Here is a 121,896-nt window from a genome sequence, read left to right as displayed (position 1 = left end):
ATAATGGTATAACCACTATTTGTCAACTCAGCCTAAGGCACGCCCCTATTAAACAGCATATTTGTGCAAATTTAGGATGTGCAAAACCAACTTGTACTTAGGTTAATTATGAAGCAACTTCCTTTATTTTATGATTTACTGATCCTATCGTACGGACTTGCAATGTCCCCTGTTTTGAAATATAGCATGCCAATAAGGTAAGAGGAAAAATAGCAGCAAATGCAATGCTAATACATGTTCAGCTATGGCATTAATTATGTACAACACTGATCTAAAATTTAGACTGCAGCACTTCAAATGTTCTTCCGAAGTTTTTAGGACTATTTTGTAAAAGGAACATAATCAAGGCAAAGCAGCCAAGTAGAATGCTGGGCTGAATGATGCTCTAATCCACACTGCGACTATTACATCTAAAACCGTTGATAAGACATTAGATTTCAACTTTTGGTTTACATTCTATGTCATGTTGCTTACCTGCTTTACCAGCATGCTGTGACGCTTCCATTAAAGCCATAGTTTGCACAGTTCCCTGAACATGCAAAGTAATGGTCCATAAGGCCAATTATTTTATTAGGCATTATTAAAGCAAACAATTAATAATTTAGTTAAATTATGAGATTTAATTTTGACATAATTAAATCTCATAATTAAAATGCGCACGCGTGTCTATAAGAGGGAGACCTGATTCGCACAATCACAGGGTGGTTAATAAACCTACAAGAGGCCATGGGTTCTGGATGGCTTGTTACTCACAGCAACAAGCCACCTTGGCTCACACAGCACAACAAGCCGCACTGCCAAAGGTAATTATGTTAATCCTGTTGGCATGCGCAGCAGGGGAAGTCAGCCACTGTGGCTTATTTCCCCAGCCATGATCATGCAAACTGGGTCAAAGCGAGTGTGTGAGAGACCAATTTTCCAAATTTTTGTCAATAGTGTAAAACGAATATTCTTGCATCCCACCTATTCTTATAACAGGTCCCTTCTCTCTGATCAACCAAGCCAAGCAAATATCAAAATAGGAATCTTACCTGCCAAGACTTTGAATGGAAGCATAGGACTGAAATGCCAAGTCAGACTTTAAACAGAAGGCTAGACATGTGGGATATAGGACAATTAACATGCTGCATGCCTATAAATCACAGGCTGCTAGTACCAGTAACTAGGCAAGGGCAGGCATTCCATAGTGCATATTTTCCTCTGGAAAAACTAATGCTGACAAACAACATAATAGAGTACCCTTTTTATATTACAGAAGAGCTCATTTGTCATCAGCCCCAGCTTCAACTACAGAGACAGGTTTTATATGTAGTTCTCTTGCTCCACTCCACACTCTGTCCAGGACAGCAACTTTAATATAGATGCCCAGTGGCTGGTGCTTGCAGACAGAGACAAGAACTCACCATTTGTTATGATACATCTTCAGGGCAAATTTTTCATCCTAACACGACACCCAAAACAAAAGTGGTCTCAAGAATGCAGTATTTATGATGCATAGATCCTAAAGCCCACTGAGGTTTCTCCCTGACCAGTATGCTGAGCAGGTAGTCTATCTTTAAGGAGGCGATAACATTTCTAATAAAACACTAATTTCTGCATTTCCCCCTTGGGGACAGGGTGGTGGTAAAAGGCAATAAATCACTTCGTAAGTTATTCCATTAAATTTCAGGAAAGCATAGGCAGACTTACATGCAGTAAAGATTATGGGTCTGCCACCCAAAACAGCAACACTGCATAGAATTTCCCTTCCTCCATGGTGTCTAGTTCAGGAGTAGGCAACCTGGTGTTCTCCAGATGTTTTAGATGACAACTCCCATAATCCTTAATCATTGGCCATGCCGGCGAGGGCTTATAGGAGTTGCAGTCCAAAACATCTTGAATATGACATATGTAGCCAAGCTACTTTTACACACAAACACCATTATATTTAAGAATACAAATAGCTGCTGCAGAAGTCTGATAATTTCTCACAATACTACTATGCAACCTTAATACTAAAGTTGGCAAGTGGCTAATACGCAAACCAACAAAGACTAGTTTTCAGTTTGTGGGAAATTTAACATGCTCTGGCTATAGCTTTTCTTTAAAAACAAAAACAACAAACAACCATCTTCCCCACCTCATGACATTTGTATTACAAACACAAGACTGAGACAGTCTTGGAAGCAGCAGTTTCAGCCTCAAATGCAGAACATCTGATCTAACATGTCCAGTTTGTTTTTTTGAGACCTCAGTAACCAGATCAGTGAGGAAATGGCCAAAGATAACAGAAAACCTTAATGCAAGGTATTGATCTGGGTACTGGTGATCCTTCCAGTCCCTCAAGAAATAATAAACCACTCACATTGAAGTCTGAGAAATTCAACTGGCCTGAGGGGCTTGAAGCTTTCTTGGTTTCATTTCCACTGTAAATAAACCTCAGGCAGCAAGAATGTCTGCATTCAAATACCAGTTGTCCAATAGAAATAATTCATAATATAGAATTCTCTAGGACAGGAATGACAGAATCAAGTAATTGGTTTTAGTTTCTAAACAAGTAAAAAAAAGAACAACGGTCAATATTATTGCAGTCGCAAGGGTCCGTCCCTGCACATACCTTTTAAAAATTCCAGTTTGATGCATTCTCTCTTTGGCGAGCTAGTCATGAAGATAAGAAAAGCATGTTGAAATAAATTAATAAACTGTTTTAGGAAGGTGTGTTCATAACTATCTAGTGTCTGCTTGCGAATGACACTGTGTCACATTAAAAGAACAGCAGTAACTAGATTGCCTTGAAGAGTTTGGCTGTCAGCTGCTGTCCTTTGATACAACTTCAGTCATGCAGGTTCTATCTGCTGGTTTCATATACAGTTCAACAGGAAATTCCAGTGTTGGCTGAAACAAAAATACTTCTTCCCAATTGCAACAAGCCCTGTCAGCCAACCCAGTGTGGACCAGCTCGCTTGTTCATCTTTATTTCCAGATCTGCCTGCCTCAAGAGGAAGGGGCCCACACATGGAAGGTCCCTCTGCCTCATTTTGGGGGATCCCAACAGCTCACCCCATTCAGCAGGGCCTCCTGACTCTGTGTGTATGTTCAGGTGGGAAGGGCAGTGAAGTCCACTCCTACCAGCACAGTTGATCCAGCTTAAATCTGGAAACAACCCACTGTAACAACCCACCTAACATTAGAGGCTTCTCACTTCATCCAACCCAGTTTCAACTTATTTCCAATGTAAACTCCTGTTTCTACATTAAAACACTCTGCTTAGGAGCTCTTCCCAATGCCTGGGTCTACTGGCAATGGTAGTGTCAAGCAAGCAGGGAAGCATTTTTTACTTGCCAGACCCTACCCAAACTGCTTCTAGTCACGGTGCTGTCGTTGTCTCCCAACCTGTTACCAAAATTAAGACAATGTGGGATGCTACAGCTGCTCTTCATCTAGCTTTCTTGCCATTGCATTTTGCAAGCATTCGCAAGATTAACTTTGGGGAAAGTGTCCTATATCCAGAAAGTGTACACCATAGTTAAAAGCTATCAAGAAACCAGTCTGTACAAAGGATATGATCAGGCTCACTTTTTGGATCTGAGATTTCAAAGTTTCTACATTAGACAGTGGTCTAATGCTGTTTTCAGGAAATAATCAGAGCACACGCCAAGGAACTAGAAAGAGGTATTTGTATTGGTAAAAATGCATTGATAACCAATATAAGCAACAATGCCTTGATTTGCCTTTGGAAGCTAGTTTCATTTCCACCTCCAGCCACATTTTTATTTTGAGGAAGGTCATGTTGCATGGCATTTCCAGTATATGTTCCCAGCAGTCCCTTTGCCACCACTTAATCATGTTGACAGAAAACACAATTTTGGCAGCTGACGTTCCTTTCCATTTTCCCATGCATTACAGCAAAATACAGCACCCACTGATGGCATAAAATGCAGTTATTTTTTTTTAAGTAGCTAAATTACAACTACAGTGCATCACAATATTAATAACCTGTAAAAAGAGAGCTGTTTGCCATCTGCTTTTTTCTTATTCAATATATTTATTGCTCATATCTATTGATCTGATTTAATAAATGACATTTAACAGATTGTTAAAGATTCTGCTTTCTTTGTATAGGGCTAATCAGTCTCACCTACAAGTCTACATTTTGTTTACCCCTGCATCATTTTTATTCAGTTTGAATAGTTTCAGTTTCCAATGACTATGACCTAGAGTACAGTGCCATTAACATTCCAGACCTCCACAATTTGCAATTCAGTTCATAAAATAACATTCAATGAAGTGTTTCTCTGACTACTCAACAATTTAGAAAGGAGCAAGATGTTAATGTCTGCTTCAGACAACTGAACGATGAATGATGAATGATGACTGACCCAACAAGGGCCCTAGATCTTATCAAATGCAAAACAAAAATCACAACGTTAAGCTGCAGCATTTATAAGAGGGAAGAACGCCTTTCAGTACCACCTATGCTGGAGTTCTTCTATCAAACATCCTACACAAAGTTCAAAACCATGTATATACTCTGCTGACTCCCATTAAGTACACTACATTTAGAGCAAGGGACAGTTTTCACATAGCTCCACTCTTCAAAATCAGAGTCTATATCATTTTTAAAAAAAGAGAAGTGGGGTGAATGTGTGTAACACTCAGTGTTAAGTATAGACAGGGAACTTAAATAGTACTTTCCTGACTTGTTTGCAGATTCTTCTACTGGTTAAGAATAATTCTAAAAATGTGGATTTTCCAGAATTCCTATTCCTTCCATTTCACCTTAGTGCACGATAAAATAAAATAAAAATGCACATACATTTATTTCATTAAGACTAATTGCCATTATTCAAAAACCCAAGCATTTAACAATGATCCAAATACAGCAATACAATAGAACTGCCATTGTCCAAAATTTACAAATTTGAAACCACAAATTTACTCAGTCTACCTTCTCAGTGCAACTTTATGTTAATATCATTGCCATTTTATCCAGCATTTTTATCTTAACCACTTTGGATATACACCACATTGGATGTGAAGTTGTATTTTATTTTACAAGCTTATACTTGTGCGGCAGCACCAAGATTAAACTTTTGCCATCAACATTCTGAACATTAATATATGGGAAATAGTTTCTCACTTGTTTCCTGTCATGATAAACTTAAGTTCCCCTGCCATATGCTGTCTGGGAGACACGTAACTAATCACCCATATTTAGAAAACCCAGAAGAATTCCTTCAGCCTTCGATGGTTAGAGCTATGAGATAGATTCTTTTCACTTGAAATTCTGAATTCAAACTTTTCCCAAATAAGGTCTCACCAAAAGGAAAAGAATGTTTGCACCATTTTTTCAATTACGCGTTCCAGAAAGAAGATGAATGTATAGTTGTAACATGTAATAGACTGCATAAAAAGATACTCTGGGGGGAGGATAATGTGGTGGCTGGTGAATTTTATGCAAGCAAATATTCTGTGAAGTGTTTGCGCCTTCTGTAGTATACTTTGTAATAATTGTTGAGATAAACCAAGCACAATTAGAATAACTTATACAAAATATAAAGACAACTGTGTTGGTCCTTAGAAAATATCAAATGGGCAAAGAGCTTTATTAGGACCAACTAGGGGAAAAAAATAAAAAGCAATGTGCTTGCTTTTCAGTTTACAGAATTATTATTTATACCCTGCTTTTCTGTTTTAATAAAAAAACATTCAAAGTAGAACTCATCAGACTTGATGTTTAAAAAAAAGGGCAGGGGAAGCTAAGGAACAGAGCAAAAAAATGGTAGAGGGGTAGCAGAAGCCCCATCTGCAATATATTTCCGTCTTAAGATGGTGAGTTAATAAACTTTCTGCCTACTAATTAGGTTAGATTTTGTCCAGTACAAAAGTTCACAGGTTGCACCAACTTATACTGAGTCAAAGAACCAACAGCCATTCTCTCTGAAAATATAAACACCATCAGTTATTAAAATCTTTCTCTAGCACTAATAAAACTTACAGGTCCCTTGTAAGGCAGAGAGCAGACAAATGTAGTAATCCTTATATTAGCAATGCTGGACATTAATGACTCCCTAGATATATAAACAATAGAAGGTATTATTTCCCAGTGGCTGGGGGAGGGCGGCATGTAGTACCTTAAGATAGTAGTACCTTAGGAAAAACAGTGCAGAATGATAGTACTTCGTAATTAAAAAAGAGTACTTGAATGTGAGATTAAAGGGGCTGACTTTATGGACAGTGATGAAATTATATTAGGCAGAGATGTCAGCATTAGAAGTAGTTAAAAGTCGTTGTACAGATCTGCATTTAATTGTTTTATCCCCCCAAAAGTCCAGGGCTTTTCAAAACGACAGTTTCAAACAAAGCTGGAAAATCAGTGACGGAAAGAAAGTAGCACCATAAGGTGCATTAGAACTGTTTGCCACTATGGACACTATGGATACCTTCTAATTTTGTTTTCACACAGAATTCAGTATCACTTACCGTCCAATAAACGTATCAAATGCACACTAGAACAAGTTAAAAGCTCATGTTAATCTTGATTGTTTTAAAATGTTATTTTACATTTTTTGGCTAGTGTTGGCTTTAACTGGACATTTTAACAGAGTTTATTTGTACTTCATACATTATCAAGTTTGAAAAAACTTGTGAAAGCACTGGACTCAAACCAGGGCAACTCCACTAAGTAGTAACAAATTCTGACTCCTCTTGAAAAAAACAATGAATGTTCACATCTGCCAGGTGGACAGAAGTGTGTGACTTCTGTACAAGCAACATCTAAAATTCCTGTCCATTACCTTTCTTATATAATGGATGGATGTTTTCTGTAGTTGTGCCCAGTCACCTCTAAGACATCTGCAAATTGATTCAAGGTGTACACACTGAAAAGCAGATTGCCATTTGGCAATGGAAAATGGAATGAAATGGAAAGGAGTTGTGAGCCTCCTCTAATGGCAATGGCTTCTTTATTGTTAAACAGGCCTAGCTAAGGCCTAGGACACTTAATGGCCATCACAGCACCAACCTCACCTACCATTTTTAGGGTTTTTTTTTCTTTTTGCATTTCTAACATTTCACATATACATATTTTACACCTTGAGGTTATTATTACTATTCCAAATGCTTCCATATGAATACAGGTATGGTGTCTATATTTGATATAAATGTGTCTTTCTTCAATTTGTCGTTCCAGGGCTCGTTTGGTGTCCCAACTGCACATGAAAAAGGTCCCCCTTTTTGTTTGTTGCATAAGAAAAAAAAGTTCTTAGTCCAGAGGTTCTTGCTTTATTCGAATGACAGAGGATGAGCGAGATGTCCTTCTGAGTTCTCGTCTAAGTACATATTCACTGAATTGGGAAGAGTCCACCCCTCCTCCGCAAGAGCCAACAATTTCAAATCCTCTTTGTTGCAACCGTTCAAGTACCTACAAAACAGGACAAGGAAAAGATGGTGTAAGAACAAAAACAGAAAGAGCAGTCTACCAGCCATCTATTCCTCTCAGTTTCATCATTATTAATACATCTCAGAAACCTTTCTCTACAACATGGTACTCAGAGCATTGTACAACCATCACCCTGAGACTTGAATAATTCCAAGATTCTAACAGGAGATAAGTGGTATGAGGTGATTTATTCTTTAGCCCCATTTTAGCAGAATGTTTTCACCCTTCAGTACATAGTACCATAGGGTGAAAAGTCTTCACCTCATGCTAAACACCCATTTATTGTCAAATGATCTTAACTTTCACAAACTGCTTACTTTCTCCTTTCTTATTCTAGTTCCATACATAGAAACAAAACTGCAATTCCCATCCCCATAATAATTACTACTAGAATTCATTGACAAATCAACCGCTATCTAGACTCAAAAAATCATGACACTGGAATCTCTTTGATCACACTCTCACTTCATGCCTCTCCAAGATACCTTTGCTCAACTGTAGCAAACTCTCAATTTGGATTCTGTATTCTAGGTTTGAGGCTGACCCCTCTTGACTCTGACCCTTCCCAGCTGATGGGTAGGCCAGAGGGCACTGTCTGGTTGAGCAGCAAAGTGAATGACCCACTAAGACAGGGAGTTATGCCACTGGTATTGAAGAAGGCAGTTGTTAACTGAAAGAGCCCTCTCTGAATCCTACCTTTTTGGATAACAACCAGTCAATCTCAAAGGTGTACAAACAGGTAGTGGCATTACAACTACAGACATTATTAGATGCGAGTGGTTTTCTTTATCCTTTCCAATCTGGGTTTGAGTGGTTCCAGTCCTATCTAGACAGGTCCTAGAAGGTGGTGCTGGTGGACTGATGCTAAACCTCTGGGTCTATAGAGTCCCTGCAAACTTCTATCTTATCTCTCATGCTTTTCCACATCTACATGAAACTCCTGGGGAGGCTGTCCAGGGGCGTGGGATTGGGTGTCACCAATACATTGATGGCACAGCTCTATCTCTCCTGTTCATCTAATGCCATTGAGGCTGTAGAGATCCTGAATGGTTGCTTGAGCACAGTGATGTAGGCAAATAAACTGAGGATTAATCCAGACAAGACAGAGATGCTGCTCGTCAGCAGGAGAACTAATCAGGGACTTAGAGTACAGCCTACTCTGAATGAGGTTGCACTTTCTTTGAAGGATCAGGTTCGTAGTTTGGGGGCACTCCTTGATCCTGCTTTGCTTCTGGATGTTCAGCCGGCTGCTATGGCCAGTCGTGCCTTTGCTCAGCTTTGGCTAGTGTGCCAACTGAGCCTTTTCCTGGAAAAAGCAGATTTGGCTACAGTCACACATGCCTTGATTAAATCCAGTCTGGATTACTAGAATGCATGCTACATAGGGCTGCCTTTAAAAAGTGTTCGGAAACTCCAGGGCCAGTTGAACTGCATCCTGGAGTAATAAAAGAACTGGCAGAAGAACTCTCAGAACCACTGTCTATTATCTTTGAGAAATCAAGGAGGACAGGTAAGTGCCAGATGACTGGAGGAGGGCTAATGTTGTCCCTATCTTCAAAAAGGGCAAAAAGGAGGAACCTGGGAACTACAGACCAGTCAGTCTGACATCAATCCCTGGGAAAATTCTGGAGCATATTATAAAGCGATCAATATGTAAGCACCTTGACAACAATGCAGTCATTACTCAAAGCCAACAAGGATTTGTCAAGAACAAATCCTGCCAGACGAATCTGATCTCATTTTTGAATCAGGTCACCTCCCTGGTGGACTGTGGGAATGCTGTGGACATAATATATCTTGACTTCAGCAAAGCTTTCAACAAAACGCCCCATGTTATCCTGATTAGCAACCTAGCTAAAAGTGGGCTAGATGAAACAACTCTCAGGTGGATCCACAGTTGGCTACAGAATCGGACTCAATGAGTGCTTATCAATGGGACCTTCTCAAATTGGGGAGAGGTAACGAGCGAGGTACCGCAGGGCTCAGTCCTGGGCCCAGTGCACTTCCAACATTTTTATTAATGACTTGGATGAGAAGGTGCAGGAAATGCTGATCAAATTTTCAGAAGACACAAAATTGGATGGGATAGCTAATACTTCGGTAGACAGAAACAAAATTCAAAGTGATCTTGATAGACTGGAGTGCTGGGCAGAAAACAACATAATGGCATTTAATAGGGATAAATGCCAAGTTCAGCACCTAGGAAAAAGAAACCAAATGCATAGTTACAAGATGGGGGATACTTGGCTCAACAATACTACACGCGAGAAGGCTCTTGGAATTGTCATAGGTCACAAGCAGCCACATCACAAACAATGTGATGTGGCTGCAAAAAAGGCAAATGCCATTTTGGGCTGCATTAATAGACGTATAGCTTCCAAAGCCCATGAAGTACTAGTTCCCCTCTACTTAGCACCGGTCAGGCCTCACTTTGAGTACTGTGTCCAGTTCTGGGCACCACACTTTCAGAAGGATGCAGACAAACTGGAGAGGGTTCAAAGGAGGGCAACGAAGATGATCAGGGGCCTGGAAACAAAGCCCTATGAGGAGAGCCTGAAAGAACTGGGCATGTTTAGCCTTGAGAAGAGAAGACTGAGGGGAGATATGATAGCACTCTTCAAGTACTTGAAAGGTTGTCACAGAGAGGAAGGCCAGGATCAATTCTCGATCATCCCAGAGTGCAGGACATGGAAGAATGGGCTCAAGTTACAGGAAGCCAGATTCCAGCTGAACATCAGGAGAAACTTCCTGAGTGTTAGAGCAATATGACAGTGGAACCAGTTACCTAGGGAAGTGGTGGACTCTCCCACACTGGAGGCATTCAAGATAAAGCTGGACAGCCATTTGTCAGGGATGCTTTTCCTTGGATTCCTGCATTGAGCAGGGGGTTGAACTCAATGGTCTTATAGGCTGCTTCCAACCCTACTATTCTATGATTCTATGAAAGTGTTTGGAAACTTCAGCTACTACAAAATGTGGCAGTCAGAATGTTGGCAAGGATCCACTCACATATTACTCCAGTGTTATGCAAGACTGTCTTTTGATTGATTTTTGGGTACAATTTAAGGTGCTGGTGATATGTATAAAGTCCAAAATGATTTGAGCCAGTTTATTTGAAGGACCATTTTCTCCCACACAAGTCTGCCTGCCCTTTATGATCAACATCAGAAGCGTTGCTCTGTGTCCCTTTGCCTTCAACTTCATCAATTAAGGGCGCAACCCTATGGCCACTAGACAGTGGCTAAACGGCCATAGGATTGTTTGGTTTTCGGGAACCAATCTCGGAGCCCACGCTCTGAGGTCGGTTCCTGGAAAACCACCTCCCTGCCCTATCCCTTGCTGCCTCATAGGTGGCACGGATCGTTCCTGGACTCCGTGCTTGGAAAAGCAGCACAGAGCAGGGCAAAAGGGGGAGTTCCCAGGGGTAGGGAGGGGCGGAGAGTGCAGAAGTGCTGGTACGACGCTTCCTATGCACCATCCAGCCTCCCCCCCCCCCAGCAGTCCTGCGGCTAGACAGCCGAAATCAGCCATCTAGCTGTGAATGCAGGGCAGGTGGAGCATGGAGGAGAAGATCCCCTCTGCACTCCACCCAGTCTGCATTGAATAGGCAGTCGCTTCTGAATTCGGATGTAGCCACCTATCCCAATAGGATTGCTCCCTAACACATATAAAAGGGGGTGTGATTCACACAAAAGTAACTCCACATGGAAAGATCTAGAAGCACTTGAGGTATCTACTAATTGCAAGAATATTGTTTACTAGGTATGCCTTTGCACTGGTTTATTGCTCACTTGATGAAAAGGATGCACATTCCTCCATTTCATATTAAGAATGCATGACTGACATCCATATTTTCATAATATCAAGGCCCTGCAGCTAGACTACTACAATTAACTCTACCTGTGTTGCCTCTGAAGGCTGTATTAAGACTTCAGCTGCTGATGTAGAATGAAGCTGACACCTTATGACAGATATAAGTTGTTAAGAGTACAACTCCGTGACACCTTGTGTTATAGGCTTCCATAATCTATCAAGCAAAACTCAGGTTGCTGGCCTTGGCTAAGAAAACTGTAACTGGCATACTTTAAAAACAGCCTCCGCCACTTCCGATGTCTTCCCCATACCTAATGTGGACCCTACGTTCAAAGCTCTTATGATGTGGCACACAGAGGAGTTCCTGATGATGCTCCACAGTTATAGAACTCTCAGGGCATGGTCTGAGGACACATGATGCTGCTCTCTTGCTGAAGCTAAGCAGGTCTGGGTCCAATCAATGCCACTATGTCACCTTAAGTTCCGTGATTGAAGGAAAGCAGAATATAAATGTGCTAAATAAATAACATATACGAACAAGCTCCCATCCCTGGGAGAGACTCAAAAGCCCGAGGCTCAGCTTTAACACTTCTGATAGCTGTGCACTTACTCATTTAGCTGGACATTTGGCTAGTCTGGGGAAGGTTATAGCTGGGGCATTTGCTCTGTGGCTGTTTGGTTAGTCTTAATGTTTTGTGCCCACTGTAAATCAAAATATATCAATTAAAACTGGACAGAACAAAAGTCCAGGAAAGCTCCTTTCAAGGTGGGATTGCTTAGGATACAAGGGATAAATATTAATCAGGTATGACAAGACCTCGTTTAGGAATCTTTCACTGCATATAGTGTGTGTGTGCATCCACATATGTACATGTATCCACACACAAACCAACTACGGACCAGCCTTCTCCAACCCTAGCACTCTCCAGATATGTAGGACTGCAACACCCATCATTCCCAACCATACAGATGTTTTAAATTCTGGAAAGAATGGAATGTTCCTGAACTCCCAATCATTGTTCAAAATAGCTCTTACACACAACATCGGGAGTGGAAACAATTTGCAAAACCCACAAGTCACTCCATCAATGGTGAGCTTCCTATATATATCCCCACTAGCTCTTTAACTACACCTCCCAGACAGTCTGAATTTTATAACACGTTTTTCACTAAGCCAATTCATTTAAGTTATAGTATATGGCCCCTCATTATGTCATAAAATGGAAACATTATCTGGGGCAGGGGGAAGATAATATCAGTATGTTTTCCAAGGACTCTGGAAACTGCTATGTGTTCAGAAGCATCTGCATTCTCAATTACCTACTTAATAGGTGCAATACATGCAATTAGAGACAACATAACAAACAGAGGAATGTAACTGGTGCTCCAAGGAAGTACTTTGGTGTTCTCAATTATATTTAAAAACTTATCAAGGAAAAAGGAAACTAGTTTGTAAGATGGTAATTTAGTGGAAGTGATCTTCTTCATGCTATGTAGAATCCTCCAAGCAAATAGGAATTATAAATGATCAAGGTTCCTGATTTCATGGGAGACCTGTTAAGGACGCTGACTGGAGCTTCAGTGTCCTGGCTCGTGTGGAGAGTCTCTGTGGATACAGGAGACTCTCCTCTTCAGACCATCACCCTCCATGAGTACACGGCGACAGAAATGTGTGAGGAAGGAGCAGTGCTAGAGCATCCCTTCCCTTGTGCGTTTACTCTAGTCATTTTACTAATGCCTGAATAGGCTGGAGAAGTCTGTACATCTGTACATGCACATAACCCTGTTCACATTTGTGCAGAGGTTGGGGTCCACAGATATGATCCTGGTCCCGCTCTGTGCATTCATTATATGTGGGAGATGAGTGAGCAGGGCTTTCCTGTCTGCATCTTTGTTTCTAAAAGTGCGATGGAAGAGATTACCCCTCGTTTTAAAGGCCCCAAATTGCCTTTCGGTGATCACTCCAAACCAACAAATTTTAATAAGAGTGGGTAGGGAGAAAAACTCAAGTTTAGGCAATACCCATATCGAGAAAATGCAGCACCTCTCTGTATCACAAGGGTATCTGGATAATAGGATTATTCAGTGTGTATGAAGTTTTCAGATAGTTTGGTAACAAGACTATAATAAAGCAGTAACTCATTAGGCTGATAAAACCTATGATGACTTTCATAATTTAAAAGAACCTTCTCCCTCTGGTTCACACCTTCACTAGCCTGTCCATAAACTGACATATTGATGACCTCATACCTGAACTGAATTGAGATGACAATATCCATTTAAAGGAAATCTGATGACATGTGTTGAGTCGTGATTCCAACCTGCATTCACTGAATTGCACATCACATCACCAATTTCTGGGAAAACCTCTTCTATCAAGGACTTGTCACCGCTCAAGGTAATCCTCTCTCCAAGATCTGGAGCAACTCGCACAACCAAACACTCGCAGGATTTTGAAAATCGACCTGTCTCCCGATCCTGTTTCCATCGTTCCATTTCCCCTAGCATGGGCTGAAGCTGAAAATACTTTGCTTCTTCATATAACAAGCTGTAATCCTGAAAGACACACAATTTTCAGTGCAAACAGGGAATAAAATGGATTTGCCACTATGCAGTACGTTTACAGTAAAAAAAACAACACACAACTTATTAACTAAATACTTGTTTAGTTTTAGCACTATGTTGAGGATTGTCCACCTTCTCCAATGAATAAGAATTTAAGGAAGAAGTACACAGTATGACAAACAGGGAGGCAGCTAGCTGGTATTGTATTTTTCTCCTTCCCTCTATGTAGTAAACTTACTGACATCCAGCTGTCATCATTCTGTGCAATTCTGGCCAATGACTGTCAATGATGTTGAATACAGGCATAACATATGTGATAAAAAACATAATGTTGGGTTGGGGAAAACACAGTATGAGGACATCGAGATATAACTAAGTTGCAGGGGGAAGAGACAAAAAGTTTGACAAAGGGTGCTGTTTTCCGTGGTAGCTCCCTGTTTATCTTAACTTTGTGGTTTTCTATTTAAAGCACACACACGGAAGAAAACAGACAACAAACAAGAGCAAGTCAAAGCTGAATACTGAGTTAACTCTAGACCAGATCACAAGGGACATAGGATAAGACATTCATACAAAAATATTTAGTTACATATGAAAGTTTAGAGATAGGGCGGGATGGCAACTTGTAAACATTGAAATTTGAAAGCACCTAAATTAAAACGCCTTACTTGCTATCAGCTCGCATCAATTGTTAAAAAGAAAAACATGTCATGGGACCCTACATTCACTCGGTTAATACAAATGCTTTTGACAGATAGAGAGGACATAATCTATTAGTTTCAGCAAATGTTTAAATGTAACTCAGCATGACGTTCTAAGTAAGTTAATCTCACTGAACTCAATGGGGCTTACTCCTAGATGCATGTACAGCATTTCAGCCTCATTTAATTAGAATGGACTATGATAGGCTGGATACAACCTAAGGAAATCTGTACCCAAAGACTAGTAATTAAAGGCTTGGTATCAAACTGGACTCTGTTCTGGACCCATTGGTACAACTCTGTTAGCCTTTTATTGTAATAAACATGGCAGTTTACATTGTTGTTTTTTATGAACTGTACTTGTGATATTAAAGTTTGTGTTCATTTCGATACACTAGTGTGTGTGTCTGTGCATACTTATGACACTCCCTGAAATTTATGAAATTTATGACACTCCCTGAAATTTATGACACTCCAGATTCTCTTGTGGTTGCATGCAAAGATGTCACAAGCGCTGCAAGGGCAAAAAGACTAACCTTCCATGGACTGCTCTGTGCCCTAGTGAGGAAGAACGTGCCAGCAATTAAGTTCAATAACCTGAAGTCATCTTGTTCAGCACAGATATTTGTTGAATTAAAAACTAATACTCCTTTTAAACTATTACTATCATAGTACCTGAACATAAAAGGGAACATTGTTGCAGAAGTGAATGATTTTTTTTGGCTTTTTGCTGCTCTCCTATCCCAATACACTATGAACTGGTTTGCATGTAACGCCAATTTGTTGCTGTTGTTGTTGTTCAGTCGTTCAGTCGTGTCCGACTCTTCGTGACCCCATGGACCATAGCACGCCAGGCCTTCCTGTCCTGCGCTCTCTCCCGGAGCGTGCTCAAGTTCATATTCGTTGCATCGGTGATACTATCTAGCCATCTCATCCTCTGCCGTCCCCTTCTCCTTTTGCCTTCAATCTTTCCCAGCATCAGGGTCTTTTCCAGAGAGTTTTCTCTTCGCATTAGGTGGCCAAAATATTTGAGCTTCAGCTTCAGTATCTGTCCTTCCAATGAGCACTCAGGGTTGATTTCCTTTAGGATGGACTGATTTGACCTCCTTGCAGTCCAGGGGACTCGTAAGAGTCTTCTCCAGCACCACAGTTCGAAAGCATCAATTCTTCGGCGCTCAGCCTTCCTTATAGTCCAGCTCTCACAGCCATACATTACTACTGGGAAAACCATAGCTTTGATTAGATGGACCTTTGTCGGCAAGGTGATGTCTCTGCTTCTTACTATGCTGTCTAGGTTTGCCATAGCTTTCCTCCCAAGGAGCAAGCGTCTTTTAATTTCATGGCTACAGTCACCGTCTGCCGTGATCTTGGAGCCCAAGAAAGTAAAATCTGTCACTGCTTCCATTTCTTCCCCTTCTATATGCCAGGAAGTGATAGGGCCAGATGCCATGATCTTAGTTTTTTTAATGTTGAGTTTCAAACCAGCTTTTGCACTCTCCTCTTTCACCCTCAACAAGAGGCTCTTGAGATCCTCTTTGCTTTCTGCCATTAGGGTGGTGTCGTCTGCATATCGGAGGTTGTTGATAATTCTCCCAGCAATCTTAATTCCGACCTCTGATTCATCCAACCCGGCGTTTCTCATGATGTACTCTGCATATAAGTTAAATAAGCAGGGTGACAATATGCAGCCTTGTCGTACTCCTTTCCCAATTTTGAACCACTCGGTTGTTCCATGTCTGGTTCTTACTGTTGCTTCTTGACCCTCGTACAGGTTTCTCAGGAGACAGGTAAGGTGGTCTGGTACTCCCATCACTTTAAGAATTTGCCACAGTTTGTTGTGATCCACACAATCAAAGGCTTTAGCGTAGTCAATGAAGCAGAAATAGACGTTTTTCTGGAATTCTCTTGCTTTCTCCATGATCCAGCGAATGTTGGCGATTTGATCTCTAGTTCCTCTGCCTCTTCGAAACTCAGCTTGTACTTCCGATAGTTCTCGGTTCGCATACTGCTGAAGCCTAGCTTGTAGGATTTTGAGCATCACCTTGCTGGCATGTGAAATGAGCGCAATTGTGCGGTAGTTTGAACACTCTTTGGCGTTGCCCTTCTTTGGAATTGGAATGTAAATAACGTACAATTGTAAAACTATTATTTATTATTTATTATTATTTAAAATAACGTAAATAACGCCAATGCAAGGGGTAAACAACTCATGAATTGATGAGGCCATGCTGGAGCACGCAAGCGCATTGCCTCCCACCTGCTCACTGCTTCGCATGCGTTTTGCTCAACAACCCAGGAATGGGTTGGTAGTCAAACCAGAGTTCTAACCCAACAACAAACCATGGGCTCAAAAAGGATGAGAAGTGGAAGCGGAGAGCATGCAGAAGGCAGCATGCTTGCACTCAGCCCTGACAATCCATGGGTTGTTATGTGCAAACTGGGCCTCTATGTAATCCTGAGCTATGCACACATCTGGATGAGTCTAGGCAAGTCTATAATCACTTCTAGTTTAGGCATGTGTTGATAATAAATGAAAACAACATATTTCTGGGCTGGGTTAAATTATGGCACACTTGACACTTCTAAATGCTTGGTCAAATCCCCAAATATCCACAGGAATGATTTCTGACCACTTTTCCTTTGCTGAGCATTTAGGTTTCCAGTTTGCCCATAACACAGGAAGAGCACATGAAGTAGGCCTCACCCTGGCAGGCCCCACCCAAGTTTATAATACCCAGTTTAAAGATAACAGTAAAAACTGAAAAAATTCAAAAGCACCAAGAAGAGAAAGCATTTGAAAATACACAATCTTAATAGGAAAGATAAGCTTAGAAAAGCAAAATCAAGGTGGGGGGGACATAAGAGTTTTTCAAATAGTGGAGGAAAAAACTCAAATACAGAGGAAGATGAGTGGAAAAGCAACTGGCTTCAGCTGTGTCAAAAGCCAATTGAGGTTGGACAGTCAAAAGTGCTTGGATGCAGAGTACTATTCCCCCACCCCAAGTAACAGAATTTTGCTCTCCAGCCTTTTTCCAAGAAGAAAACATGGCAGCAATACCTTCCCCTATAAAGAATCTGGCTCATGGCACAGGACTGGACTAGATGACCTTCAAGGCCTCTTCAACACTGTATTCAGTTATTCTGTAATCAAAATGAAACTGGCAGTGACATCACCCATAAATCAAACTGGTAGGTTTCATTTCTATTTTACCTGCACTGAAAATAAGCATGGATTGTTAAGAACAAGGGCTACTTTTAACGTTTAAATGACTGCCTACCTCCAGGAAAGAAAGCCATTAGGGGCAATGGAGAAACAGATGCAGAGTCTGAAGTGGACATATGTGCTAGTGGGCTATTTTTAGACACTAAGTGCCGTTTAGAGTAATGTGCCCTAAGAATGCTCACGAAGGGCAAGTGGGTACTACAGGGTTTTGTAAAGACTGCAGTCTGGCTTTCTGGCTGGAACTAGAGCTCATTTCATCAGTCAGACACGTTTTGATTTTCCTACTGAGTAGATAAGCAGGGCCAGATGTTCCAGATAACCTGGGGCTAGGTTTTTAAGAGCACTCACACAAACCCCTTTTTGAAAATATGGCCCTGAAGCAACAGGGATAAGACAATTACACAATATCTTGAAATTCTTCACCTCTTTTCATGGTTCCTCCCCCATCCCATCTGAATGCTAACAAATCCCATGTTAGGGCACATCATACTAAGGTGTGGGTTAATAAAGAATATGAAAAGATTAATTCTGATGGCACTCAGTTTTAATGCCAAAGAAAGTGTAAAAATAGAGCAGAAGTCTTAAAAATCACAGAGGAGCATATTTTTAAAAGCTTTTTGTTTCAATGAGGAATAACTCATGAACGAAACTAAAGCTGTTCCCCATTTAATCACTGCATGCCTTTTTTTTACTATATCAAACTGCTATTTGTATCCCTTTAAAAGTTAATGGTTGATTTCAAACAACTCCAGTTTAACACAGAGAAACATTGTATTGATATCACATGCCAAAAACAGTCCTATACAAAAGTTGTTGGGTACACAAGCCCGCAGAGTATTTTAACACTCCTTTTAAATTCCTCATTGGGCTATCAGGAAGATTGCACCCTAAATCTCTCTGTATGAGGCTGATCTATCTCTGGCTGGAGGTGAATAATCATTTCTGGATAAATTTATTGTACTGCATGCAACTCAGGGTTGATGGTGGAAGACGATATTTTTTAAAATTAAATTACTATGAGAGAGAATAATTATTTTAATAATGAATTATATTGCATCTTTGGATTGTGGGGGTAGAGGAGAGAGGGATAATTGTTTTAGAAATGAACTATTGTTATTTATTCCTTGTCTGTTTTGTGGGTAGGGTAATCATTGTAGATCTATGAGCCAGTCTTAATGATAATGAATTTGCATCTCTTATGCATGTTTAGACTGAAAAAAATCCTACAACTCCCAGCATTCCCCAGTTAGCATGTAGGACTTTTTTTTCTGTCTAAACATGCATAGGATTGCCCCCTTAAGCTGATTAACCTTCCCATCTCCACTGCAGCCATCTGGAATTCTTAAAAAAAAAAAAAAGAGCATAGGAAAGCAAAAGAACCTGCTCTCGATCTTCCCACTCCCAGCCCCCAACCTCCCCCACAGATGGAACTTTTCCCCAACCCCATAAAAAGCATAGCAAAGCAAAGGACAGCAAAAGGAACCTGCTCTCAATCTCTCCCCAGCGCCCCCCACCCACCGCAAATGGAATTCTTAAAAAATGAGTAAGTAGCAAAGCCCACAGAATGGACTGCTAAAGGAAACCTCCTCACTTTCCCCCTCCCACATTTATTGGATAAATTTGTGAGCCTGGGCTGGCTCACTCCTCAGTCCTTGGGATTTCTTTAAAATTACACGCACAAAATCACCTCACACTGCTTGCTCATTTTCGCTCTCCCACTCTTCCATCCTTCTCTCTAAAAAAACCAAAACAGAGCAGTTGCTCAGGAGGTCAAAGGGGAAAAAAAACCCAAGACAGTATTCTGCTGCTCCTGCTCCTCATCCCAGTTGGATCTCAGCTCTTCTCATCCTCTCCTAGTTTTAGCCTCCCACACAGAGTGGTGATCTGCTGCTCCTGGCTGCACATGATCTGTGCATACTATGTCACAGGAGAGAGAAGAGATGACCTACTGAGGTGAGTAATGTGGATGTTTTCCCCCTATTTTGATTGGCTCGGTACAGGTCACTTGACCTGGTGGTGGCTATGCAGCCACAACATAGGGCGTCCAGCAGCACCATCCACTGGAAAGCTCCGGAGGCGGGGCCTTCCTTTGCTCTGCAGAGAGAGCGCTCTAGCTATTCTCTTTGATTCTATGGGGGACTGTTCTCCCAGGATGCCCTCCAGGAAAGTGGCCATTACTGTATGGTGCAGACTGCATGCGCACGCTCAGCAGGCATGCGCAGTAAGCAAAAACTAAGTTGGAGACCAGTAGGAACAGAAGACAATTTCATCGAAGAAGGAAAAGTGGCAGCTGCCAGCCCAGCGCAATGGCACCACACGAGAAAGAAAAGAGGGGAGGAAAAGAAATGTACAGTATGGAGAGAGCTGGGGGGGCGCTATGAGGAAGCAGGGCACCGCCCCTGTGCGCTCTTTTAATAGCACCACCACGGGTCCAATGTATTGCAATAGCCCAACAGGTTTCCCCCGCCCCTCTTTCTCAAAAGACCATTACAACCAAGAAATTGGTATCGCAAGTTTTCACTATGACAGTGTTAATTCTTGCGTCACGACAAAGCAAATTTGCAGTATTGAACCTGTTGGATAGAATTTAATTCTGGGGTCCAAAGGACACCTGCAGTGTTTTGTGACTGGGTGTTGTTGAGGGGTTTTTTTTTGTACATACAGGAAAACAGTTACAAAACCAGAAAAATCTACTATGGAATTTATGATACAGACAAAATGCTAAGCGATTTCCCTCCCCTATTTTGAGAAGTTGCTGGAGACAGAATGAACCCCAATTAGCTTGGTGTTTGGTGGTTCCACTTTCCCATTAATTGGTGGTTTCACTTTCCCATTAATTTCAACAGGGGTAAACTGGACCCCTGATAGCTTACGGAGAAATCCCGAGTGGGGCTGGTAGAGAACCAAGAGACAGATGTACTATCTCATTCCCAGCCATGCTGGGTTGCACCATACAAAGTTGAAAGCATGCCATGCGTGGGGCTGGGGAAGCAGTTTTGCCAGGCTATTCAGCCCGGTGCATAGGTGTATTTACAGTTCGCTGCCATTGACAGCAATGGGGGGTGGGGATTAGCTATGCCAGCTCCACCCGCCAGAACATCCTGTTTCAGAGCTTTCTTCTTGCTACCTCTAGAAGAACAGCTGACAGCAGCTTTTCAGCCACTTGGGTGCTGCAGGGCCCTTAACCACAGTGGAAAGGCACCAACATGTCATCCTAATCCCCTCCAGCCATCAGCATTTGGGGGGGGGGAGGGTATAGGACTATGCTCTTAGCAAGCGCAACATTTTTTTTTAATGAAAAAAGAAAGGAGGAAACAAATGCCACTGGACAGCTGAAGGACAAATTAGTGAGGAGTACTTGGAGTATGAAGAAGCTCAGAACTGCTAAAAAAAAGTTTTACTAATATTTCAAACCACAGCAACTCCATTAGTTTTGGAAGGGTAAACAACTAGTTTAAAACAGTGCTTCTCTGCACTGATGAAATTGTATTATTTTAACAGGTACGTGTGTATATTTTGTGAAAAGACTGGTTTTTCCATACGTTCGTTTTGAGCAGACTGAATCTTTGCACTTGATAATAGCATTTTCCAAAGCTTCTATCCTAAGTATACTTACCTGTGAGCAAGTCCCATGGAATCAGTGAGAATTACAATCTCTGGAATACCTAAATATACCTTTGACATTAAAACCCACTTGCTACAATCAAGATCCATAATGGCTAGTGTGATATAGGTGTTAAGAGTGTCAAAGTAGGGCTGGGAAGACCGAGGTTCAAATCCACACTCAGTCATGAAGTTCACCTTGGGCAGACCACCGTACTTGGCAGGGTTGAAGGGTGGATTAAACGGCGGGGGCGGGGTAGAGAGAGAACATGCACACCAACTGGAGCTCCTTGAAGCAAAGTTGGGTGTGAAGGTTTGAGGCCTACAATGGCATTTCTTTGATGAGCTCCCGCTGGGCTTTAAAAACCTGGCTGTTCAGGTGGGCATTTGGGGTGGGTTAGGCTTTCTTAGTAGTATTGTACGCCGCCTAGAGTGGCTGGGTAGCCGGCCAGATGGGCAGCAAATAAATAAATAAATAAATAAATAAATGGGGGGGGTCAAGCTTAGAGGCCTGTTTTTTGTTTTTGTTTTAGGAGGGGGTATCCCTGAGGGGAGTAGTTTAATTTCCCCAGGGAAGTTTCTTTTCTTCCGTTTTGAAACAGTACTTGTGGTTTTGGGGGTTGTTGTTGTTCAGTCGGTCAGTCGTGTCTGACTCTTCGTGACCCCATGGACCATAGCACGCCAGGCCTTCCTGTCCTGCGCACTCTCCCGGAGCGTGCTCAGGTTCATATTCATTGCATCGGTGATGCTATCTAGCCATCTCATCCTCTGCTGTTCCCTTCTCCTTTTGCCTTCAGTCTTTCCCAGCATCAGGGTCTTTTCCAGAGAGTTTTCTCTTCGCGTTACGTGACCAAAATATTTCAGCTTCAGCTTCAGTATCTGTCCTTCCAATGAGCACTCAGGGTTGATTTCCTTTAGGATGGACTGATTTGACCTCCTTGCAGTCCAGGGGACTCGTAAGAGTCTTCTCCAGCACCACAGTTCGAAAGCATCAATTCTTCGGTGCTCAGCCTTCCTTATAGTCCAGCTCTCACAGCCATACATTACTACTGGGAAAACCATAGCTTTGATTAGACGGACCTTTGTCGGCAAGGTGATGTCTCTGCTTCTTACTATGCTGTCTAGGTTTGCCATAGCTTTCCTCCCAAGGAGCAAGCGTCTTTTAATTTCATGGCTACAGTCACCGTCTGCCGTGATCTTGGAGCCCAAGAAAGTAAAATCTGTCACTGCTTCCATTTCTTCCCCTTCTATATGCCAGGAAGTGATGGGGCCAGATGCCATGATCTTCGTTTTGTTAATGTTGAGTTTCAAACCAGCTTTTGCACTCTCCTCTTTCACCCTCAACAAGAGGCTCTTGAGATCCTCTTCGCTTTCTGCCATTAGGGTGGTATCATCTGCATATCGGAGGTTGTTGATCATTCTCCCAGCAATCTTAATTCCAACCTCTGATTCATCCAACCCAGCATTTCTCATGATGTACTCTGCATATAAGTTAAATAAGCAGGGTGACAATATGCAGCCTTGTCGTACTCCTTTCCAAATTTTGAACCACTCGGTTGTTCCATGTCCGGTTCTTACTGTTGCTTCTTGACCCTCGTACAGGTTTCTGAGGAGACAGGTAAGGTGGTCTGGTACTCCCATCACTTTAAGAATTTGCCACAGTTTGTTGTGATCCACACAATCAAAGGCTTTAGCGTAGTCAATGAAGCAGAAATAGACGTTTTTCTGGAATTCTCTTGCTTTCGCCATGATGCAGCGAATGTTGGCGATTTGATCTCTAGTTCCTCTGCCTCTTCGAAACCCAGCTTGTACTTCCAGTAGTTCTCTGTTTGCATACTGCTGAAGCCTAGCTTGTAGGATTTTGAGCATCACCTTGCTGGCATGTGAAATGAGCGCAATTGTGCGGTAGTTTGAACACTCTTTGGCGTTGCCCTTCTTTGGAATTGGAATGTAAACTGACCTTTTCCAGTCTTGCGGCCATTGCTGAGTGTTCCAAATTGGTTGGCATATTGAATGCAGCACTTTAACAGCATCATCTTTTAGGATTTTAAATAGCTCAGCTGGAATACTGTCATCTCCGCTAGCTTTGTTGTTACTAATGCTTCCTAAGGCCCACTTGACTTCACTCTCTAGGATGTCCGGCTCAAGTTCAGTGACCGCACTATCATGGCTATCAAGGACAGTAAGATCTTTCCTGTATAGTTCTTCTTTGTATTCTTGCCACCTCTTCTTAATATCATCTGCTTCTGTGAGGTCCCTGCCTTCTTTGTCCTTTATCATGCCCGTCTTTGCACAAAACGTTCCCTTGAGATCTCCAATTTTCTTGAAGAGATCTCTAGTCTTTTCCATTCTGTTGTTTTCCTCGATTTCTTTGCATTGTTCATTTAAGAAGGCCTTCTTGTCTCTCCTTGCTATTCTCTGGAACTCTGCATTCAGTTGGATATATCTTCCCCTTTCTCCCTTGCTTTTTGCTTCCCTTCTTTCTTCAGCTACTTGTAAAGCCTCATCAGACAGCCACTTGGCTTTCTTGCATTTCTTTTTCTTTGGGATGGATTGAGTTGCTGCCTCCTGAACAATGTTACGGACCTCCGTCCATAGTTCCTCAGGCACTCTGTCTATCAGGTCTAATCCCTGAAATCTATTCCTCACCTCCACTGTATATTCATCAGGGATATGATTTAGGTCATACCTGAATGGTTTAGTGGTTTTCCCTACGTTCTTCAATTTAAGCCAAAATTTAGCAACAAGAAGCTCATGATCTGAGCCACAGTCAGCTCCAGGTCTTGTTTTGACTGACAGTATAGAGCTTCTCCATCTTTGGCTGCAAAGGACATAATCAATCTGATTTCGATATTGACCATCTGGTGATGTCCATGTGTAGAGTCGCCTCTTGTGCTGTTGGAAAAGAGTGTTTGCTATGATCAGCGTGTTCTCCTGGCAAAACTCTATTAGCTTTTGTCCTGCTACATTTTGTGCACCAAGGCCATGCCTGCCTGTTATCCCGGTGATTTCTTGACTTCCTACTTTAGCATTCTAATCCCCTATGATGAAGAGGACATCTTTTTTTGGTGTTAGTTCTAGAAGGTGTTGTAGGTCTTCATAGAACCTCAGCTTCTTTGGCATCAGTGGTTGGGGCATAGACTTGAATTACTGTGATGTTGAATGGTTTGCCTTGGATTCGTACTGAGATCATTCTATCATTTTTAAGATTGTACCCCAGTACTACTTTTCCCACCCTTTTATTGACTACGAGTGCTACTCCATTTCTTCTAAGAGATTCTTGCCCACAATAGTAGATATGATGGTCACCTGAATTAAATTCGCCCATGCCTGTCCATTTTAGTTCGCTGATTCCCAAGATGTCGATGTTCAATCTTGCCACCTCATGTTTGGCCACCTCCAGCTTACCTTGATTCATTGATCTGACATTCCAGGTTCCTAAACAATATTGTTCTTTACAGCATCAGATTTTCTTTTCACCACCAGACACATCCACAGCTGAGTGTCCTTTCGGCTTTGGCCCAGCCGCTTCACTCTTTCTGGCGCTACTTGGAAATTCCCTCTGCTTTTCCCCAGTAGTATATTGGACACCTTCCGACCTGAGGGGCTCATCTTCCGGCGTCATCTCTTTTAGCCTTGTGATACGTTCCATGGGGTTTTCTTGGCAAGAATACTGGAGTGGGTTGCCATTTCCTTCTCCAGTGGACCACATTTTGTCAGAACTCTCCGCCATGACCTGTCCATCTTGGGTGGCCCTGCACGGCATAGCTTATGGCTTCACTGAGTTACGCAAGCCCCTTCGCCACAACAAGGCAGTGATCCATGAAGGGGGTTTTGGGGGAGGAGGGCATAAAAATAGAAAGTCAGAAAGACCAGGATAGTAAGAGTCAGGAAGAGAGCAGAGCCTGAAGAGGGAATAGGAAGAAGCAGCCTGGAGAAGTCTCAGTACAGCTAGGGTAAAGGAACTTGCATTTTGTAACTTTTATTTTCTCTTGATGCCTTTTGTATCACTCAGATCTATTGTGTAAATACCTTTAGTTGTGGTTTGCTTGCTTTAATTTACCAGTAAACTATTGTAGTTAAACCCTGTGTCTAGAGTGTCAATCACCCCACGCCTATAGCCTAAACCCCATCTTATTGGAAAAGGGAAAGTAAAAGGAGGAAGGTGGGATTCTTATGGAGGCAAAAGATCCTTAACAACTTGCTCAGGGGGTCCAGGTCATAAGGGGAGCCCTGACATTGGGTATAAATTAATTAATAAATGAATTAAATAAATTCATGGACTCCTGGTTTGTGCAAAGAATATGCATGAAGGTTTCTTAGCTGCCATGTAAAACACGGAAGAATGCAAGAGCGCTGCTGGGCTAGACAAGAAGTCTCTCTTGGCCTGTTGAGTATCTGTTTCCAAAAGATGCCTCTAAGACTCCCACCAGCATAGCATAAGGCAACAGCCCTCCCCTATTCTTGTTCACCAAAAATTGGTATTCAGAGGCATATATCTTCTGAATTTGGAGGTTCCATTTTAGCTAATAGCTAGCATGGAGGTTCCATTTAGATATCACAGCTAATATCTGTTGTTAGACTTATCCTCTGTGTGTCTCTCAGTGGCTTAAAATGCAAAGATAGCTCTACTTTGATTGTCAGGAGTCCTCAGTCTTTTCCTACCATCAGCTTACAATCAAAGGACAAATCCTTATGACACAAGAATTTGGGCATTCAACAGGGGGGTCCAGTCCTGGTCTCTCCCATGCCACACAACTGTTGATCATGAATGCCCCAACAGGGCTAAGAAATGGGGAGTCCACATCATAAAAATACTTCCCTGATATATTTCCATCTCATAGTCACCATCAAAATGCGGGGAAGCCTTGCTTTGATAATGGCATGATACATCCAAACATTGTGCGAAGTTAATCTCTGTTAGAAGTAAAATGAATTTGCTCCACCAAATTCCCCTCAGAATTTTCCTATTAAAATTTGAACATGCAATATTCATTCTCTATGTGTTCAAATATTTTCTCTTTGTTCAACACCCATTATATTTTATTTCAATATTTGATATCCGACAGTTGATACTTTGTGACACTGAACCCCTGATAAATTTCTAAAGAACCCAGGGTTCAACAAAAGATAGTCTGAAAACCACTGGTATGTCATATTTGACTACATATGATAGCTGGCATGCAAACTTTATATTACATTTGATAACAAGCAAGATATTTAGTATCTTAAAGCATGCAATAAAACTTGCAAAGGTAATTAGAATTTGATAGTTGCCTGTTCATGAGTTTCCGTATTTGAAGCCTGCCAAAACCAAAACAATCAAGAGATGCCAAGAAGTTTAAAGCATTGAATGTTAATGTTAAATGTGAAAACATTTACAGTGTAATCCTATATATGTCAATTCAAAATTAGATCCTACTGAGTTCAATGGGTCTTACTCCCTGGTAAGTGGTTATAGGATTGCACTCTTATTTAGTTTTACATTCAGAATGTGAATTTGAGTTTTGTTTTAAATTTTTTCATTTAAAATGGTAGTCCTGAAAAATGCTGCCATTTTCAAATATTCATTTCAGAGACCAGCCCACAGACACTGGTTATTCAAACTACCTCTGCATTGAATATTTCAAACATGAAGATGAATAAAACTTCACCTTGAAATCATCTGGTATGAGGAGTTTTGACGTTCGTAGAAAGTTCAAGATATATCTGAACATTTGGCCATCTCGGTCGATGAAGTAGTGCTGCTTCAGACTGTCCAAAACGATTGGCTCTGTGCCATCAAAAAGCCTACCAATTCTGAAAATGAAAGAGTAGACACCAACATTCAATTTGCAGTAAGCATAATTAGTCATTAGGAGGGAACACCCTCAGTCACTGACCACAGTCACCTTAATAGCTTGATTCAAGTTCTGCATTTAAACTCAGTGTTGATATATTTTACTGGGGGAAATAACATTATTAAAATGAAATGTGGCACAGGGATAAGTTATCAATGTGAGTTTGGGAAAAGATTTAAAACTAAAAAAATGTAAGGTCTGTTAGGCTAGTTACAATGAAAACAGAGTAATATGGAATTTTATCTCCATTTTCAACAGTTCCTTAAATCATTCATGTTGGATGAAGAAGGCATATATCCATTAGAAGCACCCTTATCCACACACAGAATTTCTTTGGCTTAAAACATCTTGCAACATCAGGGCTGAGATTTTTGTGGTCTTTGGCTCTGAACCAAAATAATCCAAGTATGTGAAATCTGGTAATCATTTGTCTTTTATTCTTATATCCTGAATATTTTAGGGTTACATTCTTGAGGTTGTGCTCCTCCACCCCACTCCTTGCCCACGTGAAATAAAGATTCAAGAAATAAAATTTGCATCTCTAAATATGAAGATAACCATTTTTAAATTTTATTTTATTAAAGTAGAGTTAGCTTTTTCTTTCACATCCATCACTCCCAACAGAAAAAGAAAATAATTCACATGATTTTTTATGTATTTGTCAGATTCTTAGCCTGCTTTTCCTTTCAGGGTCAAACTAAACATTACTTTAAATACATAGATAGTTGCTGTGTCCCTTTTTCCTCATTCAAAAGTAAATAGAGGGACCTGATCTGGACCCTATCATTGGCAGGGGGGGCTTTAACCTTTTGCCCATAGTTGCCGTCCCAATCCACAATTCTGAACACGTGTGATTTGCATTGCCAAAAAAGGATCCACAGAAATGAATTCATCCTTTTTTGGAAATGCAAATTGCAGGAACACAATCCCACCCGCCGCCACCCAAATCTGGATTGGGACCATAGGATTAACATGTTAAACCTCCTCCCCCTCATGCTAAGGTGCTAATCCAGATCAGGTTCCCCATGCTTATTTTTGAGTAAGAAGGGAAAAATGCCATGATGGCTTACAGTTTAAAGTAATGTGCAGTTTAACCCTAAGCAGCCGTGTTCACGGGTTTCTCTTGTTACATCCTCCCAAACATATATAGCAGGTTAGGCTGAGGGATAGCAACTTGTCTAAGCTACTTAGCTTCCTGTCTGAGCAGGGATTTGAAACTGGACCTCCCCTGTTCAAAACTGGCTGTTCTGCTCCAAGGAACTATCAGTTTCCACACTATCTTAATAATAAAATCTAAAATGGTGGTCTTCTGTGGGGGAATGAATGTCAGCCCCAGCAGCTAGTCAAGGCTGGAACCAGCAAGGTTGCTAAGCCTCCTTCAGTGGTAGTTCAGCTGGGGGAGGAACTCTGGAAAGGTCTAAGCAGCAACCTTCCTAGACAGATGTTCTGTCTAGACAGTGTGGTTTGTAAGGATTTACTGGGCTCTGTTTCCCAACACACTTGCTAATCAGACTACAGGGGCTAGGCCTCCTTTCTCATAAAGGGCACCATCTCCTCTGAGAGTGTGGATCCATCCCTGCCAAACCCACGATCAGTAGAAGTTAGACGTTTCGGACAGTGACATGAAATTTTGAACCCCAATGGGTTTTCTCCTGCTGCTGCCGTCTTGAAACTACCTGCTTCACCTCACTCAGAAAATGAGTACAGGCAACATTTGCAGTCCCCTGCTCTGGCCTTTTGTGCTCACATACAAGAAAGGCTTGAGCACATGCCCAGAGTATACTAAGTTGTCACCTGTTTGTTTCAACAGCAATGAAAGTACTAGTAAAGAACTCAGGAAAAAACTGTCTGAGAACTACTATCATATTTCAGTTCCACAAGACAAGATTAAGCCTTGCAGTGTCTAGTTGCCTATTGTCAGAATGGTTCCATAAATAACTTACACCACTTTCAGTATTCATTATGTTGCTGATCTACCCTTTTACCAACTGAAATTACCAAAATTTCAATTTGAAATGATCAAAAAGCCATTCAGGTATTCAACAGGTATGGATCATGAAATTGGATAACACCTATTAGGAACTCCCATTGGGGCTGTTGTTCTCAAGTTAAATGTGTACACGAAGCAAGCAGACTCTAATGATCCAGCCTTCTAAGAATGCCAGTGATAGGGAATGTGGATGACAAAGATATTCTTATAAATGTTTTCTCTTATGGGCAAATGCCCTTTACTTTTATGCTAGCTTTAGGGACATTAGGTTATTGATTTCTTCTTTCCAGGATCACTTTTTCTATATAACACTCTCTCACTATAAAGCTCCTTCAGGAACAGGACAAGATACTTTAAAATACGGGTTGACGCTTCTTCCTGCCATACCATCCTTCCCTGTACTTCATCCTCCTATTCCAGAAGGTCAGTCTCTCAATTCACACATGTCTGAATTGGTTTAATATTTGCTTCTGAACTTCCAAGTAGCAGCACAATGAAACTGATAATTTTTGTCAGACTCACTGTGGCCCAAGGCAGAAAGCAGCTGTACAAACTCAAATTGCCACCCAAGAGGCAAATGAATTGTTCACAGATTTAACAAGATCAAAGATTCATACTGGGAAGTTGTCTTTGAAGACAGTAAATAAGCGAATGAATGAATGAATGAACCAATGAATAAATAAAGGGAAATATTTGAAAATATAGTGGATGGGACCGAACTCCTAAACATCTACCAACATCCAAGACGTTTCTAAAAAAGGACATCTTTTTTCCAAGCATTGTTAATATCATACTAAAAGTGACTGAAAAGATAAATAGTGAAGAAAAGGATAAATCTCCCTTCCAATTTTGCTTTGTACTTACTCTAAGGTAATTTCTATTTGAAATTTGATAACAGCCATCAACAAGGTAAGACATGGAGAAAGCCAATCATAACAGAGCCCAGGAACAGGATCTAAAGGACTCAAGCATCCATCTAACACCATCCCCCCACACACCTCACTTAGTTCACATGTCATTACTGTTCATAGTGATAATAGCACAAATCTCTGTATCGTGAGGAAATGCTAGTTCTCCTTATTTGCAATCCCTCTACTGTTGCTCTTGCTTTTTTCATGACATCCAGACTTAAGAATAAGAGGTCAGCATAAAGTCTGTGAGAAATTCATTGGATAGCTGTTAGGCAATCACCCACATAATTTCCTTAGTGCCTTCCCCTCTTTTCTGAACAGGTTTGTGCTGGCCAGGATTCTTAGCACCGGCCAGCTTAATATGACAGAGTAGGCTTCAACAAAACCTGTTCCAAGAGAACAGAGGGGAGGTTTCTCACCTGCTGTGCCAGCCTTGTAAATAGCCATCCTAGCTTCAAAGTTTAATGTTAAATTATGTGCAAACCCTGGCTAGGATTGATATTCACAGTTTAAATACTTCAGGTCACTCTATTGGGATCTACTGAGAAGGGGACATGCATATTATATGTTCCAGCCATGTTCTTGCATCTTGATACATTTTCCTGTTGCCCTCTTTATTCTCTATCTTCTAGATTCTCAGGAGTTCCCAGTCTTGATGCCATCCTAACCCTGAGTTCCTGTTGGATCCAAATCCCAGCCATCCTGTCTGCCTGTGTTTTTTATGGTCTATTGAGATTTTGTAAATTACTCTTCTTGATCCTTGTAATATATTAATAACTTCAATAACTGTCCTTCATAACTGTTGCTCAAAAGATTAAATACGACATGTGAAACAGTACTTAAGAACTGCTGGTGTCTTTCCTTTTATAAAATTGGTATGAAGGCAGGATGCTCAGGATTACAACTCATGAAAAATCATGGAAAATCAAAACTATAAGACATGAGAAAGTACCAGTGGATTTTACACACACACACACACACACACTTTCTCATTGTAACATGCTTGTATTAAAAAATCAAATATAAATGGATCATTTTTATAGCTTGCTGTTTGGAACACTAAGGGTCAAACTAAACAGGCCTTTAAGCACATAGTAGATATATGCATCCCCTTCATGGATCACTGCCTTGTTGTGGCGAAGGGGCTTGCGTGAAGCCATAAGCTATGCCGTGCAGGGCCACCCAAGATGGACAGGACATGGCAGAGAGTTCTGACAAAATGTGGTCCACTGGAGAAGGAAATGGCAACCCACTCCAGTATTCTTGCCAAGAAAATCCCATGGAACGTATCACAAGGCTAAAAGATATGACGTCGGAAGATGAGCCCCTCAGGTTGGAAGGTGTCCAATACACTACTGGGGAAGAGCAGAGGGAATTTCCAAGTAGCACCAGAAAGAGTGAAGCGGCTGGGCCAAGGCCGAAAGGACACTCAGCTGTGGATGTGTCTGGTGGTGAAAAGAAAATTGGATGCTGTAAAGAACAATATTGTTTAGGAACCTGGAATGTAAGATCAATGAATCAAGGTAAGCTGGAGGTGATCAAACATGAGATGGCAAGATTGAACATCGACATCTTGGGAATCAGCGAACTAAAATGGACAGACATGGGCGAATTTAATTCAAGTGACCATTATATCTACTAATGTGGGCAAGAATCCCTTAGAAGAAATGGAGTAGCACTCATAGTCAATAAAAGGGTGGGAAAAGCAGTACTGGGGTACAATCACAAATACGACAGAATGATCTCAGTACGAATCCAAAGCAAACCATTCCACATCACAGTAATTCAAGTCTATGCCCCAACCACTGAGGCCGAAGTGGTTGAGGGCATAGTTCCCTTGAGATCTCCGATTTTCTTGAAAAGATCTCTAGTCTTTCCCATTCTATTGTTTTCCTCGATTTCTTTAAATTGTTCATTTAAGAAGGCCTTATCTCTCCTTGCTATTCTCTGGAACTCTGCATTCAGTTGGATATATCTTCCCCTTTCTCCCTTCCTTTTCGCTTCCCTTCTTTCCTCAGATACTTGTAAAGCCTCATCAGACAGCCACTTTGCTTTCTTGCATTTCTTTTTCTTGGGGATGGATTGAGTTGCGGCCCCCTGAACAATGTTACGGGCCTCCATCCATAGTTCCTCAGGCACTCTGTCTATCAGGTCTAATCCCTTAAAATCTATTTGTCACCTCCACTGTATATTCATAAGGGATATGATTTAGGTCATGCCTGAATGGTTTAGTGGTTTTCCCTACGTTCTTCAATTTAAGCAGAAATTTTGCAACAAGAAGCTCATGATCTGAGCCACAGTCAGCTCCAGGTCTTGTTTTGACTGACTGTATAGAGCTTCTCCATCTTTGGCTGCAAAGGACATAATCAATCTGATTTCGATATTGACCATCTGGTGAAGTCCATGTATAGAGTCGCCTCTTGTGCTGTTGGAAAAGAGTGTTTGCTATGATCAGCGTGTTCTCTTGGCAAAACTCTATTAGCCTTTGTCCTGCTTCATTTTGTACACCAAGGCCATGCTTGCCTGTTATCCCAGTTATTTCTTGACTTCCTACTTTGGCATTCCAATCCTCTAGGATGAAAAGGACATCTTTTTTTGGTGTTAGTTCTAGAAGGTGTTGTAGGTCTTCATAGAACCCGATCAACCTCAGCTTCTTCGGCCTCAGTGGTTGGGGCATAGACTTGAATTACTGTGATGTTGAATGTTTGCTTTGGATTCGTACTGAGATCATTCTGTCATATTTGAGATTGTACCCCAGTACTACTTTTCCCACCCTTTTATTGACTACGAGTGCTACTCCATTTCTTCTAAGGGATTCTTGCCCACAGTTGTAGATATAATGGTCACCTGAATTAAATTCGCCCATGCTTGTCCATTTTAGTTCGCTGATTCCCAAGATGTTGATGTTCAATCTTGCCATCTCAACCTCCAGCTTACCTTGATTCATTGATCTTACATTCCAGGTTCCTAAACAATATTGTTCTTTACAGCATCGGATTTTCTTTTCACCACCAGGCACATCCACAGCTGAGTGTCCTTTTGGCTTTGGCCCAGCCGCTTCACTCTTTCTGGCGCTACTTGGAAATACCCTCTGCTCTTCCCCAGTAGTATATTGGACACCTTCCGACCTGAGGGGCTCATCTTCCGGCATCATCTCTTTTAACCTTGTGATACGTTCCATGGGGTTTTCTTGGCAAGAATACTGGAGTGGGTTGCCATTTCCTTCTCCAGTGGACCACATTTTGTCGGAACTCTGCCATGACCTGTCCGTCTTGGGTGGCCCTGCATGGCATAGCTTATGGCTTCACTGAGTTACGCAAGCCCCTTCGCCACAACAAGGCAGTGATCCATGAAGGGGACAAGAGACAGGGAGGGAAGTATCTATCCAATTTTCACCTTGTTTCTTTCTTCTGCAAAGTATCATCAAGATGATGATGTTTTTGATGAAGGAGGGAAGTATTTATCCAATTTTCACCTTGTTTCTTCCTTCTGCAAAGTATCATCAAGATGATGATGTTTTTGATGAAGTGTCTCACACAGGGGCCTGAAGAGAATGGATTCAATGGATATACTTAAAGGATCATTTGTCAATTTAGTATTGACTATTTGTGCTGCTCCAAGACAGGAAGAAATTTCATTTTTTTAAATATAAACTGAAGCCCTGAGGCATGTTCTTAAACCATTTAAAAATAAATCAATTTTCAGATGGGTAAAAGGACCCTAGAAGAGCCTTAATGAACTTGATTAGAGCATTCTGGACCTCATTCAGCTGAATCTAAAGCAAGGCCAGGCAAATTTAGAACCTACTTTCAGCAGAGACACTCTGTGGCCTGGAAGTGTTTGCTGCTACTGTTTGGAATTTGTGGTTATGGCTCCTTTACGAAAGACATAAATTATGTCTTAGTACTTGTGACATAATATCTAGTTGCACACGAGTATAAATTAATTGCTACCACTAATGAGGTTAACAGGAAACACAGTTACTATGCAAACTAGATCTTGATTTTTTTATATAAAGGAAGAAGCCATTATACCCTATGACCATGTTAAATAATCTCCTGACACTGTAACAATTATATTCGAGTAACTACACATGCACACACACACACACACACGTGCGCGCACACACACAGCAAAAAAGCACTCTACAGAGGATCTATCTTCTATTCCTGAAATGGAACCCTGACAGGAAATCCTGCCCAATATAAATGACTGCAGGCAAATTGTAACAGAAGGAACAAAAAAGAGCTCAAATACACTAACAGCTCAACCAATATGAAGCTGAGAATGTTCCAGAGAACTATATAGGTCAGAGACGGGGACTCCCCGAGAATCATTTACTTCAAATGTATCAAGGCAAGACCCACCACATCCAGACTACTAAGGAAAGATATCTACTTGCCAGAGAGAGAGCACAAGAAAGCAATGGGCACAGAATTCTTGCAACTGCACGAAGCATATAATCTATTACAGTATGCAACTATTCTTCCACAGATAGCTCTCTGCTCTACTTTCTCATTTACCCACCTGACATAACTGAAGCGAACAAGCATCTTTCTGTCTCTCTCAACTGTCTTTCGCTAAGATAAAAAGACAAAAGATACAAAATCGAGACCTTAATTGCTAAGTTCAAGTCATGTAGTGTTAATAAAAGTGTATTTAGTCACTCAGAGTTTACACTTGATATTATCATGACATGTTTTCACTTGTAATGCCCACTGCAGATCAATTTTCTTAAGATCTGAAATATCATATTTTTTATTTATTCAATTTATGGCCCACTTGTTGGCTTCTACCAGACTTCCAAGGGGGCTCAATTTTTCCAGTTCACTCTCCAATTATAGATTTCTGGAGAATGTTAACAGTGTTTAAATTGGTAAAATTAAATTTAACTAGGACATTAAAAGAGCAACGATATGTTAAAGTTGCATAGGGTGAACGTGACAAACTTAAATGCTAGTATACAAATATATAATGAATCTCTTTACTGAACTAGAAAATAACACGTTTAATGTCTTCAGATATTAATATAGGTGTTGTAACATTTAATGGATTATTATTATTATTATTATTATTATTATTATTATTATTATTATTATTTTAAAATAAATGTATGTTTTTGTTTTAAACCACTCTCTCTTCATTATGAAATATTTCCATGGAGGGCTGATCAATGGTGAATGCTGGAAGAAGACTGAGGGCTGGACGGACGCAGGAACTTCCAGGGGAGGGGCCATGGCAGAGCACATGCTTTGCATGCAGAAGGTCCCAGATTCAATCCCCAGCTTCTCCAGGTATGGGCTGTAAAAATTCCTGCCTGAAACCCTGGAGAGCAGCTGTCAGTCAGTGCTGACCAGACTGGCCTAGATGGACCAAGGGTTTGACTCAGTATAAGGCCACTTCCTATGTTCCTAAGGAAGAGACAAAAGCCATCAGCAAAGAATGATGGGCAGAATCATTGCTGCAGAAAAAGTACTGGAAGGTGCCATGACCAGAACTACATGATTGGGAAGAAAATGACAAGTTCCAAGCAGTTACAAGTGGTAACCACAACAGCCAGGGCTTTGACCGATTCTTAAGACAGATAATTGATGTTATAGTTTAAAAGGAAACCCACAAACATTCAATTTCAGTACAGAGAAATCACATCTTGGAAAAGGTAAGATGGGAGGTCACAAAACAAGACTGTAACTAAACAAGCACATGAACAGGGGACACAAGTTTAGATTGCACTTGGTAGCCAGCCAGTGTCTGTGCTTGCCACAGGTCTGGGTGAGTGAAATCTTATCTCTGCCAGCATGCTGAACTTTGGAGGCACTTAAATACGAATAAAGCACTAGCGTGACTACAGGAATAAGCCCTCATGCTCAGTTTCATATTCATCAATAAGAAAGGGATGCTTGCAGTGCCAACTGCAGTAAGTGAATTTTGATGACCCCTGTATGCAGAGAAGAATGAAATTCAAAGCAAGCCCCAAACAACGGGACTAAAACTAGTGATGCTGCCAAATTTTGTAATGAATCTGCTCAATGGTTGAACTTCGCCCATTTGTAATGCTTACCTTTTTAATGAACCTGGACCAGCAGTTTACTAATTCACTATTAAGTTTGAATTGACTGTGAGCTTCTAAGCATGTGCAGTCTGTATCTAAACAATACAATTTCTGTGTATGCACTGCATTAGTTAGATTAACCATTTCAAACTGGCTTTGGAGCGGGATACGGAGTTGAGACTGCCATGGTCGCCTTGGTGGATGATCTTCACCTGGGAATCGATAGGGGGAGTGCATCCCTGTTGTGTCTTTTGGACCTCTCAACAGCATTTGATACCATGGACCATGGTATCTTTCTGGATCGCGGGGCACTGCTCTGCAGTGGTTCCGCTCCTTTCTCCCAGGATGGTTCCAGATGGTGCTGCTCGGGGATAGCTGCTCCTCGAAAAAGGAACTATTATGTGGAGTCCCTCCATCCTACCCCCAATGCTGTTTAATATCTACATGAAACCACTGGGAGAGATCATCAGGAGATTTGGGGCTGGGTGTTATCGGTATGCTGATGACACCAAAATCCATTTCTCCTTCACATCTTTATCCAAGAAAGGTATGACTCCTCTGAATGACTGCCTGAAGTAGGTCATGGGCTGGATGAGGGAGAACAAGCTGAACTTGAATCCAGGCAAGGCAGCAGTGCTCATCATAAAGGGTATGTCAACCAGTTCTGGATGGAGCTGCACTCCCCCTGAAGGAACAAGTTCTTCGCTTGGGGATGCTTCCCAACGCTGCTCCTGGCACCCCAGGTGGAGGCAACGGTGAGAAGTGCCTGTTATCAACTTCAGCTGATACACCAGCTACGCCCGTTCCTGGAATATGTGTGCCTGGTAACGGTGGTGCATGCACTGGTAACCTCTAGGCTTGATTTCTGTAATGCGCTGTACTTTGGGCTGCCTGTTTATTTAGTTCAGAAACTTCAACTGGTACAAAATATGGCAGCCAGGTTGGTCTCAGGGACATCCCATGGAGACCATATTACACCAGTTTTAAAATCTTTACAGAGGCTGCCAATTTGTTTCCGAGCAAAATATGAAGTGCTGATTCTTATCTTCAAAGCCTTACACGGTCTAAGTCCAAGGTGCCTTAGGGAGTGCCTTCTCCCCTAAATCCCAGGCTGCCACCTAAGGTCCTCTAATGTGAGATTAGCAGCCACACGCAAAGAGGATGGACCTTTTCCTTTGCAGCCCCTCAGTTGTGGAATGATCTGTCAGTTGAAATGCGCCTGCTGACCTCTTCAAAGGTTTTATAGTAGGAATTAAAGACTATAATATTCCTGCATACCTTCCCTTTTTAGAAGTCTTGTTCCTTTTGCTGACTCTTGTATACTGTTTTTAAGCTGTGCTGTCTTTAAGCTGTGTTGCTTTAATTGTTAATTTTTTTTGTTCCATTGTTTTTAGTTCAAAGTCGTTTTTAGTTATATGTTATTTGTGTATATTGTCTGTGTGCTTTTATGTAAATAACTTTTAAACTTTCTATATTGTATTTTAATGTTTTAACTTTTGTAAACTGCTCAGAGAGCTTCAGCTATGGGGCTGTACAGAAATGTAATGAATGCATAATAACTAAATAATCCTTTCCTTCCCTAATCTGGTGCTGCTTACTCCCTTGCTACTGCTGCTCTGGTTTCACGAGGAGGACTCAGAAGTGCCTCTCCTCCCAATTTTTTAGTTGTTCCATCACTGCTCTGGCTCCCTGAGGAAGAGGATTCGGCAATCCCCCCCCCCCCCCATTTTTATTCATCCTACCATCTGCTTGGAAGCTTGTCTTGTCATTGCTGCTGCCACTGCAGCTCTGGCTCTGAGGAGGCTCTACGTGATTCGAAACTACAGCTCCCCAAAATGCACTTTGATATCACGTACGTGCAAGAGCTCATTTACATGGACTGAGGTCGCTTTGAGGGAAGAACTCTCATCCAAGTCCACATGGGTGAGTTTGTTATTTTGTAAGTAACAAACTCACTCGGTGTAAATTCACCCATCGCTAACTAGAATGGACACTGGATTGTGCTCTCAGAAATGCACCCATGGTGTTCAGAGAAATGTGCTGTCTTAGGCAAAGTCCAAGACTACCTGCATGTCAGCCAATAACAACAACAAAAGCAAAGGAACAGATATGCAAAGAACTTGAGAAGACAAACCCTAATTGCACTCCATAAGAATGGGTAAGCTTTTATTAGCCAAAACATTACTTTGAAGATCATGCCATCAAACCCAAACGATCACTTCATGCCTCCTCTTTAACAAAGCACTGGGGAACAAATCTCACAAGTGACAAACCTTTCCAAAGGCAACGCCAGCAAAAGGTGGACAAGAGCCAGCAAGAAACATTCTAGAACTTGGCAGCTATATCCTGAAGCTTCAAATATGCCCTGTGGGTGGCCATGGGTGTTGGCTGCAAAGCTACAAGCAGAGTCTGTTTAGTCCTGCAATTATACACATGCAGTATATTAAACTGCTTAGCAACTATACAGCAATTTAAGAAAGACCAGCAAAGCAGAAGCTATTTCATTTGGAGATGAATTCATGTACTATGGCTAGAAAGGATTTCTCAGAACAGTAAGTACATGAATTATTATCTTTCTTCAACATTGATGAGTCATGACCAAAAGCTGAATCTATAGCACATGTAACCAACTCACATCATCCCATGCAAATAAAATGAAAATATTATTTGGCTACTAAAATACTTGGGTTTCTGAAGGTAGGACAATGTAAAATGACAACTTCTGCTGTGAGGAACCCTTCCAAGACTGAGGTCTGGTAGCGGAGAAGAGGAAAAGTAGGATAGCCAGAGGACCATGGGTCTGGCTCAGTCAGTCAAGCCTTCTCTGAGCCTTTTACAACCATGCCTACTTGCAGGTTAGAGGAGGCCTAAGTCCCCGCTAGTCTATGACACCAAAATTTGGGGGGATTTTTGTGAAGAACCTAAGATGCTTTTATACCCTGTTTACCATAATGCTCTTCCTATCTTAATGTTCTAGAAAAGAATTGGCAAAAATATACTGATATATTGGAATGTCTCTTAATCCCAAGTGTTAAAGTTTATAACTTCCCTGAAATCACAAATTCTATATGGGCATCTGCACGACAAGACAACCCACCCTGCGAATAAGCTGCACAGCAAGGGTTCGTCGCGAAACAACCCACAGAGCACCCAACAGATAATCGGGCTTACTGTGGGTTGTTCACCCCCTCCTTCCCCCTTGGACCTCTAGCCAGTATCCCAGTGTCCTCCATGGCAGAACCTGTCTTGTCTGCCTGTCCTGTCCCCCTCGCCTCTCCAATTGCAACCCCCTTTCATTCCCCAGCTTTTTTTTTGGCCCCCCAAATTTGCACAAATTCAATGTTTTCAGCCTCAGAAATTTGTGCAAATGGGACCGTAATTTTTATTATTATTGTTGTTGTTGTCATTGTCGGTCTTTCGGAGGTGTGCAAATGTGCATTTATGGCTGTCCAATATGTATGGCCTTGCTTTGTCAGTGTCCTTGTATGTTTCAGCTGCCAAAGGGAAGCAACCACAGTAGGAAATGTACAAGAAAACTGATGAGACAAGACCGAATATAGGCTAATTTGCATATTGCTGACTGCGACAGATTAGAAAAAGGGAGAAAGATCAGGAAAGTAAGTACACCAAAAAAAAAAGGGGGGGGGAACGACAATATTACCCACTTAGCAAGGTGATCCTCTGGGTTTTAAGTGTTGAACTGACTCAGTGTCCTGCTTCCATTCAACACTTCCTCAAGACTCCAGCTACTTAAGAAAGGGAAGATCTAGGCTTTTCTCCCTTTCGCAGGAACCATGGCAGTAATTGCCCCGAATGGGAAATTTCTGGGGCCGAAAAATTAAAAAGGGGGTTGACGAATGAGTCACAGCCCCTCCAAAGTGCTGTTTCGGCATTGTTGGAGGGGATGTCACTGGCAAGGGAGGCTTGAGGCAGCACAGACAGGCATGATTGGGAAGAGCAGCAGGAGTTTTTGCCAAGTGGCTCTATGCCCAATTGCCACAACCCTTGATAAAATTGCTCTCTCAGATTTGGATGACACAACAACCCATCGCAGGTTAAGTAACCCTTGCAACAAGCCATGGGTTATCAGGATGGCTTGATACCCTAAAATAAGCCACCCAGCAGGAAGCGATCAGGGTTCAGATGACACAACAACCCACCGTGGCTAGTTACCCATGATGGGTTGTCAGGTCCTGTGAACCCAGTCACTGTTTGACTTCCATAGATTTTCCTGAAAAAAATGCAGTCTTTTTGCAGTAACGAAAGTTGATACAAGAACACACTGATGCACTTGGTTAGGTTACAATTATTTCTTCTCTACCAAGACTGAACTGAGATAGTATAGCAACTTACTTGTCAACTCTATTTTACAAGCCTACTGTAATTGAAAAATGAGAAAAATGTTTATCTCTTAATAGGAGTCATTGAACTTTGACTATGCAAAGTTCAATGAATGTAATTTGTGGACAGACACAATTTAATTTTGTTGTGCTTCCAACAGAAGTTGAACCACCACCAAGAACTACTGAGCTAGACCCAGTAGGTTCTTCTAGATATCACTATTAAAAGTAAAATTACTGATCTTAAGTGATACATCAATCTCTCTAGTTGCCCACTTGATGACTGAATTGTTAAGTCAGTGTCCTTTGTATTTAGTAAAAATCTAATAACTCATTTCTCTTTTAACAAGATGCATTTTCTCTTTATCCAGACTATATTCAATTTGATTAAACAACAGGGATATGTACATGAAAAGTGGCTTCTACATGAAGATCCCCAGCTGGATGAGAAACTGAAATGTCAATTGATAGTGCACATAATATTCCATTCCAAGGACCTGTTTGTAGGATGTACTGGGAGCAACAGTTGAATCCAGGCACCTCTCTATCGTCCAACACACCATACTTAATAACCTAGTTTGCATATTTGCTAACAATGGAGTGTTGAAAATGCAGTGGGAACAAGCGAGCATGCTGGTTCCTGGCTGCCCACCCACGCCCACTGCTCCCAGGTGGAGCACAACAACCCAGGGACACCCATTTAAACCATGGGTTCAAACTCTTGGTTGTTCATTCCCAACAACTCAGAGTTCTGGGTTCGGACATCACAATAAAGAACTCATGGATGGAGTGTCCCTGGGCTGTTTATTGTAGCAGGAGTGGATGGGTGTGCAGGAACTGTGGATTGCTGCATACATGAGAACTGGGTGACTAGTGCTGTTGAAGATGACAATGCTGATTATCTGATTGGCACGGAGGCACTCACATATATGTGTGTGCAGAACAGTGGGCTGTCTGTGATTTCAGTCACTGACTTTAAATAAAAACAGTTTGTGGGTTTTAAGTATTCTACTACTCAAGATAACCTGTATATTCATTAGTGTACTATTAGCATATAACATTTTGAATTTCCCAAATAACTTGTATTATTTACTAAAAAAACAAAAGTATGTTAGCTTCTGTAATTATATGCTTTTTATACATGCTTACAACAGTATTTTTGTCCAGGAGTATGCGAGTATAGATTAGATAGCAAATATTACTCTAAAATGTAAGTATTTTGTGTCTTTAATTGTTGAGAGATAAGCTTGTTTAATTGTTTAGAGATATCTGAGAATGTGATAAAAGAAAAAAATCACTTTTCATTAGGAACTTCATGGGAGAATATAAAGTACCTTGGGTTCAGTTTTAACACAAGAGAGACTTGTGGCAATCCATGCTAAATAGAGAGCGTGGGGCAGAGGAAGGTAGCTGTTCTACTGTGTCTTTGCTCTCTACTTCCGGACATTTGTCTGCTTCAGAAGGTCCATCTGCCAGCCATATCCTCAATGTCAGCAAACAGAAAGACCCATAAGGTTACTGCATGCCAGGAACTCCCAGGATGCAGTAGCCTAGTGAAAGCAATATGTGTTTCTGACTGCTGGCTCTATGGTTCCACACAGAAAGGTCTAATAGCTACCATTGCTGTTTTGAAGTCACTTAGCCTGAAGCGATCCTGGGATAGAGTAGCCTGAAACAATGGGCGAGTTCACACATCACACTAAGCCACCCTGAGAATAAGTCACTGTGGGTGGGTTGCTTGGCAGACGATCACCCACTGGGTGGCTTGCTATGGCTAGTTTCTCCCTCAGCTCCCCAGGCCACTGCCAGCATGTATCCCAGGAGTCTTTGCGGCAGAAATCCTTGTCAGCACATCAGCACCCTTTCTGTAATTGGTCTGCTAGGGTTGCCAACTCATGAGGGAAACGCCTCCCCACTCCCACATCGGATCACCAAAGGGTTTTATGAACACAGGAGCGTGTTCGCAAACTTTAAAAAAAAATATATTGTAGGGGTCTTGCACAAGTGTGCAGGACCACAAGTCTGCTATTCAAGTCCAGCATAGCCATATCCCCATCTTGTCAATTTTATCCTCCACTTCGAAGTCTGCTATTCGAGTCCAGCACAGCCATATCCCCAACTTATCAATTTCATCCTCCACGTCGGCACTTCCAGAGCGAAACTCCCCTACCTCCGCATCGGATCACAAAAAGAAAATAATTTTCTGAGCCCTTATGAATGCATTTGCCATTTGGGGGGGGGGGTGCATGAGTGCGCAAGACCGCCTTTCCTGTATTTAGCCAAGCATACAGATATGTCCTCTTGTCAATGTCTGTGTCAATTTCATCCTCCACTTCAGTACACCCCTGTAGTAGAAAACATTTTTTTTAAAAGGCTGCTCCATGTTCTACACCCCTAAAGCTCCTTCTCTCCTGCAGCCACTTTTGGCTCCCCACCACCCTTCGTGCTTGTTGCTTCCCTCCACTGGTGTGCACTGCTAGTTCTCACATGAGGGTTACAGAGCAGTGGGTGGGGTGGTTAAACATATGCAAATTTCAGGGCAGACAAGTGAGTCAGATTGCTAAAAAAAAATGCAAATTTCATGGCAAAGCAGTAAAATGGAAGGTGAAATTATGAAAAATTCCTAGCAGCAAATGTTCACTCCTGCGCAGTTACACAGGACCGAAAACAATAATTATAAAATTGCAAACATGTTTAGGACACTCTCCAGTGTCCTTTCTTCAAGAGTTGTATAAAAAAATATCCATTGTGAGGTGGAGGTGCTGAGAAGAGATGAGCGAGAATGGCAATGGCACTACAGAGATTGCGGGGAGGAGCTCTTGCTGGGTGGCTCTCTAGCCGTTCCTGACGACACATGATAAAATCGCTCTGCTGCCACCCTGAGAACAAGCCATCCTAAACAACCCTACTACATGCCATGGGTTCTCAGAATGGCTTGTTTGCAAAAAAACCAACCCACAATGGAAAAACCGCTCTGGGTTTGGACATCACACTAAACCACCCTGCAACTACGCACAGTAACAACCCACCAGGGCTTAGTATGACTTGCGAACCAGGTCAACATCTTCCTCAATACCATTAGTTAAGAATTGGATAAGGCTGATACAGACAGTAAGGGGATGTTATAGGGTGCAGGGAAGTAATGTGACAGGATCTCTTCCTTCTAGCCTAGGCCCTTGGTTAGTGTTGGTGTTCTAGCTCTGACTGCTTGAGAAGTCCTGGTGTCCATGTACAGAGAATTTGGATGCAAAACTAAAAACAAACCACCTTCTCTAAAGCAGTTATTTCAAATGCTAAGTTAGCACCCACCAGTGCATAGTGGTATTGTGTGGAAGGAATGACAAGCTTTAGCAGAAGGTGTAGGGAGAATACTGCATAAGGGGCTGGTTTACAAGTGATGTGGGTCAGTTAGGTGGCACAGACAACTGGATCCTGAGCAAAGAAACTAAATCCACTCATGTTTTTCATTTAGTAAAGCATTTTTAAGTACCAGTTTTAACGCACCCAGAAACACTTTCAAGTGAAAAGGTTTTACGCTGAGTAAAGAGTATATCACAGAGGTCAGAGGAAAGAAGTAAGCAAATTAAAAGTGCTACCAGAGACATGCAACATAGTCCTTAGAATTACCTTGAATCAGGATATTTAGTAAGTGTGGCCAAGCTGCTGGTGTACATGTGCCCACCCACATCAATATGTACCGGTGCATTGGATTTTGTGAGCTGTGCTGGCGTGGGGATGCCTTGATTGTTCAAAGGAGATGCAGGGGACCTAGTGATCAGAGGTCTTGACATATTGGGCCGACTGTCCTGTGAAAAGACACAAACACCATTAGGAATTTGATTTTCTATTTTAGAAAAGCCAATAGTAATAAGACAATGAAATTAACATTTAGGAGTGAATAAAATAAAATGTCATCACCAACAAAACCCAGTCTCTACCTTTAAATATAGTAGTAGGTTTGTTTGTTTGTTTGGTTTTTAATCAGTCAAACTTTTAAAACTTGAAATTTAGGGTGCAATCCTATTTACGTTTAGAGAGGAAAAAAAGTTGTCCAACTCCCAGCTAGCCATGCTGGCTGGGGAATGCTGGCAGCTGTAGGGATTTTTTCTGTCTAAAGATGCATAGGATTGCGTCCTTAGTAAACCTGAGATTGAACTGCATTGCAAGCTGAAAAGTCTAATAAAGATAGTGTTTAAATCTACACCATGGTAAGACAATACTTTCAGGCTTCCATTTAAAAAACAAAAACTGATCAATCCTCATATTTTAGAGGCTGATTAAGACACTAATGTTCTAGTAGTTTTATGCCGAACATCAAAAATATAGTTTACCAGGAAAGGGCGGGGGGAGAGTAGGATTTTGCTGAGCCCCAAACCCTCCTATGTGCTAAGCAGTTAGAATAGGTAAATACAAACCCTCAGCTCTTCCATTCTGCCAACTCTTCTCTTGAATTTCCAATTCACATATCACGCAAACAGTAGAGGAAACACCTGGACTAGCCAACTGTTCATGTACTGTAAAACATGGGGCACCAAGAGCCTTTGAGAAAGACATTTTCCATGTAAATATTATACAAGTTGTGACAGATGCCCCTCTGCACCCAAGTAGGCTGCTATTCCCAGCAACTTCCCAAAGAAAACTCCAAAAGGGAGCACCACAAGCAGATGCAGAAGAAACAAAACACTTCAGTCAAACTGGAAATGCAGTGTCAGTAAAGAGCAAGCACTTGCCCAGTGCACAAAGTCAGGGTGGGGCAGAGTGAAGCGAAGCACTTTGTTGAAGCCAGCAGGGCAGACCAGTTTTAAAATTCAGGAATGTAAACAAAACAAAACACATCCTGGCCACATTTCTAAGACAAGCTCACTTCCTCCTAACATATGTACTCAGGAATATAGCTGGGATACACTGGCTAAAGGTATCGAGTACTTCCTAGATTTTCATTCACATGCTGAACCACCAAATATACTTGTTCACTTTGCAATCCATTTAGTTGCAAACTTAAGTTTTAAACATGCAGGAATGATTTAGTGAGGAAAGTGTGTGGTCCATGGGCTCAGGTTCAAAATCTGCACAATTATGAAGATCTTAGGTGGCCTTTGGCAAGTTATTATCTCTAACAGTGCAGTCCTATGCGCATCTACTAAGAAGTAAGCCTGTACAGGGCTGTAGCCTAAGACTGCAGGTCTATACAAACTTACTGAAGAGCAAGCCACTGAACTGAAGGGGACCTGCTTCTATGTATAGGACTGTACCATTAATCCCCATTCCCAATTGGAAAAACGAAAACCACCTCACATAAAGACTACTGAGATAAGAATTGTAAAGTACTTTGCATGCTAAAGGTACTACGGGTGCAATAAAGATATAATAACCCTCACTACAGGATTTACAGTTCTGAACAATGGAAAAGGAGCATAACTTTAATGATCATATTTCATTTGCTACATGTTTAAAATTCCTGTACTATGGTTTGTTTGTGTTTTTAAAAGATGAATCCATACCTCATAATTTAAAGTATTATTCTACCAGAATTAAGGGATATTCAGGTTTGTGATGCATTTCAGCTGAAGTGAACCATTCGGATCATCCATGGCTACTTATATTGGACAAACCATCTGTCATAATTGGCCAAATAACTGTATATCGAAGATATGAGAATATTGCAGTGGGAAAAAATACTTAACTATACTGCACTGTTACAAAATGGTGGCTCAAACTTAAAAATAACATGAGGTATATTTTGTAACTGAAACTACGTTTATGGGTCACAGTTGCACAAGTTCTATGGATACCAGGTCTAGCTAATTAGTGCCAAAAGACAGCAAACAAAACAACAATCTATGCAAAGAGAGGGAGTTCAGTTGTGACTTCAGTAAATCCCTATGTCCAAAATACTATGTGTTTAGGATCTGGAAATGCTGGAAGACCTACTTGGAGAACAACAATTACCGGTTTATACATCCGACAACCATCTGAGTGGGAAGACTCTACCATCATATAAAGCATGTGACTATACGTTTAATATAATGCTGGGAAAGAAATAAGATAAAATGGTTAGTAGAAGATGATCCTGATAAAGTGAAAAGTTTGAGAATAGCACACATTGGTGTTACTTAACACACTTGGAGGAGTTATGATTTATCGCACAACAGAATAATCAAAACAAAGATGAAAGAATAATTCTATGGCCTATATATGAAAAATATTCTATATGATTTCCTTTATGAATATCTTTACTTCTCTAATATACACATCCCTATCATAATTTAGAATTCAACAGCATCATGAAGATTTTTTTCCAATCTGAAAAAATTTACCATATATCCTTTGTCCTCGCTAGAACATTAACACCTGTAAGTCTGGTTGTATTATGCTTCTGACAACCAACTATCTTTTAACACTGAAGGATAGACACAGGTGCAGAATTATAGTATTGTACAGCCTTGTAAATAAGGCCACAAAAGTTACTAGCCTGCAAAATTTTTTTACTAGGCTAGTAGCCTACAATTCCATGCCAGTCAGAGGGAAAGTTCCCTCCTCCATGTCCATCACAGAAACACACGCTACTGGCCTCATGGCAGTCTATGAGGGAGGACCGTAGCACATGCTTTGCATCCAGAAGGTCCCAGGTTCAATCCCTGGCATCTCCAGGTAGGGCTAGGCAAGAATCCTGCCTGAAAACCTGGAGAGCCACTGCCAGTCAGTGTCAACAATACTGGGCTAGATGGACCAATGGTCTGTGTGAGGCAGTTTCCTGTGTTCCTAGGCTAGTAAAAATTACCTCCTATCAAGCAAACTGGTGGGGAAGAGACAGAGTAATCAGTCCCCCATCTGCCAGCCCACTGAATTTCTATAATGGTCATCGGGGAAGAATACTTTCTTTCTTCAATGGTTTGCATGGATACTAGGCAGACAATCCATCCCTCTTCTGCCAGCCTGCTCACTCACCTGCATTGAATTTCTGATCACCTGTGGCAACCAGGCCAGTGCTTAAATACAAAGTTGGTATTCTATATCATAAAAACTAGTCCTACATCACTCACTATAAGAACTGAGGGAGGCCAATGAACCTTTAGTGAATAATACAACATTAAAACACATCTCAGAGAATACTATTTTACTCAGTGGAGGCTCTTATTTCAGTAGGGCAGCGAATCCACTCTGGGTTTCAGTCTGAATTCTAAAGGAGCTGTCCAAAGTTCTGAACCCCATCCCCAAAATGGGTTCAGCACCTTGGAAAGCTCCTTTAGTTATGACTGTTTCTGACTAAAACCCAGAGTGAATTCACTGCAATAGGAGCCACCAGCCACCACTGATTTTACTATAGATCCTTTTTAGGAAGCACTCCTTTTTCTGACAAAACAGGAGAAATTATTGCTGAATTTTGTCAGGCACATTTTCTGGTGGGATGTCAAAAGAATCTTACTAGAATATCGTATCGTATCCTGCCCACTCCACATATACTATGGGACACCTTACTGCTCAGAAAAATACATCCTTCTTAAGGGAGAAAGCCAAAGCACTCTTCTTAGATGCACAAAGAAGTTCGTTTCTTCCAATTCTACCTCCACATCTAACTCAGGAGATCTAGGAGAAAGGGATAGTGTCCTGGCCAAGGTAATGACAATCTTAACATGGATTTTGTATTACTAGTAAGCAATATTTTACGCGGTCATTGATCTAGACACATTTCCCTGTTAAATCAATGTATGCAAATGCAATTATCATGCTAGTGTCCCTTCAAAATTCTGCAATGGTTTCATCAAACCTACTGTCCACAAACATTCTGGGAGTTCAGTGTGTTTCTTCAGTGTTGCTGTGATTTCATTCTGTAATTTTCTGATATTTTCTTTAAAAACACTGTCCAAGTTAAACCTATTCTTCTAAATGGCAGTGAAATATGCATACATATGCGTAGGTGCTACAATGATTTGCCCAGCTTAAAAGCTGCATCACATGCAATGCAAACTAGATCAAAGAAGCATGCAAAAAATATGTGTAGTGCAACAAAGATGTTTCCAGATATTAAAATACTACAGATCCCATGCTGCAATGACCCTCAGGCAAATATGCATATACCCAACATGATCCAGTGCCTACAGGCATTATGTAATGTATACAGTGTCTGATGAATTTCATCACCGTACTGAATCTTCTGGGAGAAATCAGTTCATTGGTGGATAAATGGATTACATTATTTTGTCAGAAAAGTTTGAGCCAGTATTATCTGGGTCTTCTCTGCATCAGAGATGAATATCTACCACCCAGGAGGTCCTTCTTATCCTAATGTGTATTTTTTAGCTTCCATTTCCTTCTATGCTGACTCCAGTTTCTTAAAAGCATTAATGCTCATATTACCCAAAGCAGTTAATGTTAATTTCTTTGCCAGTTAATATTAGTGGGTATATTTTCATGGTAGAATCAGTACAAGTTCCAAACACCTGCAGGAAAGCCACAGGGGAAGTGGAGGCATCAACATTTCATCACTGCGCACACCCAATTTTGTATTTAGCAGTGCAATCCTATACATGTCTACTCAGAAGTAAGCACCACTGAGTTCAGTAGGGCTTACTCCGAAGTAACTGAGTATAGGACTGCAAACTAAAAAGATAATTACCTGTTTGTGAGGCTAGCAATCTGGGAGGTTACCAAAGAAACAGCAGGTTCTCATGAATTATACAAAATAAAAGGAACTAAAACTTAAGGGACATGAAATCCTTCACTTTCTGTTGGTTCATATGATATCAGAATCTAAGTCAACTAATTATGGTAACCATTTCACTAATTGTTTCCCATTCTTATGAAATGTTTATCACCACTGCTAATACTAAACTATGCACGCACACACGCAGCAACACAAGAGATTACATGATCTGCATGAAGGAAAAATTCCTGTACTTGAATCTCAGTACCTTAGGTTGGGCTGGGAGTTGGGAGATCTGGGATCTAGTCCCCACTTGGCCATGGGAGCTCACTGGGTGACTTTGGGTCAGTTGCAGACTCTCAGCCCAACCTACCTCACAGAAGGAAAAAAGGCAGGATGTAAATGTAATAAATAAATAAAAATAAATAAGTACCTTCAATAGGTTTTATTCCCCCAATATCCAGTCTCTAGATCAGTGCCATTGGTATGGTGTTCTATCCACAACATACCAATTATTTTCTTTGCTATGGGACATATATGAAGCTTCTCCCACCATGGCCAATTATTGTGCAACAGGGCTTTAATAACGTTGCCTGCTTGACCTTCACCGATTACACATTCAACCAGTTTGTAGTTAGTCACAGATTTTTTTTAAGGATAAAATCGAAGAGGCACACCTCTGTACACAAACTAGTGCAGAATTAGGCTAATAATTATAGGGTTGGTTCCAGATATGGTCTAGTTAAAGTAAAAAAAGGTAAAGGTGTCCCCAACCAGTCGTGTCCGACTCTAGGGTGTGGTGCTCATCTCCATTTCTAAGTCGAACAGCCAGCGCTGTCCGAAGACGCTTCCGAGGTCATGTGGCCGGCATGACTGAACACCGAGGTACATGGAGCGCTGTTACCTTTCCCGCCGAAGCAGTACCTATTTATCTACTTGCAATTTCTTGCTTTCGAACTGCTAGGTTGGCAGAAGCTGGGACTGAAGACGGGAGCTCACTCCGTCACGCGGCACTCGGGTCTCGAACTGCTGTCCTGCCGACCTTCCAGTCTGCAGTTAAAGTAGACCCACTGAAATCAGTGGGACTTACGTTAACCATAAATACTTTAAGTCCCATCAATTTCAGTGGGTTTACTGGATGTATGTGTAAATCTGGAACCAACCCCATACCCTGCAGTGACAACACTACTGGCTACTGTATTCCCTAATGTGACCATATGCACAATTAACAACAGATGCATCCCACCCACTTAGTATTTTAAATGGCCAGGTAGCCATTCAATAGTATTGGCAGGAATGAGAGTATAAAGGTGCTACAAAGAAGAAGCTGGAGTTAGTAACTATGCCTATAGTTCACAACACTACTGACATAATAAATTCCACCACCACAGTGTAAAGCTTGCTTGACAGAACATTTTAGCTTCTAGACCAGGCTTTAGGATTATATGATTATTATTATTTGCAGATTAACTAATTAATGCCACAGAAATAGGGATAACCCAGTAAGTGGTTAGCAGATGGAACAACAGGAAGAATATATAGACTACACTTAATATCCAGAGAAGCACGCTGTTTAAAACTGACATCTGAACAGACTCTCTGACACCTCAACACCAGGTTCCTTAAGAGTATCTTCTGAATTTAAGCCCTCCCAACAATCTTACTTTTTCAAATTCTGAGTTAATCCCCTTCTATAATTTATTAACTGCAAGGCTTATTTAAATTAAAAATACAGAAACAAGCTGTTACGTTTCCTTTTCTATGTTGCCTTTTAAGATATTATGTGGTACTAGTAAAGGACTAATCTACCTCCTTTGAAAAGTTACCTTGGAAATATGTCAAATTTTGATCCTCAAAGGTTTTTGAGGCAAAAAGCATCCTTTTAAAGGATACAAAATACTCTGCATAACCATAGCATTCACTTTTTTGGACTATTTTTCACACCTGTTCACAACCATTGTTCTCCTAATGATTAGGACCTAATCTGTAGCATGCTTTAGCACCATTAAAACACACATACAACTAACTGGACATCTTCCTTCTTCTCTACTTAACCCAAGCCAATCAAGGATCCTGCAGCGAAAATGATGACACCATGGAGCCAATCAGATTTGGCTATGCAGTGATGTCAGTAAGAGCAAAGCCACATGGCCTCACTGAAACACAGATCTACTCTAGTCCTGCCAGAATTCACAGTGAAATTACACAGCCAAGCATACATCCTATTGACAGCAATAATATGTGTGCTTCAGTTGGCATTAAAATACTCATCCAAATGCACATTCCAGTATACATCAAGCCAAATTTATATTGCTCATTTTGCTGCACGTAAATACTTTCTACTCCCACAAATACTTTCATGCCCTTTCAAAGACCCCCTCCCCCAATTTCCAAAACTAGGGGGCAGGACACAAAAATATTCATGAAACTTAATCTAGTTTGGCTCAACTCCCTAGGGCAGAGGTGGAAGGAGAAAAGTACCTATTTGTTGACTTTTGACAAGGTAGGTAACTCTCTCAAACTTTGTCAAAAGTGATTTTTTTGTCTGCATTTATGAAACAAAAAAATACCTGATGATTTCTTTTGGCTCTTCAGTGGCACCTTCCCTTGGGATTTTTCCAGATCATCTACCTATTAGCAAGGAGAAGCTAACACCCATCATAAAACTTCCAGAGGCACATTAGATGTTTATTCTCCCCCTGGCAATTTCACCCTCAGAAGTGGAACAAACATTGCTAGTTGCCATCTCTGCTGAGAAAGCACAGAGAGATAATTTTACCCTGGGAAAGTTGCTGATTTGAAAGCTTCTTGGGTGACAGAGGCTTTGCCTTCACAATCCAGTGGCTCTTTTAAATCACAGAGGTTAAAAGAATAGTGATAAAAAGCAGCCTCTCCCTTTGAATCAGCCATTCGCTTCTTTACTCTGTTTTTTAACGTGCACATTCAAGACAGCAAAAATATTTAGAAGTTCAGTACCATCACCATTGTGACACACTACACAGAAACTAGAAAACAGAGCTTATGCCCTGCTAGCATGAATACATTCCTGAATGCCACAGCAAATGCTTCCTACTTGCAATTTTGTGCTTATGACAATGCAGCAGGATCTTCACATAAGCACTTCTCTACATGGTGGATAGCACCACACAAGGATTACTTGCATAAAGAAATCCTAAATGTAGCGTACTCGATATAACAGGAGGTATTAGAACTTGGCATCCAATACCAAAGGAAATTATGTCCTTTTAATATTCACAGATGCTACTTGTTGCAAAGAACCCTCCCCAAACTTGCATAAAAATAGCAGGGGATAGAATGACACACACTCTGCTTGTTCCCCAAATTGCAGCAAGAGGGTGGCACACAGGCAGTAGCATGCACTGGATACAAAGCTGAGAGGAGAGCAAACACAAGGATCTACAGGTAACTTTGGGCTTAAATGGAGAATAAGGCATGTAGCTGTGTTCCTTTCCTTCCCTCAAGTGAGCACTGCTGCTTTGCTCAGGGCTGGTCCTGGCTGAGCCCTCACAGTTAAGTTCTAGTTCTAAACTGAGCTGCAGAGGGCAGGGACAGAGTTTGGGTGCAGAAAAAGTGCTGTTATACTCCTCCACTCAAGTAAGCACTGCTGCTCAGTTTGGACTGAGGAGAAGGGGAACAGCTACATGCCTTCCTACAACTCCAATAATACTATTTCTCACAGCTTTGAAGGTTGTGCCAGAGGTTCACAGGAAGATACAGTCAGGGCCAGAAATATCGGAACAAGGATAACTGTTTTGGCAGTTGGCCTCTGTACACCACCACTTTGAAGTTGAGAGGAAACACACCCAGATGGGAGCGAAGTCAGGACTTTCAGCTGTAATTCAAGAGGTTTGACAAAAATGGAGCACTAACCATTCAGGAAGTACAGCCAGTGGCATATACACACACCCATAGTTGATGGCGCATAAGTAAAGGAACAAACAAACATCATTTCAAACTTAAGGATCGCCTTTAATACCTGGATGAAAATCCTTTGCAGTCAATGACTGCCTGAAGTCTGGAACCCATGGACATGACCAAATGCTGAGTTTCCTACCTCGAGATGCTTTCACAGGCCTTCACTGCAGCTGCCTTCAGCTGCTGCTTGCTTGTGAGTCTTTCTGCCCTCAGTCTTGTCTTCAGTAAGTGAAAAGCATGCTCTGTTGGGTGGAGATCAGGTGACTGACTTGGCCATTGAAGAACATCCCACTTCTTTGCCTTGAGGAACCCTTGGGTAGCTTTTGATGTATGTTTTGGGTCATTATCCATCTGCAATATGAAGTGGCGTCCTATCAGTTTGGCAGCATTCGGCTGAATCTGAGCAGAAAGGATAGCCCTATACACTTCAGAATTCATCCTGCTACTTTTATTAGCAGTCAGGTCATCAATAAACACCAGTGACCTGGTTCCACTGGCAGCCATACATGCCCATGCCATAACACTGCCTCCACCATGTTTGACAGATGATGTGGTATGCTTTGGATTATGAGCTGTTCCTTTCCTTCTCCATACTTTTCTCCTCCCATCATTCTGGTACAAGTTACTCTTGGTTTCATCAGTCCAAATGATCTTATTCCAGAACTGGGCAGGCTTTTTAGGTGTTTGCTGCAAAGGCTAATCTGGCCTTTCTGTTCTTGAGCGTTACCAGTGGTTTGCACCTTCTTGTGAAGCCTCTGTATTTACATTCATAAAGCCGTCTCTTGACTGTAGATGTTGACAATGACATACCTACCTCCACACGAGTGTTCTTGACCTGGCTAGATGTTGTGAAAGGGTTCCTCTTCACCATGAGCAGAATTCTGCAGTCATCCACTTTAGTTGTCTTCCGTGGTCTTCCAGGCCTTTCGCTGTTGCTGAGCTTGCCGGTTAAATCCTTATTTTTAAGGATGTTCCAAACTGTTGTATTGGCCACTCCCACTGTTTTTGCTGTCTCTCTGATGGGTTCATTTTGTTTCCTCGGCCTAATGATGGCCTCCTTCACTTGCATGGACACCTCTTTGGACCTCATGTTGGGAGTTCCAGTGAACAGCTACCAAATGCAAATGTAACACCTCCAGAACCACCTCCAGGCCTTCTATGTGCTTGACTGGTCATGGGGTACCCAGGAAACAGGCCACACCTGGCCATGCAGCTGCTTGTCAGCCATTCGTTCCATTACTTATGAGCCACCAACGATGGGTGTGTGTGTAGGCCACTGGCTGTGCTTCCTGAATGGTTAGTGCCCCACTTTTGTCACACCCCTTGAATTACAGCTGAAAGTCCTGACTTCGCTCCCATCTGGGTGTGTTTCCTTTCAACTTCAATGTGGTGGTGTACAGAGGCCAACTGCCAAAACAGTTATCCTTGTTCCAATATTTCTGGCCCTGCATGTAAGCGCTGAGTGGGCAGGTGCACAGCAGGGAACACATACCCTCCCACCAGCCCTAACCACCCCATCCCTGCAGATTTCTCTAGCTGTGTACGTGTGTGCGCACACACACGTATGTATCTCTCTAAGATCATTCTAGAAGTTCTCCTGCACAAGCTGCATTGAGATGAATAACTTTCAACAAACCTTGCACAAGAGAACTTCAAGACAGATTGTGCCTTACAGAAGCTATCATGTACTACCTATTTTTGCTTTTTAAAAGCTACCATTTAACATGATGCACAAATATGTGCATAAAGTAATCAAATTAAAACAGTTAATCTGAAATTGGAGGTCCACTTGATATCAAAAGTTAATTGTTTATCTCTTAAAAAAAAATCATACTGCTTTGCCCTCCAAAATCATAATGCTTTGCTCACAGGTCTTTTGACACCTTGGTAACTGGCTTTTATTTTTTCTGTTTTGTGCTACATTAAATAGAAGCTAAAATAAGCTGTGGCTGTGGACTAGCACTGAATGGGCTTAGCCTGGCAGTGATCTGTGTGAAGGGGCCACAGCTGGGACCGCCAGAAGCAAAATGTGGTCAGTGAACTCTACCAGTGACCTGCAGCTGAATTCTTTAGTCCTGATTATAACAGGAGTATATTTGCTTTTACAAACAAAAGGGCATTTCAGAACCACATGAGTCTGGAAAAAAGTTTTTGTTACAGCAGATGGAAGACACTTGGCATCTAAGAACTGCATCACATTACATACCACAGTATAGTTAAGGTGGTAAAAAAACCACACACCCAAGAACACTTCTTTCCACTGCAATTACTAAACAGCAATAACACTACCTTCAAGGCCTTTACACAAGACATGGAGCTTCCACTGCTTTGTATCTTGTTTCCTGGTAATGTCTAGCTTTCTACGGCACAAGATCTGATGTCACGATACTGTGTATTTTCCTGGCCAAGCTATCATCCAATATTCCAAAGCTAGGAAATGCATGGAATGAAAACACCACCTTACACATTGTGTAAAACTAGACACTATTGGGAAGAGAGGGGAAAAAGGCATGTAGGACCAGACCTATTAGGCAGGGCAAGGAGGCCCACCACAGGTGGCAGATTTTAGGATACCTCTAAGTGTAGCAAATTGACAATTAACTCATTTATACTTTAACCAAAGTAGTGGCACCTCTGGAGCTCTTCTCATGTTTATGTAGGGCCCCAACATATTGAAATTTCAGCCAGCCAGAAACTGTTGGGTTCACTACGCTAGGAAATAAATGAGATATAGAGATGACAAGTTACTTCTTTATTATGACATTCTTTTAGAACACAGCATAAATGGGAAGTGGTTCCATCCAACGTCACATGAGTGAACTTCCAGTTGTGCAACAGGATTTCCCCCCTGCACCCCCCCAATCTGCTTTGGAGGGTCCCCCAACATTTCAGAGAAGATTCTGGGCAAGGGAGGGACTTCAGGGAGAAGGGAAATCAATTCTGTCAATGGTGCCTGTTCTGTTGGCAGATGGTTCATGTTCTATGGCCTGTTCTGCTCATAGGCTTGTTTATTACATGTCTATATTGACCAGTAGCCGATGCTCTCTGTGTTGTTCACAGAGCAAAACTTAAAACCATAAAATACAACAACATAATTGGATCCAAAGTAGTATCGGGGAAAACGAGATAGCAGAAGGTGACTTCCCCACCCTCTCCTCCCTCTGGACCCTCAAAAAGCCCCCACTTAGGGTCATGGGATCCTCATGAATGGCGTGGGCTGAGGGAGATCACCAAAAATCAGGTGGAGGCACCTACCATGGGCACAGGACTGCCAGGGAGAGCAGTGGGCAGGAAAATCCATTTTTCACCAACCCCCTTCCACTGGCAATTCTCTTAGCCACAGTCTAAATTCTGCATGGGAGAGTCTACTTTAAAAAAACACAAAAACAAAAAAAGAACAAAGGAGAAGTAAATTTTTAAAAGGAAATATTTACAGTCCATAATTTTAACCACTACTTTGCCAATATGGTATTAACTAGGAGCGCTTACCTGTCAGACCTAATATCAGAATGTGATACTCTTTTGTAAAGGAACAACAGTCATAGTTGCCTGCCTGTCATTTGGAAAGTCTTCCTGTGGCAGTAAATGTATGGCTACAGCACAGTATACTGACCAATGTGGCAGACCAAATGATATACCATTATGTTTCAGCAGGCCTGGAGTATAATTACTTTTAGAGTCACAGAAATGGAAGAGAATTGTTTAGAGCCCCCCCTGCCCCGCCCCGCCCCGCCCAAAAGAAGACTATAGTGTGCTACTAACAGAAAGCAGGTGCATTGTAGGAAAGGAGACGGTACAATGACAGCGAAGACAGCTGCACCTTATGCTACAAAAAAGGGAAGTCTCAGAGCTGCTTATAAGCATTCAACATCATTAAGAAAATTGGGAGAAAGAAATGTACCTCCACCCGCCCCCCAGTAGCAGTTTTAGAATTACCCAAAGAAGTGCTTGTAAGGCACATATGGGAAACTCATGGTCCACAGGCTGCATGCAACCCTCGGCCAAGTTCAGAGTGGCCCACAAGCCCCCCCCCCTCAGCTGATTCCTCTACTTTCCCCACTCCTCACACCCCAGCTGATGGAATGCTGGAAGAAAACTTTGAGCATGCCAATTGGTGTGCTCCTTAGCTATTTCCAGTGCTTAAGAGGTAAGCAGTGGGGAAGCCATGGGATCACCCACTGCAGCCATGCAGCCCCCAACAATTGGACTTGAAATGCATTGGATGTCTAAAGAGAAATTGCATTAAAGATACTTACAAGTCCCTTTGGGCTTGTTTCCTTGTGCACATAATGGCTCCAGACAACTAAAGAAAGTGAGCTGAGACAAGTTTCAAGAGATTGCTTTATGTTTCTTGAGATAGTTCTTCAAGTCAGGCAATAGAGATCAAGCCTGCACAACTTGTAACTTACCAAACTGAAACTTCCCACTAGCCATGTATTGCGGCCTGCCAGGTGCTTGATAACATCCCTATTTTTGCAGTCCCAGGCAAGCAGCAAAACCAGAAGATTTATAGAGCCCCTTGCAGGCATCATACATAGCTTGTGGACTGTGTTTGGCTTGGTGGGTCACAACATCAGCATGCCTGATTTATAGCTTTCACTGGAACACATATCAACATTTGTGTTTTTACTAGTTGATTTAAGACACTTTTTAATATGAAGTATCAGGTCTGAAACAATGCACAGATGTTCTTGAAGATCTCAATGGGTTTCTCTTGCTTCACTGAACAGTGAATGTGACTTATCTGCAATAATGCAAGTGTCTCTTGAAAGCAACTATTTTTGTCTAAGCAACTGAACCAGCTTAATTCATCCTGCTAGACCAACGCAATGCTATAAATAAACTACAGTGACTACAGGTGAAAGCAGGTGAAGCTTCCATGAAAACAAGGTGTATATATATATATATGTGTGTGTGTGTGTACGTTTGTGTATATATATGTACATACACACACACACACACAGACATATTATCCCCCAGAAGATTGGTAGATTGTTTTGCCATAGTGTACTGTACCCATACAGCAACCTACTAAACAGACTTAGCGCAACAAGCAGGAAAAAAATGGGAAACCATAGTTTAAGAGGTCAAACAAACAGGCAAAACGTAAAACACATAAGTCCATCCAACAGATTTTACAGAAGTAAAAAGAGTATGCAAGTCTGCCATATCAACCCATAATGCACAAGGCTAAAAGGGCATCTAAAACCTCAATAGCTCTATAAACAGTTTACGTTCATAATTAAAGGATGAACTGGAAATTAAAACACATCTGATAATTAAAATAGTGTTCTACTATATAAACATAGGTGGGCTCTCTGCCTTCAAATAAAAGCTGGGTATGCAGGACATCCCTGGCAACGCTTCAGACGATGACCATTATGACATGAGTTCATTAGGACCAATTTCCCAGTAAGCCTACTAGTAAATACACCCTCAGTGTTATCTAAAGGCACATGTGTTACCCCTCTGACACCCTCAAAACAAAATAGCTAACAAAATTCACACCCAAATCCTACAGACAGAGCACAGAGATATCACAGAGCATAACATCTGCAAATAAATATTATAATAGAAATTATTTTACAATGTGCCGCATTATAAGTAACAGACATTTTATGATTTGCACAAATGCTCAGGTTGCATCTGTTTACACTGCAAAAGAATGTAGGGCAGATACCCATGCCTGAACTGACATTTTCAGGAAGGGGAGTCTGAGGCAAATAATTGTGATAAGAGATTATGTTCTAGACCTTACTGACAAAGTGAAAAGAAATAAATCACCAGGTCTAGATGGTATGCATTTGAGAGTTCTTAAGGAATTCAAATGTGAAATGGCTAATCTTCTAACAAAAATATGTAACATGTCCCTGAGATCATACTCTGTACCAGAGGACTGGGAAGTGGCCAACGTGATGCCAATTTAAGGGCGTGGGGTGGGGTGGGGGGAGATCCAGGAAATTACAGGCTGGTTAGGTTCCTGTTAAATGGGTTGAAAGTGTTATTAAACATAAAATAATCAAGCATATAGAAGGATGTCTTGCTGAAGAAGGATCAACATTCCTTCTGAAAAGGTAAGATCTGTCTCATCAACCTTTAAGAATTCTTTGAGTGTCAATAAGCATGTGGATAGGGGTAATCCAATAGACACTGTGTACTTGAACTTCCAAAAGGCTTTTGACAATGCCCCTCACCAAATGCTCCTGCAAAAAATTAGCAATCATGAGATAAAAGAAGAGATCCCTTACAGATCACTGACTGGTTATAGAAGCTGAGATTTGGAATTAATGGACAGCTATTTCAATGGAGAGATTTAAAGAGAGGGTTCACCCAAAGTTCTGGATTGGGATCAGTGCTTTTAAACTTGTTGATAAATGAGCTGGAGTTAGGGGTGAGCAGTGAGGTGGCCACATTTGCAGATGCCACAAAATATTCAGGATAGTAGAAACAAAAAGGGATTGTGAAGAGTTCCAAAAGGATCTCTGCAAACTGGGTGAATGGCCATTAAAATGGCAAACGTGATTCAATATAAGCCAGTGTAAAGTGATGCACACTGGGGCAAAAAATCCTAAATTCACATATATGCTGATGGGGTGTAAACTGGCAGTGACTGATGAAAGGGATTGTGGTAGATAGCTTGATGAAAAAGTTGACCAAATGTGTGGCTACTGTGAAAATGGCAAATTCCATGTTGGGGATCGTTAGGAAAGGAATTGAAAATAAAACGGTCAGATACAACCATTATACAGATCTATGGTGTGACCACACCTGGAATGCTATGTATAGTTCTGGTCACCACACCTCAAAAAAGATATTGTGGAGCTGGAAAAGGTGCAGAAAAGGGCAACCAAAATGGTGAAGGGCTGGAAAAACTCCCCTGTGAGGAAAGGTTACAACAATGGGGGCTTTTTAACTTAGAAACAAAGCAGGTAAGGTGGGACATAATAGCAGTGTATAGAATTGTACATGGTGTGGAGAAATTGGATACCTCTCTCATAATGCTAGAACCCAAGGTCATCCAATGAAGCTCCCAAGCAAGACAAAAAGAAGTACTTCTACATATTGTACATTGTTAAAAACTGGAATTCCTTCTACAAGATGCAGTGATGGCAACCAATTTGGATAGTTTTAAAAGGGAATTAGACAAATCCGTGGAGAATAAGGCTATTAATGGCTGCTAGCCATGATGGCTATATATTACTTCCAGTACTGGAGGCAGTTGCTGGGGAACATGAGTGAGATGGTATTATTGCACTCATGTCCCCTTGTGGGCTTCCCATAGGTATCTGGGTGGCCACAGTGGGAAAATAATGGTGAACGAGATGGACCTTTGGCCTAATCCAGCAGGGCTGCTCTTATGTTCTCTTACTTAGATTACTTAGATTTAGGAGTCCTGACAGTGGCATGAGTGCCCTGCACTCCAGAAGAAAGACGTTAACTTAACCCACAACAGTGTTTTGGGTTAGAAATAGTGTTCACACACATACACATATATATCTACATGTATGTCTGTTCTGGAGAAATTGTAGCATACTAAACTCATGAAGCAACTACTCACAATTTCTTAACTATCAAACTTCAGAACTAAAAAGAACAGAGGGAAATGCTTTATAACTACAATGGGCTGTGAGTTCTTATATTTGGAAATAAACAGATATAACCTAGATAAGTATATGAGGAAGTAAATGAAGCGGTACAAAAGGAGAAACCTCTGAAAGTTAAAAATAAGAGACAAGAAGTGAGGAAGCAATACAGATAAACCATATGAACATGTAAAGGAACTGGAAGAAAAAACTATATGGTGAAATCAAGAGGCTGTATAAGACTGATAACAAATACATGTGTATTTTAATGCCTAACAGCACAATCCTATGAAAATAGTTATCAGCCTCAAAACTTGGAGGCTAATGAGTATCCAATGCAGGGTGGCTGGAGCACAGAGGTGTCCTGTATTTTTGGCTAGACAGGCACTTCTGCCTGTCTAGCCAGGGAGCTTCAGAGCAGTAGAGGGGAAGGCCTCACAGTGCATAGGAAACTGTGTAACACAGCTTCCATGGTCTCCTCCCCTCCCCTGGGCCCGCCCCCTTTCCCCCATCTCCACACTATGTTTCCAAGCACGGACATCTATCCAGCGTGGAGAGAACCTCGCCAGCTCCAAGGGGGCAGCAAGCACGTTTTCTGGGCTCTGAGGTCAGAGCCCTGGGTCCGACCTCAGAGCCCAGAAACCAAAAAATCCTGTGATCTAGGATTGCTCCCTAGGTCTATATATTAGCCTTTCTTTTCCTGTTAGTAGTTGTACCATGAAAGTAGAAGATATAAACTTTATCAGTAAGGAACAAGACTTGATAGTACCACCAGTTCGATCTCCATTCACTTCACACATGCGTGCACACACACACACACACACACACACGTCAATATACTATGGGAGTATAACAGCAGTGGAGGAAATTTAGTACCTCTAACCCCTGGTCACATAGGAGTAGCTTTTGTTTGTTTTTTAAAGCAAAAAAGGACACCAGATATAAGCGTTGTTTTTCACATCTAACACAGACCAAAACAATTAAAATATCATCCTGTGCAAGCGAAGCAGGACAGAAGATATCTATAGGCGCCACCTGCAAATGGAAAAAAAAGCAAAGGCAACCATTTGCCAAATGACAATGAAACTACTGCTTTATTCAGTAAGGTGGTCTTGCACCAGGAGTCTGGAAACAAAGGCTGAACTATATAAAAACACACCCATATTCAAGGATTTCCACTCCCTGGGCAGTACCATAATTCTGGGCCTATTCATATATTCAAGAAGCTGGGAAAACTAAGTGAGGGGGCAAGGGGATCATGTGCATCCAACCAGCCTCCTCCCACACAGGGGCATTTGAAATAAAAAGGGTTTCTAAATCTGATCAGATCCTGCATATGTATACACAATAATATATGATGCTTATGTCTCAAAATCGGAAGAGGTAGGTGGCAAACTGTACATATCTGCTATGTTAGACATTATGCTAAAGAAATGGAGGCTAAGAATAAGGTAGCTAAGCCTAGGTACAGTCGCTCTGACCCATCATACTTTGAGTTTACCAATTAGCCTAAGTATGTAAATAGGGTTTCAACCAAAAACAGAGGACAAGTGTGATCTTTTACCATTGACAGTCTAGTTTCTCTGCGGAACATAGTGTTGGTGCCCTTACTATATCATATGCACCATTCACACTTAGCTACCACCTAAAACATGCTGGGTGATTTACTGCAAACAATAAATAAAAATGTGTCTCAGTTACACTTGCATAATGAAACACAATATGATATAATGGCTCTTCAGAATATTTCTTTGCTTGCAATATGTGGCTTAATGCTAGCTAGCATGATTTGTAATGGGGGTTTTAATCGATTAAGTGCTAAAAGCTAGAGGCTCCTCAGAACAGACAGATGAAAAGAGGCTTGGTGATAAGTAAAAATGGTTTTACCAATTAATTACCAATTATTACAAAAAGGTTAATCATATATGTAGGTGTTTGCCTTAATTTTATATTGATGTTTTAAAAATATTTCCCCCTAAATTGGGAGTCACTACTTCCTCATTATACCCAGTTCTCAAGAATTACCAAGATCATTTAGTGAGAGACTAGCAACCAAAATCAAAGGATGGGTCATACAGTTAGCAATACGGAACCCTGGATAGGACAGTAAGGCCAGTGATGCCAATATACTGGCAGAGGAGCTTATATTTTAGTGTTGCACCAGCACTCGAGCTGACTCCTCTCAGTGCATCAGTGCTAGCATACAATCTCAGTCCTAAAACAGTAAATATGTTATTTTTATGAACTGCACAGTCAAGATAAATATTAGCTGAATCACAATCACACCAATTTCTCAACCAGATGCTCAGACAACCATTTGTCTAGTGATAACTTAACAGAGTGGAATGCAACTTGATGGGAGATGGTTAATCGTCAAGGAAAAGGAAAGGTTCCTCCTGTGCAAACACCGGGTCATTACTGACCCCTAGAGGGACGCTGCTTTCGCTGGCGTTTTCATGGCAGACTGTAGCAGGGTGGTTTGCCATTGCCTTCCCCAGTCGTGACTACCTTTCCCCCAGCAAGCTGGGTACTCATTTTACCGACCTCGGAAGGATGGAAGGCCGAGTCGACCTGAGCCGGCTACCCGAGACCCGGCTTCCGCTGGGATCGAACTCAGGTCGTGGGGAGAGTTTCGGTTGCAATACTGCCACCTACCACTCTGCGCCACACGAGGCTAAATCGTCAAAGTATCCACCTATGTTATGCAGATAATTTGAACACTCCCTTGCTTTCCCTGGCTTATAGATATGAGCTAAAAGTCTCCTCACCATGTAGCTACTGAATGCCACAGTAGTAAGTTACCATGTGGTAAAAGGTCATCTGTGCTCATCCCCAAGGTATAATCTATTGACAAGTGCTATCGCTGTGCAAGTCCAAAATTAAACACAATGACTTGGAATCCTGAGTTCTCTTCCACCAGTGGGAGCATTCCATCAGTGGAGTTCTATTCACAAGACATAGTAGTTATGTAGGAAGAGGTTAGTTTTGCCAATTTCCCCTTCTCTCTGCAGCCCCTTGCAGCCCCAAATCTTCTATGGAGGATTGAGGGACCCTTCAGAATGGGGGGCTGCAGAGGGAGGGGGAAATCAGCAAAATTGCTTCTGCCAGTGGGGTCATCTACTGGATCAAAAGCCTTTCATATATGGAAGGAACCGGGGGCGTTGCTAGGTTCTTAAAAGATCTGTGTTATAGGCCCATAACACAGAAGTTTGTAAGGATTGCACGTCCTTAAATTAACTTTATGAGGTTAGGTGGCTGAGGTTTCTAGCTTTTTTAAAACTGTAGAACCTATTTAAAAGGCCAGGCAGTTACTCGAACATGATGCCACCTAGTCCTAACCCTCCGTTTGGTATAATTTGAGTCCTACAGCTATTTAGGAGAAATTAAAGTGTGTGTGTGGGGGAGTTTGTGATGGCTGATTGGATCCTTTGCTGTACTGAAGCTACTAAACTCCTGCAGAAGCCAAAGGTTCCAATTTGGGGCAGTAAAATCAGATGCTGTGTGAAATACCAGTATTTCATATGGAGCTCTTTCTTCCCTTCCTTCTCCCTCTTCAAAATTTCATTGCAAGCAAGCTCCCAACAGTGGGCATGTAAGAGCAAAAAAGTAGGAGGGGGGGAGAGGTTTTTTGCATCTCAAAAAAACGTACACCAGAGATTAGGGATAGCGTTAAGGTGACCTCCTAATGATCACCTTAAAGACCTTCTGATTAGGATCTCTAATCCCCTGTGTGGCTTGACAGTTTTTACTTTTTGTTTTAGCCTTTGAGAACAGGAAACTTTACACATGGCTAGCACAAAAGCCACTGGATCTGTCTGAAATTTGGCAGGTTCAGTCAGCTTCACAAGGGCTGTCAGGTCCCTAAACACTATGCACTTATATGGAAGCACAACAAAATTATAGCTCTTCCCTTTGACAGATTTTCTTGAAAATAGCAAATTTTACCTGTGACTAGCACAAAAGCCACTGGACCTAACTTCCTGAAATTGGGCAGCTTCAATCGGCTCCATGGGGGCTGCCAGGTCTCCAAATCTCATGCAAGTATCATACAAACTAAAAAAGCTATGGCCATTTCTGTTTTCCAATGCAAGTCAATGGGAAAATGTAAAAAATGGCAATTAGGACAACTCAAAAGATCTGGGTCACAGCTCAGATCCTGGGCCTGTGCCCAGGTGAGCCCATACCTAATGATGCCCCTGGAAGGAACCCTTCCATTTACAGATGGGGTGCTTAGGAACAATGCTTAATAGATCATGCCCTAGGTGTCTAGTCTCTGATATGTCACTGTAAGTTTTCATTTTAACAAGACTTTTCAAAACCATAATAATTAAGAAGTTGAGGGGGTGGGGAGAGGCGAAAGTTATTTCAAAGGTGCTCATATGTAAGTCTTGTTTCGCCAGTTATTTAAAAAATATTTAAAAGAATGCTGACAGACTACACAAGTATGAGATGCAGCAACCCATTTTCCTTCACAAAATCAGTGCCCAAATGTCAGGGCGTATAACACGCTTCCCTTAGGCTTATACTTTACAAGTTTCTTCAAATGACACTGAATCCAAATTGTACTGAAATCACCTCCACAGAATTCACAACATATGGCCCATTAAGCAGTAACTTGCACATTGATATTTCAGAGCCACCTTCACTGCTTTCTTCTTTTGAAGAGGAAAAATGCACATGCTTCTGACACAACAAAAAAAGGCAAAAGAAAGGGGTGAGGGGGAGAGACAGTTCTTCCAAAATGACTAAAAAATCTACAACATAACTAATTAGATTCCAACTTCTAACACAATAGTTGGTGTACTAGGGTCTATTATCAAGTTTATAGCTAAAGGCAGCAGACAATACAACCCTACATTCAATTTAATTACAGCCCATGGCTTTTGCAGCAGTGGTATATTTCAAAGGGTTTAACCACTCATTTATTTCTAGACCATACATAAAATAAGGCAGCTCACTGTCATACAGATTCACCAATTAAAACTGGGCATTTTCTGATCTCTGGGTCTCTGCAAGGAAAGCAGTGAGCAAAAAGGAGCCTTTTTCCACACCAAAAGCACAGAAGCCTCATTTAATAGGGAAAATGCTTTCAGGCACCTGTGATTCTGGTTTGTGCATTAGGGCTTTGATGTTTGTATACTGGGGTTAGTGAATTATTTAACTATTTGAGGTGAGGAAGAATTGTGAGGTCCTAATTTCCTTTCCTGTCCTGATGAAGACGGCTTGAGTCTTGCCAAGACAAAATATTAAAGTTTCTCTGCCTGTTTTAAAAAACAGACTACTCAACTTCAAACGTAACATTCTATTGAAGGATTACATTAGCAGTTGCAAAGAAATGGTGTCAAGAGACGCATCACACAGGTGAAAGGACACAAAAACCTAATGAGATAGGAAGTTACACATGCCACTTTAACCACAGGTGTGTGTCACCCAAGTAACATGGGAGCCCTCAAGAGCTCTAGGATAAGGGAGGGACCACAGCTCCATGGTAAGCCACATGTTTTGCATACAGGAATTCTCAGGTTCCTCTCCAGCTAAAAAAGGATTAGGTAGCAGGTGATGGAAAGACACAGGAGAGCCACTTTCAATCAGACTAGACAGTACTGAGCTAGATAGACAAATAGCATGACCTGGTGTAAGGTTGCTCCCTATGTTCCAAGGGTAAGAGTCTTGAGTTCTACGGAGTGGCGTGGTACTTCCACCTATGACCCTATATCACTGTGATAAATCAGTACGATAAAAACATATCCAAACCTCACATCATGCCTGAGCCCTTGTCCTCCATACAACCCTATTAGGTTACAAGTGATGGACAAAAAGTACATTATTTAACTTATTTTGGGAGCAAAGAAAACCAGGGGTAGAGTTTATGTAATGGAAAACAACAAAAGAAAGGACCAATGGTTGGTAAGAGAAAATAGCTCCCTATACTGAACGTTAGAACTGCTGTTACTTTCCAAAAACCCCTCACAGAAATAATGATATGAAAAACAAATATACCCCACAGTAGCTGGAAATGGTATGATACCCTTCACAACTGGAAAGGAGACATTTTGCAGTCTGAATTAAAGTCAATATCCTTCATTTTTCTTGGAGAATATGTAGCAGCACCTTCTCTAAGTATAAGAGAAGCTCTGTAGCCTCCACAGAAATGCCAGTTCTACATGGACTTGCAGCTACATCACCTGGCAGCAAAACAGGAATCAAAATCTACTGACAGGTGTGGGATTCACCCAGTTTGACTTCTGGCATCAGTGCCGGCTTCAGATGCGAGAGCCACCACATGTATGCTGGATCCTTGCCCCTCCTGGCTTATTAAACAGGTCAGAGGAGGGCTGGCTGAGAGGATAACAGGAGTGGTTAATGCCTCTTTGGAACAAGGTATTGTTCCATTATGCTTAAAAGAGGCGGTTGTGAGACCTCTGCTGACGAACCCTTCCCTGAATCCCACCATACTAGATAACCATCGTCCAGTCTCTAATGTACCATTTGCGGGCAAGGTATTAGAGCATGTGGTGACCTCCCAGCTCCAGGGGTTCCTGGATGAAACGGATTATCTTGATCCATTTCAATCTGGTTTCAGGCCTGGGTATGGGATGGAGATAGCGACAGCTTTGGTTGCCTTGGTGGATGACCTACGCCAGGAACCGGACAGGGGGAGCGTGTCCCTGTTAGTTCTGCTGGACCTTTCAGTGGCATTCGATACTATTGACCATGGTATTCTTCTGGGACGCCTCGCTGGGATGGGACTTGGGGGTACTATTTTACAGTGGCTCCATTCCTTCCTAGCGGGGCGAACTCAGAAGGTGGTATTGGGGGATGCCTGTTTGACTCCATGGCCATTAGCTTGTGGGGTCCCTCAGGGTTCTGTTCTGTCCCCCATGCTATTTAATATCTACATGAAATCGCTAGGAGAGGTTATTTGGAGTTTGATGCTACCAATATGCTGATGACACCCAGCTCTACTACTCCTTTCCACCAGATTCCAAGGAAGCTGTTTCTGTCCTTAACCAGTGTTTGGCATCAGTAATGGACTGGATGAGGGACAACAAATTGAAACTTAATCCAGACAAGGCAGAGGTGCTCCTGGTCAGTCAAAAGGCAGATCAGGGAATAGGGATTCAGCCTGTGTTGGATGGGGTTACACTCCCCCTGAAGACTCAGGGTCGCAGTTCGGGGATGCTCCTGGATTCAGCCCTAAGCCTGGATGCTCAGGTTTCAGTGGTGGCCAGGAGTGCTGTTGCACAGTTAAAACTAGTGCGCCAACTGCGCCCATTCCTGGAGATGTCTGATCTGGCCATGGTGACACATGCCTTAGTTACATCCCGTTTGGATTACTGCAATGGGCTGTACATGGGGTTGCCTATGAAGAGTGTTCGGAAACTGCAGTTGGTTCAAAGAGCTGCTGCCAGACTGCAGACTGGGGCTGGCTACAGGGAACATACAACTCCCCTGTTAAAACAGCTTCACTGGCTTCCAGTCTGTTTCCAGGCACAATTCAAAGTGCTGGCTATGACCTATAAAGCCCTATACAGCTCTGGTCCAGGTTATCTGAAAGACCATAACCTCCCTTATTAACCTGCCTGTGTCCTGAGATCTTCTGGGGAGGCCCTTCTCTCAGTCCCACCACTATCACTGGCACGTTTGGTGGGAACCTGGGAGAAGACCTTCTCAGTGGCTGCCCCACGGCTATGGAACACCCTTCTCAGGGATGGCTCCCTCCTTGATGTGTTTCTGGAGGAAGGCTAAAACATTCTTGTTCCATCAGGCCTTTGGGACATAGCTGAAACCTGGGGGTAAGCTGGTAAAATGCTGTTTTAAAGTGCTGTTTTAATGTTTTAATATAATTTTAATTGTATTGTTTAATTTATATTTTAACTTGTGTATTTTCATATATTTCAATTGTATACATTTTAATTTTTGCAAGCTGCCTTGTGTCCCAGTACTGGGGAAAAGGCAGGGTATAAATATAATAATAATAATAATAATAATAATAATAATAATAATAACGACGACGATGATGACTGAAGGCCCTTGGGCAAGACACCCACAATGGACCCCCACCTTCAGTGAATCTACCTACTCACCATTGTCACCAGCTGCTCTTGCTCCTCATCCTCTTTCTCCTCATTGCTACCATGTGCTTGCTTGACAGAGCCAGTGACCACCACAATTGTCTGGACCAGTATCCACAGCTGAACAAACAGGCTGAAATAGTAAAAAGACGGAACAAGTCCAGGGAGCTCTTGTCAGTGGGCCCCTGCTGGGGTGGGGGCCCTCACAAGGTGCCCAACCATGCCTACCCTTGATGCTGGCCCTGTTCGGCATGCTACTGAGTGGCATAAAAAAGCTGATTCTTGTATAAGCTGGTGGATGTGCATGACCACCTCACCATGGACTCATGCAGCTGGATGTCAGCATAGGCTGTCATTTTCCCAAGGGCCACCATGGGCTGATATGGTTGCAAGAATATGCCTATTTGCATTCAAATCATCTGAACTGAGTGAATCTGACATGTTTAAGAACATGGCATAAAACCCTTAACTAGACCATGCAGCACTACTGTATTTCATTGTCAATAATTACTCTCATTATTTACTTGTTTATTTATCGGAATAATTCCTCTGGTGTAGTGGTCTTGTCTCTGGCAATCTCCAGGTCCACAGTGCTGGACAAATAAAGTTAAATAATTAACTTGAAGATATTCATGACCTCAGCTTACTTTCCTTCCTATATACAGAGCCTAGCATGATGAAAGATCTCGTTCTCTGGGACTCCAACAACTCATTCTTATGCTATCTCTTCAACTGCAAGAGCACAAGCCGCAGCTTGTGGTAACTATGATTTAACAGCTATCCAGTAATTTTCATATCTAAATACTGGTGCAACTATTCATAAGTAGCAGAAGAGCACATCTAAGCTATAACAGTATAACAGAAATCTGTGTCTTATACTGCCATTAATGTTCTGACTGAAGACCATCTGGTCTCTAGGATAACGTTAGACTTCGTTAACTAAAGTCAAAAGCACTGACTGCATAGATCATGATAGCTACTGTAGTGCACAATTAGCTCTTGAACATTTCTGAGAAACAAACAAGTATGCAAGACATAAAAAGCCATCTTACAAAACCTCATTCATCAGCCTCAACTATACTACTGCTTCACTGACATTAGCACTGGCGCACTTCAGGAGCATTAAGGACTGAAGCCAAGGTCATACAGGCTCATTCATGTGTGATTAAAATGCTATAAATGCCTCTTGTGTCTCCTACCTAGAGCAATAGATGGATCAAAGGAACATTTAATATGCCTTCCCGTCATTCAGCTGCTAACTCCTATGGTGTTTCTGTACCTAGTACACTACAAGATATCTTGCTGAAAGAGAAAGGTAGATGAAATAACCATTGTAAAAATCTGAATGCAACATTCCTGAAATTCCAGCACATTTACCTTTGGTAGCTAGTGTCACATTAAGATATCTGAACTCTCCATTACCATCTTTGACTTTGTACAATAGCACCCCACTTCTAAAAACAAGATATGTAAGTATGTCCACACTTCGTGTTGCAAATGTAATTGTTATCTATACGTAGGTGTTACATCAGTGTTTCCTGCATCTTCCTGTGGACAAGTGAGTATGGCATCTGCATTTACATGTTTATCTGGAGAACACCACTGTGATTCTGACATGCACACAGCAATTGGGTCTGTCACAAAAAGCGTGGAGCCAGACCTACTTACACGTAATGCATATGATCCAATGACTCCAATATGCGCATATACACAAAAATACATATGCACGCTTTCCTAAAGTGCCTGATGTAGTTACATCACGAACCTAAAGAGGTCTGATCCTCAACAGGACCTGGATGGAAAACTACCTAGGAATCCAGATATGCCACTTTTAAGTCCCCTGGAAGAGGGCAGAACTGAAGCAAAACAATCAGATAAATAGATTTTCTTCTATAAGCAGAGAATGGATCACATGAGCAACTGGGAATTGATGCATGGTATGTTTCCATTCACAGAAAAAGAGAAGAGGAAGCTCTGGTATGAGGGAAATGTTGGGGTCATGATGAAACTGGGGTCATCCCATGAAGCTGAGTGGGTGAGAGATTCAGGGCAGATAAAAGGAAGTACTTCTTTACACAGTGCATCATTAAGCTAGGGAATTCACGTCCTCAAGTTGTACTGATTTGGATGGCTTTAAAAGGGGACTGGACAAATTTATGGAGAATAAGGCTATCAATGGCTACTAGTCCTGATGCCTATATGCTACCTCCAGTATCAGAGGCAGTATGCCTATGTATACTAGTTCCTGGGGAACATGGGCAGGAAGGTGCTGTTGGACTCGTGTCCTGCTTGTGGGTTTCCTGTGGGCAGCTGGTCGGCCACTGTAGGAAAAGACTGCTGAACTAGATGGACCCTTGGTCTGACCCAGCCTGGCTCTTCTTATGACCAATGTAGGATCATAGTATTAGGTCCCTGATTTCAGTTAAATGTATTTCATTGCATATACGTTGCCTAGGCATATTTTAGGATCAGGATGCAAATATTATTTAAAAATTACATAGGCATTGAGTTAATTCATCAAGTAACTCTGGGTGAAGTCTTAACTTCCCTCATGTCAGGTGAGATCAATATTTTACCTCTAGTCTTTGCCTAAAACTTGAGTTTACCATTTACTCATACAACTTGCAGCATGTACATCTTTATAATACCAGGAGTCAATAAAACTATCAGTCTATGAGCTTCAAGACCTTGAAGCCGTGAGGAAAGCAGCAATATTTGTCAACCATGGAATTCACTGGCATGCCACTTGATGAATTCAACTCAGTAACGACCTGGAAAGTGTATGTTTATAATTAAGCAATAGCTACTGTGGGTCAAGTCATTTCCTCTAGATCAATGACCAGCTAAAAGATCTGACGGCCCAAAACAATACTTCAGGGCTATTAACCTAGCCATTCAGTTCTTCAAACACTCTGTGACTTTATTGTTATGGCTGTTCTTATATTAAAAGAGGTGGGAAAGTGTCACTTTTCCATATTTTATACTCAGACTCATAGGACCATCCATGAAGAAGGTGGGTAGATAATACTGCCCGGGGGGGGAGAGGAATCATTCCAAACAGAATGGTTAATAGGAAAAGCCTACTGAAAATAGTTTCTTTTTCTAAAAAAAAAAGAAAAGTACACAAAGAAAAGAATATGCTTTCTTCCCATCCCCTTCCAGCCCCCATGTAGAAATGGGTGAACAGTAAAATTATCTCACCTAACCAAGAATGAAACAACAAACATAAAATAGCACAGGATTACTATTTAAGATCTACCAGTCTCACTGAATGCTCATTTCTTGGGGAAGAAAATCAACACAGAAACAACAGATGTCTTTATTCTATCTACTGCACATACAATTTCCTCAGCAGTCTGGCTTTTCCTCTTAACTGAAATGTCTGACTTAACTTTAAAACCATTACATAAACTAAGTTTGCCTATGCAGTTTGGGGAACAGAATTATAAATTATTGGGTAAAAGGTCTTTATAAATTATGTGGTAAAACTTACTTATTCTCAACTTAAAGAGCATAGCCTCTTTACTCATTGCAGAAACATAAGGTGGTGAACTACACTTGCATACAAATATAGTTTTTAAGATGGACTGTCTTTTTATTGCTTGTCTGTAAGCAAGAAATGTAAGAACATAACTTTGAAAAATGTTTTCAACTATCCATCCTAACTTTGCAAATGAAGTAATCTCATGTTAGAAAAAAAAATATTGAAGTAGTTTCTTTCATCAACAAGCTAGAATAAAAACATTATCTACACATCAGCAGATCTCTAGTCATTCAATGCCACAAGATATACACAGCAGGAGACCAAAGTACAATACTCTACTCAAGTGGCCCCAAACTCCAAACAGTAAAGCGAGGTCGCATGTATTTTACAGAAGACAGATGCTGATGCAGCCATTCACAAAAAGGCCCTTTCTTCAATTAGCCTTCAGGCTGGCTGATTAGCTGGCAAACTCCTCTGAAAGGGTCAGTTTGTACAAAACTGGTATTTCCACTTTGGAAATTGCTCAGGCATGTCATATACCTGTATCCACAGAACAGAGCCCTTTCAGTACTTTGACTGAATACATTGTTAATGCTGGAGACCAGATCATCAAGAGGTTTAAGAGTCAAATGCCCTGGCCTGTAATAAAGCTGTTGCCTCAAATATATTTTATGGGATGTGGCACAGTAAGCACCCCAAAATGCTGCATATATTGACATTATGGTAACTGATCATGTGCGATTAAGATCACATTTCTTACAGCTGGCCTTTAATAAACACACCACACACCCCATTTTAACAAGACGGAACACACCTATCAAATAATTGTTTTTGAGGGCTTTTGAAATGTAAGGTACATCCCCCACCATTACTGGTAGGAAATTTGCCTGTTTCCTGCATTTAGACAATAAACAAGTGTGTCAAGAATACAGACATCTAAATAAGGTCTCAGAACCTTTTAAACTATTTTTGCCTCACTTTCTGAAAGAAAGAAGCAGCCACTGTTTCTCCAACAGCTATTACTCCCACCACATCTAGGAACACACATACAAGTTTATGTCTCTCTCTTGCTAGGAACTGGGACTTCCCAAGTCTACCTTTCAGCATGTGGGCAAAGGGCTGAATGAAATAAAGTTGTCCCTTTCCTCCATAATCTCCTAGAGTCCAATGCTAAAGGTAATCATTCAGGCCAGTTACTGTCCCAAGTGGTGGTGGGAAAACAAGGAATGTTTCCAAGCTTGCGTTAGCACAATTGCCTGCCTGCTAAGCAGCCGACGTTGATCTAAATGCAAAGGACCTCCTGCCTTAAGTGGGCTGCACCATGCACTAAGCCTATCGGTAGGCAATCCCCTGTAAGTTGACTAGTGCAGGGATGGAAAGCAAGGGATGTGTATACAGGGTGCGGGGAGGGGGGGGTAGGGCTGGTGGTGGGTTTTCTTTTTTGTTACCTGTGTGGGGGAAACCATAGCAGGTGAAATGACTGAGGGAGAGTTGGTGCTTCTGTGCCCATTGGCTTCAGGGATGAGGAGAGGCAAGGGGTCGTGTTTCACTGACACCACCACCACCGCGGCGGCGGCATCGAGGGGCTCGGCAGGCCTCAGGCAGAGTCTTTTGGGGGACGAGGAGGGGCCGCAGGCGTCTCCCCCAGCCGCGGCCCCGCCCCCAGCCGCGTACATCGCCTCATAGAGGGAGCGCTTGGCCGGCACGACGACAGCGGCCGCTTCGGCCTTCACGCCGGGGAGGCTGTCGCCGTCTTTGGGGAGGATGTAGGCGGCGGCGGCGTTGCTGGCGGGAGCGGGCGAGGCGCGGGCCCTGCCGTTGAGGGCGTAGCAGCCCCCTCCGGCGGCGGCGGGAGGCAGCTTGGTGCCGATGCCAGCGATGCTGTTGAGGGTGGCGATAGAGACGGCGCCGATGCAGTGGTTGGTGTAGGTCTTGGAGAGCTTGGCGGCCTTGGAGAGCATCTGCATGCGGGTGCCCAGCAGGTTCTTGCCGATGGCCTTGTTCTCGTACCAGGTGACGTCGCCCTCGCTGCAGTGGTCCCGCGGGCGCTGGAAGAAGGCCTTGCAGAGCGGGTTGCGCTTGGCCAGGTACTTGACGAAGCTGGCGTACGGGCAGAACTCCGTGCCGGTCTCGTACATGCGCGGCAGGTTCTCCTCGTCGCTGCTCTCGGCGCGCTTTTTGCTCCACGACGACGAGCGCGACTTGTGGTAGGGCCCCAGGGCCTTGAAGTAGACGAACTTGCGCCCGTCCTCGTCCATGGCCAGCCCGAAGGAGTCCTCCTCCAGCTCGCGCTGGTTTTCGCGGCCGCGCGTGCAGAAGTACATGCACGTCTCGAACCAGACCTTGTTGAGCAGCCCGAAGGGGCTCTGCGTGCTGAACACGCTGCAGGTGTAGAGCTTGCGCAGGTCGGCGCGCGTGATGGCCTGCTTCTGCACCACGGGGCCGGCGCCCTGCTCCTCCAGCTTGCGGATGACGGCGGCCAGCGTCAGGTTGGCGGCGCGCAGCTCCGGGTCCTTGGTGAGGTCGAGGGTGCGGCAGTAAGGAGGCTCGTTGAGGTAGCGGTTGAGCGAGCTGCGGATACTGATGAGCGACGACTTGGAGTACAGCTGCCCGCTCTTGGAGCGCGCCTCGGCGTAGAAGGAGCGCAGCACCCGGCACAGCGCCCCCTTGTCCATGGTCTCGAAGTCCGGGCTTTGCGCCTTCTCGCTCAGGTACTCGCGGAAGATGCGCACCGCGTAGCGGGTGGCCAGACGCGTGTTCTCGCTCAGCCGGGCCCGCTCGGGACGCTGCAGGAGCAGCTCCGCCTCCGGATCGGAGTCCTCGGCGGCCACTGCCGCCGCGTTGCTGACGACGGAGGCGGCAGCGCCGCGGGCGCTGACGGGCACCGAGGGGGCGCCACCCGCGGAAGCCCCGACGCCGCCGCCGATGCCGCCGCCTCCTCCCCTGACTCCTCCGAGGCGGCCCCTGACGCTGCAGACAGCAGCCGCAGCGGAGTCCAGCAGCGCTCCGGTGCCCTGGTCCATACGGATCATATGGCCCGGCTCCTCTTCAGCGTCCCACGCCAGTCCTATCATCACGTCTTCCTCGTCGTCGTCGTCGTCGTCCTCCTCGTCGTCCAGCAGCAGGATCCCGCCATCGGCCCCTTCCTCGTCCCCCGTTATCTGTACCTCCTGGATCTCATCCTCGTCCTCCCCGTCCTCGTCCTCTCCCGCGCTGCAATAGTGGAGGGGCCGGTGGGGGCCGCCCCGGCCGGGCTGCCGGTCCCCCGCATTGTTCTCCCCACCACCACTTGCACCACTGCCTGCGCTGCCGCCGCCGCCGCCCCCGGTACTCCAGTCTCCGCCGGCGCCGCCGCTGCCAGGCATTCTCGCCATATTGCCGTCTCCCTGCCAGTCCTCGGGCAGGGCGCATGCGCTATATTGGACCGCAGCGCTGGAGAGCTTTTGTGTTTAATGACCTTCAGCTACCGGGAGGCAAAGCTGGGCTCTTAAAGGGGCAGCGCGCTCCCAGTGGCTGTGGCTGCTGTGCGATGAATGGGGTGGGGAAGCAGGATTGAGAGAGGACAGGAAAGAAAGGGCTCGGCGGCGGCGGCGGCGGGGAAAAGACACCGCAGCTTGCAAGTCTTCCCCTCCCCAATCTAGCACTACACACTAAGAGGCGAATGCAATGCAAAGGGTTACTTTATATTGGCCCGCGTGCATGGGCCCGGTCTTAGAAGGGCAGGCTGAGACGAACAGATCCACTTACCTAGCCTCGGTGCGGTGCCAGCTGCCGTCCGCTAAGTGATGCCCGAAGAGCAGCCCGGCAGCTCCCACACTCTCATTGCTTACAGGAGGAAGGGAAGGGAAATTCTGCCCCCCCCCCCCGCCACTGGCGGTGGCGGCTGAAGAAAGGTGACGGGGGGGGTAGAATTAGGGGGAGAGCAGCAGCAGGTGAGGTCCGCCGGGGGGGGGGGGAGCAGGCAGACAGGCAGCTTCTCTCGCAAGGGAGCTCCTCCCTTCTGAATTCAGGCAGCTAAGCGCGGAAACGCGGCAGCATCGCAGCCCCCAGTCAGCAGTTGGCGGCAGCGGCTCGGAGTTGACACCGGCAGAGGAGAAACTTCTCAGATCGTCAGCACTTCTGACGGACTCCTTCATTCCCCCCCCCCCCAGCTCTCCTCCCCGGCCATCCCACCGAAATCCACCCCCTTTCCAAAAAAGAAAAAAGGCCACTCTGGCTGCGTACCAAGCGCGGCGATCCTCCTCCCTCACGGCGAAGGCATCGAGGATTCTTCGGCGAGCCAGACACGTTAGGCTGCGGCTGGAATCGGAGACGGCGGAGCTCGCCAGGCGGCGGCTGACTCGTCCGAAAAGGGGGGTCCGGGGGCGGGAGTGGGTCCCAAGCGGGCTCTTCGTCGTCCCCTCGCCCGAGCGCCTGCCGTTGCTGCAGATCGGGGCGGGGGGGCGATCGGAGCCTGCGAATGTGCCGGGCAGGCTGTGTACAAAGGAAGGAAGCCCGCTTGTTTCCTGCCTAGCGCTAATAAGCTGGAGGAAGCCAGCAGCCAGTAGCAGAGGAAGCCGCCAGGGCTAGTAAAACCCACGCAGTCCGCAGCCAAGAGGCAAATCTCGAGCTATTCCCAGCCTGCGGGGACGGGCAGCTGCAGCGCGCGCGCACACACACACGGCACAGCCTGGCCCTGCAGAGCGCAGCGATCAACATTTCTCTCGGTTACACACGCACACACATCTGCCCCCTGCTACTCCCGGTTCCTTCCTAGCTTTCCACAACCCTCCAAGCCCATGTCTAGGTTTTCAAGCAGGCGTCTCCCTCGGGCAATACGGGACGCTGCAAGCCCTCGCGCTGCCGCAAACCGCCCTCAAGTTAGTACCCGCTAGCAGCCCTGCTACCAATTTTCCTCCCTTCCTCCTCGCTTCTCCCACCCACCCAAAGTTCATTTCCGCATCCATTTCCAGACGCCTCAAATCCTTCCCTAACTTTCAGGCATAGACTCGCCTCTCTACGCTTCAAAACGCTTTTTTGCCGCTTTATTTCGAAAGGAGGATGGGGCACCAAAGAAGGGTCTTTCGCAACAACAAAAGCAGCATGCTCTGGGGGAGGGGGTGCACAGCGAAGTAAGCCACGTGTTGATGGGCATCCTAACCATTCGTTGCTGTGACTGGAGGAAATACGTCTGAATTTGCCCGTTGTCGCGTACTCAGGCCGTCACCCACTCTTCCTCAATGAGCGCAAACACCCCCGGCCACCTCACAAACTTGGCTATGTCAAACTGACGCCACTGCATCTTTGCTCCTATGGAGTAAATATCTTTTCACTCACTCTTTTGATACTGTACTTTCACCTGGAACACAATTCTGGGGAAATCTTGTTCAGCTACGGACAAGTCACAACGAGTAATCACAACACCCCAGATATGATTCACAGATAAGGCCAGAGATGACAGTTTATTGTTGCCCTGATCCTTAAAAAGGGCTGGGAGGTAATTTGCCAACACCAAAGAGCACTTTGATTTATTCATTTTGTTTAACTGTGAAAGGGAGTGGAACCCATTTTGGGAAAGCCAGGTGACAGCTGCTGACTGATCCAAAAGCCAAAATCACATGTTCAGGACTCAATCCTATCCCTGTTTGGACCAGAAAAAAACTCCTACAACTCCCAGCATTCCCCACCATGGCTAGCTGGGGAATGCTGGGAATTTTATGACTTTTGTCTAAGCATGCATAGGATGGCACCCTTAAAGTCTTTTCCAAATCCCAGCAAATGGGAAAGGTCATACTTAAAAGTAACATTTTCTCCACTTCCTGCCAGAAAGACCCCACCCCCCTACACCAAGAAATGAAATTTTAATGTTAGGTTAATAGGAATTCCAGGAAGAACTATCTTAAACATTTATTTTATTTAATTCTCCATTTATAACTACCACCAGCAGCCCCTTCATCAGCTTTAAAGTAAGCTGCATGGCCTGGAGTAGAACATATCTCCTGATCCTATGCATGTTTACTCAGAAGTAAGTCCCAAGGAATTCCAAGTGCATTTAATGCCAGCTAACCTTTCAGCTAATGTGTTGCAGCTTCAGGTGTAGGGTTAAAACTGTTGTAGAATTATTTGACTTAAATCTTTAGTTCATATGAGTTACTTGCAAGCCTATTGTTAAACAGGCAAACAACAATTATCACTCTCTCAGTCTTGGAAAAACAGTGTTGCAATTAAAATGTGCAGGTGCACATGGTATCCATTAACACATCCTGGGAAAAGATGTATCAGGTTATTTCAAGTCCTTTACTTCAATCTGTTGAAGCATCTTTAACCCATTTTGGAGCCATTTCTTTAATTGTCTGTTTCATAGAAAGCTGCCTTATGTCAGACCATTGTTCCATCTAGCTCAGTATGGTTTACACTGAAACCTCGGAGAGCCACTGCCAAAGACTATTTTTTACCAGCCCTACCTAGAGATGCCAGGGAAGAGACCTGCATGCAAAGACTTGGTTCACACATCACACTGCGATTGTTTAACCCAGGAATTTCCAGGAATGTTTAAGCCAGGAATTTCCAGGAATGAGTGAAGCGATGAGTGTGCTACCTCCCCCCCCCCCACACACACACATATGGATCCTGCTTTAAATTAACAGTCCATGAACACCCTATTCCTGGGTTGTTTCCTGACCTGCAAACCTGGAAACTCTGGGTTGTTTATGGGTTAAACCAACAATTGCCTATGGTCTGTTGTTGAGTTAACTTTGGGTTGTTCAACTCATAAACAACACAGGGTTTCCAGGTTTGCACATCAAAAAACAATCCAGGAACAGGGTGTTCCAGTTGTTAATCAAAAACCGAAAAGACAACATGGGGGAGGCAGCACACTCATCGCTCTGCTCATCCCCAGCAACTCCTGGGTTAAACAACTTGGGAATTGCAGCATGGCATGTGAACCAGCTCATAGTGTGTGCTCTATTGCTTTGTCCCCTGCTCTGAGTTTGTAAGTCTCTCTCTAAGAATATTGTCAAGGTCCCAATAAAATATTCAAGGGCTGTTATTTCAATAGACTTGTGTGAGTTAAAAAAGAAGCTATAGGCCATTATTAGTTTCCTAGAAAATCACTAAGGTCTTATATACACATGGCCCCAAAACTTGTTTCTCCAAGTACCAATTGGATGTTGGGCAACACGAAGCAATGGTGAACGAGACTCCTGTACCTTTCATTGTTGTGTAAAGGAATCTGAGCTTTTCTGGCTCCTGCATGACAGGTTGTTCCTGCCAAAATTCTCTTTTCTATACACAGTTACTTAGGTTGCAGTCCTATACCCACTTGACACCAAATTATTTAGGGTGGTTAAAATAAAATGGGATTGTGAAGAGCTTCGAAAGAATCTTTCCAAACTGGGAGAATGGGCATCTGAATGGCAAATGCGGTTCAAGGTAAGCAAGTGTAAAGTGATGCACTTAGGGGCAAAAAATCCCAACTTCACATATGAGATGACGGGATCTGAGCTAGCAGTGACTGACCAAAGAAGAGAACTTGGGATTGTGGTGGACAGCTCAATGAAAATGTTGAGCCAGTGTGTGACTGCTATGAAAAAGGCAAATTCCATGTTAGGCATAATTAGGAGAGGAATTGAAAATAAAACTGCTAAGATCATACTTCTCTTATACAAATCTGTGGTGCAACCACATTTGAAATACTGTCTGCAGTTCTGGTCACCACACCTAAAAAAAGACATCATAGAGCTGGAAAAAGTGCAGAAAAGGGCTGGGCAACTAAAATGATTGAGGGGCTGGAGCAAGTGCCCTATGAGGAAAGCTTACAATAGCCAAGATTGTTTAGCCTGGAAAAAAGGTAAATGAGAGGAGACATGACAGGTGTACAAAATTATGAATTGTGTGGAGAAAGTGGATAGGGAGACATTTTTCTCCCTCTCTGATGAAGCTGATTGGTGGCAGATTCAGGACAGATAAAAGGACATACTTCTTCACACAGCACATAGTTAAACTATGGAATTCACTTCCACAAAATGTAGGGATGGTCAGCAATGGCTTTAAAAGGGGATTGGACAAATTCCTGGAGGATAAAGCTATCAGTGGTGACTGGTCCTGATGGCTCTTTGCTGACTCCAGTATCAGAGGCAGTACACCTATGTACACCAGTTCCTGGGGAACATGGCTGGGAAGGTACTGTTGCACTCCTATCTTGGTTGTGGGTTTCTTGTGGGCAGCTAGTTGCCCACTGTGTGAACAGAATGCTGGACTAGATGGACCTTGGTCTGATGCAGCATGGCTCTTCTTATGTTCACTTACCTGGGAGTAAGTCCCATTGAACTCCGTTGGGCTTACTTCTGCATAGCTTAAATGAATATTTCCCAGCTTACAAATACACATGTTGACAGTTCATAATACTTCCTTAGAATATGAGGTGAACATTACACCCCTGAAAGGTGTTCTCTGGCTTGGATTTGAGCTGAGCAAGAGAAGAAATAAAGCATTTTTGCTGCAGCATTTTGTGCCAACTGAAATAACATAGAGCTTTCTGTGTTGTTTTTGCTGCAACAGACTTCTGGATGTTTTTTCAAAGGGAGCCCCAAATAAAGCATGTTAGAGTAGACCAATCTTGAATTAACTAAGGCATGTGTCACCATGGCCTTCTTTAGGATTAGATGCAGCTGATACACCATCCTAAGTTGGGCAAAAGCACTCCTGGCCACAACTGCCATCTGAAAATCCAGTAGCAAAGCCCTGTTAAGGAGAGCTTCCCAAATGTAAATCTGATGCTTCAGTGAGAGTCTAATCTCCTGTAACAGGCCATAACCTTATTCCTGAATTCCTACTGACCAGGATGGTCTGGTCGATAGTATAAAAATCCACTGAGAGGTCCATCAGAAACAACAGATGCATTCCCGCGTCTAGTTCCTAGTGAAGTTGATCAACTAGGGTGACCAAGGCAATCCAGCTCAGAAACAAGACTAAAAAGTATCTGGATAATCAGTTTCATCCAGAAGTCCATGGCATGCTTCTCTTGCTTGGAATGTCAATTGAGATTTTGGACATATGTTGTCAATGTTCAGCAAACCAGGTACTGAAAACTAGCTTCTCTGTAGACATACACAGAAGTTCTTTTAATGTTAATCACTTATCTAGATTGCTGTGAAACCTCATGAACTCAGCTGGTTGGTAGGCACGTGCGCATATGTTCTGCAACTACAATTTCCATAGGGAAATACAGTAATGTACATATTTATAGTGGTGTAATGATAAATTTTGAAGTTCACGCACTCACCATGACAGTCCCCATAGCCACACATCTAAGAGCCCCCAAATACAGGCCATTGTGTTGATCTCTCTCTCCGTATTAAATATGTCTTTTGTAGGTCTTGTATAAAGCTATGAGCTAATTCCCATTCTAGACCACCCTATACCACCCCACAGTAATTCGCATTACAACAGGGATAGCTCACAATAATATATTGTTGGTGGGAAAATCCATTTCTATTCAGCTCCTGTGAGGATTGGAACTATACTCAGAGGGAAGAGGGAAACTTCTTCTCAGAGGGAATAGGGGAACTTCTTCTCAGAGGGAATAGGGGTGTGTGGAGAGGGGCGGGGGGTGGCAGATGATGACATTAGCCTGGTTCTCATAACAACAACCCAGAGTATGGGTCAAGTATGGTTTGTTGTTCAATTGTGCATTGTTGTTATGTACGAACACTGCACTATGGCTTACCTATGGGTTGTTAACCATGAACAACCCAGAGTTCAAAACCCAACAACAAACTATGGGTTTTCTTCCTGTTCATGGTTAACAACCCATAGTTAAACCATGGTGTAGGGTTTGCATGTAAAAACAAGCCACAGTTCAACAACTCACAATTCAATGACAACCCACACTCAGTCGTACTCTGGGTTGTCAGTACATGTGAACCAGGTCAATGGCTAGAAAAAGTATGGCCCTGATCACAGGAAAGGGCTATGCTTGTCTCCCTGCACTCCCTCTTGCTATTCCTATGTTCTATACAGTTGTCATGGGGTGGGGGGAAGGAGAAAAGCCACTAGTCTATATGAACTAGCCCTATATTTTCCCATATGACTGTGTAGCTATGGAGGCCAGGACTACTCTGCACAAATGTTTGGTATAATGTACGGAACCATTGTTTTGCCACAAGTTGGGCTTTGACATGTGAAACATTTCCTTTAAGCAGGTTGGTCTCTCTCTTTCTCTCTCAGTAAAATGTAGTTGCTCAAGAGATTTTTGCATTCCTTATTCAAACAAAAGCAGGTATGTTACCCTGACAGTTTTATTAAATTGCCTAAAAACTTTGCCTCAGGCTAATATAGCCAAAATATTGACCTGTTAACCACAAACAACCCAGGAAGAGAACCCATGGTTTCTTGTTGGCTTGTGAATTCTGGTTATTCATGGTTAACATGGTTCTGGTTGTTCATGGTTAACAACCCATAGTCAAAATGTAGTGCATGGTTCACATATAACAAAAATCCACAATTCAACAACCCATGATTCAACAACAACCCATACTCAGCCCATACTTTGGGGTTGTTGTTACATGCAAACCCAATCACTGTGTCTGGCAATCAAAAAGTCCTGGGCTGGCACTTTAACCCTGTGAGCCCTGACTCCACTACACCACTGCATATATACAGCCCTATTAGCGTGCATTCACCAACATTACAAACTGTGCGAGATCTCTTAGAAAACAGATTAACTTTTTCTGAATACCAGCCAAGCCAGTTCTTAAATAGTGAGCCTATTTCAAATCAAGCTGAGAATAAACATAATCAAAATATGTAACATTTGAGGAAAAAACGGTTACAAAACATACCAATAAAAAGGCAGGTGGAATGGGATGCAAAACTGCAGCCATTTATCTCAACCTACTAAACTTTGTGTTGCAGTTAAGCCTATCAATAGTAACAGTCACTAAGAGATTAACAATCTGATTTTATACTGCGTTAAGTGCTCTTCTTAAGCCGATTGGAAACAATGATCTAACATACACCTCATTCTATTTAGGAGCTGCCTGCACCTAAAGTTGACAAAAGAAAAAAGAAGAAAGAAATTGTTTTCTTTTCCTCACTGTTAGGTGAAGAAAAATTGCCAATGACCTACAAACTGCTTGGGAAATGGAGGTCAATAGCAACATTTCTGGGGTAACACTTCTCCAAATATGTGGAGAATAGGGATGTACAGATTTTGTAAAATCCGTTCCACCTGCGTTTTGTGGATTTTCAGATGCCTTTTGTTCTGTTGCCTGCTCAGTGATGGAATCAGATTTTTTCCAATTTGCTGAATTTCCCAAAGTGTGCAAATCCCCCCCCCAGTGTGCAAATACTGTACAAACTGTGCCAATACTCCCCTCAAATGTGCATTTCCATGCTTTAGCCTACGGGGGGAAATGTGTATTTTTAGCTGTTTGTTTTAATTTTACATATTTTTCTATGACTAAATTTTCATAACATTCTGGAAAGTAAAAAGAACAAAAAACGAACGGTCCACAAGTCTGAAAAATCTGTGCGTCGCAGGAAATGCCGGTCTGCCGTGGAATCCAGGGGTCAGATTCACAGAAATCCAAACGCATTTGATTCCATTGTGGATTTCTCCAACATCCCTAGTGGAGAAGGACTTAAATATTTCTTATGATCTGAAGTGAGCTATATTCAGATAGATAGCTTGAAGTGGCCTTTCACCATATCAGCACTAAAAGCAGATACTATAATAATTTATATCATCCCTCAGCTTGAGATATCAAACTATAATACAGGAATGCAGACCTCAGGCCCACAGCCCAAAACTGGTCCTCTGCAGTTCCCCAAATGGCCCCAGCCCCTTTCCTTCAACTATCAATAGTTTGGTGGCTTCTTGACTTTTGTGCAGTGTTTTCCCATTCTAAAAGGCTGAAAAGGCTAGTAACTGGCAGGAAAGGCTATAAGATAAAATATGTTGGTATTTTCAGTCCTGCCCCTTTTGCCTTTGGCCCTGCCCACCAGTGGAATGTGGGCAGGGACAAAGGCCAAAGTTTCTACCAAGAGCTTCTCTGAAATACAGTTCAGCCCTCAGGCTGAAAGAGGTTCAACCCCCCCTGCTATAATATTGTCTGTTTTAAAATTAATCCTATGCAGAGTTAGGCCCCTTTTAAGCCAAAGAAATCAATAGGTTTCCAATGCCTACCTCTGCAAAAGGGTAGGCTGTGATCTTATGCACACCACATGATAGAGGATCTGTTGAACTCAGTGGAGTTAATTTTGAGCAAAGATGCATGGGATCAGGCTGCATGGGATCAAATCCTTGACTACATGAAGTGATTATCTGACACTGCACATAGTCAAGACAGTTCTTTTTAAGGATTCCATCTGTTCACTTTATCTGGACAGCAACACATCAAATCCCAAGCCAAAGCTTCATTTGGAAACACTAAGTTTATCTCACCAGTTCAAGCGGTAAATGCATGTGTGTGTATGCACGTACATGTAAAAATGAACCAACCTGGAAGGCCAGATCAACAGTAATAGCCCCGAGCAAACAGAAGGAGGATGAGGAGGAATAAAAAGGTTAGCTTACGGCAGACTCTTCAATTTTGCCTACCTATCCTTCACTTTCAGAAGCAAAAGGTCATCTTAATAATGATATGTGGACAAGGAGCCAAACGATTACATCTTTTTCTCTGACAGAAAATTAGGTTAGCTTTGAGCTTGAAGGCAAGGAAACGATGAGATTTAAGCACAGCTCTTAGGCCTGGTATCAGCACTTCTGTTGCCATCGCTAGTCAGACATCAGAAGACAGACACCACAAGTGCACCTGATCTAAACAGGTCATAAACAAGATCAAAAGAAATCAGTGCCATTTGGACTGTAGGGAGGAGAAATCAAATTCATACTCCGCAAATGCTTCTTGCCTTAAAAACATGGGCACTTTCAAGCAAGTTTTTGGAAACATTATTAGGACATATATCCAGATATTAGAGTCCCATGCTTGGTCCAGTGTGTGTCTGGAAAACCAGTAGTTCAGGAAACTAGCAAAATGGTTACCTTCAAATGGAGGCAGCAGTTTGGAGATTTCACAGCATGACCACTAATATAGTCTGCATAGCCCACACTGACCCTGAGCTCCCTATTGCCTATGATTTGGAAAAACCAGAACAAGTGGGGAACCAGTGCATAATGGAATCGCCACTAGAACATACAGTCAGGGCCAGAAATATTGGAACAAGGATAACTGTTTTGGCAGTTGGCCTCTGTACACCACCACATTGAAGTTCAAAGGAAACACACCCAGATGGGAGCGAAGTCAGGACTTTCAGCTGTAATTCAAGGGGTTTGACAAAAGTGGGGCACTAACCATTCAGGAAGGACAGCCAGTGGCATACACACACACCCATCGTTGGTGGCTCATAAGTAATGGAATGAATGGCTGACAAGCAGCTGCATGGCCAGGTGTGGCCTGTTTCCTGGGTACCCCATGACCAATCAAGCAGATAGAAGGCCTGGAGGTGGTTCTGAGTGTTACATTTGCATTTGGTAGCTGTTCACTGGAACTCCCAACATGAGGTCCAGAGAGGTGTCCATGCAAATGAAGGAGGCCATCATTAGGCTGAGGAAACAAAATGAACCCATCAGAGAGATAGCAAAAACAGTGGGAGTGACCAACACAACAGTTTGGAACATCCTGAAAAAGAAGGAATTAACTGGCAAGCTCAGCAACAGCAAAAGGCCTGGAAGACCACGGAAGACAACTAAAGTAGATGACCGCAGAATTCTGCTCATGGTGAAGAGGAACCCTTTCACAACATATAGCCAGTCGAGAATGCTCTTGAGGAGGTAGGCATGTCATTGTCAACATCTACAGTCGAGACAGCTTTATGAATGTAAATACAGAGGCTTCACAACAAGGTGCAAACCAGTGCTAACGCTCAAGAACCGAAAGGCCAGATTAGCCTTTGCCAGCAAACACCTAAAAAAGCCTGCCCAGTTCTGGATTAAGATTCTTTGGACTGAGGAAACCAAGATTAACTTGTTTCAGAATGATGGGAAGAGAAAGTATGGAGAAGGAAAGGAAAGCTCATGATCCAAAGCATACCACATCATCTGTCAAACATGGTGGAGGCAATGTTATGGCATGGGCATGTATGGCTGCCAATGGAACCAGGTCACTGGTATTTATTGATTACCTGACTGCTAATAAAAGTAGCAGGATGAATTCTGAAGTGTATAGGGCTATCCTTTCTGCTCAGATTCAGCCGAATGCTGCCAAACTGATAGGACGCCGCTTCATATTGCAGATGGATAATGACCCAAAACATACATCAAAAGCTACCCAAGGGTTCCTCAAGGCAAAGAAGTGGGATGTTCTTCAATGGCCAAGTCAGTCACCTGATCTCCACCCAACAGAGCATGCTTTTCACTTACTGAAGACAAGACCGAAGGCAGAAAGACCCACAAACAAGCAGCAGCTGAAGGCAGCTGCAGTGAAGGCCTGTGAAAGCATCTTGAGGGAGGAAACTCAGCATTTGGTCATGTCCATGGGTTCCAGACTTCAGGCAGTCATTGACTGCAAAGGGTTTTCATCCAGGTATTAAAAGCGATCCTTAAGTTTGAAATGATGTTCGTTTGTTCCTTTACTTATGAGCCATCAACGATGGGTGTATGTGTATGCCACTGGCTGTCCTTCCTGAATGGTTAGTGCCCCACTTTTGCCAAACCCCTTGGATTACAGCTGAAAAACCTGACTTCGCTCCCATCTGGGTGTGCTTCCTTTCAACTTCAATGTGGTGGTGTACAGAGGCCAACTGCCAAAACAGTTATCCTTGTTCCGATATTTCTGTCCCTGGCTGTATGGAACAAAACAGCCATGCTCTGACAACTTTCTAGATGTTGAAGGTTTCAGTGTTTCAAAGCAGACGACAAATCTCTTTAACTCAATACTACTTTATTGTGACTGTTTATTAGATAGCCTCACTAATTACTCCCACTAAATCCTATTAAGTATGTCTTTATTCCTGATCTAGTTTATTGTTCAAATGCCCAATTATTAATAATTAAAAAAAATACACATTCCCATTTCAGCTTTTCTGTCAAATGCCGAGAATATCAAATTTAAACAGAAATACAAACAGGCAAAAACTACAATAGAGACGTTGTTTTTTTCACTGCCATACATTTGAACTGTGTTGAAGAACTGAAGGATGATCACATTTTCATAGCAATGGAAGAAAATGGCTAAATTGAGTAGTTCTGTGATGTCCTACTCTTTGGGTATTTCCTATGGTTTCATCTAGCTTATATAACTTATTTAGTACACACAAAACACTGATTAACACATTTCTAATTATGACACTAATCAACGTAGCAAAGTAACAGAAATATATTACAGGACTGAATATAGACGATGGGAAAAAATGTTCTTGGAAGGCCCTGTAGATAAACTTCCACATTTCATTAGAAGGCAGGGAAGAAATAGATGAGATGTGGAATTATATCTAAAGCTGGAACTGTTTTGTAACACTGGAAGCCTCATTTCAACCAGTGTTTTAATGGAAATATTAAAGTTTTGAATATAATTTTTGATTATTGTATTCTTTTAATCATCTGAATGACTGAAGGACATGATGTGTTTATGTATGGATTTTTCTTCTTATATTAGTAATATTCAGTTAAACTGCTTAATAACTTTCTAGAACATAAGTATATGATATAATAGCCACAATCAGATGTCATGCTGAACTATGGCTTAGCACAATATGAACTAGCCTAGCCTCAACCCAGGCTCATATGCTTCCCCTCCCCTCTTTTTCCCCCATGCCGCCAGGAGGAGGATATCAGGTCCCTTGGTCCTCTCCCTTCGCAGTCACACACCCCAAGGTACCAGGCTTCAGGCTCACTACTTTATTAGTTAAGGACCAGGCCCTTTACAAATGCAAATCCTCAGAGACTCTCAGGCTACAAAAGAAAACAGCTACTCCATACAATCACGAATATCAATAGAGGAGCCAAGTGGGAATTAGAGACTTTGCCAGCAGTTTGAAACAAGAACTTGCCAGCCAGAATAACGTAGGGGGGGATGCCCCTCCCTTACAGCTGTGCCCTCCTACATAGGCCGTCACGCATTGCCAACCAGGTGGAATGTCTGAGCTCCACCTCTAACTTTTCCCACTTCTCTTTGCGCTGGACTCTAGCATCCTTCAGGTCGCACCCCGCACTCTTCTCCTCCGAGACCTGAGTTCTCATGGGGGGGGGGGGCTTCAGGTCGAGCCATCTGTGTGCCAAGTTCCTGAGAAGAATGTCTATCCATATCTGAGCTCACTAGGGAGGAAACCTCCCCCGGTTCTGGCTGTTCCCATTCTGAGTCTGAGCTGCTAACTATCTCCACATACTCAGAATCATTCCTGACAGAGGAGTTCAGAAGCTTGTGGTCCTGCTTTTGATTGACCACAGCTTGTTACGTTGTCCAAACCTAGAACTGTGGTTAATCCAAACTATGCTTAGTTTAAACAAGCCAGCTTTGCATATCATGTTTTGAACTGATAGGAATGATGGGAGTTGCATTCCAACACTTCTGGAGGGTATCAGGCTAGGGAAGACTACTCTAGACCATAATTGAGCATGATGTCTGAATGCAATGACTATGGAAAAAAAATAAGAAAAATAATTAAAAATGCTTAGCAATGGGAGAGGTTTCCTGTTTTCATCAGCAGCATTGGTTGTACTTCTGAGGCCTTTGGCTTGGGTTTTAGCAAATGCCTTTTTCTTACAAAATTGCAGAAACACTATCAAGCCAACTATTGCAATGCAGCAGAACCAATAAATACAGACCCTAGAAGACAATAGCAGCACCTACACATCCTTGAAAGGTAATCACCCGCACAAGACCTTCAATCGGCCAGGGGACCAAGAACCAAGGAGGTTGCACCTTCTGCCTCCCAAGAAGCACATCAGAGGAAGGGGAAGGCCAGCCTGCCCCTGTCCACTGGCCAGAGAAGAAACACAATCTATTGTAAACTTCCTTGAGGATTATTCAATCAAAAGGGAAGATATAATGCTTCTAAATAAATAAATAAGGATGAGAGACTGAGCATATACCTTGGTATATCTGGGGATTTTTTCCTGAGCTGGTGCATTCTAACTACCATATGACTGATTCATGCAGTAAATGTGTTTCTCATCCATCTCAGTTCTTGTGCGTTCCAACTAAGCTTATGCTTAGGAGTCATAAAGTTCTGCCCAAGGGCCAATTCCATAAAGGAAAAGATTAGGAATAGCCACCTAGCTGGACTCAGCATGGGCTTAGATTAGAATAGTACAGTGATTTTGCTTCTTAGCTGCTTGAAAGCCACACTTCCTTATATTAGCTCACTATGGAATTGATAGGGTGAGGAAGAAATCAAGTAATCAAATGTGAAAGATATTACTGTTTTAGCAATTCACTTTTGAGAACAGAGCAAGTACTCCCTTTAAGAACACCAAAGTGTCAGCTGCCATATAGTAAATTCTGTGGATCTCCAATGTGAACTCTCAGTTAGAGGCTAACTCCACTGAAAAATTATTGAGGCGCTAATCCTATGTAGGAGTTATGTAGGAATAAGCCACATTGAACGGTGGGACTTCTAAACATGCTGCAGAGTTTGAATTGTGAATGTGTGAGAGATGGAAGTCATCGCACATGCGTATTTCTCCTTACATGAACCAGTGTTGAACCTTTGACTTTTAGATTTTCTGTTAAAGCCAAGCAACATGTTTGTTTATTTCAAAGAAATGGAGGGCAATATGAAACATCTAGAAATACTTCAAAGGGCAAAAGGTAAAATTGTCTTATCTTATAACTCAGAAAATGTCACTTAAAAAAATAAATAGAACCCAGGTTGAAAATAGGAAATTGAAGAGGATGCCATGCAATTAAATACGTCTTAGTTGATTAATTCTATACATTTTAGTTGATTAAATTGTTATTTACATTTTGCATACATCTGCATACAGGTAAAACAGTAGTTCTGCAACAAGAAGCATACTTTCTTCATTTTTAGATGTATCATACGAGGCATCATCTTAACATAGGAGAAAAGAGATAGAATGCCTCTTTTAATATAGTGCTTGCCATCTGCAGTTTTTAGAAGTACTTGTACTACAAATCTTGTGCCCGATTAATTTGGGGTACCTTTTGGGTTGATTAAAAGTTTTTTAAGGCACAATCCTATGCATGTTTAAACAGAAAAAAAGGCCTACAACTCCCAGCATGCCCCAGCTAGCCATGCTGGCTGGGGCATGCTGGGAGCTGTAGGCCTTTTATCTGTCAAAATATGTGTAGGATTGTGCCCTAACCCATTAAACAGTACACCCATAAAACTGAGAGCTCATTTTCCCCCAATCCCCTGCCCCCCAGTTGCTAGAAACAGTTGGGTATATTCAGCCTGCAGAAGAGAAGATTAGGATAGACTTGACAGCAGTCTTCAAATATCCCTGGAAAACCTCTTGCTCCAGCTAACTCTATTGGTGTTGCACTAGAGGTCCCTTAAGGTAGAACAACATAATTTAAGTTAGCACTAGTGTCCATTTGGATACTGCTGCAATTGTTCAGCACATTAATCTGTTATTCTACTCCTTTTAGGTGGCACCACAGTGAAGTGCGTTCTACAACATCATACTTTCCCCCCCCCAAACTGGTTAATAAAATGGCATCTGGAGGACTTTCAAATGGAGGAGCCATAACAGATGATGCATGTGGTCCCAAGCTCAGTCCCTAGAGTCTCCAGCTAAAGATTATTAGGCAGCAGGGCTGTGAAATATCTGCATTGATATAGACAGAAAGAACAAAAAGGCTATTCCCCCCTCCCCCAATGGCGCCAAGATGGCTTTTTCTATAATTAATTGGAAAAAATATTAACATGTTAAATGGAAATGCACCTCCATCACAACGTTCCAGTGAAATGACTGGCAAAGCTACTGCTGATTTGGCCTCAGGAAGGTCAAGCACTGTTTATTGGCATATCCCTGCTCATACTCTCACTCAGGCAGAAAACTTGATGCATCTAATACAGCCTTGCCCAGCCTGGCACTTTCCAGATGTGTTTGACCGGAACTTCCATAATTCCCAGCCAGCATGACCATTGGCCATGCTGGCTGGAAATTAAGGTAGCTGAGGTCCAACACATCTGGAGGGAGCCAGGTTGGGCAGGGCAGTCTTCTATCTCATAAGCACCATGCATGTTACAGGGGCAATGTAGAATTAGAGGGTGGTAGAATGAGGTCCAGGTCTTTCCTTTGCTGTTTGGAGACCAGCACTGCATAACAGAAATGCAAAGGGTTGGATCCAGAGTAGCGCTAACAGAATTTCATTCACACTGGATGAAGGGGGCAGGGAGGTGATCTTCGCCCATTCCCCCTTCTGCCTGCAGCCCCCAGTGTCATCTCTCATGCTGTTCTAGAGGACTTGCCAGCTTTTCAGGAGGCACAGGGGGCTGGTGGAATCTCAAGGATCCCTCTGCAGGATTCTGGTGCCTTCCATGAATGAAAGGTGCCCTTCTGTTCACAAAATGGGCAATTTGGATTTGACTCAGGTTAATTCATTGTCTCTTTGGCTCTGCATTTACCAAAATAAATTACACACAACATCGCAATCTGAATCAGGTTCACCTTCTTGGATGCACTGGGTGTTTGTGCAAAGACTTGTCTTTCCTAAGACTGGGAGAGAATTAGAGGCATTTATTGTGCACTCACGATTCCTTACTCACAGTTGTTTACAGGCCCTTTAGACAATGACATGATCCCCCAGTTGTGCTTCTGTTTTTTCAAAGCACTTTCCCAGTTTGTTTTAGAACAGGGAAAATGGGATATTATTTATCAAGGTGCTGTTTCTCCTTGTATTTTTGAGCTATTCCACTAGAGCATAGCTCCACCTAGAGGTTATGTAGTAGAAAAACAGGAAAATAAAAGCTCTTCATGTAGAGCTAGGATCTCAATTCTGTGAGGAAACCAAAAGTAGATACAGAGATTAACAGCCTCATGTAGAAAACCTCTTAATGAACCATTCTGTGAATTTGCCAGTTTGCTCTTGAAATCACTCACACTACTTGTTCTAGATTTCTTCACCTTTCACATTGAAAGCAAGCACTCTTTTATGAAGTTCTTTGAAATTCACCATACTTTGCAGGGAGTAGAATCCTTAATATTAGAGTACAATCCTATGCATGTTTATACAGGAAAAAGTCCTACAACTCCAAGGCTCGCTAGGACTTTTTTTCTGTCTAAACATGCATAGGATTGCACCCTTTAAAAGCAAGTGTATTCTAAAGAAACATGCCTGCCCTGCTGCCCATTTCAAAACTAGAGCTGAAGCCAGAATGAAATGGATCCAGAAAATCAGTTTTACTGAAGAGTGCCTGGAATTGATCAATAACCACTCAGTTGAGCATCTTTCCCAGGAAGGGAATGTTGGCAACCAGCCTATAGCAGTTTAGGTCTGGGGTAGGTTTCTTCAGCAGCAGCCTGATCACTACCTCTTTTAAAGAGGCTAGTATCACTTCCTCTCTCAAACAGGAATTTACAGCCTCCTGGACGCAGCTGGGCATCCCCTCCCAATTCGATACAATAAGCCAGGAGGGTCAAGTATACACATGGCTGTCCAAACATGACCAAGTACCTTGCCTGAATCCTCAGGCTGAAACTCATCCAACACAACTGGAGTAGATGGTGCTCTGGACACATCCAGTACTAGAACTGCACTGTCTTGTCTAAGGGCCAGAACAGATAATACTTTAAATCTGTATCTAGCTGTTATATCTTTTTTCATTTTTACTATATCCAGACTGGGACCCTTGCATGGGAGGTAGGAAGCTTTAACCCTCCCCCACCTCCAGTTATGGACCTGATCTGTATTTGGGGCCCTGTGCCTACTCTAGAGTAAAAATGAAGGGGAAAAAAGATATAGCTGCTAGACACAGATTTATAGTAGTGACCCAGTTTACACATCACGACTAACTATGGGTTAAACAACTGGCAGTTAGTCATAGCCATGCTGGACCTAGTGATTGTGGTGCCTCCCATTCACTCATTGCTTCTGTTTTACATCCAGCTTGGTAAACAACCCAGGAACACCTTGTTCCTGGGTTGTTGCCATGATGTGTGAATCCAGCACTCTGGGTTGTTTAGGGCTAAACAATTCAGAGTTTTAACCTCAGAATGACCCATGGCTTGCTGTTGGGTTAAAATTCTGAGTTGTTTAGCCCTAAACAACCCAGAGTGCCAGGTTAGCACATCACAACCCAGGAACAGGGCATTCTTGGGTTGTTTACAAAGCCAAAAGTAAAGCGGATGTGGCAATTCATGGGTTAAACAACCCCGGAATTGCTATTATGTGCATACCAGACCAGTGTCTGTTTTGGTCCTAAATCATGATGGATGGAAGCAACTTTATCTTTATTTTTTATTTATTACATTTATATCCCACTTTCCCCCCACTTAAAGGAACCAAGACAATGTACTTAATCCTCCTCCTCTCCATTTTTTTTCTCACAACAACAACCCTGTGAGGTAGGTTGGGCTGAGAGCCTGTGACTGGCCCAAAGTCACCCAGTGAGCTTCCATGGTCAAGTGGGGCCTGGAACCTGGATCTCCACCACTCTAGCCACTACACCACACTGGCTCTCAAAGTGTATTGTAAATTTGTCACAGTGGTCATGGTGACCAACCCTCTCTCTGGGCTAAACTGCAACAGGCCCCAAAGAAAACTCTGCTGGACAAAACTGTGAAGATGCAATGGAGGGGCACCCACACACTGCACCCTTGTGCCTCACTGCCACAGAATAGGCTTGATAATGAGCTCTAGTTGTGTTCGAGCAGATTTGGCACAAGTGGTCCTGTCCCTGCTTTGTAGCCATTGTCCCACTTGCTTCATTGCCCATGGCGCATATGTATACCAAAGAAGGGGGGACAGTTAGGCTTGATCATGTCAGGTGCCTAGGACATCTTTGTATTTGACAGAGTGACCAGGGCACCGACAGAAGCATCAATAAAGAAGACCACTTTTAAAACCTGGATATAGTCATTTATTATCTCCTTGTTCTCTGATCTTTCAAAGCAAACAGTTTGAAAGATGAATTGTGCAATTCTGTTGGTACTTGTCAGCCATTTCATTTCTGAAGACTTGTTCACCCAGGACAGTTGCGATGGAGGACAATTGCTTCTCTGGGAGGCAGAAGATTTTTCAAGTCTTGCCAATTAGGACATAACTACTTCTGCCTGATAGTATGGCAAATTTCATCCACACAGCCTACTGCCCAAGCACAATCTACAAACAGTGCAACTCCTTTTTTCTTGAAGCAGCCAAAATGCGTATTTGCATCACGACAGTGTGAAAATAAAAGATATTGTAAATGAAAATAATTTACTTTGGATCCAAGACAATGTGTTTGAGGAAAAATCAACTGACATTCAGAATTCTGATTGCTACCTGGCTCTTATATATAGTATTTCTATATCAGATTTTATTAATAGTTGATTTAATTACTTTCTGCTGTTTTTACTGTATGGCACTTTATTGTGTAAGTCACCTTGGGAGGGCTGTTGCCTGAAAGGCAGCCTAGAAATGTTTTAAATGAATAAGGGTACAATCCTATAAATAAGGGTACAATCCTATGGCTGGCTAGGGAACACTGGCAGTGTAGGACTTTTTGTCTGTCTAAACATGCATAGGATTGCGTCCTAAATAGATAAAATAAACCAGTGATTTCCAAGCAGTGGACTGTTACACAGTAGTGGATCACAATAGTTTTATGGATTGTCCCTCAGACTGCCAGATGCATCAGGCAATGGTAGAAAAAGAGGTGAAGGGGCAGGAAAATGCCAAGTAAAGGGATTACACTTTAGCCACTAGATCAACAGATTAGCCATTAGTGAAGAGAAGACACAGTTCTGTTAGTGGTCTACTTAGCAAGAATCAGAGAGGCCACTTTTGTTCCTTCTCAACCGTGGCCATTTTCATTGTGTGTAGTCAATAAAGCAGGATTTACAACATCTATTTTACTGGCATTATTAAATCATTCAGCCTGTCTGCATTGACCAAATTTTTGAAATTCCCCCTTTCTACTTTCAAATGTCCATCTTATAGTTCCCTGCCCTCTTTTTAAACTGGCCTCACCAAAGCTAGATTTCCATTTCCTGAGGGTTTCTTCTTTTTTCCTTTCTTTCTTTTTCTTTCTTTCTTTCTTTCTTTCTTTTGTCTTGCCTTCCTGCTCTATCTCTGGTTTAGGAGTTTGCATAGCTTCTGTGACTCATTATGCTAGTACTTAAGTAGCCCCATGCTGAGTCCAAGGAGTTTAATTTCCTCCTCTTCTTCTTCCCTTCCCCCATATTCAAAGCTATACTATATTTTTACATCCCTGTACACAAGGTGAGGCACTGTACTCTTTCTTTCTCTCTACGGGTTCTACTTTTGTTTTGGTATGCATGGGATTTATCCTCTAACTCCTTTAATCCTACATCTACCTAAACAGTCCACAGGTTTCAGCTTGTTATAATGTAATTCCATTTACAGAACAATTGTTCTGTAAATGGAACTACATTATACTTCTGTAAATAGACTACATTATAGTTCTGGAACTACAGAAAGGAGCATTTTTTTTTATCAGCTAAGGCTGGTATACCAACTACGCCCTTATCTGGACAGAGATAGCCTAGCTACAGTTATCCATGCTCTGATAACTTCTCATCTGGATTACTGCAATGTGTTATACATGGGGCTGCCTTTGAAAATGGTCCAGAAACTTCAGCTAGTTCAAAATAGGGCAGCAAGATTGTTAACAGGGACTGGCCAATGAGATCACATTGCGCCAGTACTTTTCCAGCTACACTGGCTGCCAGTCCATTTCCGGGTCCGATTCAAAGTGCTGGTATTTAACATTCAAAGCCTGTAACGGCTTGGAGCCAGGTTATCTGAAGAATCGCCTCCTCCCATATGTGCCTGCCCGGACCCTAAAATCATCCTCAGTGGTCTTTCTCCATGAGCCCCTGCCAAAGGAAGTGAGGTGGGTGGCTACTGGGAGGCGGCCTTTTCTGTTGTGGCACCCTGGCTGTGGAATGAGCTCCCTAGAAAGGTTTACCTGGCACCTACGTTGTATTCCTTCCGGTGCCAGGTGAAGACCTTTTTATTCTCCCAGGCATTTTAGCTTCTAGTCTTTTAGCTTTGGTGTTTTAAATCTGTATTTTAAATCTCTGCAATGCTGCTAGGTTTTATGCTGCTTGTATTGTTATATTGTAGTTTTAATGCTTTAATATTTTGTATTGTTTTATCCTGTGCTTTTTGGTTTTAAATTCTGTGAACTGCCCAGAGAGCTTCAGCTATTGGGGGGCGGGGGTATAGAAATTAAACAAACAAACAAATAAATAAATAAAATAGTATGCATGTTTACTTGGAAGTAAGTCCCAACTTATTCAAGGGGTCTTTCTCTCAGATAAATGTACATAGGATTTTAGCTTTAGGGCATAATCCTATGCATGTTTATACAGAAAAGAGTCCTACAACTCCTAGCATTCCAATAGGACTGCACTGGAGACAGCTAGTATGCCCACTGTGGTGTTTTTGCCAGTGGTGGGCCCTGAAATGGGGCATTCCAAGGCATGTGGGACCTAAGAGGTCCCAGGATCGGAACCATTAACTATGCTAGCCAGGACCTATGATAATTAATTTCCCTCCCACTGAAATCAGTGTAGGAGAATTTAAAAACAAAACAATGGAGAAGAAAAGGTATGCTCCAGCCACCTCCCACCCTGGTTTGAGCAAGCTAATAGGGTTTTGGAAGTACTGGATTGTCCACCACTTTCCTCCACCTACCCCGTGCCCCCATTAGGATTGCACTGAAACTAACTTAATGCTCACACATGTAAAACTAGCATGTCAGGAGAAAAGGGACATGCTACATGCAGGGTTTCATTCTTTCTCTCTCTCTCGTTCTTTGTGTTAAGGACCATTCCTTCTTGAACTCTGAAGTGGTAATGTCCCGAAACAGCTTTAGCACCTCATTGACTGTTTGCGGGAACAAGGCCTATCTGTGACCATGACAACGTGAAACCCAGTGCACTGAGAGTCTGCTTTCTGGCTATGTGTATGGATCACATGCAGGAGCAGAAGGAGGAAAAGGAGATTCTCTCTTTGCTTCTAAGGTTTGTTCTCTGAGCAAGGACAGAGGAGGCCAAAAGTTCAAACGTGACTTTCATCAGCTGTGCTCCTTATAAACATCCACTTTTTCCCTCACAGAATTAAAAAAAAAAAAAAACTGGAGAGAAAAGATATATAAGAGGCATGTCATGTCAATATGGCTGAACACCCTCTACAGAGAGGACTGCAGCCCAGAATGTCATTTGAGCCAGTGCTCAGTCCAAAAATGTTGCTTGAAATGCCAAGACTCCATCCCTGAAACATGTTGAGGTAATAGAGAGCAGTATATTGCTGAATACACACAGAGTGTCTTTCCTTCACAGCTCTCATTAATAGTCAGGTCTAGAGACGTGACTTCTGGAGAGGCCTGAGTCCCATTGCTTCATTTTAAAAATGAACGGATGCTCTAGGCCCCAGAAGGGCAACTACATTTGATGGAGGGCCATTTTGACAGTGTATGTGTATATACATGTACATTGTATATGTAAATGTATATACCGTCCAACGGGCAGATGCCCCCTGGCTGGTTTACAATCACAACCCCCCCCCCCAAATAACAACCAAAACAATAAATACAATAAAAACATTTTTAAAATATAAAATATTATAACATTAAAAATATTGAAGAGATAGCAGTGAAGTTAATAACCAGAGCAACAGATTAAAGATTAAATGCCGGCTGGAAAAGGAAGATCTTAACCAGGCATTTAAGTGTATACAATGAAGACAGCAGGGGGTTTCTCCACGACAGTGGAAGGAGAAACAAATGGAGGATTATCCGGATTTTCCTAGGAATCGGCTTTGGTCTGCACAGGGCTCGACAAGTGAGTGCACCGCACTAGCATAAGTCGCTTCACAGAACAGACGTCCAGGTGGGGGTGTGTGTGGAGTGAATGTCATCTGACTGGCAGGGGCTGCTCAACCAATAAGTGAGGCTCCCACCCCTGTCCCCCCACTTTCTCCTTCTATAAAATCCTGGGAGGTTTCCTCCTGTGTCTCGACAAAAGCACTCTCTTTCTCTCCCCACCTCTTGATTACTTCCTTAAAGCACCAAACATTACAGAAACACAGCTGTAGATCCTTCTCTCTCCCTCTCTCAGCTCCCAATGCTGCTGCCATCAAACAAAGCTCTGCATTAACTACTGGATTACAGCTGGCAAAGTCTTCAGAGCCTTTAGGAGATTTAACCGTATGAATACTGGAAGCATCCTGGCTCCAACCAGCCCTTTTTCTAATCTCCTTTCTTATGAAGTTCCCGATGCTGCAAAGAAGTGAAGCTGCGAATTAATTACTTCCAAAATGAAAGGAACTAAACATCAAAGACAGGCCTCATTGAACACAATGGAAGTTATTTCTGAGTAGACACGCGTATCTTTGTGGTGGGAAAGACAGGGATGGGAAACACAGAGATGGGAAAGCAGCCCCTTTTCTAACCTGATGGTACGCACGATCTAAGGTGTGAATTAATTACTTCCAAACAGCAATAAACAAAAACAACAGAGAATTGCAGCTTTGAGATAGTGCTTTATAGCCTTTAGGGAATTAGTGCTTTAAAATGTTCTGTTTCGACTGAGGGGCTCTCTGTAAATTCTGAGGTGCGCATTCAGGGAACAAGCCTCATTGACCACAATGGGAGTTACTTCTGAGTAGACACTAATTGGTTTGTGCTGGAAAACATGGGACAGGAAACACCCCTCATCCGGGGCCATGGTGAAAGGCACACCCCTGGGCAGGACTAGCATACCTGAGGTAAATGTGCAGCTTGGGGCACACAACAACTATACCAGGGAGAATCCGACTTAAGGAAAAGAATCAGACTTTAAGCAGTCTCAGGAAATCCAGTTTTTCCATGAAAAGCTCCAGGGTGGCTGCGGGATGGCCACAATGCCATGTGCCCTGAACGACCTTGAAACTGAGCCAGCTCGCAGCAGATCAACCATGGAGACACCCCACTTCCAGGTGTATCTCCTTGGGAAGGGCATGCCACAGGGGCAGCACACGGAAGGTATTAAGAACTTTTTTTTATAACTGAAAAAAGTAAAACTTTAAAGGAAGCCCTTCAGATCAATACTGTAATTTTGAGCAAGTATGCAAACATTTGAATCTGCAAATACAGATCCCTCTCTTTATGGTGGCATGTGATCTCTCTGTCCCTGCTACTCACAAGCAATGTATATTCCCATTTTCTCCAACAGGTCTATAACAGTGTAAATGGGAGATGACATTGACCCTGCAATTCCCGCACAGAAGTGAGATATATACTGGATTAAAGGAGAATTAATAAGCAGTCGTATACTAGAGTTATGCTGGCTGAGGGGCTTTAGGGTTTGCAGGAAGCCTGAAAACATCAGGTGCACCACTGCCATGACAGATACACCAGCAGGATTCCCCTGATGTGCTGGCACATCACTTCGTCAGTGGAATGGCTGACATGGAACCAAGTTCTGGGCAGGAGTATCCTGTACTCCTTCAGTCCACAGCCACACTCCTGTTGATGGGATGACTTCACACCAGCCCCAGACAATGGTAGCTGGTGGCCAGCTGAGAGGTTGGGCTGCTGTCAGGTAAGCAGAGGCAGAGCCAAAGGGACAGCAGAGGCAGAGCAGTCTTTTGAATCCCCAACCCATACCACAGCAAGGGGACACGGGTGCATGAATTTTGAAACCATGAGTGCAAGGGGTGAATTCACACAGCCACACAAAAGCACTCCTTTGGATCCATATTCCAGGAACAACTTCCATTGCACAGAAAATCAAGTGACTGCAAACTCATAGCTGCAAAACAGGGGACAATCCACACAAGATGACGATGATGAGGTTGATGATGTTGATATCCCCACAGGCACACAGAAAAGCATTGAAAATGCTGGCAAGCATCCCCAGGAAGTTCTGAGCATCCACAAAAAATCTCTGTACATGAGCATACCTACAGTCACTGCCTCTCCAAAACTCTTCAGAAGCAACAGAAAGAAGTGGCACACACAGTATAGAAAATATATCATATAAATGCCTACTCTGGAGCCAGAAGGACTAGATTACTTGGTTTTAAGCATTGCCACCAAGTTCTGAGTATCCAAAAATACATTGCTTTACATGAGCTTCTCCACAACACCCCCCTCTCCATGCTTCTGAGAAATCCAACTTATACACAGAATAAGCAAGGTCTGAGCATCCAAACCCTGCACCTTTCTACATCCACAGAGCAGCCCTCAAAAGGGGGGAAACTTGCCGGAGCAACCACAAGGGGGGGGGGGAAACATAAAAGGTGTGGTCCTATACACACTTACCTGAGAGTAAGTCCCATTGAACACAATGGGGCTTACTTCTGAGTAGACATGAAAAGGATTGTACTGTTAGGATTATTTTGCAGAATTACTTGGAAGTCAGTAAAAATAGAAATTAGGTGCAACATGCTTTACAACCAAGCATGGGATCAGATTGGTAGTCTAGCAGAAGTAACTGGATCCAAACTACAGCATCCCACCCCCCCTACATACTGTCAGGCACCTAAATATTAGCTCAACAAATTAGAATCAATACAACAGTGACAAGTGTTGTAAGTTTTTAACTAAGCAAATCTGCTTGCAGACCAGTGGTCACCATTTTAAAGGGAAAGAACGAAAATATTTTTGCATGATAAAAAAATAAAGTAAAAGGTAAAATTCATTAACCTTATCAAGTCAAGCAAAAAATATCATTCATTTCCTAACAAGTTTTTTTTATGTAATCATCAAAGTTCCCACTTAGAAACCAGCTTCCAAGTTCCCAAAAATTAATCATGCATCTAAACCCCCAAAAGCCCCCCAACCCCAAGGCATTCACACACCCCTAAACCCCCCAGCATTCACACACACACACACCCCTAAGGCATTCGGTCTCACAAACACAAACGCCAAGACATTCACACACTCACATACCCTACCTGAGCTCTTGTCCCCCAGGGGCACAAGGAATGGCTTCTCTTCTGAGACAGCTACTTCCTACAGAGCCTGGTTCCCTCATGTCTCATCTCACCTCTCCAGCCAGCCCACCCGCCAGTCTCTGATTGGCTGGCTTTGCTCAGCAAACTAGCCAATGCGCCAGCCAGCACATTCAGCTCTGTTGTACTTGGGCTATCTCACATCGCCCAGAGTAACCCCTTCCTTTGCAAAACAAGAGATCTATACTGATTGGTTGATCAGACAAAGAGCCTGACCTGAGATGGGTTTTTTTTAGAAAACATCCTGTTAGCAGGAGAGGGCAAGCCCTTTGCCTTTGCACACGCATAATTAGCAAAATGAGGCTGCCACTGCCAGACCAGGAGTTCCTTCCTGGCTTGAAGCCACAATGCAGCAGCCACCACCACCACCACCACTGCCATATCCACTACTGCAGCAGATGCCAGGGGAATTTTGGGGTGGAAGGCAGGGCAGAGCAGTGACCCCCAAGCCCTGTGATTGGCACTGCCCTTGACCCCAGACCCAGCATAAACACTTCAATGGGAAGGATGAAAAAATAATAATCACTGTCCCCACAATGACAACCACCCTGCCCACATCTTCATGACAGAGTATAGCCTATGATGCAACTCTGCACCCAATCACAGCACACCAGCATCAGTATATATATAAAAACTACCCAGGAGGATCATAACTCAGATGTCAGGGCATGCTGTGGGGTTATGTTTCTCTGGCTCTTAACAGTTCACAAGGGGTGTGGGGAAACAGGGAGAATGTGTGTGTGTTTGCACAACAGGGGCATACTTTGCATAAAAAGGGGGCATTCTGCAAAATGTTTGTTTCCTGAGCTCTCGTGGGAACTTGAGCACCTTGCTAACAAATCTGCTCCTAGAACGCGAACAGGCACCCTGCCTCAGGATGTCAGGGCAGGCACAAACACCCAATAATATTTTATTTGTTTATTGTAGTCTTCCTGAGAGCTATTTGCTATTGAGTTATTAGTAAATTTTAGGAATAAACCAACCAACCAACCAACTAACAAACAAACCTCCACCCCAACAACTGGGGGTGCTGGGATTGAGCACCCACATAGGTCAGAAAGGGAAGGGGCAACACTTGTTCTAATTGTCAAGGGCTCCTTGGCAGCCTCTCTCAGTCTAATCCAGTAGCCAAGTCCAGATACAGACAACGGGATTCTTTTCAAAGCTTTATTTCTCTTTTACAACTTAACAACTCTACTGTTAGCAACTAGATATGAGCAGCAGAGTACCTATGCCCTAAGTTGGAACAGTTGGTCCCCGTTTGAAGGAGAATCACTGGCAGACCCTGAACTTATGGGCTAGGGAGAGTCCCTCCCCTTCTCCCTTGGATCCTCTGGGCGCAACCGTTGTTTGCGTGCCAACCAGGCACTACGCCTCCTTTCCGCGCCCTCCATTTGGCGCCGCTCCCTGCATTGGCGTCATGCGTCCAGCAAGTCTTCTTCCCATGCTCTCTCACTCCCGGGACTGCTATCTATGCCAGGAATGCCAGTGGGAGGAATCTCTGCCAGCTGTTGGCCCTGGGAAGGATGAGCGCGCTCCTCTCTCAGGAGCGGCTGCTTTTCCTCAGAATCAGAACTACTCTGGGATTCTATGGGCTCAGTGTCCACCCTGACACTAATGAATAACTGCTGCAACTGCCTATCATCTCACCCTCCCTTTGCTATGCATGAACACAGTCTTGCCTGAAATATATTGCTCTAATCCTCTTTCAGCAGTGCCTCCCACATGCCAGGTAAGAGGGTGGGTGCTCATGCTCTCATGTCCTGCTTGTGGGTTTCCCACTGCTTGGCCACTGGGTGAACAGAATGCTGCATGAGATGGACCCTTGGCCTGATCCAGCATGGCTCTTCTTATGTTCCCTGTTGGCAAAGGCTAGGCACTCCACTCCAACCATTGCCACTGCTGGCCAAATACTCACGTTTCTTTTGCCTTACAGGACCACATCCTCAATGCATAGAGCAGAATAAACAGCCACTGCACACCTGAGGTTCCACTGTGACCCCCAAGGGAGAAAGGGTGAGTATGGACACAGACACTGCAGTCACACTTATCCCCCCCCCCCCCGAGTACTGGTTGATCACTTAGCTGGCCCCATTCCCTGACAAACACTTATTGTGCATTCAGGTTCTGGGAGAATGTGCTCTAGTTGCTGGCACAATTGCTCATTACTCTTTTTCTCTCTTTGCTCCCACAGGTAAAGGATCCATCCCACTCCAAGTTCTGTGCAGACCAGGAGGGAGGCCCACTTCATGATCCACAGCCATAACCAAGACATTTCCAGCTGCTCCTCTGTGGCATTGTGAACTAGCACAGGAGCCCTGCTGGGTGACTGGTTGGAACCCTATACAGGTGTATTTATCTTTTGTAGAATTCACTCCATTCCTGGTGCTGTTCTCCAAAGACTGTCAATTTGCCTCCTGTGTTGTTTCTGGGGTTGATAAGGCTCGCTTCCCCCTACCTTAGCATTCAATGGCTCCAGCTGGCCACAGGGTAGGACTCTTGGGTGGGGCAGAGAGCTGAACACTACCTGGCCTCCACAAATTTCTGCTTTCGATTGGTGCTGGGTCTCTTGGGTGTCAGTCTTTCATTCTATTAGCTGAAGCTCTCGGGGTAGTTCACAAAACAAACTTAAAACCATAACATACAATAACACAGTAAAACATAGTATAAAAATATATTTAAACAGAATAAAAACAATGTAAGAACCAAGTTAAAAGCCAGCAGCAGTGCAAAGATCTAAAAACACACTAAGGGGTGGGCAACTTTGGGAGGTCCAGAGCCCATTCTCTCTCTCTCTCTCTCTCACACACACACACACACACCCACACACACGCACCATGGGTTGCAACTGTCCCATGGGTGTGGGTACTGAAAATGGGGAGGGGGGGTTAAAAATAAATAAAACAAAAACATTGGTATCCAGAGCTGCTATGAAACACCAACCTTTTTGGGACTCCATAGGAGCTATGGATGCCATTTTGTTTGCAACCCCACCCCAACATTTTTGGGTTCCCCCAAAGTTGGGGGAGGAGGCTCATGTGGCCTGCAGGCTACATGCTGCTGATCCCTGCAGTAACACTTTTTTTTTTTTTTTTAAGTAAAGGATTAAAAAGCCTGGGAAAATAAAAAGGTCTTCACCAGGCACTGAAAAGATCACAATGTAGGTCCCAGGAAAGCCACTGTAGGGAGGGCATTCCTCAACTGGGGTGCCAACAATGAAAAAGCCATGAAAAGGTCAGGAGTGGGATGACCAAGGAGGGTGGAGGAGGGCTGCTGGGATACTGCCTATCAAGTGAACTAGAAGGGGCAAGTGGGGATTGGGCCCATAGGTTACTAGAGAGAGGTTGCTTGGTTCCTGAGACTGGGGGGCTTGTGGTCAATGTGCGGTATGTGGGGGTCTTGGACCCTTGGCTGTGTGCTGAGCATGTTTAGGTTGGTGGCATGTTATCATCATGGCCATGCCCCCAAATCAGCCAGCATGGCTGGCTCCCTCTGTTTCTGCGTGGTGGGTGTATCATTTCTGCCACCTTCTGGTGGGCAGTGGCAGTATTGTGAGGGATGCTGGGGTGTGGCTGGTGTTTTTGTGGCATTTCCTCTCTTTCCACTGTGTCTCCCCTCCCATCCTGGGCTAAGCATGTATTGGATAGAGCCACTCCACCTCTATAGCAGCAACATATCTGAGACACTGGAATAATTGCAGCACAGGATTGCTCCGTTAAACACACAGGTTTCCCCCCCACAGGAATTAATTTTAGTAAAAGGTGTGACTTGCCACCTGCAGTCACAGAACAGAAGTGCCAAAAAAGCATCAAACTATTATTTCTGCCTCCAAGTAGGCAACATACAATAAGAATACGCAAAGCACAATTGAATTTAAATGCACACATTATGTGAGTACACCACAAATAAGACTAATTTTATGAATCGATCACTCAGGAGAAACTGACCCTTGACTGGCTCTTTAAAAGTGCATAAAATGACCTGAAACAAACAGAACAAAACAAAAATTCTGCAAGGACCAAGAGTATTCCTCCCCTGCTTTCTGTAATGGATGACTTTTAACTTTGTCAGAAAATCATTTAAAAATATTAGGTAACTGTATGTGTGTGATCACTGCTTGAATGAAAGGGCAAATCAAGGCCATTGCCGAATTTATAAAATATTCACACAATTACTTAGATGCAAGATGGTAAAGAGCCCTATTTCTAAACTGTGAAAATCTGAGGGAATCCACTGATCTGCGGTGACTGTTTTATCCTGCAGAAGCTTCACCTGTAGTGGAAAGCACTCCTGATTGGCAGGATTGGTCAAAATGCCAGGAGGGAAGTGAGAAGGGGATCTAAAGCCCTCTTGGCCCCAGTTGCTCAACAATTCAGTCAAACTGTCTTTTCTTAGGGCTACTTCATACTTGTGTAGACACTACAGGGATAATGTGTACTCAGGGAGCTCCTGAGTGGCCATGGCTCCTTGAGGTATATATCCATGTCAGAAAGCTAATGACTTGTGTGTGTGTTATGTGAAGTGCCCTCAGAACTGAGGGAACAGTGGGATAAAATAACAATAACCTCCACAGCAATAATGCTTAGCATTTACACAGAGCACTTCTGGTGTTCCAAGAACTTCACACAGGTCTATAATGTAGACCTGTATTATTATAATACCTATATTGCAGATGGAGGCAGGGTGACTGAGACAATAGTGGAATACCTAAAGCTACTGAGTGATATTTATTTATTACATTTATATTCCGTCTTTTTTCCTCCTTAAGGAACCTAAGGTGGTGTATATAATCCTCCTCCTCCTCATTTTATCCTCACAACAACAACCCTGTGAGGTAGGTTGGGCTGAGAGTCTGTGACTGTGAAAGTCACCCAGTGAGCTTCCATGGCCAAGCAGGGACTAGAACGTGGATCTCCGGACTTCCCGTCCAACACTCTAGTCACTACATCACGTTCATACCATATTGTGAATGATTTGTTGTTGTTCAGTCGTGTCTGACTCTTCGTGACCTCGACCATAGCACGCCAGGCCTTTTGTGAATGATACCTAAATTTTAAAACATGTTTTTATTATTTATCTCCAATTCCCTTTCCTTCTTTCTCCATAAGCAAGGCAGACATTATCCAACTTGCTTTAATTTGAGAGCCAGTAGGTGTTTCATGTAGGTACGTGTGGGCAGGATCCAGTGGTGCCCTTGTGTGAGTGACCAGGTTCACTGGTCCTGGGGCACGCGCAGCCCCTACCAATGGCGGCCACAATGTAGCGCTTCCAGAGGCAAGCACTGAGATGAGCAGCAATGCTTGTTTCTGGAAGGGGCACGATCTGTCCCTTCCAGAAATGGATGTTTCTGCTTGTTTCAGGGCTTGATCCCGGAAGCGCTGTGTTGCAGCCACCAGTGGTAGGGACAACACATGGCTGGCCACGTGCGCAGCAGAACCAGTGGGCCTGGCCGCCTGTGCAACCACACCATTGGATCCCACCCTATGTATTTATGTAGATATGCATGTATGTATTTAGTACTTTTCATGTGCATGGCACTTAAAAAGGCAGGTCACTTCTTAAAAGGACCTACAATCCAAAATAGACACAAAGACAACAAGGTATAGCGCTTGTTATGGGCTTGGACTGGGGAGACCCAGGTTCAAAGCCCCACTTGGCCAAGATGGTCTCTGGGTAACTTTGGTCCAGGCATCACCTCTCAGCCTAACCTACCTCAGGGTTGTTGTGAGGGTAAAATGGGGTGGGGAAAACTATATATGTCACCCTGAGCTCCTTGGAAGAAGGATAAGATAATAATAATAATGTACTGTAACCATTTGTGCAATACACAGCCACCAGTTTTGTTAGCCAAGTTAGTTGGAATGACTGGGGAAAGTGAAGGAAGGGACATTTTGTCTATGTCAACAATGAACAAGAAATAAGAGATTTCTCCTGCCTGGGGAAAGCCGAGGGGGGGGGGGGAATTGGCAGACCAAATAGGGAACCCCCACAGGCCAGAGGTTCCTAATTCTCACCTAAGAGTTGGATTATTTAAAATTGTAAAGAAAATAATTCAAGATGCCAACACAAAACAGTGCCACTTTAAAAGCTAACTGATTGTAGCTTACATGGGTAAAAGTTAAACTATGTTTCATACATAAACTATGCTTTCATAGTTTATTAACTGACTTATATGTTGGACATGTTCAAGGCTGTGTTTTTTCCATTTTATTTTCCCTTTTGAAGTTCGCATTGTTCTCTCCGGGCTGATCTACACTTATGGTTTTTTACGCTTCCAATGAGGTTTCATCCCGTCCTTCACATTACGCCATCCCCGCTTCGTATTGGACCCACATTTTCCTGCTTCCCTGCTACTGCTTTCAGTACCCTGATATTCCGGTTTTTCCCACCCATGTGCTCTGCTCTTCCGTGTTCATCACCGTATAAGGTCATAGTCCCCTCCCACGCCTGCCCATATATGGTGGTGTTTGTATTTCCCTCCTATCCAATCACAGCTCTCAACACCCCCCTGCAGTCTTCTGGCTACTGATTGCATAGCTTCCTCAGCACTCAAAGTTTCATCACCAAGAAGCAAAGGGCTGGATGTGCGCACGTTTGTCTGATCTCGGAAGCTCAGCAGGGTCAGCTCTGGTCAATACTTGGATGGGAGACCACCTGGGAATCAGGCTTCCTGCATTGAGCAGGGGGTTGTTCTATCCCTTCAAATGACTCTAAGTTTTACCTCCTTCTATCCCCTGCTTTGGCTTTTTAAAAAAAAAAATTAAGGCATTATCTTCAAATCTTTGAAGAATCGTAGCTTCTCCAGCCCAATTTCTCTGCACACTTGCCCGGGCAAGCCCAGGCAAGTGTAATTTTTTTTCACAGTCCCCTCCATTCTCGCAGCACAGAAAGAAGCACACACACATATCCAGGCAGACGGTTATCACTATTCACGGACTAACATCAATAAAAATGTCCGTGGACAATTTTAATGTCATCTCATGAGCAGCAGACAAAAAAAAGGCAGTCTTCAAAGCTTCGAAGATGCTAGCAGCCCCCCCCCCAAAAAACCCTGAGCGCTGGGTGCCGCCACCGCTGCCCCTCTTTCTCATGCCAGCTGTCAAGGGCTGGCGTGGGGAAAAGAGCTTCGGGAGACACCCCCCAGCCTCTTGTCCTGGCCTCCAGCACATTGGGGGGGGGAGAAGAGGTTACGTGCCTCCTTCTTTCCTCTACCTCCACCTGTTACAGCAGCAGCGGTGGCAAGGGACAAGCTGGTCGTTTTCCCTAAGGGCAGGAGAACTTACTGAAAATGAACAGCCTCTTCCGCACCACTGCCGCTGTAGCAATGATGGGGGGAGGACGAGAGGCGCTGCCTTCTTCCCCTCTTGTTGCTAAGGGGTGTGTGCGGGGGGTGGGGTGAAGTGGCAACTTCTTGCTGGGCTTCGAGCCCCAACAGGATGCTCATGCAATCCCTACACACACACACAGGGATAGAGGAAAAGTGGGACGGTGGGCAGGGAATCAGCAGAAACAGGAAGAGTTTCTGCTCCTCCAATGAGAACCGCCATCTTTAAGAGCAGGAAAACAGCACAGCACTTGAGTGTGAACTGTGCTTGCGCATTCGATGAAGTGCTGGAACGGGGAAACAGGGTGAGTGTGAATAATCATGTTTTAATGCGATGGCATTTAACTCGCCAGTCTACCGAATTCAATGCGCTAGCAGACACAATGTAGATCCTCCCTCTTTTACCTACTTTTATAAAGTGCTCAGTGTTGGTTTCCCTATTTTAAAAACCTTTTGTAGTTACCTTGGTACAGCGGTTGGCACATTTGCTCAAAGCAAGTCTTCCTAAGTCAAGATGACCTATTATAACCTCTCCAAGTGCAATTAATTAAAACAACAAAACAGATGGTTTTGGTTTGACAAAAAAGGCTTACGTTTGCCTGTATCCCTGGAAGTGATAGAACCAATCTACTCAACACTAGCAATATCCGGTTCAGGAATCCATTCTGGAAGCCTACAGGCTGAGCTACTTACTCAAGTAAGAGGCTACATCTCTTCCAGTGAACCTATATTGGCCAGGAGGGCTCCAGCCTCCCACTTGAAACAGAGTCCCCTCTGAATGGCTGATCTGTTACAGCTCTTGAAAATCAGCAGGCTGGGGAAGGCCTCCATTTCCAGTGGCAGACACCAGACCCCAGCTGCAAACAGAACCCTCTCCAGCTGGCCAAGCTTGCATAGGCTGTAACAGATCTGCCCGTGATGGAGGCCTCCATTTCAAGACTGCAGCCACCCCAGCCAGCAGATCTGATATTCCATGAAATCTCTATTGAGACATTGTGGGGGAAGCAGGATTTCTCTTTTGGAACAAAATAACTTTTTTCACACAAACCCTAGAAGTGGAATACTAAACACGGACTCCACCCAGCATGTGAACAGATCCAGCTCTTCCTGGGATGGATAAGAAAACATGCTAGTGTGAATGTATCCTAATAACTGTTTGGCCCTGGGCCCAGCTGGCTAGGATGAGTGTGGAATCAATTTCCTTGAGAATTTTTCTGAAAAAGCAGGAGAGGTATCTGGAGGGAGTACAGGATGTTCTGCTTCAAAGCAAGGGATTGAACTGTATGATCCACTGGATTATTCCCACCCTGTTTTTCTATGCCCAGAGTTCTTCCAGCCAGCTGAGATGTGGTAGAAGGGCCCACTTCCAAAGACAGCCAACCCCCTCCTTATTTGCTACAATGTTAGGATGGCCACTTATTCATCACCACCAAAAAAGAGGACACAGGTTTGCATAAAATTTCAGATACTAATTTATATGGAAAGGTGAAAGTTTGAAAATAATTTCTATAATTTAAATAGAAATATAGAACATCTCATCGTAGTTAGGATGACTATGACCAGATGACCTGTGTGCCTGCTCAGTCTGCTGTCCTGGTGTTGTTGATGGGTAACTTCAAGGCCCACCTCTTATTTCTGATAGTTCTTTATCTTTAAATTGGATTTGAACTGGACAGTCCTTCAAATAGAAGACACCTTCAAAAAATAAGACTGCCCTCTGATAGCCCTTCAAATAGAGGACTGTCCTTTGTAAAGTAGGACACCTGCCCACCCTATTACAGTGTTCATGCATAACACTGCAAGTTGACTTTTTGAAAATCATATTACGTGAGTACATGAAATGCATACAAAATTAGGAAAAGGGGCTCAAAAACTATAATCTAAGAAACTGGACTCTAGAATTTGGCGACACCATCCAAGTCTATTTGAAAATGTTCAGTGTATCAGCAGTAACAGCTATCTGTCTGTCTGTCCTTTCCTTCTAGGACATCAGAGGCACATGGAGTTTTACCTCTATCCAGCCTGTACATCTTCTTTGATGTAGAGCCAAATCTTGAGCATGTTTACTTGGAAGGAAGTTTCACTCCGTTCAGTGGAACTGACTTCCTTTTTACTTTGCAAATCGCTTTGAAAACTTGTTGTTGAAAACCGGTATATAAATATTCCAAATAAATAAATATGTTAAGGATTGTAGACTTACATGCAGTTTTTACGTCCCACTGGTTTATATCTTGCCTCCGCCATGGGTTGACTTGCATAAGAAGTAACCAGGAAAAAGGTTACAAGGAAAAAACTCCCATAAAGACTCAGTGGACCCTTGGGTTCATCCAAAGTACATTTATTAAGAACAGCTTTAATAAGCTTTAAAATGTTTTTGGATCAGTTGTATATGAGATGGGTTGAACCGGGAGAGTTGAATAAAAAGTTGGGATGAATTGCATGTTTAACTAAAGCCTAATTAAAATTCAGCCTAGTGAGTATAAATAGGCTAGTTTCATATTAATGTGTATAGCAGATTCAGAATGCATGGGCAGCATTTCATAACTGTACTTCATAAAAGATTTCTTAAATCACTGCAAGTTTTTATTACTCTTCATACTCCCTCTTTTGCTCCTTATGACCAAATGTATATGCTCTGTATTTTGTACACCAAAGGTGAATCATTAAAATTATAATAAAACGTGCATTTTAGATTAATTTCTTCAAAAGGGCAAAATGAAATTATAGTCTATGAAAAGTAGGACATGGGAATAATGCATTTTAATAGAGTAGGTCAAATTAATTCTTGGTGTATTAGCGAATGAGTTATACTAAGGCTGACTGAGACTCAGAGTACAAAGAGAAAATGTTCCCCACTGTGCAACATAAAGGAAAAGTCAACTCCAAACACTTAAAAAATTGTATTTGTGCACAAACAAGGACTTCCCCCTCCCCTGAAAGAAGATACAATTTGGCTCTATAGCAACAGCAAAGAAGCCAACCAAAATAAGTAACAGCAAGCATCTTAGAGGGAATGTTCTTCTGACAGATTTCCATAGCAGGGTGGAGAGTTACACATCGCAAAAACAGCACTGTTGCTGATATAGGAGGGGAAAAACACGTATTTCTCTTGTTTCTAATTAGGTTGAAATGCTTTCAATAGCCTTGGAATAAACACACACACACATGCATATTCCACTGACCTTACCATGATTATATATTTGCAGGCATTTTGGAATCTAGGACAATGAGGGCCAAATATAGCATATTTGTAATGTAATGGTGAAAGTTTCTCCTTTTGAAATTATGCACCCACTCACATTTCAGTCAGTGGCTCTTTTTCTTCAGATTTCATTTTCTGCATAAATGGAAACCAACTTAATACATGGAAATCCCATTCACAACCGTATGTGTAGCACTTTCTTTGTTAATGGGAAGGGAATTTTTTTTTCCCCACTCTCCTTGTTTGTACAGAAAACCATACAAGTTTTCCATGTCTCTCTTTAAAAAAAAAAAAAGGATGTTTCATTGTATAATGCCACTGCTTTCCTAGATATCCACCATAAAACAGAAGGGTTAGTCAGTGAAATCAAGGCCAATTCACATAATGTTTTAATCATAGTTCGCAGATCACCCGTGACATGTTTACCTGTATATAAAGCACCTGTGCTCCTGAGGACTGGCTCTGCCAATGTTCACACAGACAGCTGTTTAAAGCAGTATTTTATAGGAAAAAGCAAGATGCAGCCTTGACAGGAAATCCTTACTGGCAGCATCCCTCTTCTAAACTCATCTACATGAAAGTATGAGCTGAACTATCATCTGCTGCAGCCCTTCAGGGACTGTAGCACTTCAGAATGCAATGAAGTATTGAATGTCTGAAAGCTTCCACACGTTTTTAAATTCCTGCATGTAGATAACCTGTACAGTAGGAAGAAGGATGGGCTACAGCCCTTTTCCATGACATGCTAGTTTTCCACATGCAGAGTGTTTGATTTGGAAGAGCATGCAAAACGTGAACCCCCTTAATGACATCTGAAATGGTACAGTCCTAGAGGACTGTATCACACAATAGGCTAGTCTGCATGATCACCACAGCCCACTATGGCTTGCTTAAGCCACAGTGGGTTGCTATGTGTTTGGGCGGCAATTTTGAATATTCAGCCCCTTGCGGAAGTTTGCCATGGTTGGGTTGCTTGACCCTGGGCGGTAGGGGGTTGTTTGAGGGTTAAACAACCTTCAAATAACCCTACAACAGACCATGGGTTGAGGGTTGTTTAACCCTCAAACAACTCCTACCACCTGGGTTTGGACAACACAAAAAGCTGTACCTGGGAGTTGCATAGGTAACCTGGTGCCCACAGGCACTGCAGCTCATTGTGGCTTAAATAAGCCACAGTGGGCTGCAGTAATCATGCTAGCCAGGTCAATATTTCTGAATATACTGTTTACAGTTAAGTCTTTTTAATTTTATTGGGACTTGCTTCCAGGTGTGTGCTCATAGACTGGAGCCTTGATATATCAGTCTGGTCATTTCCTCCAAGGCGAACTGGGGTGTGTGTGTGTGTGTGTGGGGGGTTATGTGTGCCCGCGCATCTGCCAGGGAAATGCCAGTGGAGAAGTGAGAAGAAAACATGGCAATGTAGATGGTCTATTGCAGGGGCAGGGGGGAGCTTGTGGCCCTCCAGATGTTTTAGCCTGTAACTCCCATCACGCCTCATCATTGGCTATGCTGGCTAGGGCTGATGGAAATTGTAGGCGAAAAACATTTGGCGGGCCATAGTTAGTTCAAACTAAACCTGCTAGGTTACCAACGGAAGTTTCTGAATTTTCTTCAAAGGTTAGCCCCATGTACAACGCACTGCAGTAATCTAACTGGGAGGTTACCCAGTGCATGGATAACTGGCACCAGGCTATCCCTGTCCAGAGTCGCAGCTGGTATATCAACCAAAGTTGACAAAAGATGCTCCTGGCCACCTGGGCCTCAAGTGACAGTGATGGATCCAGGAGCACCTGCAAGCTGTGTGCCTCTAATTTATGGCCTGATCCATCCTGCACTGCTCTTCTTATGTTTTGGATCAGGCGTATTTTAAAAAAAGAAAGGCAGAATGAAAATACAAATAAACATAGATGCAAATATCTCAACTGTGCAAACCTTCAGTGGCTTGAATTGCCAATAGACCAGGAAAAAAACAGCCTTGTCTGCTCTTGTGCCCTTAGCAGGAGCTTGATGTGCAAAACTCAGCAGGTAAAGCTTCTCAGGACATGGAGGTAAGCATTAAAGCTGTTCACAATAGCCCCCTCCACACATATATTCAATGGAGGGCAATGCGGCTCCACCATCCATGTTCTTGTCCCAAAAATGCACATTTGGCAGAACATCCGCAAGGAGGGCCTCCGCACACTTCACACATACTTCACTTCATAGCTCTCACTGCCAGCAGGAACACCAATTATTCAGGATTCCTGCTGGTGTGGAGAGCCTACGCAAGTTCAGCTGTGTCAACGTAGTTCTCCTCTACTGACGTTCCACTCAATGTGTGGATATTGCACAGGTGTTGGGGTGGGTTGGCAGGTGTAGTCCCGCTCCCTCCTTTATGCTTCGAGTATAGTTGCAGAGAGGGCTCTTGTGACCAGCTCTATTATCACCTGCTAATGAAGCTGCTGTTAAAGGCAGAGGTGAGGAGCAGATTGACAAAAAGTCACCAACTGGCTAAGTTGTAATCATGGGACTGTATGACCATAGAATCCAAATCCATGGGCTCTTGATACATGGATCTATTTGCACCTCTTAAGAGCATTGACATTTGTTTATTTGAGAACGGGCTTAACCCACCAGTGTTGTCCATTCAAGAAATCTAGAATAATTACGACCCTTAGGTTCCAATATACTATTGTTAACAAGGATTAGTACCACCACTTCACTCTACAAATGAATGTGTAAAGCAGACTTCCCCAACCTTGTGCTTCTAGACAGGTTGGGCTACAACTCCCCTAATCCCTTAGCCAGCATAGCAACCCATCTGGAGGGTACCAGGTTGGAAAGGGGGTGATATAAAGAAATAAATCTCCTTTACTTTTCTTCAACTTTGTTGGAAATACATACTTTGTCTACACAGAAAGGATGGTAAGGGCATATTCCTATGACTGTTCAGACAGAAAAAAATCCCACAACTCCTAGCATGCCCCAGCCAAGATAGGATTGTGTCCTTAGTCCCACCACCTCCACAAACACCATCTTACATGCCCATGAAAGCTTAATGCAATCCTCTATCCACTACTGTGTGAAAAGTGCTGAAGTAAATGGGTTTCTTTTTTAGATTGCAGCCCTATTTGGCATTATTCAAACTCTGAGATTAGAAAGAACTGTAAACACAGACACATCTTAGCTATGAGAGAGACCTCTAGTGTGTACTAGAACATTTTGTGTCATGCTTCAGGCATAATTAATACACCAAAATCACTGCAGTCATTTTGAATATGTGATATTAAATTTCAGTAAGTGTCTCTCAGAGTGAATTAGTTTTAAATGTCCTCCTAAGTGTGCGGTTTAACTCAATTGGCATCCGTTTGAAGCCGAGTAGAGACTGGGCAAAAAACAACTGGCCTTCATTTCCAAAGCTTCTGCTTTATGTCTGATCAGTTTGTGATTTGATTTTATAGCTGAATGATCAAAAGGTCGCCAGTGTTCTAATTCTTGTGTACAAACCTTTACATCCAGGATCACAAAGAGTTTGCCTACAGTTTCTTGTATCCCTGCCAGATCAAAAATGTCTGAAATAAAGCACATTATAAAGCTACAGTATCTGTTCCATAGATTGCTATGAAGTGGCCTTTGAAATAAGTGGCCTGGCTAATGTACTTAAGGGCCAGCAATCAGTGCACACTTTCTAAAATTAAAGGTGGCAGGGCCTGAAATAAGATTTCTGTCCCCAAATCTGAAATGTCTTGGGGCTGGCTGTGGTTATGAGATATGTCCAGAACCAATCTGAACAGCACTACAAAGCTCCTGTTCCAGGCTGTATAGATCCCTGCACAGCAGCCACACCCCTTTGGGCTGGTGATAAACTGCAACGTTTTGTTGCAGGTCCCATATGGATTTGTACAGCACTTTCAAGTGTACAATGTGCTTCACTACATCTTCTTGTAATCCTTACGGTCCCAAGTCATGGTCTGAAGGCAGCCACCTTCCTGAAGCTAAGCAGGTCTGGGTCTGGTCAGTGCTTGGAAAGGAGACGACCTGGGAGCCACTTGTAGCCACCTTGAGTTCCACAGTGGAAGACAGTTGGGATATAAATGTAATAAACAAATAAAATTAAAACCCTGTAAGGTAGGGCAGGCAGAAGGTAGATCAGAAGGATTTGCAGTAGATCAGCAAGTGTTTCCAGCTCCCAAACCTTTAACACTATTGATAGGAAAAAGCCTTTCCCCCCACACCCTCCTAAATTAGGTTGCTGAAATCAAGAAAGGAGGAATTTGTGCATGAAAGAATTTGTAGTGAGCTCCATCCTGGGGCTGAAAATGAATTCCCGGGCAGAGCCTGTGCTCAGAAGTGGCACCTTGTTCTGCAATTCTCTGTCCCCCTTCTTGAGCCACTACTTTGCACCTGGCTTCGGTGGGTGGATCTCAGGGTTCTCGTGAAAAACAAAGTCGTTCCCTTAAGCCTGAAGTCTGCTCACCACTGCTGTAAGGCTAGTAAGTATTCTTTTCCCCAAATTGTAGAAGGGGTGTGTGTAAAGCTGAGAGGGAGTAACTTGACCGATGCCACCTGGTGAGTTCCTCTGAGATATGAGATTTGAACCAGGGACTTTTCGAATCCTATTTCAGTCTGAGCCATTATGGTTCGGGGGGGGGGTGCACGAGGGGTGCAGAATCTCAGGCCTGGAGGCCCAACCTGGCCCTCCAAGGTTTCCCAGATGGTCATGCCCCCTTTCCCCAGCTCCACCCCCTTTTCTCCAACCACAAATCATTTGGTAGTATCCCAGCTTTTGGGCAGCTTTCCCCGCATTCTATTTGTTTAAGTACCTCTCCTAAGGCTCAGTTACAAGTATGCCCACCACTGGAATGCAGCCCCCAAGAGCTTCTCTGAAAAGGAATTTGGCCTTTGGGCTGAAAGTGGTTCTGCAGCCTTGTGCTATATCAACCCTGCATTGTATACTTATTATTTCACATGTTATAGTGTTGAGCCCAAAGACACATATGGCTGGGGTGGTTGGGGGAAGGATTCAGAGATCAGTTTTGGCCCAAAATAATCCCCACTTGTTCAGTAATGCCTTGCAGTGAAGTAAGAGATATGTCACCACCCCTACTTGGTGAACTAACACTACACCCCCTGAACATACACAAATCTAAACTTGCAGTAAAATATGAATGGAAAGGAATGGCCTACAATCAAACACAATGTTAGAAATGACTGAACTGAGTTTGACATCTTATTTGTTAACTAACAACTTGCACCTATGTATCGTTACTCAGAAGTAAGTCCCACTGAGTTCAATGGGGCTTGCTCAAAAGTGTGTTTGCATAGGATTGCAGCTTTACATTAATTGTGCGGCTGAAACTATTCTTCCATAGTACATGCATAAGAGTTATATAAACAAACTTTTGTTATTCATTTATGAAAAAAACTTATTTTAGGCATATTAGGAAATCCCCTTCTCCTTCCCTCCCCCACATTTTTGGGGGGTTGTTTTTCCACTTTCAAAGTAGGAGAACTCTTAAGGAGTCTAACTGCTGAGAAGGTAAAAGCTATTTTCCTCATTTTTAATATGCTCAAACAATCCAAGCATGCTCGGTACCCAGAGGGTATGCTCAAATAAACTTGTATGTGTCTGCCAGCTTTGTTGATTGAAACCAGAAGGTGAACATTTCTTAGAGAATGGTGATGTTAAAACTGTTCGCTTTCTTTCAACAGGAAAAGCTACAGAAAAAAAAGTCAAACAAGCAAAGTCTTATTTGCAAGTAGCTGGTTTGCATGCATTGAGAGTAGATGTTCATTTCAGCTATACCAGTATTTGTACTGATTAACTTTTGCCCACTGTGTTGAATCACTAAGGCTGAAGAGAAGCCAAAGACACATGGATATGGGAAGCCCCACCTGCTTATTGTTCTGTTTCCTTCAAGCAAGAACCCCACTGGGAACCCCACTCCTCCCTCCTCATGTAATGCCTGCCAAGTTCAAAACGGACAGCGCAAGCCTAGGTTACACAACTTGATCAGAGCTCCCCAAGCATCCTCCGATTGCAAAGGATCATGGGTCACAGGTTACATGCTGCGGTACTCACAGAGCTGTGGCTTGCATGTAAGTTAGGCCATGTTTGAATCCAGAGTTGTCTCAACCCCATTCACATCAGAGGCACTATTCTGGAATGAGTGGGTTACTGAGTCCAGTGGGTGTGTTAGAGTTTATTTTAGTGCTTCAGCTTCATTCACATGTTGGTTTGCAGGGATTAAATTCTAAAGCCATAGATCAATCTTCCCCAACCTGGTGCCCTCCAGATGTTTTGGACTACAGCTCCCAGCATACCTGAGCACTGCCCATGCTGGCTGGGGTTCATGTGAGTTGAAGTCTCAACCACCAGGGTGGGCATCAAGTCGGGGAAGCCTGCTGGGGCTCAAGCCCTCTGGAAGCCGCAGCCTGACATGGAAGCCCTGCCCCCAAATCTACCAGTTCTGGGGTCTGGTTGTGGTTACTCAGCAGTGAAATAGGCTGGGCAACACTGAACATGCTCAGGAACCTTGCCACTTCACCTAGTCCTGAGAATCAAGCTAATAGCTAGAGTTTGAAAAGATTTATTCGGAAGTAAGTCCTCACTTACTCACTGGAAAAGGCCCTGATGCTGGGAAAGATTGAAGGCAAAAGGAGAAGGGGACGGCAGAGGCTGAGATGGCTAGATAGCATCACCGATGCAATGAATATGGACTTGAGCACACTCCGGGAGAGGGCGGAGGACAGGAAGGCCTGGCGTGCTATGGTCCATGGGGTCACGAAGAGTCGGACACGACTGAACGACTGCACAACAAGAAGTCCTCACTTAATTCAATGGGGGTCGTTTCCTATTCATTCCCATTGAAATCACAAAGACTTGGACCTCCTTCGGCTCCAGCGACGAGTCCCGGCCTCGTTAAATGTCCACCGATGTCCGTTTTAACGATACCCTGCCCCAGCCCCGGCGCATTCTGCACAACCACGTTGGAGAGGGAAGGAGGCTGGGTAACCCGCGACTCAAGGCAGCGAGCGCGCAGGACCCCCTGCCAATTCCCTCGACGGGCGGTTTCTGAAGCCTCTGCCCGTACGGAAGACAAGCGGAGGGGCGTTTCCAAGGCGAGGCTGTGGCCCCGTTGGAAGCCCGGCATACAGCTTGGAAGGCAACGCGAGTCCTACCGCGGTCTTCTTGACTCGACGAGCCGCGCAGCAGGAAGCCCGCTGGCGCTTTACGGAACCTGGCCAGTGGAGGGCGGCCGCGAGTGGCGCGCCAGAGGGAGAGAAAGGCGGGCGAGCGAGCGGGCGGGGGGAAGCCAGCCAGCCGGAGTCTCCAAGGCGAAGCGGGCGCCGCGCTCGGCCCGGTGGAAAGCCAGCGCCGCTGTTTGAGCGCAGCGGGCGAGCTTCGGCCCTCGCTTGCTCTTTGAAGCAGGGCGGGGAGCAGCACTGCCCACACTGAGAGGGGCCACATGAAAGGGGTGGGGGGGAGGAGATTGCCCTGTACCAGGGGGAAGGAGGCGGGGTCACGGGGCAAACCCGGGCGCGCTCGTGCACCGACGCGAGCGCGGCCCCGCCAGCCCGCCCAGTGGGGAAGGCGCCTCCCTCCGCGACGGGGAAAGCGAGCCGCCCTGAGGGCGAAAACCGAGCACACGCGCGCGCGCCTGCCCATAATGGCGTCTCTCTCGCAGCCAGTTGGGGCGGAGAGAGCCGCCGAACAATACTAGCCTCGCCTCCGCTAGCGACTCCCCCCCCCCCAGCAATCCCATTCCCCCTGCGCTCTTCGAAAAGAAAGGAAGAAAGCCGGGGGGGGGGGAGAGGAAGAAAGGAAGAAAGCCCGCTGGGAAAAGCAATTGCAACGGGCTCATTGGCGCGGGCGCGCGGCTGCTCGGCTAATTGCACAAGCAGAAGCTCATGGCGGCGCAACGCAGCGGGGTGGATTGGCTGCCCCCTTGGAAAGGGGCGGCGAGGAGGGGTGGAGGGAGAGGGATCGCTTCCAAATCAGGAGCCGCTTGGACGAGGCGCGCTCGCTCGGCGGAAAGGTTGCGAGGGAAACTGGCGGAAGGCTTGCCAAAAGGAGCGTCCCGGCTCCAGCCCTCCTGGCAAACGCGAACATCGCCCCAGCTCCAGTGACCCGGGAGGTGGGAGATTTGCCAGCCCCGTGTCTCTCCTTGTCTTGTGTTTCCAAGAGTGCGGCGCTCACCCATTGCCTGGCACATGCGTAAAAGCGAGTTGCGCCCAGAGTCCCAGCCATAACCCTCCTTAGCAAATAATAACAAACCCAGCCAGATCTTACCTGAAACATTGAAGCCACAGAGTGTGCGTATCTCTCTTTTTCCAAGTCCCCCTTTTCTCTCTTTCTCTTTGCCTCCCCACTTCCGATATTTCTCTCTCCCAGCAGCGATCTGCTCTCTTCGCTATACCAGAGAGAAATGCAATAGCTTGGCTAAGGTAGACAGAACAAAATACAGAGAATAGTTGCTCCAGGGGCTTTGAAACCCCTCAAGGCAAGGATCAGGATACAATTAGCTCATGTCTCTACCTCCAGTCTAAATCAATCTCCAAAATAAAAGTTAAATTAAATTAACCGATCACACGGGCATAGAATTGATCTCCTTCAAAACGTGCATACAAATATATATCTATATAACATGCAATTTTTTTTCTCCAGCTTTTTTTTTGGTAGAAAAAAACAGTCTCATTCCAGCCTCCAACTTGGTTTTTACTCTCCTCTTGCACAGAAAAGCTGATTTTAATCGTTGTGATTAGTTTTGATGTAACGTTTCCGCAGGCGATTTCTGCAAATGGATGGCGTGTTTCTTTGCCAGAAGAGGGAAAAGCAGCAGATGATGATAATTATAAGGATTGTTGGTTGTTTCCTTTTCTTTTTAAAAAATGGTATTTAGATCTGTCTACACTTCCCCAAGTTGACCTGACATTGTCATTGTATTGTGGTCGCCCAACTTGTTGATTAGGATGCCCTCCTGATCTGAGAAAAGGATACGTGATAATTTGGCAAGGGAGCAACACATTTTCTGTTCCTTTGGCTATATAACTTCCCAAATGACGTGTATAAAAATAAGCACATGGAGTCTGCTTTGCCCCAATCAAGTCTGAATCAGTGCCTGGGGGTGATACACAAACTCATTTCAAATGTTCAACCATGCAGAATTGCAAAAAGATTGAAGGAGTTCCACTGCATTTTTATTTTAAAACAGCGAAATTATAAAGAAAACAAAATCCTTGTAAACCTACCCAGGAATTTACCGTAAAAGATCACGTGACTTGGTTCAGATTGTGGCTAACTTTCCCCAATTATCCAATTAAAGCAAGAGAGCCCTCCCTGTGCATCAGATCTACCAGGATGGTATGTTTGTAACTCAACTCCCCCTGCTAAGCCTGCACTTATTACTCAAGAGTAGCTCTATTTATCTCAATAGGACTACTTCAGTGATAATGGTTTTAAGGTATTTTGACAGGAGAGGCTTAAATTGGCCTGTAGGTGAGAATGTAAAACCAAAGTGGCTTGAATGGACATTTGATTAAAAATGGCTCTCTTGTATTCTATCCTACATTAACAGCATTCACAGGTGGCTCACACAGCAGCAGTGAAAATGCAGCTTCACATGTCATAGGGAGAGATGGCCATTTTTTTTTTAATACAATGGAATATTTTGCCATAACTCCAAAGGTCATCTTCTATTCACATTATAATACACTTCTCCCCCCAATGTATATTTCTGTAACTGATTCATTCAAAGACTTTACTTTCATTTCTTATCAACAGACTTCATAGCCAAAGATGCCCACTAAGAAGTCCTGAATAGAATCAGACAGAAGATGCAGTCCCTACGAAGTGGTAATCGGAAGTGCATGGAAGCAGAAATGTTTTGGAGCCGTTATGAGCCAGTACTTACATTATAGCCTGGCTTTCAACAAGATGCAGCAGAACCCTTTCCAAACAGTTAAATAAAATTAATGGGGAGTAGGAAGAATTCCTTCTCCTCGAGGCAGTTTCTGTATCACAAAAAATAAAAATAAAAAAATGACTAATTCAATGTCTTGAAGCTGCAATTGACCAAGTTAGTGATTTTTTC

General features: G+C 43.2%; 1 protein-coding gene across 11 annotated transcripts; it reads right to left on the bottom strand.

Moving 5' to 3' along the window:
* Window positions 1–3,640: 3,640 nt before the first annotated feature.
* KCTD1 (potassium channel tetramerization domain containing 1) lies at window positions 3,641–120,229 on the bottom strand. Of its 11 annotated transcripts, none has more exons than XM_084849645.1 (6): window positions 76,405–76,857; window positions 68,709–68,829; window positions 44,086–44,264; window positions 26,980–27,124; window positions 13,484–13,789; window positions 3,641–7,402 (listed from the first exon to the last, which is right to left on the bottom strand). In XM_084849645.1, the coding sequence occupies exons 2-6, from the start codon at window positions 68,709–68,711 to the stop codon at window positions 7,244–7,246; spliced, it is 792 nt and encodes a 263-aa protein (XP_084705771.1). In that variant the 5' UTR covers window positions 68,712–68,829; window positions 76,405–76,857; the 3' UTR covers window positions 3,641–7,243. The 11 variants fall into 11 exon arrangements, with proteins under 11 accessions (XP_084705771.1, XP_084705775.1, XP_084705769.1 ...); XM_084849643.1 differs by lacking the exons at window positions 68,709–68,829; window positions 76,405–76,857 and adding exons at window positions 44,874–44,972; window positions 120,096–120,152 and having other exon boundaries at window positions 3,644–7,402; XM_084849641.1 differs by lacking the exon at window positions 68,709–68,829 and adding an exon at window positions 44,874–44,972 and having other exon boundaries at window positions 3,644–7,402; window positions 76,405–76,661.
* Window positions 120,230–121,896: the final 1,667 nt, after the last annotated feature.

This window comes from Heloderma suspectum, chromosome 4 (genome assembly GCF_057233095.1).
Source record: "Heloderma suspectum isolate Gila_16-S chromosome 4, 16-S_ref, whole genome shotgun sequence".
NCBI lineage: Eukaryota > Metazoa > Chordata > Lepidosauria > Squamata > Helodermatidae > Heloderma > Heloderma suspectum.
This window is presented reverse-complemented; position numbering and strand designations above follow the sequence as displayed.

Coding starts and splice junctions, on each gene's coding strand:
- KCTD1 (XM_084849638.1), bottom strand. CDS start 75,554: ATGGCGAGAATGCCTGGCAGCGGCGGCGCCGGCGGAGACTGGAGTACC. Junction 44,265..73,628: donor CTATGGTTTCCCCCACACAG/GTAACAAAAAAG, acceptor GTCTTTTCACAG/GACAGTCGGCCCAATATGTC. Junction 7,403..13,483: donor GTCATCTCAATTCAGTTCAG/GTATGAGGTCAT, acceptor CCTGTTTTGTAG/GTACTTGAACGGTTGCAACA.